The sequence below is a fragment of the Anguilla rostrata genome, chromosome 14 (genome assembly GCF_018555375.3).
Source record: "Anguilla rostrata isolate EN2019 chromosome 14, ASM1855537v3, whole genome shotgun sequence".
Taxonomy (NCBI): Eukaryota; Metazoa; Chordata; class Actinopteri; order Anguilliformes; family Anguillidae; genus Anguilla; species Anguilla rostrata.
Window position 1 is genome coordinate 40,941,237 of NC_057946.1, and position 110,890 is coordinate 41,052,126.

Here is a 110,890-nt window from a genome sequence, read left to right on the forward strand (position 1 = left end):
AGCCGCCCAGCCCAAATGTTTAAACTACACTATTTCATTCAGCCTCACGTACAAAAACACATGGAAGGCATTAGAAAAACCCAGAGTTTGGAAAGTGTCACAAGCTCTTTATTTGGAGAGCCAATTTTGTATCAACAAACCCAAAACCCACTTCCTCCATAAAGCTCCTGAGGCAGGCTTGAGCAGGACGTTCCGTTCCTCAAAAATAGATGGCATTTTTGGGGGAGCTCTAGTTACAGGGCAACGATGAATGAAGGAAACTGGCACTCCAGCTTTCAATGGGCTGAGTGGAAGGCCAGGACTGTGAGCAGCGGTCTGGTGACACATTATCTCCTGGCGCCTGAGGAACCCTGAACCCTGCACCCCTCCTCCTGGGTACAGACAGGAAAATTACTGCCTTTTATAGAGTCTTTCCTCTTGGCACAGAGAACTCTGAGCTTATGCAGACATGCAGTGCAGCACTGCTGAACCCCATCCAACGGCAGCTGCAGGATTTCTGACCTGTGGTTTTAACACATGGCCACAGAGCCAATCTGCAGCATAGAGCAGGAAGCATCATAGTTTAACCAGACTGAAAGTTCTGTTTGTCTTTGTTGCTGAAGATTCACTGCTGGATGTTTCTTTTCAGAATATGCTCAAGAAATTCTCCTTATTGTGGTTACTGGTATAGGTTTTGGGGGGAAATGCCATTTTGGAATTCTTGGTTTTGTTTATTTGTCTGTTTCATCACTGCAATGTCATGAGGAGAGGTAGACATACTTGTCTCCTCCAATCACATGCAGTAGGCTGCTACTTCTGTTCACTTCTCTGTCCACCAGCAGAGTTTTGCAGTCACTGTTTTGGAAAAGAATATGTACAGCTGGCTGAGGAAGACTCCTTATACCTGATAAACCAGGTGAACTGCTCTTGTGTGATGGCATTAACAGGACATGTAGACCAGTAACTCAAACCCTGACAGTTTTGATAATCCTTCAAAACCATGAGGCGAATGATTAATAGGGATGTTAATATGAAAAGGACCAATGGACTTGTGAGCAGCGAGTTCTGTGCCACTGTGTTCATTAGGTTGCACAGACTTAAAGCTCAAACTTCTGTGTTTGTGCCCACCACTCTGCACACTTCACCACATGTGCACCACACACCACAGCATTTGTGCTTACCTTTCGTGAGCAGCAAGTTTGGCCCAACGCCCAACACTTCTCAGACAGGAAATTGGAAAAGACATCCAACACTTTCTATACATAGAAATGAGTCATTTCAAAGCCCCATGCTTTGTCCAAAAGCTATACTTAAGACATGTTGGGTAGGCAGGTTGAGTTTGGTCATTAAAAGACTATAAATATATTCATCTGTGAATAAGCTGTAGTTTACTATATGTTCTGGACACTGTATGTGTGTGTCATACAAATGTTGCCAGTTTTGTAAGGGCTGCCTGGTCAGTTAATGATGAGGAGAGATAGTTTTGCACTAACTGAATCTTTCCAAAACACGTTTTCACTATCTGTCCATCCACCGCCCACTATCTGTTAGACGTTGGCATCTTCTGGAGTTAATCTCATTCATCCACACAAATTTCTATATGTAGTGAGCTCCATTATTTTTGGGACAAAGAAATATCTAGGGGTCCCTATTGTTTTTGCAGGTATTATTATTATTATTATTATGTCTTCTGTTGTTTCGGAAATTACAGCAAAACCGCTTGGTAGCTTTTGATGAAATTTTGCACAATGATACATCCTTGCCGTGCGGTGGCAATTCCACCCCAATTGGCCACATGGTGGCGGTATAGTACGACAATCAAATGCAAAAAAAAAAAAAAAATGGTTACTCTTGCTTTACTTGTCATAGAGACATGAGACCAATGACAATAGTGGCGTCTTCTCTTAGAACTAAAAATAATGATATCGTAAATCTGGGGATAACATTTTTAATGTATATGTATGTTTTTTTTTTTTTACAATCAACTGATATGCAAAACACATTGTTTGGAGAAAGAGATTGTGTAATTGTTTGCTCATCAGAAGATATGATTTTTTAAGTTTTCCTCTATGGAAAATCCCATTGTTTCAAACCACTTCCTTAGGTCCAATCACTTTTTTTGCGGTGAGTGGGACTTACGATGCAGGATTTTTTGCATGAAAATATTATAAAATAACTCTGCTAAGGCACATCTATAATGCACTGGCAATCTCAGTGTTTACACACTTTCACTGAATTTGTACACCTTTTACCTGTATTTGTGTTCGGGACATTTCTGGGCATGGTGGTCTTCTCGGTGTGGTCAGGTGTGGGCGTTGCTTCAGAAGCTGTGGTTTTGGATCAGATTCCAGCAAAATGTTTGTTGCTAGTTAGCTGCTGCCTTGGCTGATGCAAAGAAGCCTAGATACAGCAAAGCAAAAAGACAAGCTGACAGGGCTCGTTCAAAAACTAGTCAACCTTGGAATTGCTTTGATACAGAATTGAATTCGGGACAGCACGAATGCTATCTGGCTATGTGTAGCCAACTTCAGTAGTAAAGCTAACAAAGTTGCTATAGACTCCCATCCCCATCAGCGTTCACTGATGATAAAACATAGCATAACTGCTTAGGCATTGGTAGTTTACCTGCATTCATTTCTATCAGGGGAACTGAATTTGACACAACATGCATGCTTTACCTCACTTTTTGTGGAAAAAATGGAGCAATTATTAAAAGAAGCATAGGGAAACAGGCTCACCTCTATATTGTGGATGTTCATTTTTAATCCAAGCCAGTGGTCTTCCACCAGAGGCAATCAACGTATGAAGGAAATAAATTGTGTTAGTCATTTCTATTGTTATAGATAGTAAATTGTTGTAAATAGCTTATGTTTTCATTTCTAATGTATTGTATTGAGTCTCATGGTTGGATTTATAATGTGGTACATAAACACTAGTCAGGTTTAAGTAGGTAGCAGTGGTCATTTCAAACCACTGCTTGAACCACTGCATAAAATGACAAACCACTGAAAAACACATATTCATATATTTAGGAGTATTTATCATTGTATATTATGTAAGAATTTGAAAGAAACAAAACTGACGATGTGATTTTTTCAGTTTAATTTTCAAAATCGTTTTTTTAACAACTGTGCATGCTTAGCTTGTCTGTTAGGAAACTAGGGTTGCCAGAGGCCTATTGGGGGGGGTGGGGGTGGTGGTGGTTTTGGAGAGTTCAGTGCAAAGGATCAGTGTAGCCTTTTAGCTCATAATAACAAGGTTTTGATTAATATTTTTTCCATAAATTACCCAATCATTTTACCCCCTGAAAACATGCTTATCTTAAATTTCCCTAAGGGCCATCACCCAAAAATTAGGGTAAAATACCTTGCTCTGGTAACCCTGTAGGAAATATCAAACGGATTGGCTTTTTCCCAATTAAGGGGCTTTTTTATTCTGGGCGTGTGTGTTAAAAGGGGATCCATGGATTTTTTGCCAACGTCGTTCTCATAGTTCAGTATAAACCTAATCAGAGTTTTAATTGCAATGAATTTGAATTGGTCCTCTAGCTGACAAGAGGACATGATGACTACAGGCAACTTCCTCCCACTTTGTTTTAAGATACACAACAAGACAATCTAGACCAGGGCTTCTCAACTGCAGGTCCAGCGGGCCACAGAGCCTGCAGGAATTTGCTTCAACCATGCACTACACCACCTGATTTCACGAATGAGCACTCTGAACCAAGGAGGTAAAATTACTTTTTATTTTTATTTTATTTATTTTTTGTTTTTTTATTTGGTGAACTCAGGTGGTTTGAGCAAATACCTGCAGACACTGCGACACACAGGTTGACCGGAGAGCTGCAGAATTCCACTTGTTTTGTTCACCTTAAAATCAGCAACTCATTGAAAACCAGGTGAATTGATCAATTAAGTGCCGAGTAACCACAAAAAAACAGCCTACCCTGGGCACGTCCCTGTCACATGCCAGTATGGCACCCCTGGGAGGGAGATATGGCAGTTCCACGGTTGCTGCATGGAAAGAGATGGAGCGCACCAACACTAAATCAAATAAACAGGTTCCGGGAGAAACCAATAAACTAAAATAATAAAGACAAACAAAAGCAAAACTGAGCAGCCATTCGGCTCACCACTCATTGCTGGCTCGCTTTTTAGTGAACCTGCTCCTCCTACTTTTCTGCAGTGCCTTCCTTGTCTTGCTGGAACAAACAAAACTGAAACGGAACAGAACGGAACTCAAAACTTGCTCTCTTGGTGTGAGCTCCCAGTCTCGGCCCCAAGCTATGCAGAGGAACACACCTTCAAGCAGGCTTGGCTGATTAGTTAACGCAACCCAGGTGTTTGTGCTCTCTCCCCCAGCCAGCACAGCTGAGACCACTCCACTTTTCCGGTGGACCAAACGCTACAGTCCTAATGCTCGAAAAATAAGAGATGGGAAAACAAATCTTTCGGAAGCAATGAAGATTTCCGGCCCATTGTGTCGAAAATGGGTTCATTACTCAAAGCTTTGATTAACACAGTGCGCACTAGTGTTATCTGCTGGCCACAAACATTTAGGGCTGAAATGTATCAAAGATGGATGCTAAGTGCTGTGCACATTAATGTTTAATGTTGTGCAGCAAATACATCTAACATAACATAACATAATGACGAAAACAGGCCATTCATCCCAACAATGCTTGCCATTTTCTTTACTAAATTAGTGCTCTCATTACCTACAGACTAGATAGTGTCTAACACCGTATCAAGCCTGGTCTCTACTAACAACAAGCTGATTGGTACCTTGCATGGCTGTCATGGTTCTGTGTTTTCCTGTCTGTGTTTCCCTTGTTGGGCCGCCAGATGGCGGCACTTCTGTTTTGTGTCCTGCTCCCCCCCTGTTAATTGTGTGATTGTTTTCATTGTTCCCACCTGTGTCTTGTTATCCCCTCCTTCTGGTTTGATTGTTTTTTGAGTTCACCTGTGTCTTGTTACCCCATCTATTTAAGTTCTTTGTCCCTTTGACTCGGGTGCTGGTTCCTTGTGTTTTGTTCCTGACTTATGTTTGTTTCCTACCTGTGTTTGTTCCCGACTTGCGTTTGTTTCAGACCCTATGAACCTGCCTGTGTTTTTGACCTGTTTGTGTTTGTTTGACCTTTATGTATCTGCCTGCCTGTGCTTTGACCTGCTTGTGTGTGTGACTGAGTTTCCGCCTGTGTGTTCTGCCTGTTAGTTCCTGCCTGGTTTCTGTCCTACCTGTGTTCTGCTCTGTGTGTGTTTTGAATTTTGAGTTTTCTGTTTTGTGTTTTTGGTAGGGCCCTGCATGGCCTTTTGGTTTCCTGTTTTTTTTGTCCCCTGTCCTGTAAGTAAAATCTTTGTTAATTTTCCCTTTTTGAGTTTGTGTTTTTTTCTATCTGCGTTTGGGTCCCCCCTACCCGTACCGTGACAGTGGCAGCCTTCCACTGTTGGTGTGTGAGTGTGTGTGTAGGTGAATGAGAGGCATCAATTGTAAAGCGCTTTGGCAAAAAGCGTTATATAAATGCAGTCCATTTACCATTTAACTTGCGAACCTTCTAAGAACTGGTTTGCTTTTCTACGGGCTAGAGAGCCATGTCATTACATCACTGTATATGTCGGTATACAACTCCGCTTTCCCAGCAACATTGTTACCTATTAAATGTATGTCCTGTAAAAATACAGATAATAAATGTAAAAAAAAAAAAAAAAAAAAACAACTTCATACATATACATTTAGTTATATTATTACAGCCTTATTTACTATATCAACTTTAAGACAAGCAACACGCTCGGAATTATCTCATTGCGACCCATTAAATCCAATGGCGCAGACGTTTCTTCATAATTTCAAACTGCTTTCCTAACGGCTATTTTGTGTCCTGCGACTTTGGTTACAACAGTGAATATGTACGGATTCCTAGACGTGCTGATAACCACCCTTTCTCATATTAACCTCTATAACCTATTAAATATGCAAGACAGGACACTTAAACAGTATGCTAGCAAATTTGTCAAGTTCCATTCATTTATATGGGGTGGTCGATACATGTCCCCTTAGCAACCAAAAGCTAGCGCTGGACCACCCCTGACTTATTTGCCGGCACTGAAAAAAATCACGAAAGTACTGAAAAAATAACCACTGGATGATAACAAGGACAGTTTTTCCTATATAACTAGGTACACGTTGTTACCGATATTTTGCCTATTTCATATATAATTGCTAATCAGTTTACGTTTTCCTGTCTGACGAACGAAGGTGGTCGATAATATGTGGTCTCACTCTACCTGGTGGTCACAAAGTTTTAGTTGGTCTTGGTTGGTCACGATAATCCCACCCCCAGCCCCTGACGTAAGCGGTTCTTGGTTCTAGGCCAGCCAAGTGTTGGTGCCGCTTTGGAACCAGTTAACCTGGCCGAGAGCCAGTTCTTTTGCTGTCAAAAAGCGAAGAACCGGTTCGTGATTAGGCACCAGCTCCGAACCGGCCCTCAAAATGCCTTGGTGGTAAAGGGGTATTTGTTGATCCTCTTTATGGATTTAAAAGCCTCAATTAAATCACAACTGAGTGTCCTTTTACTAAGCTTGAAGAGGTTAAGCATCTTAAGTCTTTTCTCATAGCTTTTATCTCTCATACCAGGAATCAATTTAGTTGTTTAGTTACAAGTTACAAGTCCAATTTTGTTCCTCCCATAATGTAATCCTGCCCAATGTTTTTTATTTCCCACATGCAGAACTTTACATTTGGCTATATTACATTTCAATTGCCAGGTTTTCTCCCACTCTGAACTTTTATTTAAATCTCATTTGATTACTTTAGTAGATTCCAAACTATGAGCTCAGTGTCCCAGTATGCAAACTGTAAGTATGAATGTTTTCATTCTACCATTTCCAAAGGACGTTTTTATTACCAACAAATTTGATTTCAGATGTTACAGTGCGAAACGTTTTTCAGTGTGAACACTGAACATTTGGAAACAACTCAGAAAATATGGTTGTTGGAGTGGGTGCAGTTGCTGCTCTTGTTTTTGATTGCTTGTGTCTGACATGGACTTCCTGTTTGTGGTGGAAAGAGTGAGGGGGAGGAGCCTGGTGGTGTTTAGAAAAGTCTGTCAAAGGATTGTATTGTGCTTTCAAGTGTGTATTCGATACACACTTGAAAGCATGGTACAGCATGATACAGCACGGTACAGCGTGTTACAGTACAGCATGGTACAGCATGGTACAGTACAGCATGGCACAGCATGGTACAGCGTGTTACAGTACAGCATGGTACAGCGTGTTACAGTACAGCATGGCACAGCATGGTACAGCGTGTTACAGTACAGCATGGTACAGCACGGTACAGCGTGTTACAGTACAGCACAGTACAGCATGGTACAGCACGGTACAGCGTGTTACAGTACAGCACAGTACAGCATGGTACAGCACGGTACAGCGTGTTACAGTACAGCACAGTACAGCATGGTACAGCACGGTACAGCGTGTTACAGTACAGCATGGTACAGCACGGTACAGCATGTTACAGCACAGCATGGTACAGCGTGTTACAGTACAGCATGGTACAGCACGGTACAGCATGTTACAGCACAGCATGGTACAGCGTGTTACAGTACAGCATGGTACAGCGTGTTACAGTACAGCATGGTACAGCACGGTACAGCATGGTATAGCATGGTACAGCGTGTTACAGTACAGCACGGTACAGCATGGTACAGCGTGTTACACTACAGCATGGTACAGCACGGTACAGCATGGTACAGCATGGTACAGCGTGTTACAGTACAGCACGGTACAGCATGGTACAGCGTGTTACAGTACAGCATGGTACAGCGTGTTACAGCATGTTACAGTACAGCATGGTACAGCATGGTACAGTGCAGTACAGCACAGTATAGCACATTAAATCCCTTGATAAATTGCCTATCCAGCATTACACAGTGGATGATTAAAAATGTCCTCAAACTAAATGAAGATAAAACAGAAATTCTTATAATTGGAACAAATGCACAGAGAGGAAAGATATTAAGCAAATTTGGAAGTCTGGCTCTACAGAATAAGCCTGAAGTAAAAAACCTGGGTGTTATTCTTGACTCTGAGCTGGATTTTAAATCACATATCAACAATGTTACAAAGATTACCTTTTTTCATTTAAGAAATATTGCAAGAGTTAGACCCTACCTCTCACTGAAAGATGCCAAAAAGTTGACCCATGCCTTTGTATTCTCTCGCCTAGATTATTGCAATGCACTCTTCACTGGATTACCTAAAAAAAGCTATTGATAGGCTGCAACTTGTATAAAATGCAGCAGCCAGAATTTTAACAAAAACCAGAAAAAGAAACCATATTATACCAGCCTAGCCTCATTGCACTGGCTCCCTGTAACATATAGGATTGATTTTAAAATTATTTTACTTGCTTATAAGGCCCTAAATGCTTTAGCACCTTCATACCTCTGTGATTGCTTATCTAAATATGTTCCAAACCGTTCCCTTAGATCGTCTAGTGCTGACTTGCTCAATGCCCCAAGAATGAATTACAAAAAGTATGGGGAAGCAGCTTTCTGTTCTTATGCACCAAAGGTTTGGAACAAACTCCCATTACAAAGTTTTAAGAAACAGCTCAAAACCCATTTTTATGATCTTGCTTTCAATTAATTTCACCTTTTTATTTTAACACCATTGTTATTATTTTATATTTCTTATACTTGTTTTATGCTTTTTATATCTTAAGATTGTTTTATCATTATACATGTATTTTATTACTATTATTTTATTTTATTAATTTTATTTTTATTTTTATTAGTGTTATTTTTTTCTTTATTATTTATTTATTTTTATTTTTAATTTATCAATTTATTTTATTACTATTTTTATCTTATCTTAATTTGTATTGTTTCTCTTGTAAAGCACTTTGAGCTGCATTTTATGATATGAAAGGTGCTATATAAATAAAGTTTATTATTATTATTATTACAGTATGGTACAGCACGGTACTGTATGGTACAGTGCAGTACAGCACGGTATAGCACGTTACAGTATGGTATAGCACAATACAGCATGGTACAGTATGGTACAGCATGATACAGCATGGTACTGTATGGTACAGTGCAGTACAGCAGGGTATAGCACGTTACAGTATGGTATAGCACGATACTGCATGGTACTATATGGTACAGTATGGTACAGTATGGTACAGCATGATACAGCATGGTAGTGTATGGTACAGTATGGTACAGTGCAGTACAGCACGGTATAGCACGTTACAGTATGGACAGCATGATACAGCACTGTACTGTATGGTACCTTATGGTACAGTGCAGTACAGCACAGTATAGCACGTTACACCATGGTACAGTGTGGTACAGTGCAGTACAGCATGATACAGCATGGTATGGTACAGAATGGTACTGTACAGTATGGTATGGTATAGCGTGGTACAGCGCTGTACAAAGCAGTACAGTATGGTACAGTGTGGTACAGCATGGTCCAGCGCAGTACAGCATGTTACATAATGGTATAGCACTATACACCATGGTACAGTACGGTACAACATGGTACATTATGGTACAGTACAGAACAGCACAGTACAGTATGTTACAGTGTGGTACAGTATTGTACAGCATGGCACATTATGGTACCACGAGGTACAGTATGGTACAGCGTGGTACAGCATGGTACAGGATGGTACAGTACTGTATAGCATAGTACAGCACTGTACAAAGCGGTACAGTATGGTACAGCACGGTACAGCATGGTTAAGTATGGTGCAGCGTGGTACATTATGGTATAGCACTATACACCATGATACAGTACGCTACAGCATGGTACATTATGGTACAGTACAGAACAGCACAGTACAGTATGTTACAGCATTTCTACTTGATACTATTAGATGACTACTTTGATCTAATGTTGCTGATTAAATATTAATCAGTGTCTTGATGCAAGCCGCAATGTCAGGTTCATGTTTGTACAGGGCAGGCTACTGTACAGTCAATGACTTGTACTTGAAACTTACAAGATGTTTTGGAGCTTTAAAGGGGTTAGGGAGGAGTAAGCTTTACCAAAATTTGAGTATCCTCTGCACACTCAACAGGAATCTCACCGTGATGATTCCTCACTTCCATGTCTCGTTTCCCCAGGCTAGCTGAAGAAGAAAAGCGGAAGCAATTTGGTTCTGTCCAAGGTTTTTTCTCATCTGCCACAGGGAGTTTTTCCTTGCCACTGTTGCTTTTGGCTTGCTCCTGCGGGGGTCTAGTCCAGGGATGTCTGTGAAGCATATTGTGACAATTCACAACTGTGAAATACGCTATAGAAATAAAATTTGATTGATTGATTGATTGTGTGGCACAGTGCAGTACAGCATGGTACAGTATGTTACAATACGGTACAGAATGGCACAGTGCGGTACAGTGTGGTACAGTGCGGTACAGCATGGTACAGTATGTTACAGTACGGTACAGCATGGTACAGCACAGTACAGTATGGTACAGCATGGTACAGTACAGTACAGTGTGTTATAGTAAGGTACAGCATGGTACAGTATGGTACAGCACGGTACAGTATGGTACAGTAAGGAACAGTATTGGTACTGTATGTTACAGTACGGTACAGTGTGGTACAGTATGTTACAGTATGTTACAGTACAGTACAGTATGGCACAGCATGGTACAGTGCGGTATAGTAGGGCACAGCATGGTACAGTATGTTACAGTACTGTACAGTGTGGTACAGTATGGTACATTATGATACAGTAAGGAACAGCATGGTACAGTATGGTACAGCATGGTACATTATGATACAGTACGGTACAGTATGGTAAAGCGCGGTACAGTATGTTACAGTACTGTACAGTGTGGTACAGTATGGTACATTATGATACAGTAAGGAACAGTATTGGTACTGTATGTTACAGTACGGTACAGTGTGGTACAGTATGTTACAGTATGTTACAGTACAGTACAGTATGGCACAGCATGGTACAGTGCGGTATAGTAGGGCACAGCATGGTACAGTATGTTACAGTACTGTACAGTGTGGTACAGTATGGTACATTATGATACAGTAAGGAACAGCGTGGTACAGTATGGTACAGCATGGTACATTATGATACAGTACGGTACAGTATGGTAAAGCGCGGTACAGTATGTTACAGTACTGTACAGTGTGGTACAGTATGGTACATTATGATACAGTAAGGAACAGCATGGTACAGTATGGTACAGCATGGTACATTATGATACAGTACGGTACAGTATGGTAAAGCGCGGTACAGTATGGTGCAGTACGGTACAGCATGGTACAGTATGATACAGCATGGTACAGTATGGTACTGCGCAGTACAGTATGGTGCAGTACGGTACAGTATGGTACAGTATGGTAAAGCTCAGTACAGTACGGTACAGTATGGTGCAGTACGGTACAGTGTGTTATAGTAAGGTACAGCATGGTACAGTACGGTACAGCATTGTACAGTATGGTGCAGTACACTACAGCGTGGTACAGTATGGTACAGCATGGTACAGTATGGTACTGCGCAGTACAGTATGGTGCAGTACACTACAGCGTGGTACAGTATGGTACAGCATGGTACATTATGATACAGTATGGTACAGTACGGCAATGAAAAAAGTCTATATGTGAAGTCATAATGTGGCTCCGCTACCAACAAGTAGTAATTGATTCAGAAAACCAGTAAGCACCATTAAATATGCAGATAAGTGCTTTTAGGGGACAACTGTGTTAGTCACAACCAGTTACCTCAAGCTAAGCATTTATGTGGCCATTGGTGCAGTATTTATTTTAGCTTGAAAATAGAAATGCTACTCAATGTAGCTAAAAAGAGTGAGCAACACAGGCTGCTACCTAACTGCCTAATTTACCTGCAATGCAATGCAATGCTATGCCAGTAATTAATTTAAGGTTATCTCAAGAATATCTCACAGAATATATATAGCCTATATTATGTATTGTATTGTATTATCTGTCTGGTTTGCTCTTATAAATGCATGATGCCTGTCTGTTGTGATATTTTTGTTAAGGAAGCGCTTCACAAGCACAACTAACATTCCGTTTTTGTCTATGTGTGCTATTGGCTGAAATAGCCATGTAATAAACCATCCGGTCAGATTTGGAGGCCATAAATACTCTTATTCTGGCTCAGACAGAACAGGAAATGTAAAATATGGTAATGGGTGTGGTTCATTTTAATGGGAAATTTTGCATCTTCAACTGCTAATAATCAATAAATTATCATTAGTATCATTAAGGTTTTTAGCACATATAGTAGAATAATATGGTATGCATTTTGTATGGGCAGTATAAAAACTGTAGGACTAGATAGTAGTTACAAAATGGGACAACAGCAAAGAATAAGAAAGATCCTGAGAAGATGCAGTACATTGCAGTTCACATGCTTTCACATTAGCAAGCTAATTATTATTCTTATTATAATAGTGACATTATTAAAGTAATTATGCATAATGGCTGATTGAGGCCATCATCTGCCCCTCCTCCAATCTACATATTACAGATTAGCAACAGGGCTAGAAGGGAAGGGGTGGTGTGAGGAAATATCATTAACCTGTGCTGTCTTGGTCATGGAAAGTGTCTGTGACTTCACCAGAAGAGGACTGCATTTCTCAAACGTATCTCTTACTCTCTGGTATTAGGCACCGCTTTGCCTGTCTGCCCACAGTCCTCTTTGTGACTGAATAATGAATGTATGACCAATACAACAAAGCTTATAGTAATTTAAGCATTTCTATTTAATCACCACACAGATGGCATCGGTTCCTTAAAGATATGTGCTGGTAGGGAGATGAAAATCACGCTCTATTAATTTACTAATGAACGTACTGCTGGTTTACTGCAGTGGCAGTGTACCATAGTGGCTGCAGAACTGGGTTTCGTGGGTTTTTGCAGCTCTGAGGCAGCTGGCCTACCTTGCAGGAGGACCACAGCCGTACAAATGAATTGTATGAACATAAACTGTTGTTCTGGATACGAACTTCACAGCACTGCACGAAGGCTGAACTGTGAACTCTCCACCATAAAGTGTCCTGTCCACAGCACAAAAGACCTCAGAAAGTGCCACAACACAAGAGGAACTCATAAAGTGCCAGTATGGTTTTATGCACCGGACCAAACGTCCCAAAATGCACTCAAAGCAACTGTCCTCTCCCTCCTGCTCCAGAGGTGGAAGAGGACAGTACACCTTTCCATAAATACCCCAAAATGACGGCCTTAATTCTGGCTCAGACAGAACAGGAAATGTGCTCCCAATAGGGACAGATTCCCACACGTGCACTTTCACAACCATGAATGTCAACGTAGGCAGCATGCATTTGTTTTCACACAAATACAGGATGGGTATAGATTGCTTTTCCAGTGATTATCCTGCCTTGTTATAAATACTAACTGAAATTTTAAAGAATCTCTTTAAAGTAATTATACAGGTGTCTGAGCTAAGCCAGAATGAAACGTAGGATAATTATTTATGTACTTCTCTATTTGGCTAAAGTCCTCCGCTGGGTCAAGCAGAGCGTCTGCAAGTTCAGTGCTATGTATAGTAGATTCAGTACAAATTGCAAATGAACATGTACATTTACAGTAAACAGAGAAAGATTTTAGCATGACCTGCCAACATCAGTACAAAATTAGGCCTCATACACACTATTGGTTTTAGTTGCAAAACGAGTGTTAATGCTAGTGTGTACGAGGCCTTACAATTATCCTAAGTGGCTTAATATCACCTCCTCTGTGCTCACTGGACATGTTCTTAGTTTTCATTGTTGCTTTCATTGTTTGTACCACAGGTGTACCACATTCCCAAAAAAACACAATTTGTGATCTTCATGGTAAAATCAACATGCAGGCAATGAAATGTGCGGGCATTGGTCTAATTTTAGTATGAGCCTGGCATATTCTGTGTGTGTGTGGCTCCCCCCACACCCCAGAGTGCACATGAGCTCATTGCTGCAGTGCTGAGGGTGGCTTTCAGCTCCTTTAGGTAAATTACATGCTGCAGCCCTCCTCCCTGTGTCTGCCCTGGGGCAGGTACCGTCTGCTCTGTCACTATAAACATCTGGGCCTTCCCACTCACTTTCAGCTATCCTCTTTTGATCTTTTGAGTTCTCTTTCTCTTTCACTCTTTCTCTCTCCCTCATGGGATCCAGTGGTCATGGTTCACATAGAAGCCAATGGCATAGGTAAGAGTAGGTTTGAGGTTCTGCAGGACACATTTGTGTACCTAGCAGAAAACATAAGGAACACAACCCCCAAGGTAGTTTTTTCTAGAATACTAACTGGTACCATGTACAAGCAGATGGAAGCAAAGTTTTATTTGGAAGTTTAACACATGGCTACAAATCTGGTGTAGGAAAGAGCAGTACAGGTTTATGGGGCACTGGGACTCCTTTTGGGACAGGAGTGGCCTGTACAAGCATGACAGGCTGCACCTGAGCGGTACCCCAGAGGGGTACTGCTGCTCTGGGCCAGTGTATGCTTAGGGTAGCACAGGATTATTTAAACTAGGGACTTGGGGGGCAGCATAACTCCACTAATTCATGTTGCATCTAGAATCCTGAGCTTCCTGACTTGCTCATCTGACATAATAAGGTGCTCATGTGGAACTTCCTGGTGGGAAACTCGTGTAGATTGTAAATCCTCCACCTCTTAAAAGCATTAGCCCAAGCTAAGTTAAAGGTTCGATTATTTGACAAGATTGCTTCCTCAGTAACATTATAATGGAGTGAACGATGATCTCTTAATGAATCCTTATTAGTGTTATTTAATTTGTCTTGTGCTGACAAACCTTTAAAATAATTTGACAAGGTGTCTGAAGAGGATCCATAATATTGTTTTCTATGAGTAAACAAACAAATGATGAACGTTTCAAGTACAGATCTTTCTTTTGATACCACTGCTACATTAGACAAACTGTCAAGAGACTGTTCTTACTGCCACTAATTTGGCTTCGCCCACACACTACGTCATCAAAGTTTACTAACACCAAAAGGGTCTATAGGCTGTTTCCTTTATTTAACGTTAGTGAAACACATTTTTCATGTCCAATTTACACTTATAGTCAATTTAATATGGGCATAGTTAAACACATTAACTTCCTGGATTGCCTGTTGATGTTCACCAAATTCAGGAAATTTTTTATGTTATCTCTCATCAGAAATTACATTACATTACATTTATTTAGCAGACGCTTTTATCCAAAACGACATACAAAAGTGCATATCATGGTCACTGGACAACTACAAAACACAGGTTCAATAAGGTACAATACTCATTACATTACATTACATTACAGGCATTTGGCAGACGCTCTTATCCAGAGCGACGTACGACAAAGTGTATAACCGTAACCAGGGACAAGTGTGTTGAAAATCCTAGAGGGAAGTACAGTTCCAAGTGCAGGGAGCAACCACGTAGTTTAACTTGGACCCTGTAGGTTAATCTGATGAACACAAACAAAAACAGCAGCAAATCAGTCTATGCAAATAATACAGACAATAATTAAACAAGTAGGCACGAGTAGGGTTGGGTCGGTTTCCGGTTTTGGCGGTCCGGTCCGGTGTACGAGCTTAAACTGGTTTGATTTTATGAGAACCGACTGAACCAGCATTTGTCATTATGAGACGTAGACTACTGGCAAATGAAAAAGTAGCCTACATCAGCAACCTGTGCCGACGGCGCTAAATCAAACTTGTATTGTATTAGTAATAAACAATATGACAACGTGATTAACATAATATGTTTGTTTATAAATGGAGCCACTAGTGTCTGAGTGCAAAACAAAAAAACGTTGACAGGCCGTGCGCAATTTAGGGCCGAGCCCGGCAACAAGGAGATCAAATTTCATTATACAACGGCTTGGCTGAATACTTGATTTTGATTGGTCCAAGGGTGGGCATTATTTCTTAGTAAAGGGACACCTTGGCCTTTTAACAGTTCTAAAGTCAATGCGCTACAAAATCCAGCATTCTAAAGCAGTTTAAACAGCAGCTTTCGCTTTTGAATTGTTGTTACATCCCCTCCCGTTTTCAATGTCCAATTTCACAATTGATGGCAACGTTGAATCACATTTCTAGTTAGGCCTACTGTTGCTAGCTTTACAAATTGGAATCGTCCCTTATTTGGACAGTAGAATAGGCGTTACACATTTAACTCATGCCTACGGACCCATTTCCATCCGTATGTTTGTGAACGATTGCGTTTATAGTAACCGCTGTTTTGAATACAATTCAATAGTTAGCTAGCTAGCTAGCCGGGATAACAAGCATGCCATGAGACCATTCTGACCTAAAACCAAGAATTTTAATATTGGCTAGGTGACAAGTGATGCGAACCTATCATAAAGCTAGCTGGCATTCAAAACCCGTTTCAGAGGGTCTTAGAAAGACGTTATGTCTACACTGCACGACCACACCATTTAAAAAGCAAGACAGTGCTAGGCTAGATGACTTTGATTGACTTATGGTTTTTATTAAATAATGTAATGACAAAAATTATCTAAATTGGTGGTAGCCTAATTGTATGGTATGAAACGAGAAGGAACTATTTTTTCTTGATAGCATCATTGTTTTCATAGAATTAACCAGGTTTTTGCTTAACAACGGTCCAAATAGAACTATCAACCGGAGTTCTGCTTGACAACGGTAAAGCCGCTACACTCTCATTCGTGGGCTCTCATTATGTTCCACTCGGGAGCGGCTGAGTCACGTGCGATGCCTAGTGGTAAAATTCGGTATTACCGCTCCGGTCCGGTATTTGGCTTAATATCAAACCGGTTTGAAAATTATATCGGCCCAACCCTAGGCACGAGGGCAATAACTAAAATACACTAAAATAAACAGCTTACCTAGCTACATACCTAAGCTTACAGAGCTAATTAGAGACTACAGGGAGGTAGGGAGGGGTGGGGAGAGGTGCAACCTGAAGAGGTGAGTCTTCAGTCATCGCTTGAAAGTGATCAGGGTCTCAGCTGTTCTTACCTCCACGGGAAGGTCATTCCACCATCGTGGAGCCAGAACAGACAGGAGACTTGACCGGGAAGTGCAAGTGCGAAGAGGGGGAGGTGCCAGGCATCCTGAGGTAGCGGAACGGAGGGGTCTGGCTGGCATGTAGGGTTTGAAGATCTTATGGAGGTATGCTGGGGCTGACCCCTTGACTCCCTGATATGCTAGGACCAATGTTTTGAATTTGATGCGAGCCATAACAGGCAGCCGGTGGAGGGTAGTGAGCAGGGGAGTGACGTGGGAGTGTCTGGGGAGGTTGAAGACCAGACGAGCTGCAGCATTCTGGATGAGTTACAGGGGTCTGATGGCAGATGCTGGTAGGCCAGCAAGAAGAGAGTTGCAGTAGTCCAGGTGAGACAGTTCCATTGCTTGGACCAGGAGCTGGGTTGAGTAGGTGGTGAGAAAGGGACAGATTCTCTGGATGTTGTACAGGAAGAGTCTGCACGCCCGGCTTACGGCTGCGATATTCTTGGAGAGGGACAGCCTGTTGTCCATCACCACTCCGAGAAATCAAGGAGGGGAGAGGTTAGAGCAGGAATGAAGATTAGCTCCATCTTACCTGGGTTGAGCTTCAGGTGGTGATTGCCCATCCAGATCTGGATGTTCCTCAGGCAAGCGGAGATGCGAGCAGAGACCTGTGTGTCCGAGAAGGAGAGAAGAGTTGCGTGTCAGCATAGAAGTGAAAATATCTCTCACTCACTCATTTCGTACAGCTATTTCTAGTCAAGAACACAGTTCAGTTCACACAGTGAACACTATTCTGACCTAACTTATGCCAAGCCAAACTGGGAGAAGAACAAGCTACAATATTAGGACAAATACAAATTACAAAAAGTGCTGGAATGGGGGTACTGTCATGGTTCTGTGTTTTCCTGTCTGTGTTTCCCTTGTTGGGCCACCAGATGGCGGCACTTCTGTTTTGTGTCCTGCTCCCCCCTGTTAATTGTATTATTGTTGTCTCGTTATTCTATCATTGTTCCCACCTGTGTCTTGTTATCCCCTCCTTTTCTGGGTTGATTGTTTTTTGAGTTCACCTGTGTCTTGTTACCCCCTGTCTATTTAAGTTCTTTGTTTCCTTGACTCGGGTGCTGGTTCCTTGTGTTTGTTTCAGACCGTATGTACCTGCCTGTGTTTGTTTGATCTGTTTGAATGTACTTGCCCGTGTACTCTGCCTGCCTGTGTTCTGCCCTGCCCGTGTTTTTGAGTTCCTCTTGTTTTCTGTGTTATTAGATATTTTTTTGAGTTTGTGTTTTTGCCCATTGTGGCCTTTTCTGTTCCCTGCTTGTTTGCCTGTCGTGTAAGTAAAGTCTTTGTTAATTGTCCCTTTTTGAGTTTGTGTTTTTTTCCCTCTGCGTTTGGGTCCCCTCTTCCCATTACGTGACAGGTACATGTAACATGAGTGTCATGAAAGGGGGGATTTAAAGTGAAATGATACACAGAGTGGTGGCAGTTAGTCCAGGTATAGTCTGAAGAGATGCATCTTCAGACCACAGCGGAAGATGGGTAGTGAGGGAGAGGTCTGAATAGGGACAGAGAGTTTGTTCCACCACTGGGGAGCTAGGTTGGAGAAGCTCTGTGATCCCTTTGCTCGGGTGGGATGGGGTGCAAGGTGCCTTGCTGCTGCAGAGCAGAGTGGTCGAGCAGGCACAGAGAATCATCATGTCCTGAATCAGACCTTGACGTTACCATGTTCTCAGGTAAATTAAAATCAGCTAAGTGACAGCTAACCCAGCTTGCCAAGTTAGTTTTAAGATATTTAAATTTCATAAAAATTAAAAATGGTTTTAAGGGATGGTGAAAAATAGTGAAAAATATTTTGAAACAATATTCATGTTTGTCATTTTAAAAAATTTGATGTTAGCCTCTTACAGCCTCTTGGTTAGTTGCTATAAAATATGTCAACATTAGCTGATAATAGCTGTGACACCACCTTCTGACACACACACACACACACCTCAGATAGTAACCCCCCAGTTCCTGCTCCATCATATCTTCAGGCTATGCTGGCCATGCACTTTGATGTGATGCTCCTATGACTGGGAATGCCCAAATGGTGAATTACATGTCTGACAATATATATGCAAAAAAAAGACATAAAATCTGTTGATAAATTAGTTTTCTGTATCATTTTATATTCATGCAGTTATCACTTTTGTACACTTTTGATGTTTATCATCTTCATTCTCACTTCATCTTAATCAGCACCATAGCATCGTCTCAAAAATAATTTTAAAGTAAGTAGTGTATTAAGCTATTCCCATTTTTATGTTGGCCTATTTATTTTTCATATTTGATTACTCTTTGTCATCACCAGCACCATCATGATGCAAAGAAAGATATACTACAACTAATTTAACATTAACATTTTTAATAACAGTAGACCTATTTGTAGATTTTTTTAAAACTATAAAGTCATACTGATATTATGGTGTAATCAGAATAATGGCTTATTTTAAGAGCCACATATACCAGCTTATATTACTTATTTACAATTCATTTAATCACGATCATCACCATGAGCAATGGAAACAAGAACGTTATGGTAGGGAACATTATTATTAGTAATATTAATAGTAATTGTCAAAATTACAGTATAATCAAAACAAAAATAACGGTAGATTCATGTAATCCTAGGTCAAGATTTAATACTCAACGTATTTTCAGACATCTGTAAATCTTAGTTCAACCCTTTCCTCCATCGATGAGTCAAATCACAGCCTTATAACTCGTTCGTCTACGGGTGTGTCCGTGTAAGTAGGTGCATGGACTGTGACGTAAAATCAAACGGACCAAATTTAAAAGAAATAAATCTCATATCTTCGACTGTGGGTAACTGGAGAGTGATTAGTTGGATGTGAAGAAGTTTTACGGTTTAAAAGTATTGTCCAAAATAGTTCAATAGTTTAATTTGGCCAGGGTAAATTTGTAGTTTTGAATGGACTATTGGACTTCAATGGGGAAATTAGCTTTTTGGCACCAGAGGCTTACTCAATTCCAATACCTGGAGTAACCACTGGAGTTTGTGAGCTTCAGAGAATAACAATTCCTGGTCCCTTGTGAGCGACCGTTCTCCTTCGAAGTCTGTGAGGCAGGTTGCAATAAATTACCCGTTTGCTGCTTTCCTGGGAAGCAGGCTTCCTTTCTTCGACATCTCGTGTAATTGCTACCACGGCTGGTGGAGGTGAGGGAGTGGGAGTGACGCGAATTCAGAAGTTTTCTGAGTGAATGTGGACATAACCAGCGCAAACGGAAATTGTACTACATCGCAGACTGGAAACTCTCTAGTTATTTAGCTAACTGTATTTATTACGCCATCCTCCTCTCTTCCCGTTTTCTACCGAAAGACCGAAAAAGTATTTTCTTCCGTTCTTCTGCTTTCGCTGTATCGGTAGCCTACTTTGCAACCAAACAGCCCCTCTTAAATTATTTACTATGCGGGACGAATCGGATCCGTCCTAGTTTGCTTCTTAGACAGAGTGAATACTTTTTTTTTTTTTATTGTGTTTTGGTTCCACGCTTTCAGGCTAGAGGAGAGTGAATTCCGTTACCCTCTGCCCTCCTGTGTCAATGTTCATTCTTTTCTACGTCTGTACATGCGTCAAAATCAGCGGCTGGAATCTGAATAAGGAACAGGTTTGAATCCTGGATTCCCCATTCTTCTGTCACGAAAGGATAAGTCTATATCCCCTGGCAAAAAGGTAAATATATTGTGTTTTTTGTAAATTAAGCAAATACGCATCATGGATCGATTTTGTTGTTTTGGTATTTGTTTATTATGTTTTATTATTTTTTTGTTCTGTTCCTTCTGATTTGCGTGGGTAACTGCCCCACGCGTTTGGATACATGACCGTGTACAATACTGAATTTGCAGTCACTCCAAAACAAATGGTGCATTTCCAATAAGCAATTCCCTTTCGTACTCTGCAGAATTCCTCTATCTCTTGTCTGTCTCTCCTGAGAAAGAATCTTGCAGTGATTCTGCTGTTGGCAACATTAAAAAAGAACTTTGGTGTTAAAGTGGGGGTTTTGAATCCTCTTTTATAGCTATAATAATAATTATGTTGCCATCTTAGTCTCTGAAATTACTGAGGAGGATTAAAGGGAAACAATATATGCATGTATATATAGGAAATGACTGCTCTAACATATAGTGCTGAAATGTGTGTGGGACAGATTAATTGGTACTGAATGTTAGGCAAATCCATCCCAACTATACCATTATAGGCTACATTGTCATGTATGTTAATGTATTAGTGTGACTAATCTAGAAAATGTGGGTCCCAGAACCTCATTATGTGACTCCAAACTAGTACTCATGATTTTGGTGTGTATTTAAGCATCAGTGTGTCACAGAAAATTGAGAGGGTGTCTTGCATGTTACTACTGTGTTTCAAAGGCTATCACATCAGTAACAACTGCTGCCATATTTTTCTGAAATTTTTTTTTTTTTTTTAAAGATGTATTGAATCCAATTAAAAAATAGAAAATAAGTCATGAGATTGAGAAACAAATTTTTGGTAAATTAATATTGTTTGTTTTTTCCTAATGTAGCCTATTATTTTTATTGCCCTCAGACTCTTGATCGGCACTGTCAACAGCTATCATTCACAGCTGATCAGAATCACATTTACCAGGGCCGGCCCTAGGATTTTGGTGGCCCTAAACAAGTCTGTCAAGCGGGGGTGCTGTTAGGTTCTGTCAAGTGGGGGGCAAATGGTAAATGGACTGAATTTATATAGCGCTTTCATCAAAGCGCTTTACAATTGATGCCTCGCATTCATCAGAGCAGAGGGGTTAGGTGTCTTGCTCAGGGACACTTCAACACGCCCAGGGCGGGGATCGAACCGGCAACCTTCCAACTGCCAGACAACCGCTCTTACCTCCTGAGCTATGTCGCCCCCTTCCTTTATGACATTGTTATGAACTGTTCTGTTGCAGTTCCATTTTCATTTATACCGCTAGTTCCGCGATAGTTCCGGTGAATGACGTAAATATGCAAATAACGTTATTTACCTTAGATAAACATTGGATCGTGTGGCCCCCCTCGTGGTCGTGTGGCCCCCCCTACCGATTGTGGCCCTAAACAACCGCATAGAGCATTTATGCCCTGATGTTTACTCAGAATGTGGATAAAGGGTGTATGTCTCCATAACAGTTCTAACATTGTTTTTCCCACCAACCTATGACCATTGGCTTACTTTTCCATTTGCATTCTGCTTTCCTTAGGTTACCATTTCCGTAACCACCCAAAACATAAGTAAAGGGTCCACTTCTTCACTGCCAAGTTCATGTGTATTTTTGCAGTTCTTCTGGCCATTATAACATGTCCACACATATCTTTCAGTATTTGGGTTTCTAGTTTGTTCATGGAGAAAATTGGCATTTTTTAAGGATGTAATACCTGACCGCACCGCCAAAAGGTTACTTTTGCTAAAATAGCCAAAAGCAAGGAGAATTTGGGTATCTAATGAATGGTGGTTTACAAAGCCAGCTATTTGAGTCCGCTCCCGACTTAGGTTTGTGCTCAACCCCTATTCTGCCAGTACACTCCCCCCCTACACACACACACACACACACATACTCGCACACACATGTGCCTGCACACACACATGTACACACACATGCCCGTGCATACGCGCACACACTTACACATACTTGCACCTGCACGTGCCACGTGCGTGCACACACACAAACACACACACATGCTCTGTCTCTCTCTCTCTCTCTCACAGACACACACACACACCACATTCTCTCTCTCTCTCTCTCTCTCTCTCTCTCTTACACACACACACACACACACATTCTCTCTCTCACACACACGCAAACTCAACAGACCACCATACAGCATTTTTTGGCAGCAGAGCATTCAACAATTGTTTTTTAAACAGCAGTACATACCAATCAGGTTGTGTATATTACAAATAAAGCTGCATCCAATGGAAAGCCAGATGGGGAGTGTTGTTCCATTAAATAATCCGTTTATGTGGAATGATATAATAATGTTTGGAAATCACACAATCAGACCTACAGACCACAGCAATGCGGAGCTGGGAAGTTACAATATTACGTACATGGACTGGATCACATTGCTTTACCCAACTCTCCCTACTGGCCATTCATCCTATCTAAACACATCATTTACTCTGGCTTCTCACTCCCTGAAATGACCTTTAATCGGCCAGAAATTTTAGCCTTAAGATGGGCACCAGGCATCCATCAATCATCAGCACGAACTCGCCCCCCTGCTTTCACTTCACACACAGTGTCGTCCTCCAACAACGCTATTAATAACTGGGAGTGTGTGTCCTAGCATAGGTGAGTGTGTGGAGGTGAGTGTGTGTCCCAGCAGAGTTGAGTGTGTGGAGGTGAGTGTGTGTCCTAGCAGAGGTGAGTGTGTGGAGGTGAGTGTGTGTCCTAGCAGAGGTGAGTGTGTGTCCTAGCAGAGGTGAGTGTTTGTCCTACCAGAGGTGAGTGTGTGTCCCAGCAGAGGTGAGTGTGTGGAGGTGAGTGTGTGTCCCAGCAGAGGTGAGTGTGTGTCCTAACAGAGATGAGTGTTTGTCCTACCAGAGGTGAGTGTGTGTCCCAGCAGAGGTGAGTGTGTGTCCTAGCAGAGGTGAGTGTGTGGAGGTGAGTGTGTGTCCCAGCAGAGGTGAGTGTATGGAGGTGAGTGTGTGTCCCAGCAGAGGTGAGTGTGTATCCCAGCAGAGGTGAGTGTGTGTCCTACCAGAGGTGAGTGTGTGTCCCAGCAGAGGTGAGTGTGTGTCCTACCAGAGGTGAGTGTGTGTCCCAGCAGAGGTGAGTGTGTGTCCTACCAGAGGTGAGTGTGTGTCCCAGCAGAGGTGAGTGTGTGTCCCAGCAGGGCTGAGTGTGTGTCCCGGAAAAGGTGAGTGTGTGTCCTACCAGAGGTGAGTATGCGTCCCAGCAGGGGTGAGTGTGTGTCCCAGCAGAGGTGAGTATGTGTCCTACCAAAGGTGAGTGTGTGTCCTATCAGGTGAGTGTGTATGTCACAGCAGATCTCTGTGTGTCCTACCAGAGGTGAGTGTGTGGAAGTGAGTGCGTGTCCATGCTGAGGTGAGTGTGTGTCCCAGCAGAGGTGAGTGTGTGTCCTAGCAGAGGTGAGTGTGTGTCCCAGCAGAGGTGAGTGTGTGGAGGTGAGTGTGTGTCCTACCAAAGGTGAGTGTGTGGAAGTGTGTGTGTGTCCATGCAGAGGTGAGTGTGTGTCCCAGCAGAGGTGATTGTGTGTGTGATTGTATCTAAGAGGTTAAATAATCACTTTATGTGGAATGATATAATAATGTTTGGAAATCACACAATCAGACCTGCAGACCACAGCAATGCAGAGCTGGGAAGTTACAATATTACGTACATGGACTGGATCACATTGCTTTACCCAACTCTCCCTACTGGCCATTCATCCTATCTAAACACATCATTTACTCTGGCTTCTCACTCCCTGAAATGACCTTTAATCGGCCAGACAGTTTTAGCCTTAAGATGGGCACCAGGCATCCATCAATCATCAGCACGAACTCGCCCCCCTGCTTTCACTTCACACACAGTGTCGTCCTCCAACAACGCTATTAATCACTGGGAGTGTGTGTCCTAGCAGAGGTGAGTGTATGTCCCAGCAGAGGTGAGTGTGTGTCCTAGCAGAGGTGACTGTGTGGAGGTGAGTGTGTGTCCTAGCAGAGGTGAGTGTGTGTCCTACCAGAGGTGAGTGTATGTCCCAGCAGAGGTGACTGTGTGGAGGTGAGTGTGTGTCCTAGCAGAGGTGAGTGTGTGTCCTACCAGAGGTGAGTGTGTGTCACAGCAGATGTGAGTGTGTGTCCTACCAAAGGTGAGTGTGTGGAAGTGTGTGTGTGTCCATGCAGAGGTGAGTGTGTGTCCCAGCAGAGGTGATTGTGTGTCCTATCAGAGGTGAGTGTGTGGCCTACCAGATGTGTGTGTGTCCCAGCAGAGGTGAGTGTTTGTCCTGCCAGAGGTGAGTGTGTGTCCATGCAGAGGTGACTGTGTGTCCTACCAGATGTGAGTGTGTGCCCTACCAGAGGTGAGTGTGTGGAGGAGAGTGTTTGTCCCAACAGAGGTGAGTGTGTGTAAGTGAGTGTGTGTCCCAGCAGAGGTGAGTGTGTGGAGGTGAGTGTGTGCCTTACCAGAGGTGATTGTATGTCCTTGCAGGAGTGGGTGACCCGTGGTGCACTTCTGAATGATTGGTCAGTTGGGGAGAGCCTTACATTTATGTAAAGACTCACTTACTCTCCAGAATTATTTCCAGTGGGTAGTCCACTGCATTCTGTGGTTAATCAGCAGCCAACATGATACCAGCCTTGCCATCTGGAGATGAGCCAAGCTCCAGCTGAGTACAGAGCTCTCTTCTGTTCTCATCCCGTCCGGCCCGAACCTGCCTGTGACCATGCCCATCTCCCCATTCAGCTGCATCTGACACATGCATAGTGGCAACGTGCTGTCTGCAGGGAGGCAGGTGGGTTGTTGAAACTGGATTGCATGTAGTCTGGCGAACACTCTGTCAGTCCCGTCTGTTTGACAACAAAAAAAAAACGTGAGGCTGCCGATTTTGTCTGGGAGCAGAAATTGGTGGAAAGACTTTGTGCCTGCAGTTCAGTGTAAGCAGTGATAAATGGACTTTGCTGTTTTATGTTACCTCTACATTTGTGTGCTCGTCCACTTTTACTTTATCAAAAAAATGATTTTACCAAAAGGAAATGCAGGTATAGAAGTAACCAAAAAGATTATTGAATCAAACTCCTGGAGAAAAAACTGTGTATGTAACTTGGTGACTCGATAAATAAGGCAGTGTATTTCACTGCCGGCTTTGTCACAAGCTAACCAAAACAATTTGTGGGCAAAAAAATTAGGGGCAAGTACACCAATGAATTGTGATCAGTTTGTTGCAGGTCCGATTCTAAGTGAGGCACCACTGTATAAATAAATACAGATGGGTGACAAAGGAAAAATCAACATAAAGTGTCTTAGAAGGTGTTGGACCACCACAAGCCACCAAAACAGCTTCAGTGCACCTTGGCATAGATTCTACAAGTCTATGGAACTCTAATATTCTTCCCAAAGGTATTTCCTCATTTGGTGTTTTGATGCTGGTGGTGGAGAGCACTGTCTAACACGTCAGTCCAAAATCTCAAATAGGTGTTCAGTTGGGCTGAGATCTGGTGATTGCAAAGGTCATAACATATGATTCATATCATTTTCATCCTCACCAAACCATTCGGTGACCCTTCGTGCCCTGTGAATTGGGGGCATTGTCATCCTGGAAGAGACCATTTCCATCAGGATAGAAATGTTTCATCATAGGATAAAGGTGATTGCTCAGAATAACTTTGTATTGATTTGCAGTGACTCTTCCCTTTAAGGGGCAAGTGGACCCAAACAAAGCCAGGAAAATGCCCCCCACTACACAACAGAGCCCTCGGACCCGCTCACTGTAGGGTTCAAGCTTTCAGGCCTGTACCATTCTCTTGGTATATGCACACATGAACTTTTCGAGAATATGGTGAATGATGACCACATCACTTATCCCCATCTCTGTAGACCAGTGCCTATGGTTTTGTACCACTGAACTCTCAAATGTGCATTTGTCATTACAATAATAATTCATTTTATTTATATAGCACCTTTCAAGCATTCAAGTTCTTTCCAAAGCAGATAAAAATAAGGTATTCAAATACAACACATGGGGTACAATAAAAGCAGCATAGAACAGAAGAATGAACAGCAAATAAAATAGCAATATAGAATATAGAAGAATAATAGGAAATGATAAAGCAGTAACGTCATTTGATAAGGTACCACATGACAAACTCATTATCAAAATGAGGACAGTAGGAATTACAGGAGGCATTTCGGAGTGGGTTCGGAACTGGTTACGGGATAGAACACAAAGGGTAGTAGGAGGGATCTTATCTAAGCAGGGTATTGTGGGAAGTGGAGTTCCACAGGGATCGGTGCTGCTCTTCCTCATTTACATAAATGACCTTGACACGGACATTGAAAGTACACTCGTTAAATTTGCAGATGATACAAAACTAGGAGGTTTAGCCAACAGTTTGGAATCTACTAAAGTAATCCAAGAAGATTTAAACAGAATCCAGAAGTGGGCAGAAACCTGGCAAATGAAATTCAATATAACTAAATGTGAAGTTCTATATGTGGGGAATAAAAACATAGGGCGGGATTACTTTATGGGTGGTACAAAATTAGAATGGACACATGTAGAAAAAGACTTGGGAGTAATAGTTGATCAAAGCCTATCAGGGTCTGTTCAATGTGCTGTAGCAGTAAAAAAAAAAAAAAAGCCAACAGGATGCTGGGATGCATAGCTAGGAGTATTGAGTATAAATCTAAGGAGATCATACTCACCCGATACAATACCCTTGTCAGACCACACTTAGAGTATTGTGTGCAGTTTTGGGGACCGTACTACAAGAAAGATATAGAGGCGCTGGAAAAGGTCCAAAGAAGGGCAACCAGATTTATTCCGGGTATAAAAGATATGTGTTATGAGGAAAGGCTTGAGATGCTTGAACTTTTCAAGCTTAGTAAAAGGAGACTTAGGGGAGATTTGATTGTTAATCCCTTTAATAAATTTAAAAGCCTCAAAGCGAAATACAGGCAACGAGGGGGCATAAATGGAAACTGGCAAGGGGTAAATTTCACACAGACATCAGGAAATATTTTTTCACACAGAGTGTGGTCAATGTGTGGAATAGCTTGCCTGGACATGTAGTGGAGGCAGAAACACTGGGGGTATTCAAAGGCCCGGCTTGATACAGTGTTAGATACTATCTAGCTTTTAGGTAAACTAAGCATTAAGTATAGTTTAGTGGTAGGAATAGACGAGCAGTGTTGGGCTGAATGGCCTGTTCTGTATGTTATGTAAGTTCAGATAAGTATTACCGTAATCCAAAAGCATTTCTTAAAGGGTTAGTTTGCATTCTCGTCTTACGCTATGTTATGTTAAGACACAACAATTAAAAAGGAGAAGCCACAGCAAATAGCTATCAGTTATTACAGAAGGCGGTTTTGTAAAAAAAGGTTTTAGGCTAGTTTTAAAAGCAGAGACTGTATCAGCAGACCTAATATTGTATGGAAGGCTGTTCCAGAGCCTAGGGCCATTACAGCCAAGGTTGGATCACCTCTGTATTTTAATCTGGACTGTGGATCAGCCAAAAGCCCAAGGCTGGCAGATCTGAGAGGCCTCTGGGGACAATTAGCAGTTAAAAGTTCACTGATATAATTTGGCACTAAACCATGTAAGCATTATAAATAATTAATAAAACTTTAAAACTGATTCTGTAGGTACCATGGTCTACAAAGACACAGAACTACAAAGCCCACATTTCTACTTCAGAGTGACTCACTTAACCACGCCCCCTTCCGCAGCGCTCCTGTTACAGTATCAGCCTACTGTAAATTTGAAACGCGCAGCCTTCAATAAAACGGAGTTTGCTGTTGTTTCGCTCTCTCTGTTCCATTTTGCTCTCCCTGGACTCGCCACCTTTCTCCCGTCTCCCTCTTGTGTGAGTCCACATGCCAGGAAGAGTCCGCAAGGCCTGCAACGGAGTTAGGCGCGGATATCCTCGGCTACCGGCCATGGGAGGAACGAGGCGCTCCGAAGCGCTCCTATGATTAGCGGTGGTCGAAGAACCGGGAGAGCCATGCACGACCAACACATCCTGCAGAGAAAGTCCCACAAAGCAAGCAACCTGCTAGTGGAGGATCCGGCTACGTGTTTTGGATCCAGAAAAAGGGCGAATGACTTCCCCTGCTTCACGACAGCTCTCACAGACTTTGCACTGGAAACCAGGAAACATTTTTAACAACCGACTTAAAGCAAAGGACACTCAAGTAAGGCTTTAACTCTGGGCTTAGTTTAATTAGCGATGGACCAAATGTAGCCACGTTTATTAATGAATGTACGTAACTGTTATCATGTTTTAATTATAAATGTGAACGCTCTATATGTTCGGTTGGCTCTAAGCCATCCACCATGCTGCATTAGTTTTAATATATGTCACACAGAAATATCTTGCATGTGATCTATTTTAATTACTAACCGGTCAACATGACATGCTGATCTCTTTCAAACACACATAGGTAGCTATTCAGTTACCCTGTATCTATTTGGTACGCTTCATACACCATTGTTTCTCACTAGTTTTGTCTAGATTCAAAAACCCCTCCATTCATACTCCATCTTGTTTCTTTGTTTTCCGTGAACACGTGTCCGCGGTACACAACCCCCCACATGGGAGAACATCCTCACTCACATGTGCATACGCACACACAACACCTACACACATGCACACACATAATTTGTTATACAACATTGTAGAGAATTGTGCTTTGCCTTTTCGGTACTTTGGGTTTAATAAACTTTGTTATATTTACACGGTTGTCTGTATTTATACTACCCTTGTGTTGAATTGAGTCAGTCACTTCTAATCCAAAGAATTTAATGAATACCTTCACCTCTTAGCTGAATCATTTATATTAGTTTGGTATTAGCTGAACAAGATGTTATGATTTGGTTAAGACTGACTATAATGTGTGATTTTAATAATAATTAATTCAATTTATAGTTTGTATATTTAATTATTATGAGATTGATTATTATATGCTGGCGCCACCTGTGAGGATATTGATGTATATCTTCTACAGTTTGGTGCCCCACTATGAGAAGTAGCGGCATGTCCCCTACAATTCTAAAAGCAAGAGACAACCAGTGCAGAGAAGCCAAAATCTTTCAGAAGCCAGAGTCTTTGTAATGAGGGGTTTATGCACTGCAACCCTACTATAATGTTTCACTGTGTACTTGTTGAACTGATTGTTCTTGCTGACAGTCTGATCATGTCCTGCATTGACATTCTCAGTCACCAGAGGAAGAATTGGTGCCTCTCAACCTTGGTCATCGAATGTGTGCTTTCACCCACAATTTCTGACCCTATTTACGGATGTCTTTCCCTTAGATCTAAATGCAGATGTCACTTTAATCACTGTTTCTGTTGAAACACTAGCCAGTTGAGCAGTCTTTGTGACTGAACCTCCTGCTATCTGTGCCCCAATATTGAACCCTCTTTCAAAGTCACTTAGATCTTTTCCTCTTGCCATCTTCATCTAAAATTGAGGTCAACTGGACCTGCTCATAATTTTTACACATGCCACAGAGCATAATAGGATGTTAATAGCTCAATTGTATCATGCAGTACACTTGTACGGAAGCATCTGCATTTTTTATGTTTCTCCACTAATTTATTCAGGTTTTTCCTTTAATTTGTCACCTGCATGTACATAAAATGTAGATATGCAAGTCTGCCTTTATGACAGCAAATGAATAATGCAGTGAAATAATGAGCCATCTGATGTGCAGACGTCTGTCCTGTCTGTCGCTGATTTGTCAGTGTGACCTGGATCGAAAATTATAACTGGTGTCAGGGAAAATGGCAGCTGTGGAAGGTGCCCTCCATTCAGCACTTTTGATCAGAATCCAGCTTTGATAACTGGTTCTCCCGGTCCTTCACAATGCTCTAAAGTATTTAATCCTGGAAAAGTCATGGCCATTAATCAAGTATCTTGTCTTTGAAAAGTCTGGGTAGAATTTAACCCCTTAGCGCACATGCCAAATCTTGCCAGTCCTTGCCCATTTAGGGGGTACCCTAGTTAAAGCCTTATAACTCCAGATGTGAACACCACAGAGACTTGAAAAATGGCTTAAATGAAGCAGGACATTTGTACAATTTACAGTACTAATGCAGATTAGTTGATATTCATAATTGTGGAAGAAATAAAGTGCCACAAATGCAATTGTCTGGACAAAAAAATCAAAAATGAATTTGCACTTTTTTAGTTTGCAATGAAATACTGAGAGATTGCATATATACAGCAGGTTAAACTATACATGTGCTGGATCAAAAACTTCTTGACCACAAGTTCATAAAATTTAAGGGTGGATATGTAGAACTACTATAGAGTTATGAAGCTAAAACTAAGCAGTGTACCCATCGTCTCCAAATCTATCTAAAATGTCTAAATTATGCATTACTGTAAATCACAACATATTCACGTATTTCACTGCAAATCAACTGTTTTGTCTCTGGAAACTCACTGTTACATCATTTAAGATGGAACATTGCTATCAGGTTAAAAAATAATGCAAAGAGATTGTCACACAATGCGGTACAGTACCTAAATGTGTAATAATTAACTCTTGTATGTATTTCTATACTCTGTACTCTTGTATGTTTTCTTGTATGTGGATGGGACGACAGGAAAACAATTTTCAACCTTCCACCACGTTTTGGCAATGCTCCAACTCTCACGTCATCACTGTTGCATGCTTCACAAAAACTATTACACTACTAACTAACGCTTACATTACAGTGTGAAATATCCACATTATGTAACACCACTAACCTATTTGAAGACACTCAATTTCAAAAATAACATATATAACCGAAGTATTTTGAGCAGTAATACTTACATAGCAATGATGAAATCTCATCTGTTTTCAGTAGATTGAGACAGAGACAGGAAATCAATGATAGAGTTCTATCCGCTCCTGTCTTACACCAGAAAATGATGTCAGTTAGGTCTATCAGCAAACATATGGCTTAGCTATGCTCAGAAGTCCTCAATAATAATAGTATTTTCCAAGAAATTCTGAAAAATAGTTGACAACGTTTCGTTAGCAGCGTCTTTGTTTTACTGCTACCACAGAGTGAATGCGTAATTGAATGCGATGAATACACTGACCTATAAAACGCTATTCCAAAAGCAAAATTAGAGGAAAATGGAACAGAGAGTCAGAAACAACAGCAATGTTAAACATTGTTAGAAGGCTTATACTCTCACCTATTAAATAAATGAATTGTTAATCAAGCCAGACTGTACCATAAAGGGCGACAACGCTGTAAACAACACGTGTGGTATTACGCACAGCTATTTTGGAAGATACCCAGGCATCACAAATGCATGTATATTTCACAAAGGGATTGTCCAAGACAATGTATGACCACTCAGTCTCAAAAGGGACATCTCTATGCGTAAAACCAACGGTAAGGTTGTATATTTATTCAATATTTAGTCCCAGACATTGACTGTAGAATGACATGGTATCATTTTTTAAACCTTTTTCTTGTTTATTTCGTTATTCAGTGATCAGTGTTTTCACTGCTGTATTGGCATATCTTATGGCTATTGTCGGGTTTATCTTGCTATGACGGAATACGATTTTTTAGTGGTGAAAGAATATTTTTATGAATGCCAAGATAGACAATATTGTCCATTATGTCATGGTTGGGGGGTGTAGTTGCAGATGAGAGTGCAGGAAGGGTGGCGTGTTAAATGAACGACCAGAGCGACAGTGGTGGTGCTGCGAAACTCCGTATTCAGCATAGTTGTAATGTATTGTCTACTTAAGATACTAAAACAACGCGTTTCTGTTTTCAACGCGTACTTTGGTTGCAGTAGCACTGAATGTCTGAGTTAAGTAATCTAGGCACGCTGGCGTGCCGGCCAATAGGGCGCTTGCGCGAAGGGGTTAAAAAAGAAGAAAATATAAACATTCAGTGAACTGCACGAGAATGTTTTGTACAATATTTTTAAAAACAAAATGTGAAAGATTTTAAATGTGATTAAATGAACAAACGATAGTAATTACAAAACTTTGTCTTTTTTTCTTTAACCTGTTCAAACCGGGAGACACAAATTGCATCAAAAAGCATTCCCTTTAATCTCCATCAAATAACTCTCTGTATTACCAACATTAAAGCCAGGGCTGCGTTTGAAAACCATGCCTACTTTCAGAATGTTTACACTGTTCTCCTTTATCATCTCGTGTGCGAGATCCACCTATGGGGAATGACATCTGGTCATGACTCCTCAGAAGCATCCAATTGCACTAAGTCTGGCTCTGACAGACAATAGTGTGTCCAATGCTACAGGAGGCACCACCCTCCCGGAAGAGCATATAGAGCGCTACAGTGCTACTACTCCTCAGTTGACATTTGCTTCTCGCAACCATACAAAACTCAGCTCACAGCCTCGATCTTGTATCTCACAACTGGAACCTTATCACTTAACTGTCCGCAGGAGGAAATATCCTCAGATCGGCCTCCACCGGACGTGAAAGGTTTGAGAGTGCAGTCAGTGTTGATAAGTTTGCTAGCTTGCCTCCCTTACTCACTAGCCTCCTTCTGTATTGGGCCACCCACACCTTCGATACACCCCCCCCGCCCCCCCCGCACTCACTCATGTGGAACAGGACAGCTAGCCAACCACACTAGCCTGCTAGTGCTTAAAGCCAGCCGGCCACGCTGCCTTTATTCGCTTACCCTGCCTGCTAGCTCCCCGCTACTTGGCTCTTTCTAAGCCCATCTCTCTCAAATTATCCAAAGAGCTATACTCGCTAGCCTGCCCGGCCATGTGCGGTGCGCTCATCACCGCCAAAGATACCCATCCTCTCTGTGTCTTCCTTTTCGACCCTGAGCTGGGTTGATCAGTCCAACCCAGACATATTTGGCCTTCCCCTCTCCCTCTCCGGTACCCTTATACTGGAGGAAGAGGCACCTGAGTCGGAGCACGATGACACGGACGTTGCGTGTAATGACTCAGGTGAGGAGAGCGCCATTCCTTCCGCCCAGTTAGCACCTGCTATGGGGAGGCTAGCACCCAACCCGACGCTGTGCTTCTGGAGGTGAGCGAGCGGGCCGCCACCCATCTCCACCTTGAATGGCCAGCTCTCCAGAACCCTGCCGATGAGGAGCGGGATGTTTACAATGAAAAAATTCCTAGGCCCTCACCCGGGCCCTCGGAAACAGCTTTTCCCAGTCCTTCCTGCTTGTGCTAATGAGCCACCATTGGAAGGACCCCCTTGACTTCAAGCACGGCTTTTCTGGCCTAGAAGTCAAAGACATGGCCCCCCACGCCATGGGGGAACCCGTAACTGTTGAACCCTCCATAGCTCAACACCTGAACCCCATGCAGGGAGGGCTTTTGGTGCCACCAAAGCCCACTTGACCAAATCAGATGGGCCGCTTCACAGCCTCCATTCGCCAGGATTCCTACAGGTCCTCAGCCCTTGCAATCCAAGCTCTCAATGCCTCCTCTCTATTCTTGGTATACCAAGCTGAGCTTATAGAAGAGATGGGGAAACAGCTTGAGAAGGGGAGCCCTTCCCCCATACTGTGGCAGGAGATTGTCACTGTTGTGTGTCCAGGCCTGCGGTCACTCCATGGCCCTGGCTGTAGCTGGTGAGCGGGTCCTGTGGCTTAATCTCTCTGGTCTGCCCAACAGTGAGAAGAGGCGCATTGTATGTGCTGACTGTCATGCAGCAGTGGTGCGATGATAAAAACAGAGGATGAGGCCTTCAAACTCTGCCTCCCTCGTGGCCTCCACAACCTCCGGCAGCAGGGTAACCCCCCTCCCAGGCCTTGGGGTAACATGACCGGCCACAGCGAAGAAACAATCACCCACCCCTGCTGACCCCAAACGGAAGCGGCCTGCCTGAGCGGCTTCCCTGCTGGGGGGCTAAGTCCATGTTCTGGGGTGTTCAGCCTCGTGGACACATGTTCATCTCCCCTCACCAAGAAGAGGTTCAGGGAGACGGCCCTTCTCCCCCCAGCCCCCATGTTTTCTGTGGTCAGGGCACCAGTTCCCATGTCCCCCAGCCTCAGTCAGACCTCTCAACACCCAGAGAGGGAGACACTGTTCTAGCACACAGGCACTGTTACCCACATTCAGTGTGCAGAACAACACCAGGCCACTTCTAATAAAGGCTTCTGCCCTGAAAGTCCAGAAAATAAAAAAACCGTGTGAAAAGATTCTCTTTACAACACACAAGACCTCCCCTGGTTTCACCACTAGGTGGAGCGCCAGCTCCATTATTCAATTTGGCTTCACCCAGCCAAATTTTCCCGCAGTCCTCCACATCAGCTGGGGCACTCACAAGCCACACTGTAGCCTGGCAGGCTGCGTCAGCCCCAGAATGGGTCCTGAGCACAAAAGCCAAAGGCTACAGATTCCAGTTCAGAGTGAAACCACCCCATTTCAACGAAGTCATTTACTCTCAATCGAAAGGGAGTATGGCCCATGTTTTGGAGGAGGAAATCTCTTCCCTCTTACACAAAGGGGCGATCCGTGTGGTTCCGAGAGATGGAACTTCCTGGTTCCAAAGAAGGGTGGCTCCCTACGTCCGATCTTGGATCTCAGGGTGCTGAACAAACATTTGAGGCAATACAACCTCAAAATGTTAACATACAGCACTCTTATATGCTCAGTACGTCAGAACGATTGGTTCACATCAATTGATCTGAAAGATGCCTTTTTCCACATAGGCATCTATCCCCCTCACACAAAATTTCTCTGCTTCGCTCATCGTGGTGTTTGATACAAATACACAGTTCTACCCTTCGGCCTTTCCCTAAACCCATGGGTGTTCTGTTTTTGTGTAGAGGTGGGTCTGGCTCTGTTGAGACTAATGGGAGTCAGAATTCTGACTTATATAGACGATTAGCTCATCATCGCCAATTCGGAATTCAGAGTTGTGTAGGACACGGCCTCGCACGGAAACGCCCACTGTCCTATGTTTTTCTCGCTACAGGACGAGAACGTGCCTCTCGGCGTGGACTCACTGGCACACCCATGGCCCAATGTGCTCCTTTATGCGTTTCCCCCCTCGCTCTCATCTCTCCCACTCTAGCCAGAGTGAGAGAACAGAGTTTGACACTGATCCTAATCGCAGTGGCTGGCAGAGATTATTCCTCTCCTTTATGCACAGCCATGCGCACTCCCTTTACGCACAGACCTCCTGTCTCAGGCAAACGGAGAAATACACCACCCCCACCTGGAGCGAATAGCTCTTTGGGCTTGGCCCGTGAGAGGCATAACCATAATGTGTTAGGGCTCCCCTCTCGTGTGGTTGTTACCAGCAAATGCATGACCATAGGGCAATCTAGAAGTTGTCCATATCTCCCCATAGGTGGATCTCGAACACGAGATCATGAAAGAGAACCCTGGTTCTCTGAAACATAAAGTGAAGAGATCCACCAAGACTTCCCCGCTTGCCGCGGGTAGTAGCGCTGTAGTGCCCTATATGCTCTTACAGGTGGGCGGTGCCTCCTGTAGCATTGGACACACTACTGTCTGTCAGAGTCAGACTTGATGCAATTGAATGCTTCTGAGGAGTCATGACCGGATGTCATTCCCCATAGGTGGATCTCAATGTTTCAGAGAACCAGGGTTACAACAATAACCTAAAGTTTTGTCACCACAAGTAGAAGCTGCTGAAAACACACGCAGTCCACTGAGAATTCACTTCCTTGTAGTTGTAATGCTTCAGAAATGTGCCTTCAAAAAAAACGTCACCATTAGCAAAAGCAGTAAAAGCTATATTTCATTTTATTGAGAAAGATGATGGTTCAGGAGGTGAAAGTGAAAGTGCATTTTCTGGAGATGAGGATTTTTATTTCCATGTGATGTTTCCATGCAATGAACCCTATTGATGACGAGGTGAATCCAATGTGAATATCTCTATTCTAGGTTACGTGTCTTTACTGCTTGTGTAATAAAATATGAACATTACAAGCTACTTATACTGCATATTCTACTGCTATTCACTATTATAGCTATTGGAATATATAAACATTGTTTTACAGACAATACAAAGCCGGCTGTTATTCTCAAACTGTGTTTGGTACAGTGAGACTTTCGTGTCACTTTCACTTTTGAAGCAGATTGCCAGTTGCTTCAGTAGCTTGTAAATTAATTGTTCAGTTTATGACAAAAAATTAGTACCGGAATAGTTATTTATTGTTTTTTTATCATAAGTTATCATGTTAATGTATTTCTATTTTAGAATTTTTTATTGTTAAACATAATTATTGTTTGAATTGGTTGCAGTATCATCCAAGTAAAAGAAAATAGTTCTATTCTACCATTGTGGTTCTCTGAACATATTCCGGCCAGGTACTCTGCTGATATTTTTACCTATTATAAAGCAATGGCTCTTGCTGGCTTATGCTATCCTGTAGGTCTCTTCAGCCTTAAATACCAGCCATTCGTGACATTTGCCATTATCATCAAACTTCCATTTTTCACCATATTTTTTTTTACCTCGCTTTGTTCTTTTTTGAGATTATCTTCCTATTTTCTACAAATTCTACAACAATTTTTGCCCCAGTCACCACATGTCACCACATCTCTTTTGACTGCTGGCTAACGTTAGATCATTTTGGCTGTGATTTTCACAGGAACATATTGGATAATGTTAGATGGTAGTTGATACTGCCGTAGCAGGTGGTACAACCATCAGCATGCATATTTAGTGCTCTATGATTATGACTGGTGACGAAAGCAGACTGCAGACATGTCAAATCAGAGTAGCCTAACAAATGCAAGACCAAGTTCAAGTTCAACTTTGTTGTCATGTGTATTAAAAATACAATGAAATACTTGTGCTCTGGCTCTCTCTGGCTTAACACAAGGGACACACAATAACAATACATACACACGATAACATTTCATACAACAGCAAAGTGCATTGTGCAATGCATATGGGAGCGTCCATTTCTTGCCTGACCCTACCAGAGCGCAGTAGGTCTCTTTTTAGTCATTCAGTCTGTTTAGCCAGCTAATCTTAGTTTTAGTTTCACTGCGAGCTAGAATAGTGAAGCTACTGTAGCCTGTCAGGGCACAGAAATCATCCCCAAGGTAACTCAGCAAGCTAGTTTGCTACCTAGCTTTTGTGTGGCGTTTTTGGGATTTGTGACTGTTCTTTTTGTGTTATGTGAGCTCCTGGGCGATAATGCGAGCTGTCCAGGGAAATGATTATTTTGCGATGGTTAACATACTGTAGGGGTTTGCAGTACTACCACCTAACAAAGGTTAATTTGTGTTGTGGGTTAGTGACATGCTACTCTATGTTACCTGGTTAGTTCATTTAATCAGTGTCATAAAATAAAAGTTTTAACAATGTAAACCTACAAGTTCAGGGAATTTGCTATTCCAGACAAGCATACTCACAACAAACAACAAACAGCAGTAAAATAACATAATGATCAAGTTTTATGCTATCCTGTAGTTTGATGTCAGATGCCAGTTTCCTGGCCGCAAGGGAGATACGGAGGAAAAGTCTGAAGATCATTGTTCCCCCAAACAGCTGTCGATGGTTTATTTTGCAGAAGGTGGCAGGCCAACTCAGGCAGGTCTCCAGCGAGGTGCAGCACAGTCCGGCAATGTGCTAAAGGAGAGGCGTGTCTGTTCAGTTAGGCAATGCCTTACCTCAGAGCAAAGCTGTTAGTTTTTTTGATGAGTTTTATGCACAAAAGTTACTGACGCGGCAGAACCCCACGTGTGATCTCTGTAATGTGATTGGTGTATTATTTTGGCTACACAAACATTTGATTGGCTTGTGCTATTGGAGCGGTCAGTGAAACATGGATAGATACACCACTGATTACTGCATTAATGTTTAAGCTTGTTAAATCGGGCTCCCCATTCCTCCAAAAAGGGGGCTGTTCCTTGCCCCAAGCTGATGCTTAATTGATCGAGAAGAGAGTTTATTGCAGGGTCACAAGAGGAAAGGGACAGGCACATCCTTATACCTTGGTTGACCAAAAAAAGTTAATGATGAACATGACTCAGCAGAGGGTCAGTCTGTCATTAGGGAGGCAGAGGCCCCAAAGTTCCAGTGTATAGTAATACATTGTTACAACGTTGCATCACTTTGCAGAATAACCAGTTGATAGTTGGTAGTAGCTAGCTAGTAAAATCACAGACAGCAGGGTGACACGAGTTCAATACAAATTAATTACCGTGGAATGTATCAAAACAAGTCTTGACAATTTCAAATATATAGACCAATGATTGTATGCTAACATAGTTTTTTCAAATTATCAGGCCACATCTGTCAGTTAATACATTGTACTTTCTATTTTATTTGTATTCTATGTATCAGTATCAGTATATATTCTTCTTTTGGTCTGTTGTTCTGTTTATTTTGTCACTTTTCCCAGATTGTTGGAAATATTATTGAGATTTTATTTTTTGGTTGCCTTTAAAATGTTTCCTTTTTGCTTAATTCATTTGGCTTGTCATTTTTCACCACTGTGTGCAGTGATACATTATCCCTCATTGTCCTGTCTGTGTTCAGTGTCTTGAGAACCTTACAGTACAGCTAGTGTTCTCTTCAGTTTGTGTATGATGAGTTATGTCTGCCTCATCTCAGTTTAAACACATTCATCTATTATACACGTTCAGACATCTATTATACACGTTCAGACAGCTATTATACACGTTCATACAGCTATTATACAGGTACAGACATCTATTATACACGTTCAGACATCTATTATACACGTTCGGACATCTATTATACATGTTCAGACAACTATTATAGTTTTTAGTTTAGTTTATTTATTTGACGATTCACTTTAAAAGGACAATTACATGGTTGCAAACACCAATGTACATGCAAAATTAAAAGAGCATCAAGGATAACACAAAAAAGTCACAGGACTTATTTCCATTGTGGTCCTTGCTGTAGCTAGATGTCATGGAGGTATGTGTGCGTGCGCGTGCACATGGTGGAGTACAGCATTAGCGGCATATAAAAGCACAAAAAACATCAATATACAGTAAACATTCACATTGGGTATTAACAGGCATTTCTCCCACCTCCAAGAAACTGCAAACGTGTCATTCATTTCCGAAACATAAAATCAGTTGACACAGTGCAGTTTGCCCAGCATCTCCAGACTACAGCCTTTCCTCCTATTGGTTTATCTGCCGAGGAATCTGTCTCCCACTACAACAAGCTTCTGGGTAACACACTCAACCAGTTCGCTCCCCTCAAATCACGCACTGTATCCTTCTCTCGCTCTGCCCCCTGGTACACCCCTGAACTACGAAAAATGAAGTCGGCTGGACGTAAGCTTGAACGCCTATGTCGGTCTATATGTCTCACTGTTCACAAGATCGCCTTCCATGAACATCAGAGGGCATACTTGCTAGCACTAAAAAATGCACGGTCATCTTCCCTCTCCAACCTCATTGACCGTGACGCTGGCAACCCCAGGCACCTTTTCTCTACAATTAACCACCTCCTAAAACCAGCATCTCAATCCCCTATTGAAGCATCTGAGTCACAGTGCAACAATTTCATTAAGTTCTTCAAGAACAAAATAAACAATATTAGAGCTCTCATATCCTCATCGCCCGTCCCCTCACCCCCTCTTCCTACCCCTCCCCCGCCATCTACATCCTCAATTTTCACTTCTTTCTCTGACATCACCCCCCATGATATTGAAGAAATCATTACCAAAATTAAACCTTCTACCTGCCCACTCGACCCCATTCCCACTACTCTGCTGAAAACCTCCATCCCTGCCCTCTGTCCTCTCATCGCAAGCTTAATTAACATCTCTCTCTGCAATGGTAGTGTTCCTTCCTCACTAAAAACTGCAGTCATCACCCCCCTCCTAAAAAAACCCAGCCTCGACCCCAAAGTCCCCCTGAACTATAGACCCATCTCCAACCTCCCGTTCCTGTCCAAAGTCCTGGAAAAAGTGGTTGCTGCCCAGCTTCAACTCGATCTCACCTCCAACAGTTTATATGAAACATTTCAATCTGGTTTTCGACCTGGTCACAGTAGAGAAACTGCCTTAGTTAAGGTCACAAATGACCTGCTAATGGTCGCTGACTCCTGGCTCGCCAAGTCTGCTGATACTGCTTGACTTGAGCGCCGCCTTGACACTGTTGACCATTCCCTCCTCCTGGAACAGCTCAACAGTTATGTCGGCCTCTCCGGACTAGTTCTAAACTGGTTTAGGTCCTACCTCACTGACAGAGCAGAATATGTCACTCTGGGGGACTTCAAATCTGAAACCCACCCAGTCACATGAGGTGTCCCGCAATGATCAGTCCTAGGTCCCATTTTATTTATTCTGTACCTCCTTCCGCTTGGCCGCATCATCAGTCGCCATGATATATCTTTTCACTGCTATGCAGACGACACACAAATCTACCTTAACACCCTCCCTAGTGCCTCTGTTGCCATCACACGCCTGAACATCTGTTTGGAGGAGATAAGGGCATGGATGTCCCACAACTTTTTACAACTTAACAGCAGCAAAACTGAGGCCCTCCTGATTGGCACACCCCACCAGACTGTGCACTCAGACACACTTCAGCTCACCATTTCAGGGCAAACCATTCCCCTCTCCACCTCCGTCACCAACCTTGGCATTAAGTTTGATCCATCCCTCACCTTCGACAGTCACATCAAAAATATATATAAAATTTCCTTCTACCATCTGAGAAATATTTCTAAACTTCGCCCCTCACTTAATCACTCTGACACTGTGAAACTAGTCCATGCCTTTATCTCCTCCAGATTAGACTACTGTAACAGCCTCTACACAGGTATCCCAGCCAAAAGCGTTCAAAAACTACAATACATTCAAAACAGTGCAGCCCGGATTATCATGCAAGTTCGCAAACACGAACACATCACCCCCATATTGGCATCTCTTCACTGGCTCCCCATAACCCAAAGAATCCATTACAAAGTCCTCGTTCTCACATTCAAATGCATTCACTCACATGCCCCCACCTATCTGAAGGCCCTGCTACATCCCCAAACCTCCACCCACAGTCTCAGGTCCAAGGCCATCCACCAACTCCAGATTCCTAGGACCAGACTCCGCACCATGGGTGATCGCTCCTTCAGTGCTGTTGCCCCTCGCCTCTGGAACTCACTGCCAAACCACCTTCAGCTCCCTCAAACTCCCTTTAAAACTGGTCTCAAAACCCACCTGTACCACATTGCCTTCAAATAACTTCCTCCTTGACTTCTTTACTTGTTGTTTTAACCTTTTAATGTGAGGGAGTTGGAGTTTTGGGAGACCAACCGCGACTGAACAGGGGGGTTCTTTAAGCTATTAACCAGAGGTAAAATAGCCACAAAGTCTCAAGAGACACGGGAAAGGAAAACAATACTCCTTAGGGAGAGTATCCCAAAGAAAAGCTCTACACGACCCACGTACTGGGTAAAAAAAGAACTAAAGCTTAAGGAGTATGAAAATAAAACAAAACTGCCGGAGCAGAAAACGGGGCAACTCAAAGAAAACAGACCTCGAACCGAGGCTGAAAAAGTAAAACCCTAAAGAAAGAATACTGAGCTTAGATTGTGGCACTAACTGGTTGCCAACAATCTAAAAAAGCTAAAGACTGTTGTGCTAATTTTATAGCCACAACAATCCAATATCGCAACTCAATCCTATACCTTTACCTTTACCTCACTTGACAGAATACCGGCTTTCGTGCAACATGAGTGACACTGAAGCAAAGCTCATCGGCTTGCTCAGGGTTTAAATAGAACGCCAACAGGTGCAAATTGTAAAAGGAAATTTGCACGTGTATAATTTAATCAACTCAATGGCCGTAATAACTGAAGAAAAGGCGCATGAAAAAACCAATGGCCGTAATAACTGAAGAAAAGGCGCAGGTAGGAAAATAAATGGTGGTATCAGCCAAAACCATGACATTTAACCCTGTACTATTTTGTCTGTGTTCCTGGTACTGGTCGTTTTATTTTATTTTATTTTTCTTTCTTTTAAAAAGTGTACTACAGTTTTTTTGTGTATTGACCTCACAACATGTACAGCACTTTGAGATACTGCTTGAAAAGTGCTTTATAAATTAAATTTGTTATTATTATTATTATTATTATTATTATATTCACTCAAATCCAGCCCATTTTCCACCTGCGGTGTGCACTTTCCCCCATGTGCCCATGCGGGCTGTGCTCATGCGTGCCAATGATTCTGGAAAATAGAGCCTTTGATCATTGCTACTCTATCATTAAACGAGCTTACAGATCGATACCACGTCCTCACTTTGGGAAATCTGTCCATTCTTCTATGTTCTGATTGCTTGTCTATAAGCAGGAAATTAAGAGCACCAAGCTCATAGTGAGGACCATATTGTGTTGGTCAGAAAAATACTAAATTGGGCTCCAGGAATCACTGTTTGTAATAAATGGACTGATCCTATTTTTAAGACTTGTTCAAGTCTTGATGACAAAATGAGTCAATGGCAAGCTGTTTTAACATTTATTAGCGTGACTGGATTCACATTACAGATATCTGTAATTCCTTTATGACTAGTGTAAACACTCATTTAAGCCATCCATCTAACCATCCATCTAAGCCATTTATCATTTGCCAGCCACCTAGTCAAGATCAGGGTCGCAGTGGCCACAGAGCAAGCAGAGCAGCCCAGATATCCCTCTCCCCAGCAACTTCCTCCAACACATCCCGGTGGATCCCAAGGTGATCCCAGGAGACCTGTGGGTCTCCTTCAGGAAGCATCCTTATCAGATGTCCGAACCACCTCAACTGACTCCTTTCATTGCGGAGGAGCAGCAGCTCAAATTTGAGGTACTCCTGGACAGCTGAGCTCCCCTCCCTTTCAATTAGAGTAAGCCCTGCCACCCTAAAGAGAAATCCCATTTTGGCCGCTTTGATTTGCAATCTCACTCTTTCTGTCACTACCCATAGCTTGTGACTATAGATGAGACTGCATCACACTCAAACGCAAACCGCTCAAGTACACACTGAAGCTCACAGTACAATGAGGCTAAAAGAACAACATCATCTGCAAAACACCTTGAAATCCTGTCCATGAATACCAAGAACAGGAGGGGAGACAAAGCACACCCTTAGCGGAGTCCGACACCCACATTGAACACAGTGCTAGCTCTGAGTATACAGGGACTGAATGGCACACAACAGCTCTGTATTCCCGCAGCACATTCCACAAGATACCCCAGGGTCATATACCTTCTCCAAATCCACAAAACCCATGGAGACTGGATAGGCAAACTCCAATGTCTCTTCAAATACCTGTGAGAGGGTAAAAAGCTGGTCTTCTGTTTTGCAGCATAATACATCAAACTCAAAGGCTAAATCTTCCTAAAGCTGGATTATCTGTCAGGTTCAGGAACTCTTCCAAGTCTGTGGAATAAGTCAAGAAATAGGAAATGAAATCTGAATAATCTGATTATAGTCCATGCATGTAGCTATGCAAGTTAAATGTATGATATAGCCTAGGCCTAGCAAGCTACATACCTGCTGATCCATGCTAGGTGGTTGGTTGGAAGGCTGAAGATCATTGCATTTAGGCTGTTCAAAAACTTGCTGGCCACAAAATCAGTAAAAATGCTGTCGTGGTTTGGTTGTCCTAATTTATACCCAGCCAGCACTGCGAAGTGGGTTTTTGAAACACAACTTAAATTATCTGTTTTTTCCAGAATAAGTCCCCTCATTTCCTGTTAAACAGTGATGTTTTGGCTATCCCTTGAATTCAGAAACTCTTGTGAAATTAAAAACCAGCAGTAGCCTTTTACGTTACATTGTTTTATTAATTATAATAATAACAATAATGATAATAATAACAATAATAATAATAATGATAGTAATAATAATAATAATATGCCCACCCCCTGGCAGGGAACCAGGGACCATTTCCTGTTTAGCCTAACAGGTGTCCTGCCTTTGCAAATTCAACAACTCTGAAATTTAAAAACAAGTAGTCTATGTTTCTACAGTGTTGCATTGTTTTAGTAGCCTAATAAGGTGGCTTTTAGCTGCCCTCTGTTGGTTTTTACTGCAGTAGGCTTGCCATTGGATAAAAAATGACCAACGTAAACTTACGTAAAACACATTCAGTGTTTGGTTTTTTAAATCCATATTAAATTCATTAATTTAAAAAAATTTAAGTGCTTTTATTTTTTTTCTCTCCAGTAGGCTAGCCATTTTCAAATCCATCCAAATTAATCAACTCTTGCAGAATTAAACAAAAGTAGACTTTGTTTGCATATAACAGACTGTTTTAATAATGGCTTTCTACTGCATTTGATAGCCTAGCAAAAATCTAAACCACCAAGAATCTAAACCGGTGGTTCTCAGACTTGGTCCTGGAGGACCACTGTGTATGCTGGTTTTTGTCTCAACTACAACTGCAATCCCAAAATTTTAACAAGCTGTTAATATTTCTTGATTAGGTGCTTTCAATTTTTTAGGGCAATGGTCCCAAATCTTATCCAGAAAGGGTGTTGGCTTTTGTTTCAACCAAGTAGTTACACACCTGATGCTACAAATCAAGGTGCTTAACAAAGACTCTTGTGGTTGATTAGTAGAATCAGGTGTGGGCACCCACACTGGCCCTTTCTGGATAAAACTGGGGACCCCAGCTCTAAAACATGAAAAGCACCTAATTAAATAAAAAACGAACTAAAAAATAACAACTTGTTAAAATTCTGGGATTGAGGTTAGAATGAAAACCAGCATACACAGTGGTCCCCCAGGACCGAGTTCGAGAACCACTGATCTGAACTTTAACCTCAAAGCCCCTAGTGGTTGACGGCGTGCCAAGATTACTGAACTCAGACATTCAGTGCTACTGCAACCAAAGTATGAGTTAAAAACAGAAACACGTTGTTTTAGTTTCATTAGTAGATGATGCATGACAACTGTGCCGAATACGGAGTTTCGCAGCACCACCATTGTCGCTCTGGTCATTCATTTAACATGCACCCCCTTCCCGCAGTCTCATCTGCAACTACACCCCCCACCCATGACATAATGGACAATATTGTCTATCTTGGCATTCATAAAAATATTCTTTCACCACTAAAAAAATCATATTCCGTCACAGCAACAAGGTAAACCCGACAATAACCCTAAGATATGCCAATACAGCAGTGAAAACGCTGCTCACTGAATAAAAAAAATAAACAAGAAAGTTTTTAAAAATGATACCATGTCATTCTACAGTCAATATCTGGGACTAAATATTGAATAAATATACAACATTAGCATTGGTTTTATGCTTAGACATGTCCGTTTTGAGACAGTGGTCATATATTGTCTTGGACAATCCGTTTGTGAAATATACGCGCATGTGTGATGCGTGGGTACCTTACAAATTAGCTGTGCATAATACCACACGTGTTGTTTACGGCGTTGTCGCCCTTTTTAGTACTGTCTGGCTTGATTCACAATTCATTTATTCAGTAGTTTGAGAGTATAAGCTTTCTAACGATGTATAACAGGTCAGGTGTAATCAAAGGTTTTGTTATCATCGCATTCACTTACGCATTCATCCTGTGGCAGCAGTAAAGGACGCTGCACCTAATGAAACGTTGTCAACGATTTTTCGTAATTTCTCGGAAAATTGTCAGGGTTTTGACGGGTTGGACCCAAGCGCAGAGTAAAAAGGAGACTCAAAGGTAAATTAAACAAAGACAAACAAATTACAAAAGCAAACAGGAACAAACAAAAGGCCACAAGGGGCAATAACAAATGAAAACTCGAAAAATACTTAACAAAAACACAAGCATAGAAACTCAAAGTCAAAACACTGGGAACATATAACGAGGGCAGAAAACAGTAAACCGAAACAGTCAGGCAGAAATCAAGCAGAGCAAAACACAAGCAGACAAAACACAGACAGACGGAACACAAGCAGGCGGAACACATAGGCAGAAACACAAACCAAACACAGGCAGAAACACAAGAAACCAGCACCCGAGTCAGGGAGGACAAAGGACTTAAATAGACTCAAAACCAACAAGACACAGGAGGGCACAATTAACAATCAAACCAGGACATGGTGGGAACAACGAGACACAATCAGAAACAATAATAAAATAATTGAAAGCAATAATACAATTAACAGGGGAACGAGCAGGACACAAAACAGAAGTGCCACCATCTGGCAGCACAACAAGGAAAAACAGAGGCAGAAACACAGAACCATGACAATAATACTATTATTATTGAGGACTTCTGGGCATAGCTAAGCCATATGTTTGCTGATAGACATAGCCGACATTGTTTTCTGGTGTAAGACAGAACCGGATAGAACTATATCATTGATTTACTGTCTCTGTCTCTATCTACTGAAAACAGATTAAGATTTCATCATTGCTATGTAAGTATTACTGCTCAAAATAATGGCTTGGATTGATCTCATAAATCATCCATGAATTACATTTTAACATAAACCAAATTCCATATCGCTCTATATCTCACATGATATTTCTCTTTCTTTCATTACCATACTCAGGCTTGTGAAGTACCTGCCCTGGTGTTGATGCCCCAGTGGATGGAGGTAGCCCAATAGCACCACCGCCAGAATTAGCATTCCCTGCAGTCTCTGCGGCCACAGGATGGCGTTACCATGGAGACTGCTGTTTTTGTGGGCCCTGCTCGCCCAGGCCTCCCAGGGCCGCCCTGCCATCACCAGCCCAGGTAGAGTCCCCACCCCCACCGTCCCTGCCTGCCACACGGGGATGACCAGGTAGAGTCCCCACTCCCACCCTCCCTGCCTACCACATGAGAATGACTAGGTAGAGTCCCCACTCCCACCCTCCCTGCCTGCCACTTGGGAACGATCAGAGGCACAACAGCAATGAAGGCTTGCAGGGTGAAAAGTCACAGCACCTTGACAGAAAAAAGCCTTGTCCAGAACATCAGCAGCTAGACCAGGAACAAAGCCTCCAGTTTAAAGGGAAACCAAGACTGTCAGTGTTTTCCTTACTTTATTATGTGTATCTAACTTGAGCTTTACATTTTTAACCCCTTCACACAGATGCCAAATCTGGCCAATTCTCACAGATATGCAGGGTGTTCTATATAAGACTTTAAAACTCCACATGTCTGGCATCACAGAGATGTGATTTTAATGTTCTTTTCTGGAACTTAATAAAGGCTATTTTGTGTTTTTGCTTGGGTTAGGGTTAGGGTTAGGGTGATTGTCCTCATCAGGGTTCACTGATGATAAAACATAGCACAACTGCATAGGCATTGGCATTTATCACCAGCATTTATTTCAGTCATGGGAACTGAATTTAATACAGCATGCGTGCTATCTAGCTACAAGTCGCCAATTTCACTAACAAAGCCAACAAAGTTTCTAATCAATGGTTTAATAAACATTCTATTCATAAGCTGTAGTACTTACATTTAATTGTAGAAAATGGCGCTGATTCAATGTTTGCTAAACTTTCAAGGTATTATTTCAGATGATATACCTCAGAAATATAACATATGCCAGATTAGATCACGTTTTATTTGGCAGATGCTTTTATGCATACTGAAGGTTGTGGGGCAATGACAGAACATAGGTCAGATAAGTTAAATTACCAGTCATCCATAGTCATGAACATATAGTATACGTATTCTGTTACATTTGAGAAAATTAAAAAAATGAATATCTGTACAGATTACTTAATGGAAAACCTCATTCATTTCACAAGTGTATTAGCTAGCTATGTTAGACCTATAGCCCAGGATTCCATGTTTACATCCCAGTTCTATTTAAATGTCCAGAATAGCTATATACTGAACGAGAGAAAACACAAAACAGCCGCAACAGCACTATGGAGTAGCTACCATATGCCATATGCTGAGCGGTGCCCTCAGTGCAAAGGTCGTTATAACACTGCCTAATTACTGTTAGCATCTGGAATTCTTCATGTTGCTAAAAATGCTATTTTCAGTATCTCTGACCACCTCACCCCTTTGCTTGACATTTCGCTCATAGCATTCCAGGGTGTCCTCAACAGACATGTAGGTGGGGTTGAGAGGGCTTCTTTGATGATGAACACGGAGTCTAGAAGGGCTGCAAAATCCTTCACCTTTAAAATTTACCACAACAAATTTTTCATTTTTCAGTATATTTCCCTGCCAGTGGGTCACTGTTGGCCTACTTAATCCATACATTTTTTCTTTCTTTTCTCATTTGTGAGAAAAATAAACAATGAACCATGTGACAACTGTGTGGTATTGATGGGGGAATATTTTGGCTAGTGAACTGTAGTGCCTGAGGAATATTTTTAGTTTTTTATTATGTAATATGGGAAGAAAAGAGGAAAAAGAAAAGAAGTTAAAATGGGAAATTAATTAATAAATAATTAAATTAAGCATTACAGAAACATATTGGTTTACCTATATTGTTTACAAATCAAGACTCTGTTTAGTAGTAAGGGTTGCGATGAGGTCGTGACCATGCCTAATGAAGTAATTTATGAAATGATATCATATATACGTCTGACTGACAAGTTCATTGTTGTGGGTTGGTATGGGCCTTTCACAAAGCTATTAGTTTCAAATGTGGAAATGGTAGTGGAAATGTTTAGTCCTGTTTAAACTAAGGCATATGGCTTGAATAAGTGAATGATGGCATCTGTCTTGAAAGACAATGTTTTGCACTGTCACCTGTGTTCCGTCGTCTTCTCCCACTTCTCGTCTGTTCGCTCATCTTAATGCCTGCCTTGACAGCTTGCCTCCAGTTGTTGTTTGATTTGCCGGCAGGTCTGGTGCCAGTGTCCAACTCACAACAGGTCTTTTGGAATTCTTCCATTTGGTGGATATGACCGAGCTTGTGCAGACAGGAATGGGACAGGATTGTGAATATGCTTTGGATGCACACTTGGGCGAGGAGATTTTTGTTGGGAACTTTGTTGCTGTTGCTCGATTGCTTGTGTCTGACACGCATTTCCTGTTTGCGGTAGAAAAATTGAGGGGAAGGAGCCTGGTAGGGTTTAGAAAAGTTTGTTACCGGATTGTATTAAGCTTTCAAGCGTGTATTTGATATTAGTTTGAGTTCTAAAAAACCCCATATTATAAGTAAAGTAAGGGAATTTTCCACTTTTTTCCTCTCTTAAGCACTCGCCTTGCAAACTAGCTGGTTAGTGAATTTGGCCACCTTCTTGCTGACTGGATATTTTGTGGTTTTTCAACCCCTCAGTAGCAAAATATAATAGTTTGCCTTTATTGCTACGTGCTAACATTAGCTATAGTTTATTGTGATCTGATTCCAGCAAACTTTTGGTTGTATTTTGTTCTGAGATATAGTTAGTTGATTATAACCCAAGTGATTCCGCTTCCGGTAGTTTTTTATGTGCTGTTTATTGAACGCTTAAAATTAGATAATTAAAAGTCCCTTTTTTTCCTCTGTGGTTTCTGCTGCTAGATGTCCAGAGCTACCCATGCATTTTTAAGCTATGGTCTTGGTGTTTCTGTCCCAGCAGTAACTTACTCTAGACATAGGGAAAGATAGGGTGATAGTTAAGGCGTAAAAATGTGGCCAAAGCTGTGTGAGGGTTGCAGGATGATTGCATTTCTGGAAAGCGTTTTCCAGGGCGAGTTCGTCTACCACTGTTGCCGACTGGTTGAGCACCTCGAGAGAAAGATTTTTGACCTCGAGTGCCAGCTTGCTGGATGCCGCAGTTCGCAATTAGTAGAGTTCCAGGGACTGAGTAGCTTGTGCTTTAAGGAACTGGTGTGCACACCACAGCTGGGAAGGGGGGACAATCCAGAGCAGGCAGTGAGAGATGGCTGGGTGAGAGTAAGGTGCAAGCACAGAAAAGGGCATGCACACAACACAGGGGCAACATCTCCAGAGGATGTGGTGTCCAACCGATTCCAGCCCTTGCAGGAATTGGATCTGGCCCTTGACCCTGTGAGTGGGAGGACTGATGAGCCACTGGGCACCCAGATGGCCACATCCTCCCGGAAAAGGGAGTTGGTGATAGTGGGGGACTCAATTATTAGAGGGGTAGACAGAATAGTCTGTTAGCACAAAATGGAATCTCGTACGGGTTTTCCCTGCCTGGTGCCCAGGTTAGGAGATCTCTGCCTGGAGCGTACAGACAAGCTCCTGGCTAGAACGGGGAGGGATCTAGTGGTCATGGTTCATATAGGAACCAATGACATAAGTAAGGATAGGTTTGAGTTTCTGTAGGACAAGTTTGTGGAGCTAGGAGAAAATATTAAGAACAAAACCTCCACAATAGTTTTTCTGGAATACTACCAGTACTGTAGGACGGAGTGTAGCACAGTGGGTAAGGAACTGGGCTTGTAACCGAAAGGTTGCAGGTTCGAATCCCGGGTAAGGACACTGCCGTTGTACCCTTGAGCAAAGGTACTTTACCTGCATTGCTTCAGTATATATCCAGCTGTATAAATGGATACAATGTAAAAAAAAAAAAAAAAAAAAAAAAAAAGTTGTGCAAGTCGCTCTGGATAAGAGCGTCTGCTAAATGCCTCTAATGTAATGTAAGTACCACATGCAAGCAGAGGGAAGAAAAGTTTTAGTTGGAGGTTTAACCCATGGCTACAAACTTGGTGTAGGAAAGAGAGGTACAAGTTTATGGAGTATTAGGACTTCTTTTGGGACAGGCTGCACCTGAACCTGAGGGATACTGCTGCAGTGGGTCAGTATATACTTAGGGCAATCCAGGATTATTTAAACTCAGGACTTGGGAAGCAGGGAGGGGAGAGAGTGAAAATGTTAGGGAGGAGCAGACTGCCCAGATGGAAGCTGTCAAGGCTACTTATATTATTATGAACACCAATGAAATCTTTTTAAAGCAAAATTTTATTAAGGGTGGCTTGGAACTGCAGGAGTTGAGGGAATAGGAGAGGATGTGTAGAAGTAACCTGAAATGTCTTTGTTTAAATGCTATAAGTATAAAAAATACAATTTTGGAACTTGAGGCTGCTGTGAATAGTGGGGGGTATGACATAATTACAGAGACATGGCTTGGGGAGGATTATGGGGATACATTACATTACATTACATTTATTTGGCAGACGCTTTTATCCAAAGCGACGTACAAAAAGTGCATTTTCATGGTCATAGACAACTGCTAAACACAGGTTCAGTAAGGTACAATACTTATTTTGTACAGCTATTTCTAGCCAAGAACACAGTTTAGTTCACACAGTGAACATTATTCAGACCTAACCTCTGCAAAGCCAACTAGGCAGAAGAATAAGCTACAGTATTAGGACAAATACAAATTACCAAAAAGTGCTGGGATGGGGCAACATGTAACAAGTGTCATGAAAAAAAGGGAAGGGGGAGGGGAGATTTGGAGTGAAATATACAGCGTGGTGGTGGTTAGTCTAGGTATAGTCTGAAGAGATGAGTCTTCAGGCCACGGCGGAAGATGGGTAGTGAGGGGGAGGTTCGGAGAGGGACGGGGAGTTCGTTCCACCATTGGGGAGCTAGGGTGGAGAAGCTCTGTGATCCCTTTGGGCGGGTGGGAGGGGTTACAAGGCGCCCTGCTGCCGCAGAGCAGAGTGGTCGAGCAAGCACGTAGAATCGAGTCATTTCCTGCAAGTAGATGGGGGCTGTCTTGTTAGCAGCAGTGTAGGCAAGGGTCAGAGCTTTGAATCGGATCCTGGCAGGGACCGGTAGCCAGTGGAGTGATCACAGCAGAGGAGTGACGTGGGAGAATTTGGGAAGGTTGTAGATGAGTCGGGCAGCGGCATTCTGAATCATCTGTAGTGGCTGTATGGCACAAGCTGGCAGGCTTGCAAGGAGAGAGTTGCAGTAATCAAGGCGAGAGGTCACCGTAGCCTGGACGAGCAGCTGGGTGGAGTGCATCGTCAGGTATGGTCAAATCCTTGTGATGTTGTACAGAAGGAATCTGCAGGACCGTGATGTTGCCTTGATGTGCTCCTTGAGGTCCAGTTGGTCATCCAGGACCACCCCCAAGCTCTTGGCAGAGTGAGAGGCAGTCACTATGTTGCCAGCAACCATGATTGAGAGCTCACAAAGTAAAGAGGTCTTGCACGGGAAGAAGAGCAGCTCAGTTTTGTCGAGGTTGAGCTTCAGATGGTGGCTGGCCATCCAGATGGATATGTCAGCCAGGCAGGAAGATATCTTATCATTGACCTGTGTGGCCGATGGGGGGAAAGAAAAGAAGAGTTGTGTGTCATCTGCATAACAATGATAGGAGAAGCCATGTGAATTAATAACTGAACCAAGAGATCTGGTATATAAGAAGAACAGCAGAGGACCCAGTACAGATCCCTGCGGCACTCCCGTAACAAGGGATGAGAAGCAGAGGCAGACCCCTTCCAGGTGACCTGGTAGGACCTATCTGCAAGATAGGAAGTGAACCAAGACAGGGCAGTCCCAGCGATGCTCATCCCAGCCAAGGTGGAGAGGAGTATTTTATGGTTGACCGTGTCGAAAGCTGCAGACAGGTCAAGAAGGATCAGGACAGAGGCAAGTGCCTCCGTCACAGCTAGGAGCGCAGTCTCTGTTGAGTGCCCGGATCGGAAGCCAGACTGGTGAGGGTCTAGCAGGTTATTATCGGAATCCTCCATATGATGCATATAAGACAAAGGGGTACAAACTCATAAGAAAGGATAGATTCAGTAGAGAGGTGGGGGTGTAGCTCTCCATGTAAATTTAATGTGCAGTAAGTTGACCAGCTCATGCCTAGTGAGGGTATTTGGATTTAGCTCATAGGAGAACATGACCTTACTGTAGGCATGTGTTGCAGGCCACCAGCTTCAGACAGCACAGTAGTGTTAAATTTATTACCCTCCTATTAATTGAGAATTGATGACAGGACAAGGAAAATGTCAGGAAGAATCTTTAGATGTTATAAATGACATTTTTTGGCACAGTATATCAGTCAGCCTACAGCAGGGTAATAAACTTTGGATCTGGTGCTATGTAATTATCCTGACAAAATTTGTCACATAGGGGTAATCGATTTGGATTAGTGATTATTCTGCAGTTAGTTTTGATGCACAAGCATCACGGTTAATCGAACGTGCGCTTTCGACCACAATTTCCAACTCTGTTTACTGATGTCTTTCCCATTGATCTAAATTCAGATGTCACTTTAGTCGCTGGTCATATTGAGCAGTTGAGCAGTGTTTGTGACTGAAGCCCCTGCCATCCATGCCCCAGTAATGAACCCTCTTTCAAAATCACTTGATCTTTTCCTCTTGCCATCTTGATCCATAAATGAGGTCAGCTGGGCCTGCTCAGCATTTTTATACATGCCACAGAGCATGATAGGATGTTAATTGCTTAATTGATCATGCAGCACACCTGTATTAAAGAATCTGCATTTATTATGTTTCTCCACTCATTTATTCAGGTTTGTCCTTTAATCACTTCCTCCCAAACTCTCATTGTCATGGTTCTTGAAGTTCAGTGGAAACAGAAAACAGAACACATTACACGAACTACTGAGGTTCCAGTTAGTTCCACGTACAGATTTTTCCTGAACTGTTTTGTGAAATGGAAAAGGGGCTATATAGAGGATATGCCTACTCCTCCTTGGCTCAGGGCCAATGTACTATTGTATCTGGAGTTGGTCTGGCCTTATATAGAAATCTAGGCTTCTTGTAAGTATTTGGGAAGGCAGGTATTGCAAATTGGCTTGTACTTGTGTCTTCCAGCTGACACCCTGGCATCATCAGAGGATGAAGATGACGACGAGTCTTCCTCTGAGGAGAATAAGCTCTCGGGCGGCCAAAAGATAGTGCGTAAGTGTCTTCTACACATTTGGTCCCTCTCTCACGGGGGGTGGGGGGGGGGGTGGTGGTCCTGTCCTCTCGGAACAGTTTGAGGTGGTCTTGGCTCCCAGGGTCATTGTCAGGGTTTCCAGTCCCTTGGTGAGCAGTGGGGCAGCAGGGGGATTCTTTGTGATGCCAGTTGGATCCCTCTGTGTCATTCTTAGTGGAGAGATGCAGCTGCCAAGATGGGCGATCCCTATCCCTGGTGGCCCTAAGGAGGGTGGGGGCATTTATCTCACTGTTTACCCCATTAGTTGTACAGTGTTGTGAACACGAATATACAGACACTGCTCTACAGAACCATTTGGGATGGACACCTTGGTACAGGACTCTGCAGACAAGCTCTTCTGTGGTCTTGTTTCAAGGGAGTTGGTTAGCACTGCACCTCTTTTCAGTCTGATTTTGTGCTGCTAGGTGGTCCATTGTAGTGGTACCATCCATTGTACCGCTATCCATGACTTGAACCATCTGCAAAACACAAGGTGCTGGTCCAGATGGCAGGGTTTTATAAAATGCACGCTCTTGTCTTGGAAGGGATTAGTGTTTTGTGTTGTAAGAATCACATAGTTTGTAGGGGGGTTGAAGAGCATCTCTCCCCAACTCCCTTCTCTTTCTCTCTTATTTTTATTTTCTCATCTTTTTTATTAATTTTGCTTGCATTCACATTTTTTTCCCCGTCTTCCTTTCTTTCTGCCTCATCCCTCTCTCTCTCTGTCTCTCTTTCTCCTTCAATCCCTCACTTTCTTCTTCCTCAGCCATGGCTCCTGTATGGCCTCAGCCAGAGAAAATGAAGAAGAAGTTGCACATCGTCCCAACCAGTAAGACAGTGAAGTTCCGATGTCAGGCCAATGGCAACCCTACCCCCACACTCCGGTGGTTCAAGAATGGCAAGGAGTTCAAGAAGGACCAAAGAATTGGGGGTTTCAAGGTAAAAGCACTCCAACCCCTTTTATCACAGACCTTCAGACTCCATCCACCATCACCACAGACCTTAAGATTCTGCTCACCATCATTACATACCTTCAGACTTTGCACACTATCTGCACACCTTCAGAGTTCACCACTATTATCACACACCTTCAGAGTTCACCACTATCACACACCTTCAGACTTTGCACACCATTTTAAAGAGAGATGAATAAACAGTCCCCACGAACGCCGGCTATTATTAAGGGCAACTTTGATTGCTTGAGCAAAATCAGGTTGCTGGTCCAGCAGCTAAGCTAGGATTGAATATTTCCCACATACATAACGTTTCAGAAGTGGCGACTGGTGAGCTGAAAATAGGTGGGGTGCAAAACTTTCCTTTAAACTAATCATTGATCTCAACCTGTTTTCACTAGTAATTTTCCTTTATTATCAAGCGTGCCAACGATTGGACTAATTAATGACAAGTAGCCTAACACAGCATCTTCATACCATGTTAGGGGGATTAAATCATCAATTCAATTTATCCGTTAAAAATTAGTTTTAATCAGCAAGTAGTCTATACTTAACAAACAAGATACACCAGTCTGTTATCTACCATGTTAGCTTTCAGAATAACCAGCAAAAACAATACCTGCACTTCACAATTTACTCATTGCAGATATTTGTCATGAATACGAGTGCGCAGAAAGAAAGTGCATGTATCCACAAATAATGTTGATTAAACATGTGCACAATTTCGTACTGCAGATGAAAATAAGTGTAGGCTATAAGGCCTAGGCTACTCGCTAAAACTGCCTATTTGGGGAGAGCTGGCTATATATGATAGTAATGCTATTGAGTAGCCTAATTTGTGGATTAATTGCATTGATACTCAAGTAAAATCAGGGGAAGATTCCGCCACTGCTTAGTGATTAAAACTGATTTTTCTAAACCGCATTTATCATTTAATCTCCCTAACACAGTGCGAAGAAGCTGTTTGTCCCTTTCCAATTGCTTAGTCTGATCGTTTTCATGCTTGTTAATCACTGAAAATTAATTAAAACAGTTTGAGATCAATGATTAGTTTAAAGTAATAAGATTTTCATTAAAATAAATGTCTGTTAAGTCACTATCTATCGCCGAATTAGGTAACACAATGTGGTGATTGAGCCTATTATTATATTAATTTATATTATTTTTATTATAATAATTTATGATTAAAGAACTGGGTGTCTGTGGCGACGTTCCCGGGAAAAAATCAAAGCGGCGCATAGTTAGTGACGTGTTTTCCATCACCCATCAGTGGTTGGTCCGCCAGAGAGGGTAGATGGAGCTAACGCAACAGGCTTGCTCTTCAACTCACTTGTGTGTGAGCGGCGTACTGTTTTTTTCCGGTGTCTGCTAGCGTTACGATAACAGAAAAGTGGAGGGGGGGGGGGGTTATGGAACCCTAAAAGGTTTTTGTGAAACATGAGAGGTCATAATATTTGTTGATGTAGATTTTGTATTACATATGATGACAATATAACGTTACTAAATTACATAGCTTAGCTATTTGCACAGCTAACGCTAGCTACCGGACCATGTCAAGAAAGGGAACATTAGTTTAGACAAAGTTGCGTACAGTACCCATCTCCCATATCAGGTAACGTTGCGTTAGCTAGCTAGCTAGCTAATGTAATTAAATCTAATGTCAGCTAACAATTTGAAAAAACGTTAGCTAACGCTACCGACTGGTACCGATCTTGCGAAACGTCTCTCGAATGCAATGCTACCTACCTTGTTGCAACGGTGCAATGTAGCTAACTAAAGGTTCAGATCAATGATTCGCAACTTGCAAAATTCCAAGACGTCTGATTGTAAACGTTCTTGCACTTGGCGATTTCGACAAGGTGGGTCTTTTGAAACCCCAGGCAAAGGCTTCAGATGCTCTGCAACTAACCATTTCACACCGCTGCAATTTTCTCTGCAACATTCAAAAACCGTTTCGTCTCGTTGCGAATCGTCTGAACGTGCCTTAACATTAACGTTATTTACATTGCCATCAAGTTCATCAATATATTATAATGATCAGAATAAAGCTGTCCTTACACAGAGCATTAACCCCGGGGTATAGGTGGAGCAGAGCCGGTCTGATTTCAGTGTCAAGCCGGAGAAAACTAAATAAAAAAATAAGGCAGTAATTGTTTGCGTTGTTATTATTTTATTACGCTTCCTCATATGTTCCTTCAGCCTTGATGCCCTTTTTTGATGAAATCTCCTTTATTTTTGTTTTATTCTTCTTGTTCTGATTGCTAATTTAACACCCAGTACAGCTTTATTCTCAAACAGTTTAGCTAGCAAAACCAGAAACACCAGGGGTAACAACAAGGCAGGGTTTCAAAAATATCACAACAATCATTGACGAGAAAATGTTTATTGTGCACGAGATACATAATTGCACGAGCCACAGTGAATCCCGCAGATTCTTCTCTGCACTGTAAAGATGTTCATACCGGGCAAAAGGTGGATAAAGAACGTCTGTGGAAATTGATCATCACTAATTCTACCCCAGGTCTGCTACAGCATTTTAACCCGGCTCGGCAGTGTAAAGACAGCTTAAGTTAGCCTAATGTTAGGCAATGAATGAGTATGTATGTAACGTTACTTTTATAGCAACCATTTTTTATTCAGTAAATAGTAAGTGTTATAGTTGGCGTGGCCCAGGTGCCAACTGACTGATCTAACACAGGCGACACTGGTTGGATCCGGTTGGATCTCTGGGAAGTGAGGTCCAAAAACATACCTGCAATTACTGCTTTTCGCCATTTGTACCGCCAAAGAGAACGAAATGGAAATCTTGTAACGGAGATTGTAACTTTAAAGGAAAGTTTTGCGCCCCACTAATTTTCAGCTCACCAGTCTCCACTGAAAAGGAGGAAGAAAGGAGGACAAAAGAAGAGGATTTTTGTGGGTAAAAAAATGACACTCAATAAACTTAAGCTTGCATCAATAGTATACATTCTTTTTAAAACATTGTTTTCCTTAATTACAATTATGTGCACAATACATTAAAGATACAGCTATTTTGAGCTGAGACATTCATTGGTTTGTACTTTTTTCACCAACCTCCCACTGGATCTCAGGGTCCACCCACCTCCCAAATCCCAATTTAACCCCTGTATACACCTAGGCTAAATATATTCAAACTCAGTTTTTGACAACTCCACACACTTCATGTTACCATACATTTCTTTTTACATAAATAGCAAAGCACTATTTTTGCCTCTCCTATGTTTGTATCAGGAAATTACACCATATATATCATTTACATCACTGTGTCATTCACATGTCATTTTCAAGCTACAGCTTTTTCCACCAAAGATGTGGCTTAACCCCTTTGCGCAGATGCCAAATCTGGCCAATTCTTGCCCATTTAGGGGGTGCTCTATTTGAGGCTTTATAACTCCAGGTGTGAGCATGACAGAGACTTGGAAAATGACTTAAATGAAGCAAGATATTTTCTACCATTTACAATAGAAACTTTGATTTGTTTATATTCTTAATTTAGGATGAAATAAAGTGCCACAAATGCAATTATCTTGGCAAAAAGAAGAAATGAACTTTTTCCTTTTAGTTTGCTGTGAAATACTGAGATTTCACAGCAAACTGTATATATTGAGCAGGTTAAACTATACATGTCCTGGATCATAAACTTCTTTACCACAAGTGCGCCAAAACTAAGGGTGATATGCAGAACTACTAAACATCTATGAAGCAAAAAGTAAGCACTGTACCCTGGTGTCCCTTAGTGTCTTCAAGTCTAGCCAAAATATCTAAATTATGCATTGCAGTATATCACAACTTAATCATGCATTGCACTACAAATCTGTTTTTACATTACATTACAGGCATTTAGCAGACGTTCTTATCCAGAGCGACTTACACAACTTTTTACATAGCATTACATTGTATCCATTTATACAGCTGGATATATACTGAAGCAATGCAGGTTAAGTACCTTGCTCAAGGGTACAACGGCAGTGTCCTTACCTGGGAATCGAACCTGCGACCTTTCGGTTACAAGCACAGTTCCTTACCCACTGTGCCACACTCCGTCCCACTCCGTTTTGACTCAAGAAAGTCACTTTTGCATCATTTTCAAGTGGGAATTACTATTTGTCCATCAGTACAGTGGTATAAAATATTTAGGGGTCCAGAAACATATCCAAAATCTCTCCAAAAATGAATAAAATGCTTTTTGTTTATTATAAAACATGTAAATTTGCCCCTTATGATGGTTTAAGCTGAAACATTGATAACAGATTTTAAAAGAATGCAAAAACATTGTGACACATTGGGGTACATGTACTTAAATGTGTAATCGTTATGTTTTTTATGCATTCGCGACGGCACAGCTGTGGCCGGAGGCATTATGTTTTCGGGTTGTCTGTCTGTCCGTCCTGATTCTCATGAACAAGATATCTCAGGAACGCCTTGAGGGAATTTCTTCAAATTTGGCACAAACGTCCACTTGGACTTAAGGATGAACTGATTAGATTTTGGTGGTCAAAGGTCAAGGTCACTGTGGCCTCACAAAACACATTTTTGGCCAGAACTCAATAATTCATACGCTATTATTATGACAAAGTTTCACACAAATGTCTAATAAGATAAAATGATGAAGTGACGACATTTTATATCCAAACAGTCAAAGGTCAACTTCACTGTGACATCATAATGTTCTGCAAAAACACTTTTCTGGCCATTATTCAACACCATAACTCAGGAACAGAAGGGGAGATTGTGACCATACTTGGCATTTATTGGCCAAGCACGTGAACACATACAAGGAATTTGACTCTGTTTTTTGTTTCTCTCAATGAACTTACACACTCATAGACATACAGCAGAACAAGAACAACAAAGCTGAGGCAAGGGGAAAGATTAACAATGATTAGCAAGCTAGACTGGCTACTGGCTACTCAAAGCATTGCATGTTAGGTGCGTTCCTGCAGTTGCCATTGACCAAGGCACTGGCCTCAGAACTGGAGTTGGTCCCCGGGCGCTGTACTGTGGCTGCCCACTGCTCCTAAGTAACTAGGATGGGTCAAATGCAGAGGACAAATTACCCCATGGAGTTCAATAAAAGTATATCTTATCTTATCTTATCTTATACTGGTTGGCGTACAACCATGTGGCGGTATTTCTAGTTCTGTACCCTACACCATGTAATGTTTTGTTGCATGTGGATGAGACAACATTAAAACTATATTCCACAATCTACCAAGATATTTTGTCGATGTTCCAGCTTCACGTCAAATCCAGTGCATGAAACATAAACACAACAGCTACCAATGAACAGTATGAAATATCCTTATTATAAAATAGCGCTAACCCATTTAAAGACCCTACATTTAAAAAATTACGTATATAACCTAAATATTTTGAGCAATAATACTTGCATATTGAGGATGAAATCTTATCTGTATTCATAGGCATTCTTCACCACCGGAGAATCAATGTGTTTGTCAAACTGGGGAAGTAGCTAGTGAAATACACACCTAACAATGCACAGAAAGAGTTGGCCAGTGAGACCAACTTATTTCTGTAGCCTGCAGAGCAGAATATGGTGGTTTGTAGTATCAAAGGTAGCACTTAGGTCAAGTTGGACTCGTTTCCTCTCCTCCACACGACCAGGCGGTTGAGGCCGTGCAGTTCGTTAATAGGTTTTTTTTGTCCCTAATGTGTGAAAGAATACAAAGAGTATGTTATCCATGAATTGAAAACTCTGTTTTCACCCTATCCAATTATTTTTTATCTTGGTTTCTCTATCTCTGATACTCACCCACATAGCAAGCAACTTGGGGCTGGAGTATTTATCCTCTTTCAATAATTTTCCTCTGCTCTTTTGTAATGTCTCTCACTGATTTTCTCTCTCCCTTCTCCACTCCCTGTCCCTGTTGTGTCTCAGGTTCGAGAGCACATGTGGACCATAATTATGGATTCAGTTGTTCCCTCAGACAAAGGAAATTACACCTGTGTAGTGGAGAATGAACATGGCAGCATCAGCCACACCTACCAGCTGGATGTTGTGGGTCGGTCTTAGCTCCTCTCTATTTCTTTATGGGCACCACATATGAGCTTAATCATTGCTGCTAGCTTGCTGTGAAGTACTATATCATTAAATGTATTCTACATCACTGTGAAGTTTATCCAACCAAAATTGTTTATTACTGCATTAATATAATATTACTTGATGCTGACTCATTCTTACTCTCTCTGGAAATTCACTGGTGTAACCGCTGTGATCTGAGGTGACGTTTCCTGCCTAATTCTGACCTGGCGAATAAAAGTTCCCCTTAGTGTGACTCCGCCTCTCCCTGTCTGATTATCTGTGTACTTACCTGTACTCTTCTTAGTGTGACTCCGCATCTCCCTGTCTGACTATCTGTCTACTTACCTGTACTCTTCTTAGTGTGACTCCGCATCTCCCTGTCTGACTATCTGTGTTCTTACCTGTACTCTTCTTAGTGTGACTCCGCATCTCCCTGTCTGACTATCTGTGTGCTTCCTTGTATTCCCCATGGTGAGACTTCACCTTTCTTCTGCACGTGCAGATCGCTCTCCCCACAGGCCCATCCTCCAGGCCGGGCTGCCAGCCAATCGCACGGTGGTGCTAGGCAGCGACGTGGAGTTTGTGTGCAAGGTCTTCAGCGACCCCCAACCTCAAATCCAGTGGCTGAAACACATTGAGGTCAATGGCAGCCGAGTGGGGCCAGATGGTCTGCCGTACGTCCGTGTGCTTAAGGTATTACATCATGTAACCCGTTTCTTGTATGACCTTAATATGACACCCATGTGACCCCATAAACACCCTCGTGCTTTAAAGTTGTGTACTCCACAAAACAACATTCAACCAACATTGCTCTCAGAAAGACAGTTTTCTTTATTAATATATGTGTCTGATGACCTGCTACCTGTATACGTGCTCATGTGAGCAGAGGTCAATGTGTGTGAGCGAATGTGTTTGCATGCATGTTCAAAATTCACCTACTGACCATAGCTGAATCTACCCCTGTGATCCAGTTGTTAGTTGCTACATATATATTTGAGAACAGTGTAGATAATTAAAGCACGTCTTAACAGTCCTCATATGTAAGCACCACAGGTAGTGTAGGGGATATACTGTACATACATGTGTTCACCAGTACATATAGTGCAGGAGAGAACAAAGGATGTTGTGATGGATGGAAGTACAAACCAGGCTTGAGATAGTGATGCTAACATGGCCTAGGAACAAGGAAAATGGCATGTATTGATGGCTAATGTACATCTGAAGGGTTAGACAGCCATTGAAAATAAAGAACAAACAGAAGCTTGTTAAGCTAATGCCTGGGTGATTGTGAGTCTTACTGCTGGCGAGCTGTTCCTGTAAACTGTGCGGATTCACAGTAGGAAGGTGGGAAGGCAGGAAGATAATACTAATGTAGGCTACTTACATGTAGTTGGCTGTTTACTTGTTGCTGTGTTGTCGAATGGTAGCAAAGTGTAGCTAGTAAATAAACTGATTCCTTGGTGGATGCAGTTTCGTTAACTATGCTAAAATAACACATTGACTCAGAGTTAGAAACTGCTACTCGTGGCCTGAGAGAGAACTTGTGTCTCTCCATGTATTTATCTCTTTCTCCGAGGGGTTAGGCTTAGGTGTTCTTAGGTGTGTCTTGGTGCACATCCTCTAGGCAGCCTGGCAAGCAGAGAATAGAGAAAAGCATTGAAGAGAGTGCGTTTATAATGGCCTGGGTATAGGAAGTTGCATACTGCAATCACCATTTGATCAACAGTCTTTCCAACCATGATCATGCGAATGTGAAGTGAGGCTGTAGTGTTGAATCAAGATGGATGAACAGAACCTACACTACTGTGGTTTGATGAAAATTTGCTGGATGGTGTTATGCAAGTCATTTACACTGAACCTGCGGCAGACTTTCTCAGAGTAGAGGTCTGACAGACACATACATGGCAAGGGAGACCAATAGGAAGACGGTAGTCACTCAGGCTAACAAACATACGGTCAGTCATGCACAAAAAACAACAAAACATATTAGCCTTGCATTCTGTAGTTTTCATTTAATTAGGAGTTCATGGCATACAGTAATTCATAATGAAGATGAGGAACTATTTTCTGAATTAAAAAAACTTTTTTTTTTCAGTTTATAATTGACTTCAGTGTCCCTCAGGTAGGGGTGGTGGTGGAGTTTATGCAGTTCATACTCTGCAGGTCAGAGTAAGGATGAGTAACTGTTTTTTTATTTATAAAAACATTTGCCTATGTTTGAAACTTGATTTTACTGTTTGTTTACATACGTTTTATAAAAGCCTGTTATGGCTATATAACATATAGGTCATTGTTTGTTAAACACAGCTTTAAAAAGCTTCATCACGCAGTGTGTGCGCAGCAAGGGATTTTACACAAATACTACTGGGGCAGACGCCCCAGGTGACGGTGGTGCCATGGGAACCCACTGTAGCTTTGGCTAAGCCCTGCCTAGAGTTAGCAAGGCTCTGCTACTGTGAGCTCCATGCAGCCTCATACCTCTGCTGCATGCTGGGTCAGGATGAATCATGTAGCCCCACCCCCATTGTGATGGGTCAACCATTCAATTCAATCCAATGGTGTTCTTGTTTGTAGGACTTCTTCTTGTGTAGGGTTGTCATAGTGCGGTCTTGGGATGTTTAGGTGTAGATGTACTGAGGTATTTGGTGCCCGATAATATACCCTGGGCACCACCCATGGGTTGCATGTATATAGGGAGACCTCCCTATTGGTGATTTTAGGCACACATATGCAGTCATACATACATACCATATACCATATGGGGCGACATAGCTCTGGAGGTAAGAGCGGTTATCTGGCAGTCGGAGGGTTGCCGGTTCGATCCCCCGCCCTGGGTGTGTCGAAGTGTCCCTGAGCAAGACACCTAACCCCTAATTTCTCCCAACGAGGTGATTGGTATCTTCCATGGCAGCTTTTCTCCGTTGGTGTGTGAGTGTGTGTGTGAATGGGTGATTGAGAGGCATCAATTGTAAACCGCTTTGGATAAAAGCGCTATATAAATGCAGTCCATTTACCATGTTACCATTTACCAATACATATGGACACATATTGAAAAACAAACAATTCTAAGTCTTGTGTTCTCAGATTTTTCATGACTATGTAAACAAGCAAGGGGATGCAGGGTTGGATTATGAGGGTTCAAATATCTGCGTACATGGGAAATTGGAGCTGTTCTCCTTCTTGGCCCTCACATCACCCTACCCTCAAAGTTTCCTTTTTCAACCTCATTATATTTGCCCCCATCTTTGGGTATATTGTGGGGTCTTCCTCCTTTGACCTGCCATTCTCTTCAGGCCGCTGGCCTTGTGGGGTCTTCCTCCTTTGACCTGCTATTCTCTCTAGGCCGCTGGCCTTAACACCACAGATAAGGAGATGGAGGTGCTGCAGCTGAAGAATGTGTCGTTGGAGGACGCGGGAGAGTACACCTGCCTGGTGGGAAACTCCATCGGCTTCTCGCACCACTCTGCATGGCTGACCGTTTTCAGAGGTACAGATGATTCTCTCCTCTCCTGGTGGTTTTCACCTGCCCATATTTACCCTTCATTTCAGTCTCTTACCACCCTGTGTCCCAAATGAACCCAACACACTCTCACACACTACATTCCTGCCGTTTTATTCGGTAAGAGTTTTTATAGGACTGTGGATGACAATGACTCTAAAACAGATATTTTATTCATTCTTGCTTGCTTCTTTACTCTATGGGTGTGTCCATCCAGCTGATATCATTTCCTGCTATGAAAAGCAGTGCCCTGCATAAGGTTTTGGACATAGTAATATTTTTCTTGATTTGGTTCTGTACTCCACAATTTTAGATTTGTAATCAAACAGTTCACGTGTGGTTTATGTGCAGATTCTCAGTTTTTATTAAATGGTATTTTCATACATATAAGAAACACTGTTCATAAAATTAGGAACAGGAAGACGTGACGCAAACACAGGAAGTGGGATCCAAATAGCTTTGTTTGTTTGTTCTTCGTCTGATTTGTTTGTACAAAATCGTTTTTACTTTGTTTTACTTTCAAAAACTTTTAAGTTTAACGTTTTATTGTTTTATCAGCTGGTTTTAGTTACAGTTTTTCGGTTTTAATCAGGTTTTAAACCGCCCTGTAAAATAGCAAAAAATCCTGCAGCTACTATTATCAACCCCCGCCATGAGCAGCGGCGAACAGAGCCCACCGGATACATCCTTTATTATGGAAAACAAAATGATGAGATGTGAGGCCTGTGATACGGTGGTGGTCGTAAAGAATGAGGATTTTATCACTGTTCTTAAGTGTGGTAAATGCACTGAGAATCTGGAGCTGAAAGCCACTGTTATCCAACTCTACCGGGAGATAAGGTGCTTGAGGAGCGGCTGAGCCTGGTGAAGGAATCCTCCAGGATACAGGAGGCTTTTGAAACAACATTGCCGGGACGTCTCACAGCCTGCTCAACTCGGCTAGGCACCACGGGGATGATGTCGGAGGCTCCCTTGCCTGAGAACGATGACCATTTCCCGCCCCTGGACCAGATGGTCGCCCTGGGCAGAGGGTCATCTGCTATGGCACCGCCAGCAAGCTCCTGCTCCACTCCCCAGGTCGCGGAGGCCCAGTGGAAGCATGCTGGCGGTAAGCGGAGGAGGAATTACCTACTGTCGTTGCCATTTCGCCCGGAGCTCCGATTGTCAAACCTTTTCAAAGCCCTCAGCCCCCCACCTCCCCAATTGGATAAAGAGACCGCCACCATCGTAGTGGGGGATTCCATCGTCCGGGATGTGTCCATCTCCCACCCTGCCCTCGGACCCACCGTTGTGCACTCTCATCCCGGTGCCCGGGTCTTGGATATTAATCGACGACTGCCATCTCTCCTGACGGATTATCAGAACTTGAAGACAATCATCACACACGTTGGCTCAAACGACACTTCAGCGCAGCAGTCAGAGGTCCTGAAGAAGGATTTTAACACTTTACTAAGCACTTTACAGGCCAGTGGAAAGAGCGTGGTGATTTCTGGTCCTCTCCCATGTTACAAGCGTGGATATGGGAAATACAGCAGACTTTTCGCACTAAACGAATGGCTGCAAGACACCTGCAAAACGAAGGGGATTTCGTTTATAAACAACTTTGACTTTTTCTGGCAGCGCCCTGCCTTCTTTAAATGGGACGGCCTGCACCCTAAGTACAGAGGTGCACAGATGCTCTCCGCTAACATGAAGAGCTGCATCACTGCCTGACTACCTGCGACAATGGAAACGCCTCCCGCTGCTATACAGACTGTTATCTCCTCTCGATCTGACTACTTCCATACCACTAAACATCACGGATATAATGTGAGTAATCTGATTTTAGTTCCACAAACTGACTCTGGGCAGCATTCTTCGGCGCAATGCAGACCGGAGGAACTGCGAATGGCACTCTTAAATATCAGGTCCCTCTCTAATAAAACCTTTTTAGTTAATGACCTAATTACAGAACGTCACCTAGACTGTATGTTTTTAACTGAAACCTGGCTCAATACTGATGCACCGGCTGCTCTTATTTAAACGTCCCCCCAAATTATGTTTCTTCCCATTGCATTAGACAGGGAAAGAGGGGCGGAGGGTCAGCCTCCATATCCACTAATGTTCTAGACTGTAGGAGCATTTCTTTCACTCTTTTTAGTTCTTTTGAATATCACGCTTCTGTATTGAAATGTCAGTCTCCCGTACTAGCAATAACTATGTATAGACTACCAAAGCAATGCCCCAATTTCTTAACAGATTTCTCAAAGCTTTTGTGTATTACCGACACAAGTTATGTTAAGATCATTATCATTGGTGACTTCAACATGCACATTGACAGTGCGACTGACAAAAAGGCAATTGATTTTATTCATTTATTGAATGATCTGGGTTTTACACAACATGTTAGTGGCCCAACCTATAATCGTGGCCATACCTTAGACTTGGTAATTACGCGGGGGCTTACTGTTAACATTTCATCAGTTATGGATGTTGCACTGTCTGATCATTATTGTATCCAGTTTACTGTGTGTATACCAATGCCTCTGCGCAATACTGAGCGCATTGCGAAAAAACGTTATCTTACTTCTGAAGTGGCTGATAAATTTTCCGCATGCATTAATAACTTGCACATCCCCACTCGACAATCGTCTGTTGATGACTTGGTAAATGATTTTAATACAAAATTACGGTCAACCCTTGACTCTGTTGCACCTGTCAAATTAAAAAAGCTCTCTTCGAAACGAAAGCCTCCATGGAGAAATGAGACTGTCAATGAACAAAAACGAAATTGTCGCAAAGCCGAACGTAGATGGAGAAACACAAAACTGCAAGTTCACAACGATATATTCCGAGAGCATCTAGCCGAATATAACAAGGTCATCAGACAGGCCAGACGGGCTCATTTCTCTTAACTCATTAACAAAAATTAAAACAATCCAAGAGTACTGTTTTCCACTATTGATAGCCTGATTAATCCCGCTCCCCCAAGCACCTGTGATTTTTTCTCCAATACTAAATGTAATGAATTTTCAGCCTATTTCAGAGATAAGATCACGACCATTAGAATGAATACCAGCCGAACGAGGTCGGATAATAACATTTTAGAATGTACTGCTGCACACTGTGAACGCACTTTAGATCATTTCATTCTGGTGGATGCAGGAATGTTTAGAAAAGTGGCATTTGGATTGAAACCCTCTACTTGCTCTCTTGACCCCATCCCCACCACCTTTTTTAAAAATGTTTTTGACTGTTTATCAGAGGAATTATTAGATTTAGTCAATCACTCCCTGTTTACAGGCACGTTTCCTGAGGTACTCAAAACTGCAATAGTTAAACCAATTCTCAAAAAAAGTAACATGGATTGTTTGGTTCTTAGTAACTACCAGCCCATATCCAACCTCCCTTTTTTAAGTAATATTTTAGAAAAATTGGTTTTTAATCAGCTAAATAAATTCCTTCGCAATAACAATGTGCTTGATATGTTACAAGGACCAGGTCAAAAACCTTGGTGTCATCATTGACTCAGACTTAAATTTGGAGGCACACATCAGAAATGTCAAAAAAATAAAAAATTATCTTTTTACCATTTAAGGAATATTGCTAGAGTTTGACCGTTTCTCACTCAGGCTGATACTGAAAAAATAATGCATGGTTTTATTACTAACAGGCTTGATTACTGTAGTGCTCTCCTGTCTGGTCTTTGCATGCAAATGATGTGCAATAAAGTACTAAACATGACAATTTTCATTTATATTAAATTATTATGTTGCAGTCATTATGGTGCCCTGAAATGAGGGTATCTGCAAATAAATGCTGTAATTTCTACAGGGTGAAACCAAAATGTATAACAATACCCTTTCATAAAAGCTGAGAATTTGAAAATGAACATGTGATTTTTTATTTTTTATTACAAATTTAAAATTGTGGAGTACAGTGCCAAATCACAAAAAAGTATGTCTTTGTCACAAACATTATGGAAGGCACTGTATGTGTATCTGTGTGAAAATGCATCTCTGTTTCCAATCTGTGTGGTATCTGACAAAAAGTGATCATTTTTAATGCGAATGTACTGTGATTTCTGTGGATGTGTGCTTACTTATTTTCCCTGCATCCCCCTTTGGCCTCACACAGCCACACCCCCCTCAGCGTGGCCCAGCCAGATGTACCTGGACGCCCTTATTTACTGCACAGGATTCTTCTTCATTTCTGTGATGGTGGCCATCGCCACCATCCTCAAAATGCCAGGCTCCTCCAAGAAGATTGACTGCAACAGCCAGCTAGCTGTCCACAGACTGGCTAAGAGCATTCCACTGCACAGACAGGTAGAAGAAAGTAGCTGGAGGTTTGGCTTGCGTACATCTGTCTCAGTAAGAGGGTAACTTCACCCTATGCATAATACAGACTGGAGGTGTAACTTGCTGCTCCTTTTTCCCCAGGTGTCCGTGGACTCCAGCTCCTCCCAAAATTCAGGGGGGATGTTGGTGCACCCGTCACACTTCTCCTCCTCTGGGACACCCATGCTGTCTGGAGTGTCAGAGTACGAGCTGCCTCAGGACCCTCGCTGGGAGCTACCCCGGGACAGGTAGGCGCCCCACGCAGGGGCGGGGCTAAGGATTTGGGGGCCCATTTCAAAGTACTACCACGGGGGCCCCTGGCCGCTGCCACACCCAGAACCCCAGAACCTACAGAACCCCCCCACCAAATACCTGTAAACAAAAATAAATTCAAAGTCATTTTATGTTTATATTACTCTGTTTATTTTACTATTTTATTTACCAAAGGCAACCACACTAAAAAGAAAAACACTTCAATTAGCTGTCTTTGACAACTTACAACATGGTAGATGTTGAACATTTTTTTGTTAATGAACGGAAACAACATCTTTTATCGTTATGCAATGTATGTTAAAATTTGTGAATGACTCATGTTTGGCAAATGTGTCTTCAGCCAGGTTTGCCAAGTTGTGTGTCACAATGATTGGGTCAGGAGAATGAGATGTGAGACAGTGAGACATAGAGAGAGAGAGAATCAGATCACAATGTGTATATCACAAGCTAATTATCTTGCAACTCCTCAACTCGAGTGATATGATAACCTTGTAAAATAAAAATGAAACATATGCCAACATGGTCTTAGACAGCCAGTCACTCAAACTGTAAACCAACAAAACGATCTAACTATTCAGAAATGTAAATATTGTAACAGACGTTTTTGAAACGTAAAGTTTTTTCTGCAGCACAGCCCAGAGCTAAGAACAGTTACGCTAAAGTTATATTAAACTAGCACAAATAGCTTTTAATAGAATGAGGAATATATCCTACCTGGTTATAGGCTAGAAATTTGCTCTGCTCACCTTGGCATCTGCAAAGGCTTTGATCAGCGCCCCACTGTCCAGCGTTCGGGTGATCTTGTGCTCGATGGAGATTTGCACCAGCGCTGTCAAATGCTCTTGGGTCATAGTCGATCTGAGGTAGGTTTTGATCAGTTTCATGCAGGAAAAGCTCATTTCTCCTGAGTCGAAAGTTCCTGGAACTGTGACGAGCGGACGTAATGCAATGTTTAGATTTGGATACAACTCCAACAAGTTCTTTTTATGAATGTGTTCCAGAATATCCAAAGCTGACAGGTTTTCTGACAGGACAATGGCCGCAGATTCGATTTCTCCTGCCACATCTTCTGATGCGATGTCACCGGGTCTGGCCTCAAGGTTCTTGCCGTGAGCAAGCAACGTGTGTTCCTCCATAGCCTTCTTCATTTCCCGTATGCTGTAGAGAAACTCAAACACGCAGTAAATATCTTCCATTTGAGAAAATCTCTTGTTCAGGCTGCCAAGGCTGCCTCTCCACCTTAACTAATGTGTGGTGAGCGTTCTGGCGCAAAATGGCTGCCGTGAATCACCCAGGTGGGTGCTACACATTGGTGGTGGGTGAGGTGAGTTCCCACTCATCACTGTAAAGCACTTTGAGTGTTCAGAAAAGTGCTATATAAATGCAATGATTAATTCATTAATTCAATGGCTGAATCTACTCAAGCCAGAAAGAAATCACAGTTGAACCGTTCCTTGGGAGTGTGAATTAATTCATCTCTGCTCTCATAGCTAAACTGACGGGCCACTCTTCGGATTCTCTCGGGTATCTGTTTTTGCGGATTAAAGCCGTTGTCTCTTTACTTCTGGAGGAACTGCTGCACCCCTGTGATCTCTTCTCTGAGTATGTCGATGGCAATGCTTGGACTCTGAAGCATTTTGCAGCAACGATGAACTTGATAGAGTACATCATACCAGACAACAATGCTCACAATGAACCTCCAAGAACCAATTTCTTTTGCCAGGCTTGTTGCTGCTAAAGCTGTGTCACTGTCACGTTCTGCAATTTGTTATATCCAGGCCAAGCTTATCCAAGAGCTGTAGAAATTATTCATCCAGTCCCTTTCCAGTGGTGTCATCAACAGCCATAAACCCCACAAAATGCTCGCAGACAGTAGCTTCAGAAGGTTCACAGTTGACGATGCATAGGGTGATGGTCAGTTGCTCCAAGTGGCCTACGTCAGGTGTGCAGTCCATGATGACGGTGAAGTACTTTTCCTTTTGCCTTTTTCACTCGTTCTGGAATGCTTCAAGGTTTTTGTCGGTGATCAGGGTTTTCAGCTCATTTTGGCTCTTGTTACTGAGATAGTGAACTGAACTGACCGACAATGCTTTTGCTACAATAACCTCATTTCTAGGCATGTGGAGTCGATTGCACTTTTTGGAGGCGCAGTTCTAACTGTCGCCAGCTCTCCATGTTCCTGAAGTGTGCTTTGGAATGTTCATGTTCCTGAAGTGTGCTTTGGGGTGTTCATGTTCCTGAAGTGTGCTTTGGAATGTTCATGTTCCTGAAGTATGTTTTGGAGTGTTCATGTTCCTGAAGTATGCTTTGGAGTGTTCATGTTCCTGCAAAGTCAGGGAGAGATGCTCCCAGGTTCTGAACCCATCCTGTGAAAGACTGCTGTCCCTTTTCCCAAACAGAGTACAGCAGAAGCAGAACACAGAATCTATTGATTCTGAGTAGACCAACCATGATCTTCAAATTTTCTCTCCGTTTTTAATTTTCACTTGGATAATGTATTTTCATGATGTTAACGTAGGCTAACTAGCTTATCTATCGATCACAAGCATAGACTACCGGTAGCTAGCCGTGGGAAAATGATCTTGAACTTGACTTTGAAGACTAATTAGCTTGGCCCTTGACCAATCAAAGGTAACATTCACTTTTTTGCACACGCTTAGCTACAGTAACTAGTGTTGTGAGGTTTATTCAGATGAATGGAGTTTCAACAACCAATCAGAATTCACATCAGCAGAGCCCAACTTATTGAAATAACACAGACATGGCAACGGTTTAGAAATAAAGAATATACATTTATTGGTTATGAAAAATGAGTTGGTAATAGGCTAATTGAAAACAATAATGTGTATAATATGGTGAATAAGATTATTGGAGGAAATTATGATTTTGCGATGGCTAAATATAAGAGGCTGGCAGTACTACCATTTAACATAGGTTCGCGTTATTGGTTAGTGATAAGCTACTCTATGTAACTCGGTTAATTTGTTATATCAGCCTCATAAAAATAAAAATAAAGTTTAACTACGTAAACAACAAGGTCAGGGAATTTGCTGTTCCTGACCAACATACGCACAACAAACAAAAGGTATTTCAAATTTTACTCTATACTATAATTTGATGTCAGTGTCAAACAAAATGCATTTCAATACCTAACGGTGATAATGAGGGAGGCCAGTCCTTAATTCTGTTACGTGATGCTCGTTCAGCTCGTCAGCAGGTCCCAGGGGTCCGTGGCAGGTGCATAGAGACTTGGGAAACTTCTGTGAATTTGGGGTCGCGGCAGGTCCCAGTCAAGATAACGGATGTGCACAGATCTTCCACTTGGGCCCAGCTGCAAGGGAGATACGAAGGAAAAGTGTGCAGATACGTGTTCCTCAAACAGCTGTAGATGGTGGCAGGCCAACTCAGGCAGGTCTCCAGCATGGTGCGAGTTGGGAAGCGCAGCAAAGTCTGGCAATGTTCTTAAGGACAATACCTTACTTCAGAGAAAATTTGTTACGTTTTTTGATGACTTTTATGCTCAAAAGTCACTGACGTGACGGAACCCCACGTGTGATCTCTTTAATGTCATTAGTCTATTATTTTGGTCACACAAACATTTGTTTGACTTGTGGTATTGGAGCAGTCAATGCAATGTGGATAGACAGACCATTGATTACTGCGTTAATGTTTAAGCTTGTTAAATCGGGCTCCCCATTCCTCCAAAAAGGGGGGTGGTCCTTGCCCCAAACTGATCACACAGGGAGTTTATTGCAGGGTCACAAGAGGAAGGGGACAGGCACATACTTCCTTGGTTGACTAAGGAAGTTAAAGATGAACATGACTCAGTCCCGTGGTCTTGGCGCCAAAGGCCCCAAAGTTCCTGTGTATAGTTATACATTGTTACACTAGCTAGCAACTAGCAGTTGACACAAAGGATCACACATTGTGATCTTTCTAGTGTGGCTACTGGAGCATATGGTCCAACAACAGTGTGATTTGGTGCAATTAATTATTCTGTTTACCGTATAAACGTGTTTAGTACACTGAGTGAAGCACAATAAAATGTCTTTGTAATGCTCTTTGTAAGCTAAACTAAGCTATTTCCGGGTAACCATTATGCAGGCAACCATTGTTTAACCCCTTTGCTCAATCCCCCTAGTGTTCGGCAGGCTGGCATGGCTAGATTTGGCAATCCAGGCATTCTTTGCCCCCGCAAACAAACTATGAGTTGAAAACAGAAAATCTGTGTTCTGGTTTCATTAGTAGATGATACATGACAGCCATGCCGAATACAGAGTTTTGCAGTGCCACCGTTGTCACACCCAGTTGTTCCTTTAACATGCATCCCCTCCCTGTAGTCTCATCTGCAACTGCATCTACACCCTGTACCCATGACACACTGGACAATAGTGTCTATCTGGGCATTCATAAAAATATTCTTTCACCTCTAAAAAATCATATTCCGTCAGAGCAACAAGATAAACCCAACAGTAGCCTCAGATGTACCAATACAGTAAAGTGGACACTGCTCACTGAATAACAAAATAAACAAGACAAATTTTTCTAAAATTATACCAACAACCAATCAAAATGCTCGGAATGCAGTGTCTGCGCCCTCTGCCCACCCACTGCCCAGAACTCGGTTGGGATCCATAATAATTAGCGGTGTGCAGTTCGCGAACGAACCATTCTTTTTGAAGGAATCATTGTGCTGAGTCATTAGACTTGATTAGCTGATGCAAGCAAATCAGATTGCTTCCAACTGTGTACACATACTGACAGCCGTGCTTCAGTGTGCATGTTCTCTGGTGCAGAAAAATCACACTTTGAAACAGATCCTTAATCAAGAAAATGTTACCCTTTACATTTTATTTTTTGTGAAAATAATTACTGCAGGTAGTCACATCATTAGCTGGCGTGGGCATGCTAGCCTACACTGAGTGATTCAGCTCAACCCGAGCTCGAAAGTCTCAGAATTGACCATTCGCTAAGTCCCGCCCCCCTTGGTTACTGTTGCTACGCCTGACAAGCTTTCAGACCCCCATATCAAAATATGGAGTTATCAATTATACCAGCGAGAGATATTCCAAAGGAAATTATTACAGATTTCTGGAATAATTCATTTCAAATATCAGAGAGAAGTAGACAAAAAGGACTGCAATATGCTTTCGAAGGCTACATTCATGATATCATTTGTCGGAGGAGTGACAGTAATGACATTAAAACAGAGGCTAAAGTGCACCGATCGCAATGCAAGAGTCAGACACCTCACGTTTTGGCAGTTCATGTGCACGACCACTATATAAAGGCGCCACAATGTTCTTGCACTGCAGGGTAAGCCAATATATGGTTTAATTTATTTTTAGGATAACGTTTAAACCTGGCTCCTTTTATTGCTTTCATTATTAATTTCTACCAGAAAATTTACATTACGCGCATAGTATATTCCAGGATACTTCCGAGCTGATCCTTGGAGTTGGTCCTTGCCCAAACGGAGCATCCATGTTAAAAAATAAAAAAATAAGATTATTAGAAAGAAAGATTCGAAGGAATACTGTCAGCCATTAATTTGCATTAGTTTATTTTTATGTATAATTATTAATTAGTGCATTATTCAGCCAGCTTTGCTGTCTGCTAGCTAGCATTAGCATCTGCAGACGAAGGTGTTCTTGTTGATTTTGGATGGATTTAGCTGTGAATGAGGTCTCCCACACTGTTCAATCCACGTCTGGCATCTCTCCTCTTGTGGTTTTGGCTTTGGAAACGCAAAAAAAACAACTCCCCCTTCTAAACGTTTGGGATACCTACTGTCGGAGTTGCAGGTTCCATAGGCACACGATCGCGTCATTTTGCTCTCGTCTGAAAAAAGTTTGCCAGGCCACCTGCATCTAGTTACGGTTGCTAACCTAGGATTGGACAATGGCCATTCTAGGGAGGGGCTTAGCGAAGGGTCAGTTGGAGCCATGGGTAGCCTACTACAGATTTAGCACCATTTGTGGTGCTGCAGCAAGTTAGGCCACCGGTTTAACCTCTCAGCACAAAGCCGCTAGTGGTCGGCACGCCGGCATGCCTGAATTATTAAATTCAGACATTGTGTACTCCTGCAACCAAAGTATGAGTTGAAAACACAAACTCGGTGCTCTAGGTTTATTAGTAGATGATTCAGGACAACTATGCCAAATACGGAGTTTCGCAGCACCACCATTGTCGCGCTGGTTGTGCATTTACCAAGCACCCCCTCCTTACAGTCTCATCTATAACTACACCCCCCACGCATGACACATTGGACAGTAGTGTCGATCTGGGCATACATGAAAACATTCGTATTCCGTCGTAGCAACAAGCTAAAGCCAACAATAGCCAAAGGTATGCCAGTGCAGCTGTAAAAAAACGCTGCTCACTGAACACTGAAATAAACAAGATGAATTTTTTAAAAATGATACCATGTCACTCTACTATCAATTTCTGTGACTAAATATGGAGTAAATATACAGCCTTATCGTTGGTTTTACGCGTAGAGATGTCCCTTTCCAGACGGAGTGGTCATATATGGGCGACATAGCTCAGGACGTAAGAACGGTTGTCTGGCAGTCGGAGGGTTGCTGGTTCGATCCCCGCCCTGGGCGTGTCGAAGTGTCCCTGAGGAAGACACCTAACCCCGAACTGCTCTGGTGAGTGAGAGGCATCAATTGTAAAGCGCTTTGGATAAAAGCGCTATATAAATGCAGTCCATTTACCATTTACCATATATTGTCTTGAACAATTCGTTTGTGAAATATACGCTCATTTGTGACACCTGGGTACCTTCCAAAATAGCTGTGTGTAATACCACACATTGTTTTCGGTGTTATCGTCCTTTGTAGTACAACCTGGTTTGATCGACAGTTAATCGATCCAATAGGTGACAGAATAAGCTTTCTAACGATATATAATACGTCTCGTTTTACTTTTGGAATAGAGACAGAGAAGTCCCGCCCACACCCGGAGGGGAAAACAATTCATCGCTCTCCATTGACTTGGTATTGCCTGAAGGTGCCTCCTTGTCACTTTCGTCTGCTAGCAAACAACAGAAAAATTCCTGAAAGCTGCTGTGTGGTGGGATGCACTACCAACAGGGTAAAGAACCCAGAACTAAGTTTTTATAAGCTGCCGAACCGAAAAACTGGGCCTTTAAGAAGGCAAAAGTGGATACAGGCAATAAGACGTGAGGTATCAGCAGGAAGAATGGGAACACTGTGGGATTCTGACACTCAGTATGCCTACGTGTGCAGAAAGCATTTTGTCACTGGTACAGCTTTCACTGGATACTCTTCTCATGCCAAGCTTTTATCAGATCTTTTATAACATTGGGGATGTAACGTTCATAAAGCTGAGGCTATGTGCCTTGATATTTGCTAATTTGGCCAGACAAACTGTAGAGGTTAAAGCTAACTAAGCTATGCAAGGCCTGGTTTTGATCTTTGTTAGGTTAAATCTTACCTTGTGATTCGATCAAATAGTTGTACATATCAAAGTATTTCACTTCTGGCCTTCAGTGGGATCCTTTCTCCAAGATAAGCAAGGTAAGGAGAAGGGACACTGAGATAGACCGACAATATTGAGTTTGTCAATATACCTATAATATAATAGGGTGCTAAAATAATCCTTTGACATGCTGAAATCTGATGTTTTTAGCTAGCTACAGGCATTTTGTTAGCATTTCAGCCCTTGGTTGCATATTGTGGCGCCGATTGTTTTCCCGTGGGCATGGTTTTTTGAGTATAATGCGTAGCTCAGCATGACTGGAAGTTGTGTCTCATTATAGCTGCATTACACATTCAGTCTGTGGTAGCAGTTAAAGACACTGCACTTGGCAAAATTTTATCGATGACTTTCATTGTTTCTTGGAAAATACTATTATTCTTGAGAAATTCTGAGCATGGCTAAGGCATATGTTTGCTGATAGACCTAGCTGATATACTGATTTCTGGGCTAAGTTAGAACTGGGGAGTGACAGGTTTCATTCTGTCTCTGTCTCTATCTACTGAACACAGATAAGATTTAATTGTCCAAATGTAAGTGTTACATAACATTTAATATACATTTGTAAAGTAAATTAAATATTCACTATAGGAGATGAATAGTTGTCAAATTACCTATTCCACTTTGATTCAGCTCACAAACAAGACCGATGACTGATTCAAACTGATACGTGCAAGCTTTAAAATTGAGACGCAATATGATGGCATTAAAAATAAGCAACACTCATAATTTTCGCTAAATAAAAATTTAAAAACAAAAAAACAATATAATTCTATTTTACACAGTTACAGACTCTGTTTCTCCAGCAAGCTTCACAAAGAGACGTATGGGTTGAGTCGTTCAAATGGGGGTAAAAATACATAGCGGAAGTACCGAAGAACTGAAAACCGTCCAATCAAACGGTTTGAATGAACTAATTCAGAAAGAAGACTCAAACTTCCCACCACTAATAATAATCCATCCATTCATTACAATCATTAAAAAAATCAAATAAGTATTATAAGTGCTATCAATCAGCAGCCGTTGGGGCCCCCCTAGTGGTTGGGGACCCGTTTCAGTTGAAATAGGGGAAACATGGATAGGCATGCCCATGCCTGTGTGTCTGCTGAGGACCCCAACCAAGACTGTGGGTGGGTGTGCCACTTCACTCCAGCCCCCTTTCTGTCCCACAGGCTGGTGCTGGGGAAGCGGCTAGGGGAAGGCTGTTTCGGGCAAGTGTTGATGGGCGAAGCCCTGGGTCTGGATAGGGAGAAACCCAACCATGTGACTAAGGTGGCAGTTAAGATGCTGAAATGTGAGTATCATGCACAAAAAATAGTTGGTTGGGAGTGGGGTAAGTATTAAATGCTTATGTAGTGAGTTTGGCAGAGATAATCACTCCATGTCCCTTCAGCTGATGCCACTGAGAAGGAGCTGTCAGATCTGATCTCTGAGATGGAGATGATGAAGATCATCGGCAAGCACAAGAACATCATCAACCTGCTGGGAGCCTGCACAAAGGATGGTGAGAGAGACAAAAGTGAGGTGGGGAGAGAGGAGGGATTAGGGGAACAGGAAGGAGGGAGGATGTGAGAGGATGGGAGAGGGAGGTTGTGAGACATTGTGGAGAATGGGGTGAAAAGAGGGAAAAGGGAGGGACCTTGGTTCCATGGGGGAACTTGCACTCCTAGTCCCAGCTTGCATTCAGGTGACTCTGATCAGTAATGCCGTGATGCTGGAGCATGCTGAGCTGAGTCTTTTCCTCCAGGCCCCCTTTATGTGATCGTGGAGTACACTTCCAAGGGTAACCTTCGGGAGTACCTGCGGGCTCGTCGCCCCCCCAGCATAGTGTACTACTATAACCCCACCCAGCCACCCCTGGAGAGCTTGTCCATCAAAGAACTAGTGTCCTGTGCCTTCCAGGTGGCACGTGGGATGGAATACCTTGCCTCCAGAAAGGTGAGAATGTCACGACTTGGACTGGAGGCCTAAGCACAGGTGTAAATTTCACACTAGTTTATTGATTGGTTGATTATTATCAATCTTAATTTTATAAAGCACTATACAAATAAGGTTGTCACAAATAGGTTTACAATGGAACATTTTATGGGGAATAAAAACCTAGTCACTGTGGGAAAATATGCATAAACATCATGTACATCATTGGACGCAAAAGGTGTGTGTGTGTGTTTGTGTGTGTGTCTATGTGCATCTGTGTGTGTGTGTGTGTGTGCGTGTGTGTGCGCACATGCGTATGCTTGTCCAGTGTATACACAGAGACCTGGCTGCCCGCAATGTCTTGGTTACTGATGACAGTGTGATGAAGATCGCTGATTTTGGCCTGGCCCGAGACATCCACCATATTGATTACTACAAGAAGACAACCAATGTGAGTGCGCCTGCTGCCAGAACCCACACCTTCACAGCCTAGATCATTCATTAGTAGGTTTTTCAGGAGTATACTGCAGGCGTATGAAGTGTGGTGTGTGTGTGTGTGTGTGTGTGGGTAGGCAGATGCAAAGACATCAGAGATACAGTCCAAAGACATGGGTAGATACAGTCCAGGCATCCAGGAAATTCCAAAAATAAATTGACCCTTTTTGTGGTTTATGCTTAACTTTCATCTGAAATAATGTGTGTGTGGGCATGCCTACATGTGTGTTTTTGGGCATGCGTGCATGTATCCATGCATGTGTGTGTGGGGGTGTACGCATGTCTGTGTGTGTGTGTTTCCTTGTACAGGGTCGCTTGCCTGTGAAGTGGATGGCTCCAGAGGCTTTGTTTGACCGGATCTACACGCACCAGAGCGATGTGTGAGCGCTTCACCGCTTCACTCTCTCCCACCCTTCCTCTCTTACCCTCCTGTTCTGCTCTCTCCTGCTCTTCCTCTCTTACCCTCCTGTTCCACTCTCTCCTGCTCTTCCTCTCTTACCCTCCTGTTCTACTCTCTCCCATTCTTCCTCTCTTACCCTCATGTTCCACTCTCTCCCACTCTTCCTCTCTTACCCTCTTGTTCCACTCTCTCCCATTCTTCCTCTCTTACCCTTCTGTTCCACTCTCTCCCATTCTTCCTCTCTTATCCTCATGTTCTACTCTCTCCCACTCTTCCTCTCTTACCCTCCTGTTCTACTCTCTCCCATTCTTCCCCTCTTACCCTCATGTTCCACTCTCTCCCACTCTTCCTCTCTTACCCTCCTGTTCCACTCTCTCCAATTCTTCCTCCCTTACCCTCATGTTCCACTGTCTCCCATTCTTCCTCTCTTACCCTCCTGTTCCACTCTCTCCCATTCTTCCTCTCTTACCCTCATGTTCCACTCTCTCCCACTCTTCCTCTCTTACCCTCCTGTTCCACTCTCTCCCATTCTTCCCCTCTTACCCTCCTGTTCCACTCTCTCCCATTCTTCCCCTCTTACCCTCATGTTCCACTCTCTCCTAATCTTCCTCTCTTTCCCTCCTGTTCTACTCTCTCCCATTCTTCCTCTCTTACCCTTCTGTTCCACTCTCTCCCATTCTTCCCCTTGTACCCTCCTGTTCCACTCTCCCCCATTCTTCCCCTCTTACCCTCCTGTTCCACTCTCTCCCATTCTTCCCCTCTTACTCTCCCGTTACACTCTCCCCCATTCTTCCCCTCTAACACTCTTGTTACACTCTCTCTCATTCTTGCCCTCTTACCCTCGTATTCCACTCTTTCCATTTCTTCCTCTCTTACTCTCCTATTCCACTCTCTCTGATTCTTCCTCTTTTACTCTCATGTTCCACTCTCTCTCTCTCTCAATTCAGTTCAATTCAATAATGCTTTATTGGCATAGCTGTATATAACAATATTGCCAAAGCAATTCACAATACAATGAAACAATTAACAATAACGAATAAGACACGATTAATACAATAAATTAACAAACAAATAAATAACCAAAGCCAAACCTACAGACAATCTACAAGTTAAATGACAAACACTAATAAGGACAATAATAAAAATAAAGAAAAATTTAATATTTTAGTTTTCCTTTGATTAACTGTCAGGGCCCAGGTCTGACAGAAATCTTCTTAAAGAGCCAGGTTCTGCTGTAATCCTTTTTTTGTGGGTGACAGCAGAACCAGGTCATCTGCATACAGAAGACATTTAATTTCTGTGTCATGCAGAGTGAGGCCAGGTGCTGCAGATTGCTCCAGTAATTTTGCCAATTCGTTAATATAAATGTTGAATAGGGTAGGACTCAAACTGAAACCCTGTCTCACTCCACACCCTTGAGTGAAGAAATCTGTTTGTTTAGTTCCAATTTTGACTGCACATTTGCTATTTGTGTACATTGATTTGATGACATCATAACATTTTCCCCCTACACCACTTTCAATAAGTTTAAAGAATAAACCTTCATGCCAAATGGAATCAAATGCTTTCTGGAAATCAACAAAGCAAGCAAAAATTTTGTTTTGTTTTGGTTCACCTATTTATCCACCAGGGTGTCCAGGGTGAAAATGTGGTCAGATGTCCGGTGTTTTGGTAAAAATACAATTTGACTTTTACTCAGGACATTGTGCTTAATAAGGAAGTCTATGATTCTTGTATTTAAAATACTGCAAAATACCTTCCCCAGATTATTGTTAACACAAATGCCTCGGTAGTTGTTAGAGTCAAATTTACCTCCACTCTTGGGTTCTGAGTAGAGCCCATATCGGCCATTATTTGACTTTTTTGACGACATCAGGATCGGCAGTTATGCAGCCGAGGTGTCCCGATTTTTAAATAAGTATAATAAACAAAAAAACATTGATTATTTATCTGTACTTGTCTGTTTGAGTGTTGTAATTGCTATTTACTAGAATTATCCAGTAGAGGGAGCTCTAATACAAGTGTGAACTGCAGCAGCTGATGCGCTACTTCTGTAACAAGACGTTTGTCACTCATGCCTCATCCAATATTCTCCACTGCGAGACATGTCTGCACAGATTCGATTGCCGCAATATGCCGCAAGGTATGTATATTTAGTGAAAGTTTTTAATTAAATGCGTTTATACGACCACTAGCTATGTTTATCAATCCTCATTATCAAGCGAGCGAGCTAGCTAACATATTTGGTTCACTTTAGCAAGCTAGCTGGCTAGCAAGCCTTTATGAAGTGGCAGTGAGCACATAAGCAGCGTATGATCTACATTTCCAGAGCACATCGCTGTATTCTCAAATAAATAACCCGCCAAAATAAAATGGTGATTGAATGCATCACACATTTGTTTTTTTCTGAGATAATGATATTAGCTACTATATGATGCTGTGTCAATAGCCAACGCGTTATTGAGCTTCTAAGTCAAATTGCCTCCAGGGGGCGTCTGGTTCGTGACGTCACAGCCCAATGTTAAAATCCTATTGACTTTTTAAAAATCATTGATTGCAAAATATCTATAGCGATTAAAAATAAATGATTTCTCACGTTTTTTTGGGACCGTCATTCTCTGCCGTAGCATGTGCTTGGTTCTATTTATTTCAATCTCTGGAAGGAAAAATAACGGATTTATGTCGATTTACGATGTGTTGGTGGTCCTGAACTACACTAAAATCGAAGTCGCACGATATACGTCACAACCACGTGTGCTTGTAAGTCTACCCGCCAAGTGCGGTGCCTTGGCTGCCCCTAACTGCTGGTCTGGGATCAGATTTCCCTTCCCAGGTTCTAACTTTAACCATTAGTAGGAGAAGAAAATAACTGACTCTGGACCAGCAGATAGGCCCGACTGCACCCAACACCGGTGGCTAGCTAGCTATACCCACGACAAATGCGGTGTCACTGGTTAGGACAGTAATGTAAGAAGGGAGAAAATCATTCCAAATCCAACCATGTAGAGCATGTCATATACAGCCAGGGTAGATTAGCGGGTATGTCAGCGCCAGCATGAAAAATATCGTTTATAAAGTTTTGGTTAGCTAATGTCAAAGTCAGGTTTATTTGTCATTACAAACCTTATGCTGCGCAGTACACAATGTAACGAAACTTCGTTTCGCAAGGTTTCGGTGTAAAATACTTTCCGTGTGCTCACAGCACTTACAAAGGAATACACACATTGTGAAAATCTGAATCACAGTGCACTTAGAAAAGACAAGTGCAGTAGGCAAGAGATAGACAATTTCGAATAAATAGTTTTATTAAAACATAGTAAGTAGTAAATATATTGTCGGTAATTTATCGAAAACCATGCTGGCTAGCTATATTGTTGTCGTTGTGTTGTGATAAAAATATATATGACGTTATATTCCATTTGAAATTACGTCTTAAATTAGTTCAGTTAGGTTGTACTCTTTTATACGGTCTATGGTTGTACTTTATTGATTCCTGAAGGAAATCCTGTTGTCATCACGACCGTACAATCATGATGTGAAATAAACAATATAACTTAATAGTAACAAATCTGTTATTTACAGTAATTTTAAATTGAAATACGATATCAAAGTGACACTAAAAGTAGAAGGGCGCAAGTGTGTTCCAGCTGAGCCGTGACGACATAAGCGTGCGTCGTGAGCACAGTACCGGTATGTGTAGTTCCTAAGCGTACTAAACGTACACAACGTTGTACCTTGTACTTCTCATGGGTCAATCATGCTGCTGGTATTATATTTCATGAGTCCTATATGTCATGAGTACCGCATACCAATAGCTAACTGGTTCCCGACTTGTAACTAAAAATATCGCTTATTGAAAATTGCCCCATTCATTTTCCCATTGACAAATTTGCGGGAAAACGAGGGGAGTGGCTTGGTGACGTTTTCACTTACAAGCTCTATTGCAAGCGAATGTGTCATCTAGTCACGCGTCATCGTAGCAAGCTAACCAGACAGTAAAAACGCCGATGAAACACTTCTAACGTGGATCATTTTAAGCCATGTTATCTTGCTTTGTCGTGATAACATGAGAGAAGGATTGCTGTTGGAGAAGTGAATCAACCAACAGTTAGCGCGGGTAACCTGCACGAAAGCGCATTGTAGTTTTTTTTCACGTATTTCATCCAGTCAATTTAATTTCATCTAACGTTACACTTGATTCGGAGTGTAGCACAGTGGGTAGGGAACTGGGCTTGTAACCGAAAGGTCGTAGGTTCGATTCCTGGGTAGGACACTGCCGTTGTACCCTTGAGCAAGGTACTTAACCGAAATTGCTTCAGTATATATCCAGCTGTATAAATGGATACAATGTAAAATGTTGTGTAAGTCGCTCTGGATAAGAGCGTCTGCTAAATGCCTGTAATGTAATGTAATGATTCACTCATTAGCTCCGCTAGATAATGTCTTACTCTTTGAGATCATGTAGTAGAAATAAAATAAGAAAATATAATTCATTTAACTTACTGAGAATATATAATAAGAAATAATGAGGCTGTGTCAAAAGCTAATGCGTTATTGCGAGCGTGTTATCTAGCCACGCGTCCGAGCGCATTGTAGTTATTTTCACCACCAAATTCTTATGGACAGGGAAGCTCGCTAGATAAAGTCTTACTCGTTGAGATCATGTAGTAGGAATAAAATAAGAAAATATAATTAATTTACTGAGAATAGGTACTAAGAAATAATAATAACAAATTAATAACATCAACAATAATAATAATACTCATAAAAATACGTTTGAAACTGGAAAACTGATTTTTATTTTTTATTTTATCGATGGCTGGAAAAGAAAGGAGTAAAAGCAAGGTGTGGAGTTATTTTGATTTCACACACTTAAAGATGATGCTAATATATATGTAATTTAATATCATCTTTTACATTTTCTTATCTAAAAAGTTATTTGTGTGTTTATTTTTATTTGTTTGCTTATAAGTTAAATGTTCTTAAATATAGAAACTTTAATAAAATATAAGTTTTTCAAATTGATTTGAAAATGTTGCACTTTTTGACAAAATATCGGTCAAAACATCAGTAATCGGTGGGCTAGGACTCTCCAAAATCGGGATCGGCATCGGACCCAAAAATCGGTCGGGCTCTAGTTATGAGTCCTTAGTTCGAGATTTCAGGGAAATGACCCACACTCAGAACAAATTTGAACAGTTTTAGAATGGCTAATCTAAATTTGCTATCTGTGAGTCTCAGCATCTCATTTAAGATGCCATCTGCCCCACAGGCTTTTTTGCGTTGCAAGGCCTTTAATGTTTCCACAAGTTCTGATTTGATAATTTTATAATCTAGAGGATTCTGATTATCTTTAATGATTTTTTCAAGGTTGTTCAGTGTTTCACATATTTGGTTTTGTTATGGATTCTTTATCGTCTTACTATATAATTGTTCAAAATGATTCTTCTATAGTTCTCAATTTTGGATGGCCAATTCATCATGGTGTGGTTTGTTTAAAGATTTCCAGCAGTCCCTTGAGATGCTGGCGTTGATCTTGTTTATTGTGAGAGGGTGGAAATCCTTTCTTGGCAACAAAGTGGACATCACAATTTTAGAGCTTGGGAAAGTGTGGCTAGCCTTCTCTATAACTGCCCTCAGTGATGTTGCTACTCTGTTTTGCTCAGCCCTCAGGTTGTTGGTTCCTGTTTGGATTAGGATGTGGCTGGGGCTGCCGAGCTGGGACTCAGAGAGCAGATCCAAAGCCGTTTGGGTGGTTGGACACCAGAGTTTAGCCACTTTGTGTCTGGGGAAGAGCTTTTTCTCTTCGATAAATTTTCAGTTCAAATCAATTAGCAGCACAATGTTTGCTTTCCTATTTGAGTGGGTGCTGGGCTCTGGCGATGACTCTTGGTTGGGGGGTGCATCTGCGCTGATGGGAGTTGAGGGTGTTCGCAGAGTTTGGGGCTGGCGATCTGGGTGGAGCTCGCTGTCGTGGGAAGGTTTGGGTCAGTGGAGTGGATCTGTTCCCTCATGCCCTCTGCTGTATTCCCTCTGTCATGCAGTTCCTCACTGAGTGCTGCAGCTGTCTCTGTCCTGCTGCAGCTCTCTGACCTGCTCCGCCAGTTCTGCTAGCTGCTTCATGTAGCTGTCCCTGTCCTGCTGTAGCTCCCTCACCTGCTTTCTCAGGCCTGCCGGCTCTGTCCTGTAGTTCTCCCTGTCCTGCTGCAGCTCTTTAATGTGAGCTGATAGCCTGCCATTCTGCTGGTCTGTGTCCCTGTCTGTCTGCTGTTTAAGGACCATCTCCCTCAGCTGCACTAGCTCTATTTCCAGCTGTGTGAAATGGTCCTTTATTTCGGTCAGAGCTCTGTTGGCTAGGAGGGATTGGCCTGGTCTGAGTTTGGGAGCTCACTCTCCTTCTGGCTCTGCTCCTCTGCGTGGCTGCTGACTGTACCTGCAGCATCGGGGTCTGTGGGGGGGTTGAGACTAGCAGAGGCCTTTTCCCTTTTAGCTATTTCTTTCAGAGCTGGGAAAGCTGTTTGGAATTCTCTGAGGTTGCCCTGCACCATTATTGTTACATTTTTGTATAAATTGACTGTCATCATAATACAGTCAGGTTCATCAGGTTCCCTTATTTTTACCTTCCATCCATTGCAAATTCCTTTTTACATGAAGGATAGTGGATCAGAAAGGCTGTGTGCCAGGCTTTAGGCTGGTCAGAGTACAAAATGAGGTTGCTAACTTCTCCGTTTTTATAACAGTCAACAAACACAGTGTCTGGCTTCTCCCTCAGAAGCTGTTGTTTAAACTGTTTTCTTTTGCTCTCTGTGGTGTGGGGATGGCTGGTTTAAGCAGCCACACCTGCCCTGGGTCAAGCTAATTGGACCTGGCCAATTGGATAATTGGTTGAGAATTAGATAATTGGCCAGGTCTAATTGGACCCGGGAACAGGAGTGGCTGCACCTGTGCGTAGTGAGGTAATCACTGCGCACAGGTTAAATCTGCCATCCCCACCCACACCAGGGAGCTTCTCTGTCATGACAGTGTTTGAGATCTGCTCACTTGGCTGTAACATCTTGCCAAACCCTCGTGGAATAAATGTGGACTGTTTTAACATCTTCTCCCTGTGTCTCTGTGCTGGAGGGCCCCAAAGAAAGCCACTTCGGTGGCCTGTGGCAGGCGTGTTTGCCACAGTGGCGCCCAACGTGGGGCTCCTCCGGCACAGCAAAGAGGCACAGGAGGGCCAGCCAGGAAGCACACTGGACGAGGGGCGGCTGAGGTGTTCCCGACAGGGCTTCGGGCGGATCCTCCGGGCCAAGAATGGGGAGCGGAAGATGACCAGGGAGGGGAAGGAGGCAATCCTCAGCTGGGACGCTGAGGAGCTGCACCTGGCCGAGAAGGCAGGTCAGCGACGGGCGGTGCATGAGAGGTGGTCGCGCCGTGAGCTGGACTTGGCCGGGAAGGCGGGTCAGCCACGGGCGGCGCACAAGCGGTGGCCGCGCCGTTTTGCTTCCTTTCTCGTCCGTTTGGTTGTTTTTCGTTCTTTGTTTTGGCCTGGTTGGTTTGCCCGGAGCCCATGAGGGGATAAGCCTGCAGCCGCCCGCCAGCAGAGCCGACTGGCGGCCACCACAGCCACGAGGGTTCCTGGTCCCCAGCACCACAAGGCCAGTCCACCAGCCCACCAGCCCAGCCACCCCACCACAGCCCCTGGAACAGCCCAAGCCGGTGACGCCCCCACCAGCCAGCAGAGCAGCCCAGGACTTCCCGTGCTCCAGGAGGGAGGAGGAAGAAGGGCTGCCTTGTCGTCCGAAGGAGGGTCACCGCATGTACTGGACTGTTCCGGGGCCACCCACCCTGATTTTTTTTAAAAAAATTTTTGCGTGTTTGCAGTGTTTGTTTTTGTTTGTTGTCTTTGGCTTTGTTGGGAGTGTGGGTGTGGGTGTGGGGGTGGGGGTGGGGGTGGGGGGGTAGGCTTCGGCCAGTGAGTCTCCCTGGCCTCAGTTTGGCGTTGGGGGTATGTGGTGTGGGGATGGCTGGTTTAAGCAGCCACACCTGCCCTGGGTCAAGCTAATTGGACCTGGCCAATTGGATAATTGGTTGAGAATTAGATAATTGGCCAGGTCTAATTGGACCCGGGAACAGGAGTGGCTGCACCTGTGCGTAGTGAGGTAATCACTGCGCACAGGTTAAATCTGCCATCCCCACCCACACCAGGGAGCTTCTCTGTCATGACAGTGTTTGAGATCTGCTCACTTGGCTGTAACATCTTGCCAAACCCTCGTGGAATAAATGTGGACTGTTTTAACATCTTCTCCCTGTGTCTCTGTGCTGGAGGGCCCCAAAGAAAGCCACTTCGGTGGCCTGTGGCAGGCGTGTTTGCCACACTCTCATTTGTGATTTCTGGGGGATAGTGAATTGGGCTGCAGTGTGGGCAGAGTGTGTCACTGAGTCCGTACATTCGCTGTGCTGGGCAGTGGGGGAGGGGCTGCTGCTCTTCTGATTGGCTCATTTATACAGCTAGTTTAAATTGTAACATTTACAATGTGGTGCTGGAGTTCAACTGCTGGTAGCCCAACTGTCACTTTTTTTTTTGTTGTTTCTTCAGATTGACCTTTCTTTTTCTGAATTTGTTTCCTTATCTCTCTCTCTCTCTATCTCGCTCCACCCCTCCCCTCTCTTATGTGTTCTCCCACTATGTGTTAGCTGAAAAGTTTCTGTGTCTTGATTGGTTCATTTGTTGTGACATTGCATGTTTTTACCTGGTTTTATTTTGAGCTCATCTGTTGTGATCCCTTCTGTTGAATATATAATTTATTTTGACTGTTTATTGGCTGGATATTGCAGGTGGTCATTTGGGGTACTGTTGTGGGAGATCTTCACTCTGGGTGGCTCCCCATACCCAGGGGTCCCAGTGGAGGAGCTCTTCAAGCTGCTGAAGGAGGGACATCGCATGGACCGACCCACTGCCTGCACTGAAGAGCTGTAAGACTCTCTACCACATTCCTGGTACAGCTCAGCATAGCTGCTGTGTCAAGGTCTGGTCAGCTTCAGCAACACTTCAGTATCCCAGTCTGATCAACTTCAGCATAGCTGCAGTATCCAGGTTCTGATCAGCTTCAGCATAGCTATAGTATCCAGGATCTGATCAGCTACAGCATAGCTGTAGTATCCAGGATCTGATCAGCTACAGCATAGCTGTAGTACCCAGGTTCTGATCAGCTTCAGCATAGCTGTAGTACGCAGGTTCTGATCAGCTTCAGCATAGCTGCAGTACCCAGGTTCTAATCAGCTACAGCATAGCTGTAGTACCCAGGTTCTGATCAGCTTCAGCATAGCTGTAGTACCCAGGTTCTGATCAGCTTCAGCATAGCTGCAGTACCGAGATTCTAATCAGCTACAGCATAGCTGTAGTACCCAGGTTCTGATCAGCTTCAGCATAGCTGTAGTACCCAGGTTCTGATCAGCTTCAGCATAGCTGTAGTACCCAGGTTCTGATCAGCTTCAGCATAGCTGCAGTACCGAGATTCTAATCAGCTACAGCATAGCTGTAGTACCCAGGTTCTGATCAGCTTCAGCATAGCTGTAGTACGCAGGTTCTGATCAGCTTCAGCATAGCTGCAGTACCGAGGTTCTAATCAGCTACAGCATAGCTGTAGTACCCAGGTTCTGATCAGCTTCAGCATAGCTGTAGTACCCAGGTTCTAATCAGCTACAGCATAGCTGTAGTACCCAGGTTCTGATCAGCTACAGCATAGCTGTAGTACCCAGGTTCTGATCAGCTTCAGCATAGCTGCAGTACCGAGATTCTAATCAGCTACAGCATAGCTGTAGTACCCAGGTTCTGATCAGCTTCAGCATAGCTGTAGTACCCAGGTTCTGATCAGCTTCAGCATAGCTGCAGTACCGAGATTCTAATCAGCTACAGCATAGCTGTAGTACCCAGGTTCTGATCAGCTTCAGCATAACTGTAGTATGCAGGTTTTTGTTAAAAATGGCAGAACATTCAGGTTTTTATAATGTACACAAGGCTCTTATGAGAGTTTGAACCATACAGGAAGGAAGAACAGGAAGTAGAATGCTACTGTATATGCATATGCCTGTACTGTGTTATGTATATATTTTACCCAGGCATAAACACACTTGCACACATATCCATGTGTGCACACGAGAACACTCACACCATTTTCACATAGTACATCCCCAAAATGCCAGACAGATTTAACTTCACTGTTCAACCTTTGTTCTTAGACTTGAAATGAAGAAATCACTAGAAATAACAAGAAGCTGTGTTCAAATACTTGGATTAAATGCTTCAACTGAGCTTTTTTTACCAACTGCCTGCTTAATTTTTTAATTAATCTTCTGTCATTTAGCAATCAAACATGCACAGTATAAAACCTTTGGGTAAAAAGGATATGCACAAATCACCAGTGGTGGTACGGTACTCAAGAAAATGTATTGTTACATGTTAAGGTTATCATAAACATAAAATGTGTACAAGCTCCCAATCTCCCTCTTCCCATTAGCTACCCAGCTGACAAGCTAACTTGCTAACCACTAGCTATGCACCAGCCTACAGGGCTTTAGACTAACTTTTTATATTGGTGTCACTGGTGCCCCTAACTTTTTCATTTGCACCAGCACATAATTTAGGTGCACCCAAAAAATTGCAGCTCATTCGTGTCACTATAATCAGCAAAATGTATCTACACAAAATTCAGGAACTCTGCTTTGCTTGAAGGACAGTATAATTTATTTTTATCGCAGAATGTGGATCATAACACAGCTACATTCACAGTTGCTCACCTAACTCTGCGCAGATCAGCACAGATCTGACAGATCTGTCTGCTGTGACAAGTTTGTTTACACTGTCTTGCCCTCCCACAGACAGCTCAGCTGCTGCCAGCTAGCTAGCTAGCTGGCTCACTTACTTCTTTAGCCAGACATGTATCGATTGTTTTTTATCTTTAGCCTTTACCTACGGCTTTCAACATGTGTACATTCTAAAAAGTAAGATACATTTTATATACTTATTGCAGTTCAGATAAAATGTTAACCTTGACGGACAGTCCACTGCACTGGTTGGGGCAGGAGGAAGCTATCAGCTACAGCATAGCTGCATTACACAGATTTTCATAAAATTCAGCATAGCTGCAATATCCAGTTTTTATTAGCTTCAGTGGTAAGGTCTGCATTTAGGACATGAGATTTAATTGTTTGTTGAATCACTCAACGTATACAGACCCTCCTGGATTTGTTCTTAACTACCTCCACTCCATCCCTCTCTTCTCTTGTTCTCTCTTTCTCAGCTATATGATGATGAAGGACTGCTGGCATGCAGTGCCATCTCAGAGACCCACTTTCATGCAGTTGGTGGAAGACCTGGACTGCACATTAGCCTTGATGTCCACCCAGGTGACTCTTCCATCTCTGGAATACACACAGCACATTTGAAAAACAGCTGTCTGAATATCACCTGAACATCATTACACCTATCAGACCAACATCCATTCCTCTGTTACAGGAGTACCTGGAACTGGCACCGCCATTGCAGCGGGACGCCCCCAGCGTCCATGACAACCAAAGCTCCACCTACAGCTTGACCTACTACTCACCCATTGATACCATCTTCTCTCACGTGAACAGTTATGATTCACTATGCCTGCCTACTTTCCCACCACAGCCCAACCAGATTGCCATCGACAACTGTTGAAGGACCCAAGGTTGTCCATCAACCCCTATCCCCTCTCTTCAGCCAATAGTAAAGACAGCTGACTGTGGCCCCAGCCCTCTCAGTTCAGCCCCATCCCTTGGACAGGCCTGTACCAGCATGGGAGCAGAGGAAGCAGCAGACAGCCAAAATAACTTATGCTTGTTTTTTTTGTTTTGTTTGTAGTGAAATATATTAAATTAGTTTCTTCTTTGCTGACAATTAGAAGAGTACAGTATAACCTTGTGAACGCATCAGAAATAGCAGCTTTTTTTGGAACTAAATATATTGAAACAGTTGGATCTTTGAAAGTTTCGTCAAAATACACCAACTGTAAAAAGCCTGAATTCTTTATTTGTTAGACTTGTAACTTATGTTAATGTCACCTTATTTCTTTAAAATAGGGCTGCTCTCCTAACCCTAATCAATACTTAAATTAATCTAAAACCAGTAGTCAAACCATTTATAACCAGTCTCCCATTACATACAGAACAATGCCGAAACTATATGGACACCTGACATCCAACATCTCTTCCAAAATTATGGGCACCCTTTGCTGTTATAACAACCTCCACTCTTATGGGAAGGTTTTATACTAAATGTTGGAATATTGCTGCAGGGATTGCTTCCATTCAGCCAGAAGAACATTAGCGAGGTTGGGCACTGATTGGGCGATTAATCCTGGCTCGCAGTTGGCTTTCCAATTAATTCCAAAGGTGTTGCATGGGGTTGAGGGCAGGGCTCTGTGCAGGCCAGTCAAGTTTTTCCACACCATTCTTAACAAAACCATTTGTAAATGGACATCACTCTGTGCCCGGCAGCACTGTTATGATGAAACAGGAAAGGGCCTTCCCCAAACTGATGGGGAAGCACAGAATAGTCTAGAATGTGATTGTATGCTGCAGCGTTAAGATTAGTCTTCACTGGAACTAAGGAGCCTAGCCCAAACCATGAAAAACAGCTCCAGACCAAGGGATGTCCACATTCTTTTGTTCATATAGTGTACTTTATTATCAATGGAAAGGTGACTCATTTTGGTTTAGTGCTCACCCATTTGCATCAGAGATAATAAAGAACTCAAAAAAAGGTGTAAAATGTTTCATACAGGGTTTGAGGTTTCATACAGCGTTCAGTTGAGCAGTCGGTATTTCTCAAGTTCACATTTCTGAAGTTCTGCTGTATTGCCAAGAAGAAAAATCACATATTTGTAGATACACTTAGGAAAGGGAATAAAAATATGAGAGTGTGTTTATGGCATTTGAACTTTTTTTTTTTTTTTTTTTAAATAGAGTTTTGTTAGAGTTTGTTGTTGCTTGATTCTGTTCTTGAGATTTGTGAGTGAATGTCAAGTAAAACTAATTTTAGATCTTGAATGTGCTACTCAAATGCATTCCACTGCCTGTATTACAGGGTGATACTTACTTTTTTCTGCAGTGCAATTCCTGTTATGTGATTCTGGATAGCCTATTTGTTCATATTTAATGGATTCAGTGTTATTTCCATTTCTTAAGCAAAAAGGTGACAATGCCGTGTAGTATTATTGCATAGTGAGTGAGCTGTAGTTGATTTTCCAGATGGAATTAGTAATGCCTTTCTAAATGTCTTTGCTTTGTAACAGTGATTCTATAAAAGGATTTCAGGACTGGAGAAAATGTGTTTACAGTGGACAAAACAGGCTTTACAGAAAACACACACCATCCTAAAGCAAACACAATAAATAAAATGTTTGTTGGGAAAAAAATTATATATAATAAATGGGGTCTATAAATGTATAAGGCTGCTGAATTTTCTGGTAATAGATTCTGTTTTTAGAGATTGCTGTGTGTTTTACCACGTAAGACAAGATAGCAAACTGGGCGTGGTGTGGTTAAACAAATCTCTTTTACTGTACTGGCCTAGCTGTAGCAACCATCAGATTTCAACAGTAGGCATCACTAACTAACAATCCTTTCCATGTAGGATAAGAAATAATACATTTCTCAATAAAATAAATATAAAATACCGTTATCACAGTGCTGGGTTACAGATGAGGTATGTGCTGCTCTATCAGTCTCAGTGCTGGGTTACAGATGAGGTATGTACTGCTCTATCAGTCTCAGTGCTGGGTTACAGATGAGGTATGTGCTGCTGTATCAGTCTCAGTGCTGGGTTACAGATGAGGTATGTACTGCTCTATCAGTCTCAGTGCTGGGTTACAGATGAGGTATGTACTGCTCTATCAGTCTCAATGCTGGGTTACAGTTGAGGTATGTACTGCTCTATCAGTCTCGGTGCTGGGTTACATATGAGGTATGTACTGCTCTATCAGTCTCAGTGTTGGGTTACAGATGAGGTATGTACTGCTCTATCAGTCTCAGTGCTGGGTTACAGATGAGGTATGTACTGCTCTATCAGTCTCAGTGCTGGGTTACAGATGAGGTATGTACTGCTCTATCAGTCTCAGTGCTGGGTTACAGATGAGGTATGTACTGCTCTATCAGTCTCAGAACTGGGTTACAGATGAGGTATGTACTGCTCTATCAGTCTCAGTGCTGGATTACAGATGAGGTATGTACTGCTCTATGATACTCAGTGCTGGGTTACAGATGAGATATTTAACCCATAGCATTTTTAAACATTTGTTATCACGTCGTGTTCTTTCCAATTGCTTCGCCGCCTTGTAATGATTTTAATTATTTAATTAAAAGGCAATTATTTTATTATATCTCACTATTTACTCATTTTTCATCATTAGATCACAAGCCCCACATTACATACCCAAATGCCTACATGTCTTCAAGCAATCGATAGCCTAGCAGAACCCTCTTGATATATTTCTTTGATGACAGACTTGCAAAACCTGGAAACGCAAGATTGGTTCGTAACACAGCATACTTTAAAGTTAGTTTCAAACGGCCTACACATGAGAGACGAGGCAGCCAGGCCGAAAATCATAACGACCGGAAGCCAATACATGGTAGGTTCACTATGCTCAGCACAAAAACCGTCAATCTGTAATCCGAGGCCGACACTAACACTTAAGCCGTAACAAACATCATTCATTTGTTATATTTTTGGTAAAGATGCTAGCTGAACACAGCATGCTGGCAGGTCACAGAAGTCCAAGAGCAACTCGCCTTTTTTCAGAGACATAGGCTAATACCATCTTGCAATCGGCCACATGCGGGTGTGTTCTCCGTTTTAAAAACAGAGTTTGTTACGCGTATAATGTATATTTCAGAATTCCCGACACAGCAATAATAGACTAGTCCTTCTAAAACGAACTTTGTGAAATTGGAAATATGTTATATGTGCGTCCCCCGATTAGATCGCTTGGGCATCACCCTCCCCTGCCGCAAACAGTCGCTTGTGAACTTATTAAAAAGGCAGGGGTGCGTCGCTGAACACAATGTCTTTAGGAAATGCAGTCCGCTTGCATATCCCAAGTAAAGATGTTTAATATGCTAAATTTGCCAATAATCAACCAAAACCGCTATGACTAATAAAAACAACAGTCATTCTATGCACTACGGCACATAGGTGTATTATGGACACACAGCTTTATATTTAAGGACTTTGCAAATGTCCGAGTAACAGGGATGATGTAACAGGGACGATGGTTTTGATCACTTCCATCGTCAGGACGAAAATCACTACTTTTCACAGTGTTGTCAATCAATCTATTGTGGTAAGTCATCTGGTAACGTTATTTATAGTGACACTTGCGACAACTTTGGCTTTGCACAAATGATACAAGATACATTGTGACAATGAGTAAGAAAAAAAAATACTTTTGAATAAAGTTGATCAGAAACAGTTTTCGTCAACTATAGTATGTTCATTATGGTATCTAGGGAAGCTGTCACCATCGCAATGTCAACATAGTCTATAATTTGTCATGCTAGTGAATAAATAGGGAAAATAAATACAGACGTGAATGAATACAGAAATTAATAAATGAATAAAGAAATTAATTAGGATTTTATCCATTCATTTCTTCATCTCTGTGGATTGAAGAAATGTGGATTGAGCTTGACCACAGATTATTATGGGAAAGTGTATTTATTTAATTAATTTATTTGTTTATTTGTAAGGGACAAGCACCGGAAACATTGACAATTCCAAATGCACAGTCTGACGTACTGTGTACGTGTTACTAGGCAAAGTTCATTTCTAACACCAGTCGCTTGATTAAGTTGAACATTGCAGTAATCGGCCTAGCGGGCTTGTCTCTACATGTCACGATCGTATTGTCGTAAATAGCTTGACAGATGAATTCAAAACACGTTTTTATTGAAAATAGGGTGCTGTAGAAAATGCAAGCTAACACTGGTTTGTTAATTACAATGACCAACCCTAACCCTAACCCTATTCCTATCAGTCGTGATTGCTTCCCCATGTAACCTCTAATTACATTAGTAAACCCCAACTAAACAGTACCCAATAAAAAGGGATGCGACAGGCGGGAGCTAACTTCAGCCTTTACTCTGCTTTTTGCCCCCATGTCAGATTTCCACTGGCACTGGGTAATCGTGAATATCCCCATGCACACACCCACGATGCTTCCACCAATGCCTTAGGCCGAACCAAGCTTTGATGAATCATGGTTTGTTTACACCCTGAATCCAACAAAGCCTGGATCCTTATTCGGTACATCTCCTCCTGACCAGGGGCTGGCGAGCCACTTGGCCCACTTCCATCAGCGGATAGTTCCTGCGGACGTGGCCGGGCCGGCCACAACGTCAGCACTCCTGCCCAGGTTTTTGAGGAGGCTTCTGGGTGTTTGGCACTGCAACCACTGAAACCGGGGACTGTGGGGGACACGGAAGGGGTTGTGGGGAGACAGGGTATTGGGAAGAGAAGAGAACGTTTCCACCGCTACCGATGAAGGCCCCCGGTGGTCTTCTCCTAGGATCTGGAACCGGTCGAGAAGACCGGGGTTCCCTCGGGGCAGGGCTAGGTGCTGGAGAGCGAGGTGGGTGGGCACTGAGGTGATCCTTCGCCAGGGTAATGGTGGCATTCAGCAAAGTTAGTCTATGGCAGCACACCCAGTCAGCAGTGGCTGTTGGCAGGCTTAGCACAAACGGCTCGAGTGTCACCTGCTCAACAACCTCCACCGGCGAGTGTACTGCTGGCTGGAGCCACCGGTTAGTGGTGTCTCGGAGCAGCTGAGCCAGAGTTAAGGGACAGCCGGCGTCCTCATATTCAGAAGCCCTGAAGAGGAAACAGTGGTCTTCTGGTGTTCGACCCATTTGGTCTAAAATTGCTTGCTTCAGGTCCCCGTAGATGGATCTCTGCACGTAGCTTGTTGAGCCTCCTCGGTGAGAAGGGGAAGCAAACACACAGCCCACTCCTCTGAAGGCTACCTGCAGGCAGCCGCTATTCCCTCACACATGTCCAGGTACGCCTCCATGTCTTCAGTGACTGACATTTGTGGCAATTGCAGACCGGCGTACCTGCTAATTGGGGTTGTTGGCGGAAGCTGTCTTGCCGGGTTCTGCTGCAGCATGCTCCACAAGAGAGCCTAATCCTCTGCCTGCCCCCAAGCCAGTTCAAAGAGTGAGGTGGTCTGTCTCTGATGCAACGCCACTAGCTGTCTCAGAGCTTGCCCCAGCGGCAATTCCATCACCCTTGCTCCTGCTTGTCCTGCCATGGATGTTATTGCCTCCTCTCTCCCCCCATATGGGCCACTACTGTAACAGGTCCTGATGTTCCTCTCCCCACACACCACACAGTCCGCACCACACCACCCCTCCACAGTAATATTTTGCATTTTGACCATTTATTTATTATTTCTTGGCTAACTCATAGTTCAACCATCACATCAGTGGCTACTGCTTTTCGTAGAATACCAAGGTTTTTGTAGTCACTTCAAGGTTCCTTTTTAATTGTAGGCTACTACTCACCGGTTTTATAAGGATACGAATGTTCGTTTTTCAGTGAATTTGTCATCTCTTAGCATGTATTTCATGGTTTAAAAAAACACAGAGACATAAAGCACAATTAACAAAGATGGTTTTTAAGTTATGGGGTACATTTATCAGAACTAGACAATGGCATCTTGAATAATTTCCACCTTATACTTCTTAGATTATGTTAGTGTCATGGTTCTGTGTTTCTGTCTCTGTTTTTCCTTGTTGGCCATCTCATAGGGGCCGCTGCCGCCTGCTCTGCCCGTTGTCCCACAGGGGCCGCAGTAGTCTGCCCAACCCGCTGTCCCGCAGGAGAAACCGCCTGTCCAACCCGTTGTCCCGCAGGAGAAACCGCCTGCCCAGCCTGCTGTCCCGCAGGAGAAACCGCCTGTCCAACCCGCTGTCCCGCAGGAGAAACCGCCTGCCCAGCCCGCTGTCCCGCAGGAGAAACCGCCTGCCCAGCCTGCTGTCCCGCAGGATAAACCGCCTGCCCAGCCCGCTGTCCCACAGGAGAAACCGCCTGTCCAGCCCGCTGTCCCACAGGAGAAACCGCCTGCCCAGCCTGCTGTCCCGCAGGAGAAACCGCCTGTCCAGCCCGCTGTCCCGCAGGAGAATGCACCTGCCCAGCCCTTAGTCAGTGATCTAGCTGAGGAAGACAGCAAAGACGAGTCCTACTTACAGCTCAGCATATGAAAATGCCTTATAAATGTAATAAACACAAAAACTGCATTTTAGAAGAAAAAACAGAAAACAAAGCAGGACAGAACGGGACACAAGTTTCCAGCTCGGGAGCTCACCATTTTGTAAATGAACACGTACATAAACTGGGGGATTTGTGTTGCGTTCCTGATGGTGCCAGCCTCTTATATTTTGAATTGCGCCACCACACAGCCTTTCTTTTATATATACAGATGAAGTCAAAAGTTTACATACACCTTGGCCAAATCCATTTAAACTCAGTTTTTCACAATTCCTGACATTTAATCCTAGTAAACATTCCCTGTCTTAGGTCAGTTAGGATCACAACTTTATTTTAAGAATGTGAAATGTTAGAATAATAGTAGAGAGTGATTTATTTCAGCTTTTACTTTTTTTTATCACATTCCCAGTGGGTCAGAAGTTTACATACACTCTGTTAGTATTTGGTAGCATTGATTTTAAATTGTTTAACTTGGGTCAAACGTTTTGGGTAGCCTTCCACAAGCTTCTCACAATAAGTTTCTGGAATTTTGGCCCATTCCTCCTGACAGAACTGCTGTAACTCAGTCAGGTCCGTGGTCCTCCTTGCTCGGACACAATTTTTCAGTTCAGTCCACAAATTTTGTATGGGATTCAGGTCAGAGCTTTGTGGTGGCCACTTCAATGCTTTCAGTTTGTTGTCTTTAACCATTTTGTTATAACTTTGGAGGTATGCTTAGAATCATTGTCCTGCTGGAAGACCCAGTTGCGACCAAGCTTTAACTTTCTGGCTGATGTCTTGAGGTGTTGCTTCAGTATTTATAGAAAATCCTCCTTCCTCATAATGCCATCTATTTTCTGAAGTGCACCAGCCCCTTTTCCAGCAAAACACCTCCACAACATGATGCTGCCACCCCATGCTTCACAGTTGGGATGATGTTCTTCGAATTAAAAGCATCACCCTTTTTCATCCACACATAGCACTGATCATTCAAGAATCAAGATCCAAGAATCAAGATGAGCTTTATTGTCCCACAAAGTGGAAAATTTGGCTTGGGCTTTCGCCCATGCTGCAGCCATAAAATACACAACATTCCGGATACAAAAAACATACAAAGATGTTAGTGAATAAAAACATACAGCAAGGTACCTAAAAGCACCTATAGACGAACAGAAAAACGAACACATCAAAATTAAAAGCAAAGATCTGCGCAAATCCCATTATTAATAATAATAATAATAATGATAATAATAATAATAATTAATAAATAAATAAATAAAAACAAAGATCCTCCAGTGTCCATCCTGCCTCATCCTTTTCTTATCTGCCGCTATTTAAAAGTTTTATTGACACAGGGATAAATTAATTTTTAAATCTATTTAATCTGCCACAAGGGACTCTGAACCTCCTCCCAGAGGGCAGTAGCTGATACTCAGTGTGTAGAACATGGGATGGGTCAGTAAGTATCCTATTGGCTTGCCTTAGGGTAGCCTGTTCGTAAGTAGACTGCAAGGATGGATGCTGTCTTACACCTATAATCTTCCATGCAGTCTGCATCAATCGGACCAGTTTGGACTTTAGTTGCACGGAGAGGTTACCAAACCAAGCTGCGATGCCGTATCTGATAAGGCTCTCTAAGACTGCCTGACAAAAGACTAACATAAATTATTGACCAACACCATGAACTTTAAGTTGACGCAGGAAGTGGTTGTTGTAATCTGCTACAGAAACTGTCCACATGGATGTTCCAGGTTAATGAGTTGTCAATAGAAACCCCAAGGTATTTGTATGAGGAGACCTGTGAGATGGTTTCATCGTGGATGACCACAGGCCTGTGGTCGCCAACTCCACTGGGGTCAAACACCATCTCCTTAGTCTTTTTAACATTCAAGACAAGGTGGTTGTCATCACAAAATTTTACAAACCTTTCAATCTCTGAATAGTAGTCAGATAGATCGCTATCCTTTTTCATTAAAGCTAAGATGGCAGTATCATCTGAGAATTTAATTATGTGATTGTTAGGGTTATTGCTTCTACACTCATTAGTGTATAGGGTAAAAAGGACAGGTGAACTGGCACAACCCTGGGGGGCTCCCGTACTCAAGGTTCTAGGTTATGAGAGAGTACCATTAACACTGACCTGTTGTTTACGATTGGTTAGAAACGAGTGGTACCATCTAATAATGAGAGGGTGGACATTAAGGTAATTCAGCTTCTTAATTAATAGATGCGGCTGTACCTTATTAAATGCTGAACTAAAATCTACAAATAAAAGACGTACATATGAGGTAGGATCCTTTAAGTGCTTAGATATAAAATGTACCATGGCTATGGCCGCATTGTCCGTACCTCTATTACATCTATAGGCGAACTGAAAAGGATCTAGTGAGCAGCTGACTTCTGTTTTCAATAGGTTGATAATGATTTTCTTGAAACACTTCATAACTACTGAAGTTCAAGCAACTGGACGGTAGTCATTATTTTCCTTACAGCATGCTTTTTTTCCAGGTTGAAGGAACAGCATGTAAGTCCAGAGACTTCTGGTAGATAGGACACCAGGCCTCTGCCAGCTCTTCACTGCATGATTTCAGCAGAAACCCAGAAATGCCATCTGGTCCAGTGGCCTTCCTGGGGCAGGTGCGTGAGAACAGTCCCTGTACTACATGCTGGTCAATGATGATTTTTGGCTAGTTCGATGCAGGTAATGTATCGACAGCCACTTTTCGCTCCTGAGAGAAGTCAGCTATTTCAAACCTCATAAAAGTTGTTTAATTGATTGACATTTCCACCCTCATTTAAAACACTAAGACACTTTTTAGCTGGAGTCATGTTTGTCATAAATTTCATAGAGTCCCTGTCATGGGTCAGGGGTGCAGTGGCCTTGTGTCTGGAAAATGCTTCATTTGTTTCAGGTGTTTGTTTTCCTATTATTTTCACCTGGGGAAGTGCCTTTATAAGTGTTGACTGACCGGCAATCAGCGCTTCTGTGTCAGAAATCTTTTACACAAAGCCAGTAAGGTATAGGTACTCGGTGGACTCTGTGCAGAATTGTGTTTGTGTGATTCCGTGTCCTCATTTAGGATGCATTCAATCTCTTAGCGCGGTGAGCGCATTCTGACGCCTTAGGGTATTTATACTTTTATTCTGAGCTCGTGTGTGCTGTTTGGTATTGGGATGTTGTCCCCGGTATTGTATTTTGTTTGTTTCTTTCTGAGCTGCGGTCAGGTTTTTCTTTTCGCTGAGTATTTTGTCACTCAGTTGTCTTTTTATTTTGAGACCAGTCTCAGGGTTTGGTATCAGAGCTTCGTCTCTGTATCACTGGTTCTTTTCTTTTCACCCTGGTTTGTAAAGGGTTGTTTTTGGTTTCTCGAGCCAGTTTTGTGGCTGGACAGGTTTGTCCTTCGAAGTTTGTTTTTACTCCATGTTTTCTTTTGGTGTCTGATCCTTTGTTTACGTGAGTTGCTCTCCCAAGGATCTTATTTTGTGTTTTAGTTCCTGGTGTTCCCTTTCCTTTGAACTTCGGGACTTGGTGGCTAACGCATCCTGTAGCTTTAGCTCTTCGTTCGCCTGTATTAGTCAGTTCTGGTTCTCCGACACCCCCCACCATTACAGTACACAGAAGCTATGTGGAGATACCAGCGACCGATATTGTTGTGGAAATGGACGTTAATACTCTTGAGAGGGCGGTAGCCGCCCAGCAAGTGGCCATTTCTAACCAGGGACAGGGGTTACAGGCAGGGGTGGACAGTAACGAAGTACATTTACTTGAGTACTGTACTTAAGTACATTTTTCGAGTGTCTGTACTTTACTTGAGTATTTATTTTTTTGGAAACATATGACTTTTACTCCACTACATTTGAAAGATAAATATTGTACTTTTGACTCCACTACATTTCTATGAAGGTTGTCTTTACTCGTTACTTTGAAGCATAGCTTTGAAGTCAGCAGTTGAATCTTTTTTTTTTCTTTTCTAAAATGCGATTCGCCACACGCTGTGTTCCTCACAGGAGAAAAACCAATCACAGTAGCCTACTCCTTCTACGCTGTCGGTCAAGTTCAAATTGCTTGATGTTGCACCAGTGATTGAACAGTTCAATCTGAACTTGGCGGCGATAATGATGGTGACGGCAGAAGATAAGGACGATTCCTCACTACCTTGGCCATATCTCAAGTCCATGTTTGAGATTTGTGAAACTCAAAAAGATTCATATTGTTTTAAATGCTCTGCTTACCGTGCATTCGCTGCATTCAAAAACTCGCCGTCCAACCTGAAAAAGCATGTCGAGCAGGGGTTAAATTGGGGGTGGACGTGGGTGGACGGCGTCCACCCACCTTTGGTAAATAAAGAAATAATTTTGACCAGCAGTTTTACAAATAACTATGACAATCCAGGCCATTTTTTGTATGCTCCAGTCCATGTGTTCCCTCTAGCCAGTTACTCGCTCAACCAATCAAAAATCTGAAGAAAAAAAACTCAGGAGGAACAGTCATTTATATTAAGAGAGATGAATAAACAGTCCCCACGAACGCCGGCTATTATTAATGGAAACTTTGATTGCTTGAGCAAAATCAGCAGGTTGCTGGTCAGCAGCTAAGATAGGATTGAATATTTCCCACATACTGTTTTATTCAGCAGCGACTGGTGAGCTGAAAATTGGTGGGGCGCAAAACTTTCTTTTAAACTAATCATTGATCTCAACCTGTTTTCATTAGTAATTTTTCCTTTATTATCAACCGTGCCAACGATCAGACTAATCAAATGGCAAGTAGCCTGACACACTCATACCGTGTTAGGAGGTTTAAATCATAAATTCAATTTATCCGTTAAAAATCCATTTTAATCACCAAGTAGTCTACACTTAACAAACAAGATACACCAGTCTGTTATCTGCCATGTTAGCTTTCAGAATAACCAGCAAAAACAAAACCTGAACTTCAATTTTGTTTACAATCTACGCATTGCAGATGTTTGCCATGAATTTGAGTGCAGAGAAAGAAGTGCATGTGTCCACAAATAATGTTGATTAAAAATGTGCACAATTCCGTACTGCAAATGAAAATAAATGGCTATAAGGCCTAGGCTACTCGCTAAAAATGTCTATTTTGGGAGAGCTGGCTATATATGATAGTGTTGCTATTAAGTAGCCTATTTTGTGGATTATTTGCATTGATACTCAAGGAAAATCAGAGGAAGATTCCGATTCCGATGATTAAAACGGATTTTTCTAAATCGCATTTATCATTTACTCTCCTTAACACAATGCGAAGAAGCTGTGTGTCCCTTTCCAATTGCGTAATAAAATTGTTTGCATGCTTGTTAATCACTGAAAATTAATTAAAACAGTTTGAGATCAATGATTAGTTTAAAGGAAATATTTGCGCATCACCAATTTTCAGCTCAGCTACCATGGTTTTATTTTATTTCAATTTGACAGTTTAAGAAAGATGGATAAAGGAGGAAGAAAGGGAGGACAAAAGAGGAGTATGACCGATTATTTTTGTGGGTAAAAACATTCTCAGCATTAATGATACTCAATAAACTTGAAATATTTTATGTAAAAGCTTGCATCAATAGTATACATTCTTTTTCAAACATTGTTTTCCTTAATGACCCGGATCAAGCAAGGAAGCCAAAGTGTGGCCCAGTTTTCGATCCCTTTTCGGGCATTGGCAGGGGAGACGGGGTGGGCAAAGGAACCGCTCATGACCCTGTTTGTAAACTCTCTGTTCTGTCAGACCCTGTAAGGGACACCTTGGCCAGTCTGGAGACACCGGTTAGTTTGAGGTCACTGATTTCTACAGCGATCCGCATAGACAACCGGGTACGGGAACGGGAGGGAGAGAAGGCGGACAGAAAAGACCGGATGACCTTTTCTGCTCCATCACTTCCGGGGAGGGTTGCCGATCCAGGGTTCGATCAGGTTGCTCATAAGGGGGAGGAGCCGATGCAGATAGACAGCTCGGCTTTTGGATGGACCAGGAGAAATAAGTCATGGGGAAGGTGGTGTTTCTTCTGCAAACAGCCGGGTCACCTGATTAAGAATTTCCCAAGGCTGACAGCAAAAGACCAGTCTCACTAGTGGAGCGAAAGCCACCAGTGAGACATAATAAGGTTACAGACTTTCGCACCTTTTTATGTGTGGAACTGGCATGGAGAGGGGCTGTAGTCCAGGCGGACGCCTTTTAGATTTCGGGGTGGTTGATAATCGATCGCAGGTGGGCTAAGAACCTGAATCTGTTCCATGTCTCATCCCCAATCCCTCATAGCACTTGACGGCCGCCCGTTGGGTTCTGGTACGGTGAGGCAGGTGACGGGGTTGATTTTAATGCATATTCCGTTCCAGGGGCACACAGAGTGCATTCGGTTCTTTTTAGTGGAATCCCCAGCGTACCCACTGGTTTTAGGACATTCGTGGGTGGTGGAACACCAGCCCCATATTAACTGGGGGAACAAGAGCAATCCTCTCGCGCAGTGGGGGTCTCGGTGTGTGATGACCACTGTCAGCAGGTGCGCTCTCCTTCCTCCGCCCATCTCAATGAAATTGACATGGGGTTGGAGTTTGACGAGGAGGAGGCCGGGTCGGGCCTCAGTCCGGGGTTATTTCCTCCTGCCTCGGAAGAGCTAGAAGAGAGTCTAGCTTGGGACTCGGTTTGTGACTGGAGTCCTCCTGCAGACGAGTGGGAGGGCAGTGTGAATTCAGACCTAGAGGAGGAATTTTTATCCCGGTCTCCCAGTGGTGGGGATAAAGCGCAAATGTTAGGGGCGGTTTCCTTTCCTCTTCCTCCCAATGTGCCGGAGGATTACAGACAATTGGCAAGTGTTTAGCAAGCCAAGGGCCACCACACTGCCACCGCACCGACAGTATAACTGCGCTATATATCTCTATCTGGGTACTGTGCCCCCTAGGGGTTCGCTTTACTCGCTGTCTGTTCCTGAGGGTGAGGCTATGAAAAAATCCATTCAAGAGGCATTGACTAGTGGGTTCATTAGACCCTTGACCTCGCCGGCAGAGGCCAGATTCTTTTTCGTGGGTAAAAAAGACGGTATCCTGAGACCGTGTATTACCTACAGAGGTCTCAGTAATATCACTATTAAAAATCGGTACCCGTTGCCCCTTATGAATTTGGCATTTGAGCACCTCCAACCGGCAGCTGTGTTGACCAAACTCTACCTCCGTAATGCGTACAATCTGGCGCGCATACGTGAGGGCAGCTTTTAGTACTCACACTGGCCATTATGAGTATTTAGTGATGCCGTTTGGCCTCACTAACGCCCGTTCTGTTTTCCAGGCGTTCGTTAATGATGTGCTCAGGGAGATGCTGGAGAAGTTTGTGTTTGTCTACCTGGATGACATCTTAATCTTCTCCACCAATCTCTCTGAGCTCATCAAACATGTCAAACAGGTATTAGACAAACTCCTAGAGGCTTGCCTGTTTGTGAAGGCAGAGAAATGTGTGTTTCACGCAGACTCTGTCTTGTTTCTGGGGTTTATTGTGTCTGCAGGAAAGATCCAAATGGATCCGGCTAAGGTTTCTGCGGTCAAGAATTGGACAACCCCTGATTCGGTAAAGCAAGTCCAGCGATTTTTAGGATTTGCTCTTTTTAATCGGCGGTTTATCCATAATTTTAGTTTGGTGGCTGCACTCATCACGGCGCTTACTAAGAAGACTGCTGTGGGCCAGTTTTGTTGGAATCCCCAAACGGAGGCGGCATTTGTGGAGCTTAAAAGGAGGTTTTGCTCCGAGCCCATTTTAATCACTCCCAATCCATCGTTGCCTTTTATTGTGGAGGTTAGGGGTTGGGGCCATTCTCTCTCAGTGGTCTCCCCGGGATCAGAGGGCGCACCCCTGTGCTTATTTCTCTCGTTCTCTGTCTCCCGCCAAGAGAAATTTTGACATAATTGGATCGCAAACTGCTGGCTGTCAAACTGGCATTGGAGGAGTGGCGTCACTGGCTGAAGGGGGCGGAGCATCTGTTCACTGTGTGGACGGATCATAAGAACCTAGAGTATGTACGAGACGCAAAGAGACATAACTCACAACAAGCACGGTGGGCACTGTTCTTTGTGCGATTTAATTTTCTACTGACCAATCGGCCGGGATCGAAGAATACTAAACCTGACGCACTCTCTCGTTTTTTCGATAAATCTGACGAGGACCGTCCACTGGATCTCATCATTCTGGCTAATCAGATTCTCGCTCCGGTTTGTTGGAAGATGGAGGCAGCTGTTTGTGAGGCCCTACGTCGGGAGCCTGACCCTGGAGGGGGTCCTCCTGACTGTCTCTTTGTCCCGACTGAGGTACGGGCTCAGGTGTGGAAATGGGGGAAATCTTTGCGGCTCACGGGTCATCCCGGGGTTCACAGGACCAAGGAGTTTTTAGCCAGGTGATTGGAAGTCCCACGGTTTTTTGGTGTTCATAGAAGAGCAGTGGGTTTCAAATTTCTCCTTCTCCTTCCTGCTAGCCTTCCTTAATTTCTTTCAGAATAATCCTCATAGCCACAAGATCCCTGCTCTTAAATGCTATTTTTTTCTGAACTATGCACTTTTTAATTTCCTTGGGAATATAGGGTTTGTTGTTTGGGTACATAGTTATTGACTTCTGGGTTAACACATTATCTCTACAAAATTTAATATAATCTGTAATGGTATCTGTTGCCTCTTCTAAGACCAGGCTATGAAAGAGATCCCAGTTGGTACAGGAAAAGCAGCCTTTTAAGGTTTCAATGGCATCATTGTTCCAAACATACACAGTTTTTACTTGTGGTTCACTGCTTTTAAGCAGGGACTTGTAGGTGGGAATTAAATGGACAACATTATGGTCAGTGGTGCCTAATGGGGGTTTAGCCTTGGCTGTGTAGGCATCTTTAACATTGCCATAGCATTTGTCCAGAATTCCTTTGCCTCTGGTATTACAGTCTACATATTGCTTGAATCCAGGCAGCACAGCTTCAAGCTTGCAATGATTAAAATCACCAACAATAAAACAAGGCGATTCAGGGGTGTGTTTCAATTGTCTGTGAACACAGTCTGCTATTGTGGTGGCTGCCTTTGCGCCTTTCCACTCCGCCGGATATAAACAGTACATAATAGAATATTCCCGAATTCACGGGGGAGATAAAAGGGTCTGAGACTTAGACATACCAGCTCAATGTCGGGATTGCAAACCTCGTGGTGAATTGAGAGCATCACTTTTCGTTGTCAGAGACACAGGTGCCTCCTCCCTTACTCTTGCCCGAGTTTGCATTCCTGTCGTAGCGTGCCAGAGAGAAGCCTTCCAGGGCAACGAGCACATCCTCGGGTACATCCTCTTGTAGCCAGGTCTCGGTGAACACAAGCAGGCACGAATCTCGATACTCGTGTCGAACTCTGGTGTCGCATTGCAGCTCGTCAACTTTGCTCTTCAAGGAACGGGCATTGCAGAGAATCTTGGAAGGCAGAAGTGGACTGTTTGCTGTTCTCCGTAGTCTCTGTCTCACCCCTCCGTGTTTTCCCCTCTTCCGCAGTCGTCCATGTTCGCTTAGAGTCCGAGCCCACAGTTCTCTCCGTAGCTGGGGAGCAGGTGTGCGGCTGGGGCGGAGCAGCAGGAGTTGGTCTCGGGTGTAACGTAGGAGCGCTGGCTTGTTATCCCAACACGCTGGAGTCGAGTGGCATTTTGTTATAAGTTCCCAGATGATTAAAATCCGGAACAGTACTTTCACAACAAAAACATTGTCGATAAAATCAAGCAATATTAGACACAAACAAACGAAAACACTACAAGGCAGCAGCAGGGCAGCCCAGGTCGCAACAGAGCAGTGCCACCGGAGCGCCACCATTATGGGCAACAGTTCAATTTTAGTTTCATCTGACCAGAGAACACTCCTCCGAAAGGCTAGGTCTTCACTCCTGGTGATCAGCTGCAAACTTCATTCTGGCTTTTTTATGCTGGTCTTGGAGTAGGGGCTTCTTCCTTGCACAACAGCCTTTCAGGCCGTGGCAATGTAGGATTCTGTTAATGGTGGAGGTAGATACTTTGGTTACTGATGCCTCCAACTCCTTCAATTCCCTGTTGTTGTCTTAGGGTTCAGCTGAACATTTTGGACCAAAGTTCTTTCAGCCTTGGGAGTTGAAGTTAACCCATGGAGTTAATTTGTACCTCCTTCCTGAACAATGCAGTGTCTGTGTGATTTTTATATTTGCATACAATTGTTTGTACAGGTGCTCATGATACCTTCAGTTGTTTGTAAAATCCTCCTAAGGAGGAACCGGACTTGTGCAGGTCCTTAATTTTTTTTCTGAGGTCTTGGCTGAGTTGCTTGAATTTTCCAATGGTATCATGGGCAAAAAGGCAGTGGCTCTAAAGGTAGGCCCTTAAATACCGCTACAGGTGCCAATAAATTCTCAGTTAACTCCTAATTATGACAATTGGCCAATCAGAAGCTTATTAAAAGTCATAACACCAATTTCTGGAATCTTTCAGACTGATTAAAGAGACAGTCAACTTGGTGTATGCAAACTTTTGACCCACTGGAATTCTGATATTGTGAATTAAAGCTGAAATAAATCTGTTTCTAATAAATTGTTTTAAAATTACCTCTACTGTGAACAAAATAGATGTACTAATTGACTTGCCAAAAGAAATGTATGGTAACATGAACTGTACAGAGTTTGAATACCTTTAGCCTAGGTGTACGTAAACTTTTAGCCTCAACTGTATTTATTGTATCCCCCCCAAGCCTTTTCTATATGCTGCTAGGGAAATATTGTCATAGGAAGAATGAAGTATTGTATGTATGGATGTATGTATCTACGTACTGTATGTATGTTTGCGCAGCATGTTGAATAATTTACAATCACAAACGTTTCAAATGTTGAAGAGGTTGTACATGGGTCACTTCAAACATGCTTATGTAGAATGCTAGGCTAACTCTGACAAAATGAATGATGTCACTTGATGTCACGAAACAATCTAAATCAAAGTGAGGGATCATGTCACTTGGTCTACGTCTTTGACTTTTTTTCTTCTTATTTCTCAGCATCATAATGGCTTCATTGGTGCAACTTTGGTCCTCAAATGTCAATAAAAGACTCCAGGCAGTCAGGAGGATAGAATCAAAACTAGAACTATGGAAGCAATTGAACACACCTGACTAATCAGAAACACCTATGAAGCCATTTGTCCCAAATATGATGTCCTGAAATAGGAGACTATTTTTTTTTTTTTTAAATGATGTCATACGCTTAAATAAAAGCTGAGAATGTGCACTTCAAATCAAGCCAAATCAATGAAAAATATGGCTTTGACCCAAACACTGTGTAACTTTCCGTGTGTGACATTCCGTTATGAAATATTAGCTATTCCTTTTAGAAGCATATTAATGTATGGTGCAGTGTCATGCATCCTTTGTGCCAGCTGTGTGGCACTGTTTTAATACAATTAATATTTACTGCCATTGTTATAGGAGTCAAGGGGACAAAATTCCCTGCTGTTGATTAGAATTGTTTCATGACATCAAGTGACATCTTGAGTTACGTCAGACCTACCATTCTACATGAGCATGTCTGAAGTAACCTATTTTAACTGTCGTGGAAATCTCACAAATACTAAAGGAAGAGAGACTGTACCTCAGAACATCACACAGAACAACTATTTATTATATATGATCAAATAGGAGAAATAGCTCTAACACCTGTTCAAAGGAGCATGGACAGCATCTCAACTAACTTGAGATTCAGCAAAGCTTATATACACGAGCGAGACAGTCTTTGTGTGCAATGTTACAGTTAAGGCTCCAGTACTTTCCATTTCCTTTTTCCTCTTTCACACCACGCAGGGAGCGGAAGAGACATTCCAACTTGTGTGAGAGTCAGCAAGATATTATTACATTCTCAATAGCCAAGCATATTTAAATGGAAAAAACAAGTGACCAAGAAAATTTTCTACCACATAAACGTTTGCCATTAGCCAGCTGACATTGTTGGTCACATGTTGTTGTCACATTTGGCATAATATTTAGTTTAAAAAATGGATGAAGTCACCCTTTATGAAGCATTACATTTGTTATGTATGATTTTAGAAGGCATTGTACCATGTTAATGATGGCATTATCTATGCTATATACAGTAAATAATTTATGAGACACACTTTGTGACCTAATGTGCTATAATGATGAAATTCCACAGAAGAATACCATGATACTTTGAGTGGTACCATAAAACAGTGTACTATGTAGCTGAAGTTTAAATTGTTTGTGAAAATAGAGAGTATCCTGTTCATTGCAGTGTGAATTAGATCTTCTATTAACTCATTTTTTTAACCCATTGATTTTTAAGTAAATCTCCCGTGTAAACGATAAACTTCAATTATCAATTAAACACACTACATTAATTATTCACGTTTAATTGTTTTACTGTTCCATATTTTTGTTTACTCCTAGTATTGTAGTTTTTCTTTTTCTTATTTTTCTGCATGTTTCTTTTATTTTACCTTGTCTATTCCCTACATTGCGGTACTTAGAAAAATGACAAAAACCATCTCAATGTACTTTTAATATCTGTTTTGTAATATCTGCCAGTACATTCAAACAACAGGTTACTGTCTGCACATTCAGAAGCATAGTGAAATGTGCTATAGTTTCAGGGAAAGTCTCTAAACAATTGAGAAAACGAACACAATGTTAAAATATTTTTATTTTGAAATTACACATCCGTTACGTGAAAAAAAACGTATTATCATGATGTCCATGGTATAGGCGCATTTAAAATCACTTGGCGGCTAGCTTGACTTCGTTTACCTTGATAACAG

The 110,890-nt window shown here is 42.5% G+C and overlaps 1 protein-coding gene across 1 annotated transcript; it reads left to right on the top strand.

Moving 5' to 3' along the window:
* Nucleotides 1-19,914: 19,914 nt before the first annotated feature.
* fgfr1b (fibroblast growth factor receptor 1b) lies at nucleotides 19,915-93,308 on the top strand. Its single transcript, XM_064308328.1, has 17 exons — nucleotides 19,915-20,703; nucleotides 47,165-47,349; nucleotides 54,316-54,402; nucleotides 55,188-55,360; nucleotides 61,295-61,418; nucleotides 61,941-62,131; nucleotides 64,781-64,925; nucleotides 69,054-69,244; nucleotides 69,359-69,504; nucleotides 78,205-78,326; nucleotides 78,426-78,536; nucleotides 78,780-78,970; nucleotides 79,278-79,400; nucleotides 79,754-79,824; nucleotides 88,668-88,805; nucleotides 91,133-91,238; nucleotides 91,348-93,308. The coding sequence occupies exons 2-17, from the start codon at nucleotides 47,268-47,270 to the stop codon at nucleotides 91,534-91,536; spliced, it is 2,190 nt and encodes a 729-aa protein (XP_064164398.1). The 5' UTR covers nucleotides 19,915-20,703; nucleotides 47,165-47,267; the 3' UTR covers nucleotides 91,537-93,308.
* The last annotated feature ends 17,582 nt before the right edge of the window (nucleotides 93,309-110,890 follow it).

Excerpts from the sequence above, each read along its gene's own strand:
- fgfr1b (XM_064308328.1), top strand. The coding sequence starts at position 47,268 with ATGGCGTTACCATGGAGACTGCTGTTTTTGTGGGCCCTGCTCGCCCAG. Across the intron at positions 78,971-79,277 it reads AATACCTTGCCTCCAGAAAG|TGTATACACAGAGACCTGGC; the intron begins GTGAGAATGTCA and ends ATGCTTGTCCAG. Across the intron at positions 79,825-88,667 it reads TACACGCACCAGAGCGATGT|GTGGTCATTTGGGGTACTGT; the intron begins GTGAGCGCTTCA and ends TGGATATTGCAG.